General features: G+C 37.6%; 1 protein-coding gene and 1 long non-coding RNA gene across 3 annotated transcripts; one reads left to right on the forward strand and one right to left on the reverse strand.

The window, feature by feature from the left end:
• Nucleotides 1–33203: 33203 nt before the first annotated feature.
• On the reverse strand, nt 33204–35275 carry LOC306801605. Its single transcript, XR_013774141.1, has 3 exons — nt 35057–35275; nt 34916–34974; nt 33204–33364 (listed from the first exon to the last, which is right to left on the reverse strand). It is a non-coding gene; the product is annotated as an uncharacterized lncRNA (long non-coding RNA).
• Nucleotides 35276–35582: 307 nt separating this feature from the next.
• Nucleotides 35583–73252, forward strand: LRIG3 (leucine rich repeats and immunoglobulin like domains 3). Of its 2 annotated transcripts, XM_079304570.1 has the most exons (19): nt 35583–35912; nt 43049–43120; nt 43387–43461; nt 55915–56049; nt 56706–56849; nt 58721–58864; nt 59185–59328; nt 59750–59893; nt 61053–61133; nt 61784–61855; nt 62223–62294; nt 63473–63636; nt 66532–66852; nt 67377–67658; nt 68100–68552; nt 68751–68909; nt 70003–70146; nt 70231–70506; nt 72906–73252. In XM_079304570.1, the coding sequence occupies exons 1-19, from the start codon at nt 35728–35730 to the stop codon at nt 73151–73153; spliced, it is 3315 nt and encodes a 1104-aa protein (XP_079160696.1). In that variant the 5' UTR covers nt 35583–35727; the 3' UTR covers nt 73154–73252. The 2 variants fall into 2 exon arrangements, with proteins under 2 accessions (XP_079160696.1, XP_079160697.1); XM_079304571.1 differs by lacking the exon at nt 70003–70146.
• Nucleotides 73253–144179: the final 70927 nt, after the last annotated feature.

Below are 144179 nucleotides of genomic sequence, written 5' to 3' on the forward strand. Positions count from 1 at the left end.
TTTTCCACCAGCATTCATTAAGTTATCATACAGTGTGCCAAGTTTCCATCAGCCCAGAAAAGCTTTTTCAGTTCCAAACCCTGTTTTCCTGATGGCAGTGCTCTACACTGTCAGACTTTCAGAGCTGTTTTGGCCAGAGAAATCTACTTATGAAGTTAAATTTTCCTAAGAAGCTGATGGGAAATACACACTTCAATAAAGCAGAAGATTACTGGTCACAGGGACTAGTGCTTTCTAAAATCAAAACAATGTGAAGGGGGAGCAGTCAAATATAAAAACACAACCACAAAAAAACCCAAAAAACCCAAAAAATAAACCAAGCTGTAGACATATATAGAAATTTTGGACAGAGATGCCCAAGGGTTCAGGTCCTGTAAATGCAAAGACTAAGCCTAACACTGTGATCTTGAGATTGGTTTGGTTTTCCTGAGAATCACTGAACCAAACCTCTCCAGGTCTTACTCAGAGATGAAACAGAAATCAGTGGCAATAAATGCAACAAATAAAAATCTTTCCTGCCTGAAGGTGTAACTTCAATCCTTCTTAGCACATTCTGTGAGTAAGCAGTTATCCAACTCCCAGTACAATTAAGTAAGTCCTTAATTCCTGTCCACTGAAGTAAACAGAGGTGAAGTCACTGATTCAGGTGTGTTCTCAGCTTGCAAGGATGTGACTGTAATGACTAACTGCATTATTAATACCTGCTTGGTTCTTCTGTGAAGGAAAAGCTGCTCAGAGGCTGCTCAGGGGGACAAGGGAACTAAGTAAAGCAGAATTTTGTGATTGATTTTTACTACTCAGAGGAGACCTAGACATCTGCATCCTTTTTTTACCTACAGCACAATTAATGACAGGTCTGTGTTTTAGAAAGGGAATTGGAATTTCTTTATCAAATGGGACATGATCTCAACAACAGAGCAATGAGAAGTATTCATTGTGACAAGGATTTTTTAAAACCTTCCAAAAATGATTGAAGAACTTCAGACTATGAATTCTTGCATTCATATTGGGAAAACTAGTAGAAGCCTTCATAAAATTTCCAGTCATCAATCAAAAAGTGATAAGTATTTTTTAGTAAGGAAGAATGGACTGTATTATTGAAGAAGAGAGTTGTACCTCACAAATTTGACAGTGGTTTTGAAAGGTTCTCAAGAGCAGGCAGACATGGGAAATACAGGTTATGTGGTGAGTGTAGATTTTAAAACCTTTTACAGCAGTCATTTCCAAGAAAAAAAGCTGGAATCATAGCATGGCAGATCCCATCAAGAAATTCAGATCTGATCCAAGTATACAAGAAAAGAGTAGAAAAAAATAGCTGATTTTACAAGAAAATGAGATGCCCAGGATCTGTGCTGAGGCTTGCATTGTTCAATATAATAATAAATTATTTAGAAAAGGAAGATGATTTTACAGTTCCTGTCAATTCAAGGTTTTAAAAATGAATATTCATAATATTTGCTGGCTGAGTAATGAACTGTCAGGGGAAATGTAATGCTTACAAATGCAGGATCATAAGCAAAACCAGTTCTAATGTGATCTATATACTGGTGGGCTGAAAACTAATATTACTATAGAAAGTGATCTTGGAGTTAGTGAATAAGTTTGTAAAAATCGTTCAATGCTCAGTACTGGTTACAAAGGTAAATAGTGAAAGTCTTAGAACAAAGGAAAAGAGCAAAATTATTATGTGATTATTATAAATTTGACACATTGCCATTTTTATTTCCTTATTTGTGTCAAAAGGATATAGTGACATAAGAATAGGTAAAAAGGCAACAATTATAAACAAATGTACGGATTTCCTTCCATATCAGCACAAGTTAAGTTGACTAGAACTTGTAAATTTGGAAGAGAGGAGACTCAATGGATTATGCTAGAAGCCACTGGTGAAAATTGTAAGTCAGTGAAGATGAAGACAATGTAGTTATTCAGGCATTTATAGACAAAAATAAGGGGCAACAAATGAAGTTATCAAGCACCTGTGTGCAAGGAAAAAGAAAGATCTGTGCATGCACAGTGTGTAACTACTTAAGTCACAGAATTCATTATAAAGAATAGTAGAGAAGCCAAAATATGAACTGGCTAAAAAGCAGCAAATATTATAGTAAAATAATTCATTCATGGCCCTAAATTACAAAGATACAGATGTGTTTCAGGAAGTCTGTGGATTTCAGAAAGCTGGAAAAAACAGGCAGGTGAAGTATCTTGCATGATGCCTTTTCCCAAGGCATGAACTGATTTCCCCAGGGACAGACAGTGTGCTTCACCCTGAACCACTACTGGTTGTTCTAACATTATATGCCTAATTATATCAAGCTATCAAGCCAAATATCTGAGCTTCTTTGGGAATTACATAAAGAATTATTTCCTTAATAAAACAAAACTTTGAAATCACAAGAAATATCTCAAGTTTGAACATTTTTTTAACTTCTTTTCCAGGACACATTCAGATAAATTTCTTTCCACTGAAGGCAGCTGGAATACTTCTAGCAATTCCAATGCCTAATTCTCCCTTTAACATTTTTATCACATGAATGTCCACAGTATTTTAAACAACTGAATAGAGACGGCTCTCCCTGGAACCTTTTACAAGTCAGAGACAAAATTCTCATTGATTGTTGTGGGTTCAAACATTGTTAACTCATTAGGAAGGGACTGGCTTTTTGACAATTGATTAAAAGGCAGGGCAGTGGAAAATGCAGGTGTTTATACTTCATTGCTAGTTCTGGGAACCTATTATCATAACATTTTACTACATTGCTTTCTTATTACTAAGTGTGGGCAGAACTACAGTGTGTCTCAAGCAACATGATGCTTTCCCACAAAAAATTAGCATTGCTCTTTTTCTTATCTGGGAGCTTTGCCACTGGTTACTGAGCTGATTACCCCACCAAGCACCCAAGCACACTCTGTACACTGCTCTTATTAACCCAAGAGTAATGTTTAAACAGGAAGTTTACTGGAATTAGTGCTTAAGTCCTGCCAAAACATTTACCAAATCTGTGAAGAGGCCACCCCATATGGATGGGGATTCTCATCAAGCCTGCATAGGTGAGGAGACCACAGAACTTCCATGCAAGCTTTATGCTACAGGAATCAGACTTGAACAGCTTGTACTAAATAACCTCTGTTTCACTACCTACCTAACCAAGACTAAATAATAAAGAGCAACCCTGTTAAATGTAACTTCCTTTTCTATAATTTGAGTGATAGCTTCTTGCCCCTTAGGACAAGCTACTACCTTCCATGTTGACAGATGTGGAGAAAAATCTCAGCACAGCCCCTTCTATCCAAGCTCTTTGACTGAGTATCCACACACAGACTGAACTTTTCCTAGCACTGCATGAGGCCACTGCTGCTATGCAAGGCTTATTTTTGAACTCTGGAACCTCAGGTCCAACCAGTAAAGCACCACACACAGCAACATCTTATTCAGCTGAAACCAGTAAGGGTTGGTTGGTTAATTAGTGTCTCTTAACCAAGGTATTGCTATAAGGACTTCATGAGTGATGTTGAAGGAGCTGATCCTTTGAGTTCACAGAAGAAACTTTGTAAGGATTTTGGAAAATTCTGTAAAGTCTTTCATTTCCTATTAAAAAAAAAAAAAAAAAAAAAAAAAAAAAAGGGGATTGGCTGAACACAATGGTCCCTGTAACTTAATTTATATTCACATGATAAGGATTTAATACCACTATACTATACTGATCCATGCCTATAAATTCAATGGACTTTACTTAGGTCTTTCACATAAGAGAGAGAATTAGGCAAAATTGTAAAGGCCACATGAATTGGATGGCAGCAGCTGATATTACTGGATAATGAATGCAGCCACTACCTTATAACTTCACAGTACTTCTCTACAGAGATAGCAATACTTCAATTGAATGCATCATAGGAAACAAAATGTATTTCAAACTAGGTAGAAAAATACTTTATGATCCTAGAAGAGAAACTTAATCCATCAAAACTCCTTCTTTGTAGCATTTTATTAAACATAAAGCTGTTTACAAAGTACTTAATCATACATATTACACAAAGGTATGGTGGTTTAGAAGACACTGAGGAATGCTCAGCTAAGACAGTAACTCTCATTTAGCAAAACTAATGGAGAATTCAAAATAGAATTTTTCAAATATTATTCCTTCTGATAGGCCACACTGTGAATTCTATATATTACATAAGCTAGCAGATATTCAAAAGCTATATGAATTACACAAGGGCAAACAGAAAGAGTGGACTTGTATCAGAGGACAGATCAACACTTCTACCAGTTCTTACTGCAGCTGTTAAATTGTGGCTCTTGGTATCCTCTCCCCTCCACTGCTGCATGGTAAAATGGCTGCTTCTGTTCAGACCAGATTTTCCCTGTCGGTGTTCATCATCTAGTATTTCTGACCAAGTTCAGTAGAATTACTTCTGTTCTCTCCCAGGGACCTTGACATAGTGGATTGGCCACCATACAGCTTTCATGCTGGAGAGAATCTCTAATTTTAGAACAAAGAGACACAGGAAAACAAGCCATGAGAGAGCCAATTGCACATATCTTCAGTTTACTATGTGTCAGGAGCTGTAAACACAAATTCATTAAACTGCTCTATTCTCTTTGCCTGTCCTCTCCTTCTGCTTCAGGCTGGGATCCTGTCTCCCGCCCATCTCATTAAAAAATTTCTGTGTTTATCTGGCTTCATGAATCAGGGCATCTTTCCCAGAGGGTGGTGTTTTCCCAGGCTTGTTTACCTGTCTGAGGAATTTGCATTAAACTCTCACTCCAGTGATCTGGGAATATTACACAGAACAGTGTTGAAAAGAGAACTTCTTTTTTGGGGGGGGGGGTTGGGTTGAGTTTTGTGAGGGTTTTGTTCTTTTAGGTTTGGGGGGTTGTGTGTATGTTTTTATTTGCTTGGTTTTGTTTGTTTTGGTTTTTATTTGCATTTACATTTACATTTACATTTGCTGATATTCTAGCATACATCTCAATATAATAGTGCTTGAAGCTTCCAGGTTTCCAAGATTTCAATCTAAAACATGTTATCACTAATCAATATAGATATTCTAGAAGCACTTAAAGGTTTACTATCTGCTCTTTTTTGAGGAAGCCATTTTGTAAATCCACAGATATACAAAGATGTAAAGCCTACCAGAAATTGGAAGTAAGAATATTAAGATATCATAATATCACAGATAACATACATTCATAAATCTTGAAGGAAAAATAGAATACTGTTATTTTTTTCTACTGCTTCCCTTAGACATATTTGCTCAGAACATGTTTCATCTAAAATGTGAAATGGATGTCCAAATCTTGCCACAGTCTCAGAGAAAAGCACAGTCTGTCCTAATTTTCAGGGTTGTCCCTGTAAACTACATAAATTCATTAGGTGATGCCCTTTTAGCTTAAAAACTTCTGAGGCATTTACCTTTAGTCTTCCACAAATACTTGGAAGTGAAAAAATGGATGCTTATCTTTCCCCAGTTGCTCTCATTTAATAGGTGAGTTGTATTGGTACTTGAAGTCAGTTGAAAGTCCCCAGAGAAGCTCCAATGTTAATTGTGGCCAGGACTACAATAAACCACATCTGATCCTGTGGTAGCATAGGGTACATAATTGCTCAGCTGCTAGAACCAGGGAGTTCTCTCAGGAAGTGAGAGAACTGAAAATTATTTCTGATAAAATGATCCCAAGGGAGTAAAGCGCATCTCCAGCACGCCAGTGGCAAGGTACCAAGCACCAGGGTAACGTGGAGAAGATCACATCCCCTGGGATGTGCAACAGGAGTGACAAGGCTGGAAGAAGAGCAGATTGGAGGTGTCCCTGCTGCAGCCCATGTTTGAAGCTGGACCCTCAGTTTGGAGGGGCAGGGCTGGGCTTCTGTCCCTGACTCCCAGTGCCACTTGTGATCACTAGACAGGGACAGTTTAATATAAAACTCCAACACATTTCAAGATTCAGCTGCACAATATATGTGTTCTGACCTAACCACTCTTTCAGCATCCAGCAAAATAAATTTTCATCTTGCCTTGGTAATACAGAAACAGGAGATGAAATAGATAAAGGCTTAAGTTATCTCCATTGAATTCAGTGGCAGAGCTCCATTTTAAGTGAGATCAGTAATCAAACTTAAATAATGAAAGCAGCTCCACAACATAAGTTATGACCAAAGTGAGATTAGAACAGATAAACCGTAGGCAGGGTTTACACACAGACAAATCACTCATACTTCTGAGTCATAAGATTGCATAAGACTCTGCTTATGCAAAACTGTGATCAATAAGCATGTCATGAAACAACTGGGACCATTACAATAATAATTCTAAAAGGTAAAAAAAAAAAAAAAAAAAAAAAAAATTCTGAATTTGGTAGTGCCCACATGCTTGAAATATGGGCAGGATGCTTTTAAAAGTGACAAAGGTTTGATTAATCCTTAAAAAGCAATGTAATCAGAATCCCATTTCTTTTGTTTTACCTATCATGTCTGACTGCAGCCATATCATATATCTATATGATATCTGTCCACCTTAGACTTCTCCTTACAGGGGGAGCACCAAGCATAACTCTGATTTTTTTTGCACTGTGTCACAGGTATCTTCTGTGCTATGTAAATGGCCAAAAAAAATAGACAGAATCCTCTTACCTGCTTTTATATTTTCTATTTAATATAAATATGAATAATCCTACACCAAATATTAGCACTGAATTTCATAGAAACTGTTTTTAAATCTGGATTCAAGTGCATAAAATATTTGGTGACAGCATGTAAATCCAAGATTCTGTATCTCAGAACCTGCTGCAGAAGCATCCTCTGTAGAAGTCAGGTGAGTCCTTGAAGGATGACATTCACAAGATGAGCATCCTTGATCCCAGGACAGAGCAAAAGTGATACTCTAGGTGAAACTCTTTTGCAGGTAGATCCTTGAAGGTCTAGGGAAACATAAGTTTAGCTGCAGCCCAGGGAAGCATAAGTTTAGGTCCTCTGTTGATGCAGGACTCTGTGCAGCAGGCATATTCCTGCAGCTGAAATGAAGCTGCAGCATTGGTGCTGGAACTAAGCTGTGAATATTGCAATTGCACTGTGGCTGCAAAGTGGGGAGAGACAGGTGGATGCACTAATCCTCATACAGACAGTCTAAATCTTGTTATTTAGTATAAAGTAGATGAGTCAAAACCCAGGATACCTCTTTCCATATGACTGACTAACCACCAGACTCTAAAGCCAGGTATGTATGGCTCACTGACTTGTGAAATTGCATGCTCCAGCTCCACAAGAAGGGTCTGTGTGCACTTTGTGTGTCTTCTTGCTGCTCTGCCCTTCATCCTCTGTCAGTGTGTGGCTTGGGGGATCACATTGCCCTCAGAGGGAGGTGGCAGATATGCATATGAATTCTTTCAGGGTGAGAAGCTAAATTAATTAAGTGCTTCCTTTGCAACTGCTATAATCCCCAGGCTTTTATGTTAAAAGGTGCTTGTCCAGTCAATAACTTTCAGAAGAAAGGCTGAATCCTGCTCAATTACTTTAGGGAATGGTTTCAAGTTTCTGCTGCAGGAGGAAGGGGAGCTAGTGGCAGATCTCAAATAGACAGAAGCATTTTTTGGCAGACATTCATTGAGCACCTTGGTGTATGTCAGCTCAATATGTATGTCTGACTTCTCTAGTGACCCTGAGCAGGTCTCTGCACAGTATAAGGATCTGTTTCCCCAGGCCTGTCAGGGGAAATTAACTGAAACTTTTGGATTCCATTCTACACTTCGGATCCAAAACAATTAAGAGCTTTGGTGCCTCATTTATAAATAACTGCTGATTTTCTTCAACAGAGATACTCTTTTAAAGAGTATATCATGCACAGCAATATATTTAAAAATATCAAACACTGATATTTTAGAGAATTAAAATAAAGATCAGATAATATATATCATTAATATATATCATATACCTATATACTATATCTATATCATATATGTAATATAATAATTAATATTAATTGTAATATTCATGGCAATTAACATTAAGTAGTTTGCCAAATTTTCATTTTATGAGAGATAGAGAGGGAGATGATTAAGCCAAATGGCATGAACTCTCAGTGCCATTTTCCATATATTGCCCACCAATGCAGAGGTTAATTCAAGGAAGCAGAATATGCCACACACTCTGATTTGTAGGCATAAAGTCATAGTTGGGATATGTTTGTGAACAGCTTATATTAAAAGCACATAGCTTTAAATAATGCTGAATACATAGTTTTCTGCTTTTTGAATCAGAAAGTCAGAGTCAACAATTTCCTCCTCTTTCAGCTAACTCTTAAGAGTCATTTGTCTACCCAGACAAACCAATAAGAGAATTGTATTTTCCAAGTGGCTTTACTCTTGATTTGGAATACATTTCTGCCACAACCCTTCATCCCATTAAAGTTGTTGTTTGACAATACAGTAAATCCAGATTAGAGACTTTAGTACCACATTCTAAAAATACCTTGTCTACAGAATAAAAAAAGCCCTCTAACATAGCCTGAACTCAATCTACTGCAAATCTGTTAAAACCAAACCAAAGCTGGGGTTCTTGTTATGCAGTCAGGCTTTATGCAGAATTGGGTATTGTTTGTCCCTCCACTCTAACTTTGTGCCACATCAGGCAGCATTTTGCAGCACCTGCAACTGCCAGAAAGTCCAGATAGAAGCAAAATGTCAACACACTTTGTTTGTTGTGTGCTCTGGGTAATTCAGCATAGATGTGATTGTTTGCACATAACTAATCCATATCCTATTTGAGCTGCTGAGTCACCTGGTAAAGCAGAGGCTCTGTAAGAGTTATCATGGGAGCAAAATTTTATTTACCCACCACGAGAATGGAAAGGAAATACAACAGAGTGTAAGCAAAACAGAAATTATTTATAAAACCTGCAGGAGCTTAAGGATGCCAGGAATATCTTTCATGAATATGTGCACTCAGTGCGCATACACCTGGTGCACACACTCATGGCCACTGCCTATAGACAGAGAAGGTCCAGGAATGGGTCTTGGCATGTGAGACTATCATGACTGCCTGTCCCAGCATGTCTGGTACTGGACAAACCACATGCTGACTCTGAGCGTGTTCTCAGAATAGCAGCCCAGGCATTTGCCCACAGGAGCTACCACTTGGAGGGCATCCTGTGAAATACCTCATGACTTCACATTTGTATATACATGTGGTGAAAACTCCTATTTCACCTAAATTGGAACAACAATATAATCTTCCTTCTTTTAAAAAAAGGAGTTGGATGGAAAAATAACAAAAAACCCTCACAGCTACCTTTTCAGAATTATAAACCTTTAAATATCGACTGCATGCTGTTAGAATGAATGTGTTTTTCCTTGTTCTTTGTAGCTGTCTTTTTTTTAAAATGCTTTGGAGCCTTAGTCCATTTGTTACGAAAATCTCTTTATTTTCTCATCAGGCTTCCCACTGTCATAGGACAGTATCTCATTTCCCTCATCTTTTTTGTCCTCTCTCTCTCTCCCAAATACATCCTAGAACATCTCTTCTTATTAGAGAGGCCAGTGCATTACTCCAGTACTAGTTTTTAATGTGCACAACTGTGACAGGCACACTACTGGATATGTTCCCTTCTAGATGAAGCAAATCAAAGTGAAACAAACTTAAATGCCCTGCTGCTTTGGCTTCTGATCACCCTTGTATACACAGAAAAAAGAAAAAAAACAACAAACCAAAAACTCTGCTAAAAGTTTCTTGTTGATAAAGTACATATATTTGTTGAGCAAAGTACATATATTGGAGGTATTACTGAAGCCAGTTGAAGTAACCCACTCAAAGAAAATAGATTTTTTTTTCCAGTGTGGTGTATTCATTTGAGGTTAGTGGTTAAATACAAAAGATTTATATCAGAGTTTCCACTTAATGAAAGTATTTGTGTGGATCATCTCTGTTTAGTTGCTCTTAGTAGGGATTTTGCAAGATGTAATTTTCAACAAAGCAGCAGACTCTTATTGAGACTATTATCAAAAATTCATTAAATTAGAGATGTTGATTGGAATACAATGTAACTGTCATTCCTGATTTCTTATGTTTTTTTTATGCAGGAGGAGGAAGGAATGTCTTACTGGAGAAACTAATACATCTGCTGTTCCAAGAGCACAAATTGAATCTATTATCTGAATAACCTGTACATGTAGAAAATAACTAACTATATAATCCCACCTCATGATACATGGTGATTATGTACAGGAAATAAGAAAAGGGAGAAATCTTATTACTCTTGTGTAATACATTCCTCCTTAGAGGAGGCCAGACTGAACACAGGAGAAAAAGATGAGGAATCACATAGACATCTCCTCTATATTCACAGGAATTACTCACATATCCCACATACACCAGTGTCTGAGGTGCTCAGCCCTGACTGCCAGCTGGAGTTACTGCCTCCACAATCCTACCAGGACCACAGTGCTTCCTCTGTTGTGCTTCCCAGGAGTCACACTGTTAACTGGAGCTCTGCTTAAGCTGGTCCTGTTTTAGCCATTCATTGCCCACACTGCACTCAGTCACATCCTTCTCTCTGTGTCTCTCCCACGTTCTTGCCTTGTCACAGCTCCAGCCTGTCACCTCTGCTTTCCCTTCTCTAAAGAAAACAATGCCAAGAGGCAATTTGTCTACAACAGCAATTAAGTATTTAATAGCAAGTGAAATTACGGATTTGATAAAGGTAACAATGTAAATAAATCACATTTTATTTGACAGGACACCACACAATGTTATAAACAGTAAACTAGAATGCTGTAAAGACAGTAGAGCACACAGCACAGATTAGAAACCAGTAACTCTTGAAATGCAGCTATAAACATGGAGTAATTTTTGAGTAAAGTCCTACAGGGACAATCTTTGACCCTAATTTGCATATATATTTTAATGAACTAATTAAATGAGGAAAAGAAAGCAACTCAGATATCACTACAATTTGCCTTTAGCACTTTTGTGAGGGTGAAAAAAACCAAAAAAGCTGCTTTGCTGGCATTGTTTTATGTCACTTGCTTAGGTAATGATATGACTTTTGTCATGATCAAAAGTTAAATCATGTACTTAATCAGGAAGACTAACTGGCTGCTCTCTCAGGACTGGAGAAGGGGAGCAAAAAGGAGGACACTTGACTGGACCTGAGCCCCTGGCAAGTTAGACTTCCCGAAGTGATGGCTGCAAAAAAAGAACAATAGAGCTCATTGACATATAAAGAGGGGGATAAGGTCTGAAGGGGAAGATTTCTTTGTGGTATGCTGCAGTTGAATCAGACTTGAAGCAGTAATTAATATACAGCAAACGAGATGCCTTTGTTATGTATGAGGTCAGATGAACAATCCCTTCTGGTGCTAAAATATATTAATTTATGTATAGGGAAAAAACATACCCTCACAAAGTTTTATCCAACCTGAGAGACTTAGTGGAGTACAAAGGAATAGTAATTAATTGTCTAGTTATGATTTTAACAAGAAAATTGCAAAGCAAATCTCAACAATTTTTTAGATAATTCAAGATTTTCCAAACTGGAAATACCAACATTTCAACTGTTTAAAGCCTTGCATTCCTGTCTTTTCCCTTTGTTTGTGTGAAAATATCATTCCAATACTTTCAAATTGCTATTTAATTGGTATTTAATAAAAAACCAAGCATTTAAAAGAAGAAAAGGTATCACAGAAAGAGTTTTCTTAAACTAGCACAATCTGGCATTGAGGAATTTGGAAGCTATTTTATATGGATTTTTGTGGGTTTTAGCTGGGTGGCTAAAGCATACTACATTAATTTTGAGTCTGCACTTACAGGCTGCAGCAGAATGAAGAATAAGCAATTAGGTTTGTTTGCTCTCTGAATTGTGATACTCTTGGTTTTTCATTGATTAAGGTATGTTGATCATATTTTATGCTTTGACAGCACCTGCCAATCCAAGATCTCAAATGCTTTATAGTAGTTAATTAGCAAAAACTACAGAATATTTCTTCCTCTTTAAGCCAGACACTATAATGCTGAAAATGCAAATACTTTATATGCACTAATGAAAAACAAATGCATGACAGTGAAAAAAAAAATCTTTTGTTGTGCCAGATGTTAGGAATCCTATTTTGTACACAGAGGAAAAAAAAAAAAAAAAAAAGTAGGAAAGTTGATAGTCACAGTCAGTTAGCACGAATGCAAACATGTACAAACTACAACCACTATAGCAGTAACCACGACTGGAATATGGATTTTGATAGGTGCTCAGCACCCAGTAATTCCTGTGCTTCTTCAAGTAAATGCCCCAATAAAAAGAACCAGAGCTGTAGTTCATACAAACAGCCATCTGCCAGTTCCCTTCTTTACCTCCTAAAAAAGTTTCCTCCCGGTCAGGGATGCCAAAGGCTTATTTCTGCTGTGATGGTAATGGGAAGATGTGGTAAGGAGAGGCCAGAGAGAGCATGTGCTGCCCCAGGCAATGCTAATGAGGGGGCCATTCATTAGGACAGAACCCTTCCCTGACATAAATCTGCCCTGATCTGTTAACATTTGCTAATATGTAGTTTACTGTAATAAATTAGAATAAATTGTACCAGCTAAATTGCCTGTGAAGTTGCAGTTTCTCTTTGCAAGATTGAGCTGCCTGTTTAGTTCATTGGGTTGTTCATTGCTCTGCTCTGTGTGACTCCCTGCATCAGCCCCAGCTCCCCCTTACACATCCTCAGGCACCCAGGAGGTCTGAGCAAAACAAAATCACAGCCATTGAGAGCCATTGAATTTCATTGTTTCGTTCTGAAAGCATGCAAAACCAGACACTTTATTTTTAGAAAAGGTAGTGAATGAAGTTCACAAAAGTTTTTTAAGAAGATTCCGGACAAGCTGAGCTGAGATTTGGAGTAGGTAGTCCAGATTGAGACGTTAAGCCGAGACAGTACTGCCCAGATCAAGCTCTTTTGCAAGTGGGTACAGTAAATTGTTGATGCATATGCTGCCATCAGCACTCTAGACCACAGAATCTAGTTGAATAAGTAGAAAAATTAAATAGTTGTTCCTTAATCTGTTCCTTTTCTTAGGGTGAAGTCTGATATGGCAGAGAACAAAAGGGAAGGGAAACTACTTTTTGCTATTGACTGAATTCCCTTATACCACTGATGCATCTGATGCATGTGAGCAGACCTAAGAAGCTAAAAAAAAGAAAAAATATTTTTTTCTCTGTGTGGGTTTAGCATGCTGATGATCCAGAAAGCTGAACCCAGTTCATTTAAGAGTCAGACAACTCACTGAAGTGAACCAAACCATCAGTGATCATGAAAGAGGAAGTGTGCTGCTCCCCTTTCGTAAGAGCAGAAGGAAAATAAGAGATCTTTCTGTAAAGCAAAATTCCACCCTCAAAGATCCTACATAATATTTAAATAGTCTGCAATCAATAACATCCTTATGTAAGTATAATTAATAGAATGTAGATGTAATATGACAAAATGGTTGAGGTTGGAAGTGACCTATGAAGGTCACTTGGTCCAACACTTCTGGTCAAGCAGGGCTGCCTACAGCTGGTTTTATACAACTTCCCTGGGCAGCTTCTGCCAGTGCTCTGCCACCCTCACAGTAAAAAGTGATGAAGTTCAGAGGGGTCCTTCTGAGTTTCAGTTTGTGACTGTTGCCTCTGGTCCTATCACTCAACACCACTGAAAAGAGATAGAATCCTTCTCCTTTGTACCTTTCCTTCAGATAGTTGTACACATTAATGAGACACCTTAGCCTTTATCTATATGAGAGATTGCTAATCAAATTCTTTGAGGAAAAACTCTATATATTCCCTCTCCTGTGACGTCAGGTGATAGAAGACAGGATGCAATGTGCATTAGAATAAACTATTTGATTATATTGAACTGTGTCTCTTTATAATAATTTGAAATCTTGTGTATATGATCAATAGAATCTAAAGAGTGATTCATCCCATCCTAAAGTAACTGTCTAAAACAGGGGAGATGAACTATGCTCTAAAATTCCCCACTTCAGTAAAGACAGCATAGTGCAATTATTCATACTGAAGGAGAATAAACTTGGAAAAAATTGTGTCTTGTAAATTACAGAGACCTCTAAAAGAGAAATTGCTACAACATAAAGTAAAAATATAAATGATGTGTTTATCCTGCACAAAAGATATGCAAAGGGTATTCTAATATGATAAATTAATACCAAAAACCCATTCAAATTATTTTTAAAAAATCTGTTCACAACAGCAGAAATCTTGTCTTTGACATAACAAGATCTGGAAGTTTGAATCTTTAAAAATAGTCACTGACAAGCAAATTTACTAGGAATATGCTACTATTTAGTTCATGTGGAAATATTACACAAGTTGGCCTAGACCACAAAGGTTTTTATATCAGCTGCTGTTTCTGGGGTAATTTATGAATCAGGATAGGACACAGGATAATTGCAAGGAAGATATTTAATATATTGGATATTGATCACATAGTAATTTATTGTAGGAATTTAGTTTCGGTACACTACTGTATACTTTTTGTTTAATCAATAGCCTCTGGTTTGTCTGAAGCTTTTTGCACATGAAAGTATGTACAGTGGGAGAAAGGAAAAATTATGGATGAGCTTCAGAGGAACTTTGATAGGATACAGATTCAGCTTCCTTTTAATCATCTGGATATCATCTGGACAATCATCTGCTTCTTCACAAAAGAAAACAAACACCAGAAATATTTGGCATGAGATTTAAGTTGGCTGGTATTAAACAGCAGCTGTAGATCAAATCCCTCTGTACTAAACCCTCTGCCCCTCCCTCAGTAGTGGTCCTAATTTTAAATATTTAGGTCTCCATGTAGATGAGATTGTGTACTTCTGGAGGCACACTCATGCATTTGCTAATAGAAAATGGGTTGAGATGAAATTAGGAGTGTTTTATTATTTGAAGACTTGTTACATTGTGCCTGTCAGGAGAGGTTTAGCACTGTAATTAATGTTTCCACAGAAGTCTAATACATAGAGTGACAGTATTTAAGTAAAATATATAATTATTTTATCATCTGTTTAACAGATTTTGTCAGTTCATATTTCATGTTTATTTTGAATATGAGTGAATCTGTGATTGTTCTTCTTCTAAAATACCATTGTTGCATTACATAGGAAAGAAATGTAAATCTATAGTAGTACAAAGAACAAGAGAGTCTTTTCAATATTGTCCAGGTACTCAGAATATTTGACATGGAGTTTAGGTGCATATATATATCTGGGGTAGCCATATACCTCCATCTCATACCTCTATATATTCCTTATTGGTCCTGAAAATAATTCCAAACACTGAAAACGCTGAAAGTTGAAACAACACTTTACACATCTTATTTTACTTCAAAATGCTGCAAATAATATTTAAAATATTTTTGCCAGTTTACAAGAATATAAGCTAATAAGCAAGTAGATAAACATGCTTTACTGGAATATCTGAATTCAGATTTTCAAAATGTTAAGGGTCTGAAAGGAAAAGAAGTAATCATGACAGTTCAGATACTCACTTTCATTATTGTCAGTAAGGTCTTTGACAAGTGGAAAAAATTTAGAAGTCCAGGTACTTCCGTACCTGTTGTAATAAGAACTGCTTGATGTGAAAAACCATTTGATAAAGTGAATGATCTTTCAGTCTAGTTGAGAGTCAGGATAAACCCAGTTTGGTTTACTCTCACTTCTTGTCCCATTATCTTCAAATTGGGTCTTGAAGAATTTGTGACTTCAGTGTTTCTCTTACATTGGAATAACTGGGAAACTCCATGAGCTAAAATCATTCACCCAAGTGAAAAGGGCTGCAATCAGACATTATCTTTCAAAATTCTGAAAGAAAACAGTACAGCAGCTGAAAGCAAAAGGAATGCAGAGGAGCCCACAAGCATCATCCAGAATGAAATGCATACAGAGGATGCCTTAAGAGGGTCTACCATTCAGAAGCTAACCATAATGTTATTTTCTTCCTAGCAGGTAAATAAAGAAGCATAGTAATGGCATGCAGGATGATAGGGTCATGCTGACATCAGGAGATAGATTTTGGGAAAGGCAAATGCAGGAGAAATATGGTAGATTACAGACTAGAAATTAAGATAGAAAGCCACTTGAGAATATAAGGAGAGGTTTCCTTATTTTACCTTTTCAGCATTTTTTCCAATGGTTCAAGTTCTTTACTCTGGTTCTCAATGCAGGATCCTTATAGTTTCAATGACAGAGGTGACTGTACCTCATCACAACTGCACTGCTCCTGAGATGAAGAATATAGGACTAGCTCCACAGACCATTCCTTAGGGTTATATCAAATAAAGGATGTTCAGAGTTAAAGAATAAGCCTATTTTATTCAGGGAGATGGAATTATTATGCTTTGGAGTTTTTTAAGATTTTCATTTTCAGAGAAAATTATGCCACATGATACACTTCATATTTCCAAAGCTGCTTTTCAAAAGTACATATGACTTCACACTAGCCAGTTTTGCTACATACATTGAGGTCTTTTTTCACTATTGAAGCTATTAACTAACTAAACCCATATTAAATAAAGAAGCTATAAAAAGATTTACACACCATTTATTTTGAAACACAAACTTAATTGAACATATGTTTTTACCTAGAGAGGAGCCTGTTTGTTTTCCTGTTACCACACAACGTGGTGAGATTGCCACATAAATGACTGGGCAAGTGAGTGATGAATTTCATCTCCAATATTTCTGACCTCTCATTATGTCAGTGAGGAAAACACAGATTCGAGAGATATTCAGTCAAGTGAACTTATCCCAGAGTCAAAAATAAGCAAGGAAAACTGGAATATAATAGAGAAATAGATTAAGATTTCAGAAGAGAGAATAATTTCTTTCTATCATTTTTCCTTACATTCTTTATGGTTCTGTATTCCAACTACTTTTCAAGGCTGATGGCTAACTCTCCCCATTTTAATCAGGAGAAATGTAAAAACCCTATGATTAAATAAATCTATTTGATACCTATTTACCTCTTTCTCTACCTGTTCTACCACTGAACCTTCTATATCAAAATAACATGTTCCTTGAGTTGCTGACCAGTTTTCTTTAACCAGCCCATGGGACAGTTCAGTATGTGCAGAAAATTATTCACACTGCATGTGACTTAATCTTTATAGCAACAGACTTTTCAGAACAATAGTTTATAAACACGAGCCATTCTGATATTACTACAGAGGCAAAGAACCAGATTTTGCTCTAGACAACTCTTTTCCTCTATTGGAATGTGCAGAATCAACACAAACTTGCACCTGAAAACCTGTACAGTGCTGTTGTATGGAAATGATCATATATGCTGAAGTTACCACATTGTTATGCCCCATTCTGCTCAGTGAGTTTGGGGAAGGATTGTTTGCTTCACTCTGGGTGGTGCACAGGAGAAACAAAATTCTTAGGAGGTTTAGTAAAGAACTTTTACTTGCAAACTTTAAAACATTAAGGTAGAATAAGATCCTAGACAAATTTTTAAATGAAGCCATTTTGGTGAGAAGTGCAAAAATATAAAAGCATAAAAATAACACTTCAGAAAATGTTTAAAGGAAAAGGAGGAAAGAAAAAGAAAGGACAAGAGTAGAAAGGTAAATATTCCCCACCCATGGGTCCAGCAGCAAGAGCTGGTTGTTGCATTTCTGATGTCTGCTGGTCAAAGTGAGGGTCGCAGCCTCGGTCCATCGGGGGTGGGGGAAGCCCAGGAAACACAAAGTCCAATGGGTTAATATATGTTCAGGTATAGGTGTGAACACCCAGCTACCTCCCTCCCCTGGGGTGGGGAATTTCACACCGCATGGGGATGTACCCTGTATGAGAATGGAGGCTAACTTGAGTAACTAACTTGAATAACTTTTTGAAGATGTTATATTTACTGTAACAAAGCTAGTCTTCTACTTTCAGTGTGTAGATTTGAATCACACTCAAATCAGACACTTCAAACAGTAAAAAATCTGCTCTAAAACCCCCTGAGGTCTCTTTTGGATTAAAAAAAATATAAATCTCAGACTTTTTATGGTAATAAAGTCTCTTCCACATCTCTGAAGACTGTTGACATTAGAATAACTCACATTTATTCTGTTATGGTAGCAATAATAAATGGACCCGAAATTTATTACCATAAAAATAATTTAGAAAAAATAAACTGGTTAAAATATTTTTAATTGGACTACATTAAGATATCCCCTCTTCCTATAGCAACTGAGTGGAGTGATTGAAAATGGGAAAATACCTTAATACTGACAGTTTAACTTCAACTGGCTTGTCTGATACTAGGTAGAATGAAAACAGCAGAACCATATTAAAAAGTGCTTATAAATTGACTTGATTTAGCCACAAATTGAGCTCCAAAAGGATATTTTTACAGTCATTTAGTAAAGAAAAAACTGCAGCTTACATTCACACTACACAATTGTTGTAGATACATAGAAGAAAATTGATGCTGTTTGTGCTTCAAAAATTCACTTTGGACCACCTCTGCTCTGATTCTATGGACTGAATATCCATGTCTTGGTTAAAACAGAGTAGGTCCAAATGATAGGAGATGATCAGGGAATATCTGAATTAGAAGTGACCCACAAAGATCATCGCATAGAACAACCCTAATCCTTAATGACCTGGCAGGCAAAAATATGGCATGAATGACAGCTCAATCCTCTAAACTGCATTTTCTTAGAAAAACGTAGAATAAGGCAAAATCATCACAGAAATCTCAAAAAAGTATCTGTTTAAAGTAAGAAATACACAATTCTTTATAAGCTTTGCAATCAACCCTCTGGCTGCCTCACTCAGCATGTGAGAGCAATGGGACACTGCAGAATTTTTAGCTGGAGCCACTAGCTGTTAAGCAAATATCTTTCTTTCAAACTATTCACTTCCCTTTTGGTTTTAAGTTACAAGGGCAAACAGAACTAAAAGAACAAGATGAAGAAAAGAGGCACTGAAATTCTGTAAAGGAACCAACCAGAAAAAGGCATTCCTTCATTTTCTCATATTCACACAAATGGAAATCTGAAAAGTGAAATGCTAATGATACTTTCAAAGTGTTGAGTATCTCGGGCAATTTAAATCCCTACTGCAGAGAGAAAGACATTTTCACAGAGTTATTCCCTGCCAATATCAGAAATTCTCCTTTATTAAAGAAGTTCAAGTAACAGTTCAGTGTTTCCAAACTTAAAAAAAATGTGAACTGTTATATTTCCCACAGAGCAAAAAAGACATATTTTCTTCTCTGGAATAAGTAATTTTACATTAAGTGAAACAACACAATCAGAAAATTATTATTATTATTATTATTGTCATTATCATTATTATAATAAATGAAAAATAAGTTCCATCTGGAAACCACAGCTAACACCTGAGAGAATAAAGTCCTAGAAGCATATCCCATATGGAAAATAGAAATGTTACTGCTGTATGTGACAGTTTCAAATACCTCTGTAATGGCACTTCTGTTGCTTTCTAGCAACTAGAAAATATTTTACTCCATGATTCAAAAGTTTCACTGTATTTGGTATTCCTGACTTTCTGTCAGAATAAGTTAATATTCTAGAAGATCATCAAATATTTGTTATAAATACATCATTTATGTAAGAATAAAGTAGTATGGACCCATCTGGAAGTAATGACATTAACATATATGACTGGTTTGAAATGAGATAATTTCTTAGTCTATCTAAGAAAATAACAGATTTTTTTCAATCAAGGACCCAACTTCCTTTCCTCAAATTCCAATGTGAAGTTATTCCTAGAGAATAAACAAGGATAAAGAAATGCAAGACAGACAGAACAAATGTCTTGGCTAGGATGGTACAATTCCATATTGTGGAATGCAAAACAAAGACAGGGAAAAATTACCTATATTAAAAGTATGCAAACTGGAACTCCATTATATCTTAATGTCATATTAAGAACTTAGAAAGCAGCAATGCATTCAGTGATGAGATCACTGATAGACATGATCCAGGATTTTTATATCTTTATGATTTTTAGATGATTTTCAGAAAATATCATATCATTTTAGATGTTTGCTGAGACAGATAATGTTCCAAATGTACAGGGCAGCTAGAATTGCACTTTCTGGAGCAGTAGTAGCACTGCATGAAAACCCAAGTTCATGTTCTCTGGAAAGGGATGAATTACTGGGATGCATGGTCTCATCATCATTAACCATCACAAGGAAACCACCACATGCAGCAATTCACCTTACTGAGGTGCTACTGCAAGGATAAGGAAGAATGAACTGACAGCATTACTAATGACACAGATACACATCAAAGCATGCCTTCCGGAGACAAGCACCCTCACAGCTCTATAAAGCAGAACATATCTGCAAAATAAAACACTTTATCCTGTGAGAGAGCTGAGAACGGCCGAGTGTTCATACTCCAGAGGCAGCCCTATCTCAGGGAAAACACCTCAGAAAATTAGTCCCTGTTATGGATAAAGCCATAAGATGGAGTTTTGTTTAAAAAGGCAGGATAAAGCAGTAGCTCCAGAGGATTTGGAAGCTGGCACAAAAGCTTGCATCATATGGTTGAAATAAACTCAGGCCCATCACCAGCAGAAATGCTAAATCAGTAGTATACACAGATTTATGAAAAATTATTCCTAGTTCAGCAGTCAACAGAACTAGGAGATATGTAATATATATATTTTAATTATTAAAAATTACAGGAATTACAATTCCTGTAACTAGTAATTAGTAGTAATTACTGCAATTAGTAGCAGATTAATACTCCATTTTCTTTGAAGTGCACTGAATGGAGGGCAAAACTGAGGTCATAGGCAAAAATGACTGTATTGCTTATAAAGACTATCAACTGTTTACTCTGGTTGTGCTGTGAACTAACAGCGCTCTGACCAAGAGTTTCTTATTTCTTTTTTACACTTCCCATATCATCATTTCTGCTTGTGTGCACTGATTCTTGCTTACAAATTCAGGCAGAGACTCTTTTTGATCTTTGAAAGATGTGTAACAAACCTGACTTGCTGAGACAACAGGCCTCCATGCCCCACGGTAGAACACAAATCAGTCAGTGTCAATGGGGAACTTAAGCACAAATTATCATCTAATCGGTGCTTTGTAAGCAATGAAGACAGAATTGCAAGACATCCTAGAGTGTCACAGCAGTTTCCAAGCATATAGTGAAAAAGACCTCAGAAAAGAATGCATCAAAGAACAATGTTTTTGTTTCACACTAGCAGGAGAATGACAGAGCAAAAAAAAGCAGTAAAATATAGGGGATGATAATGATCCAAAGCCCATGTACTCAGGTCAGCAGATCTGAGTACAGCTCTCAAGAAGTACTTTTAATTAAGAATGCAAAACCTAAACTGTATTGGAACAAAGTGCATGGGTGACACTGCAGGGCAGATTGCAGCAAGCAAGGCAGGCCATGAGGAGTTGTCGGTGACCTTGTCATATGCAGTTATGTCATGTATATGCCAGGATCTGAGCTTAACAAGAGTGTCATTGGTCAGTGACATCCAGTGCTTCTGATTTTTCTGCAAGATTTGCAAACATCACATAATAGCAAAAAACATCATGAGGAATCAAGAAATTACATTAAATAGAACCCAAAGAATCACATAGACAAGACCAGCACACATGATGATGTGGAGGGAGAAGATACATTCCTGGAACATCTGTGCACTGTTAAATTCTGGCTCCAACAGGTCAAGAAGGCTTTCACAGAAAACACAAAATAGTTACTAAAGGAACCTGTGTATACAATTCAAATCAAGGGATATGACCTGCAACTGTTCATTAGTTACTTCCTAAGGTGTGAACAGATTTCTTTAAGAAAGCAAGACATGTCTTTTCCAGTTTGGATAAGTTCCTTTGAAATCAGACTATAAAGCCATAGCCCTTCCATTAATTCCATCCTTTCAGAAGTCTGTGCAGTCCCAAAACCTGCATGAAGCAAACAGGCATCTGCCTATTCACAGTTCATAGTGCAAGCACAGGAGTTGGTTTATGATCTGTTTTCCATTCGTTTCACAGGCATTGTCCACTGTCTAATGGATAGGATATTTGGTCACAAACCAAGGAATCAAACTAGTTAGAACTGCAGCACTGCAAGTTCCTGACTGCTATCAATTGCTGCATTTGAATTGTGGGTTTTGGTTTTCTGGTTGGTTGGTTGGTTGGTTGGTTGGTCAGGTGGGGGTTTTTGCTTTGTTTTATATTTGGAGTGGGTGGTTGTGGGTTTGTTTGTGGGCTTTTTCGTATAAGTGATACTCATTATAAGACTTATAAGACTTACTCTTATAAGTTTGTGTGCTCTCTTTTTCCATTACTTAAATGCAAAACCTTGTTCCCCTAAATAAAGTCCTTTCCATTTAGAAGTACAGTGGTAGAAAGTGAAACACTTGGTTATTTTATTCCTTGGCATTTTCCCACCAGCACAACCAGAGATACTATTGTTCTTCATAATAACCTTTTCTCTCAATAACTCTTAGTAGAGGTTTTCTTTAAATCTACCGTCCTCAAGTGCAGTTGGTTTTACCATGCTTCTTTAGGTATGCAAATGAAGTTATTTTAACTATATTTTGCTATAATCCTTAAAAAAAAAAAAAAAAAAAAAAAAAAAAATTGAAGTTGACTGCTTTTAAAAATCCGAACAGTGACAATCATCCCATTGACTTAAAAAAATTTATGGGTCTAATTTCCTTATTCTATTTCCTTGCAATGTTTTGTAGTTATACTAAATTAATTTTAAAATGAAAAAACATCTAAAAAGCGTTAAAAGGTTTTCCCCCCCCTTTCTTAGGGAATAAACATCTTGAGTCTTCACAACAGGTCTCATTTGTTTTGTTAAAACTCATCTTTATTTCCTATTTCAGCTAACATGAAAAGGTGAAAGCATTTTGCTATACAAAAAGCTTTTTGCTGTGCTGAGCTCAGAGGAATAAATGGACTTGAATGTAACAGCAATGTTCTTAAAAAGTAATTACTATGGCACTTTCTGAAAGGATTAGTGCCATTTAATATGCTGATTAATCAGCTTCTAAATAGTGAAATTGTAAAATCAAAACTGAAATGTGTTTAGTTGCACAAACAGAATTCTTTTCAGAAAGGAAAAAGTGCTTGGTAACACCTTTATTGCCTACCTATTTATTCTGACTGGCCTCTTGAAAGCTTCCTATGATCTCCCAGTCCCAAAAGCAAATAAATAGCAGATAAATACCTTATAAAAGCCCAGTTGGAATTATTATTCAATTAAATATAGGAGTGCTCTGCCTCTTTCTTAAAAGCAAACATAATTTGCAAAGCTTCTTAAGAGGCTTGTCACACCCACGTCTTCACATGAACTTAATGAAAGTGTCAAATGTCCCCTTGGGTGAAACAGATTCCAATCTTTCCCCTGTGCTGCATGGTTAGCTAAAGCAGGGCACTTTCCTGATCTGTCACTTGTATACCTACTTTTGTCTGAATTTCCTTGCATTCTAAGTAGTCTCCTTTATTGCAATCTGATTTTCAAAGTACACTTCACTATTCATATGGATTTAACATATTGTACAAATTAACTCCAGAAAACACTGTGTTCAGTCTTTTGTGACTTTAGATACAGCAGTAGACTGCTGGAATTAAAAGACCCTCACACTCTTAAAAATAGCTCTATAATTGTTTGCAGAATGAGGCCTACATTTCATGTCTCTATTTCTAGTATCTAGAAGTTGCATCTTCTTTTCTGTCTTTTGTTGTGTTTACAGTCTTTACTGATTATAAATATATACAAACCACTTTTTTTACCCCTTCTTTAAGGCCACAAATTAAAACAAAGAAGACAAGCCTTGGTATCAGGACCTGGACTTTGACAATCCTTGTGGGTCCTTTCCAATTGAGGATATTCCAATTCTGTGACCCCACAGGATATTTTTTAGAAGTGTCTCTCCAGACCATGTGTAGGTCTTGACAGCTGAAAATTTAATATGTGATAGATCAGTCAGGGAAAACAAAACATACAAATGAACAAAAAAAAAACCCCAAAAAACCCCCAGCAAAATAAAACAAAAACCCCAAACCACCACATCAGATTTAGTGATACAGTCTATTGAGCACTCTATTTAGTTTGCCAGAATGTACCAAATTTGTTTCCAAAATAATTCACCAAATCCATAGCAGCTGTAAGAATGTGTTAAGGTCACTGGTAGACAAAATGAGATAACACCATTAACTGGAAGACAGAACAGCATCTTTCTGATGATGAGAAAAGCCTAGCCTTTTCTTTCATGTGGAGAAATACCAGCCTTTTTCAAACCATGTAATAAAACACCCACTAGCTGCATGTTACCCTCTTTACTTGACAGTTTGTTTGGGTTTTTTTGTTTTGTTTTGTGGTTTTTTTGGGGGTTTTTTTGTTTTGTTTTTTGTTTTTGTTTTTTGGTTTATTTTTTTAACTGTATGTGTGGCAATAATACATATTCCAAGTGTAGCATCAAAGAGACTCAAAGTTGCAGTTGTATAACAATTTGGTGAGTTTGGAAGAGTGAAGCAAAGGTTTCTCATCTGGGAACTTCTAACGCCTCAGCAAGGAGGATGTTTCCATCAACACTGCAAATCACAGAAATCCGTGGGGTGCAGCAGGATTTGCAGGTTTTCCTGCCAGGCTGTTGAGCCTGAGGCTGACAAAGTCTCAGTTAAAGCTGCACTAGCTGTGCTTGGAACCTACTGTACTTGTGACAAAAACACATGCCGTACATGAAGTTAAATATCATGTGCATGGAAAGCTAAAGTACATAAAAAATATATTTATGTGTATATATGAATTTACAAGTGCAATATGCAAATGGGTGTCTGAGCATTCAACTCAAGAAATCAGGACAAAAATGTGCATTAAAGAACTGTAGCATGCATGCAAACTTCGTGGCTTTAGACAAGTTTTAGACAGCACTAGAAATTGAAGAACTTAAAGTACAAGCCCTAATGCATGCTGTCAGGTTTGATTTCAACTATTTTTCAAATTTTGAGCCCGTACACATTACTTACTGGCATTATGAATGTCTGCCAGGCTTATGAAAATGAGCTTGTTTTTCTTGTACTGTGGGTTCCATGATCATTAATACCACACCTGTGCATTACTGGAGTAAAGAGAAGTGCACATTGCAGATAGATCAGGTTTGAATACACAACTGCATTCTGCCAGACAGTAAGATTTTTAATGCTGTCTTTAGGATCTTACACTAGCTTTTTTTTGAGCTACAGATAGATCCATTCTGATCTTGCATAAAGCAAAACCAGGGGAGACAACATTTGAGACAGCAAAGCTTCAAGATCAAAGATGTCTATGGGAAAAAATATTTAATTAATTTGAAGAGGCAAAGTGAGGTTTTTTAAGTTCAAGGGACTGTTATGTTTCTAGACTCAGACTTGGTGCACAATGACTGGATTTGCCACCACATTAAATGGTGCTCCTTAGAGCACAATGTATTTGACATGCTCTTTCCAGAGGTAACAACCATTTAAGGTGCACCTAGGACCCCTAATGCCTTGCCACTGGCTCACACTATGGCAGCTGGCATCATCTGTGGGGCGGAACGACAAACCAAACAAACGAACAGAGACAGGTTAAAAATAATTCTGACAAAAAAAGTCATGATCTGGCTTCACCTAAGGCACCACAAGCAGCTGTGCTCACACTGTGGAAAGGGTGGTTAGGGCAGGTCTGAGCAGGCAGTGCTCTGGATGGGAAAATCTGAAGCCACGGTTGCTTGAGAAAATGGAGTGGGGAACCATTCACAGGGATTCTGTTTGCTCTCCACCACCTCAGCCTGCCCACTTGAACACTGTCTCTAGGTATGCAAAGGTCCTCAGGCCACAGGCAAAAGGCTATTCAGGCACACCTGCTCTGCTGAGGGAGAAGTGCTAGAGACAGCTTAAGGAAACACCTTCAGAATGCTTGCAGCTATAATGATTTTCCCCATTCCCTGTATTCAGGTCTGCTTTGTTACAGGTCTTACACTCAAGTCTAGTTCATGAAGGTGAACTGGTCAGAAAGGAGTCTCACCATCCATCTTACTGGGTTTACAGTTCTGTGTCCAAACCTCCTTCCTTAATATGTGCTAGAGTTCTCTTTGAATAAACGACATTTTTCAATAGTCCATTTCAGCTCTGGAGATCAGTGTATGCTCCTAAATAAAGATGGCAACAAAGGATTGTTTGCATTTGCAAAGCAGCTTCTCTGGTAGAATTATTCATTTGTGTGAACTACTTTTACATATTTTATAATTAATTATACACTTAATTTTAATTTTATCTGTTTAAGAAAATTAGAGAATTAAGTATTTGGAAAGCAGTAGAATAAGTTCAAGAGATTTAAAATGCAAGAGAAGTCAGGCAGCTATAAATTTTTAACAAAATTCTACTGCTTTATATTTAGCTGTCAACATTTTTTAGGTAATCACATTTAGTTTTAACTTTGAATGCTCTCTTCTTGTTGATTTTACTTTACCATACTTTATGAGTTTTTTTTTATGACATGCATACATATATATGTGTAAATGGAACTTTTATTTATGATTTATTTTATTAATTTATATACCAAAACATACACAAGGCTAAGTTTCTTGGCTAGATCTCTTTTGATCCTATTTTTAAACAGTATTATTTTACTAATAAGATGCAAGTCCAAGGGTTTAACATTGCCCCAGGAGAAATAGTCTCTGAGGAACACATTGCTCACAGCTGCAGTGAAATACCCATCACTGAAAATTTCAGCACTTTTAATTCCCACTCAGTGACATCAGTGGAATAATTGAAATATTACTCACATGTGGTACTTAGTAAGAGCATGTATGATTTTATCAAAATTCTAAAAAAAGTAATTTTGTGTTTATCATTAGAATTTTGTTTTTCTAACAAAAAATCAGAACAAAAAATATTACTGTGCCAGTATGATGTATTAGTGGTGGAATTTTTTTTTCATTATGATTAAAACAAGATGCAATTTTCCCAAGGTTTAAAATGATCAGCAAACCTCTTCCTGTTTACTTTAGTTTATAGCTTCTTTCTTTTAATCCCCCCACAAAATTGGGGAATTTATACTGCAGCAGTAGCTTAGCCAACATTATGGAGACTTTGCTGATTATAAGTCACTCAGAGGATAACTCAATTATTGAGTGTCTGCAATTCAGTGAAAGCCATGGTTTCTTAATCACCACTGCCAGACTTGTGACCAGCCTGACCACGCGTGTGATAATACTGCTTTGTCATTGACACTGCACATGTGTGCCAAGGTACATAATATCCCACACTGTGGCACCATGCCTTCTCATCCTCAGGTCCTCATGCCTCAGACATGGTAGGATGCTGACAGTGCTGTTGATATCTTTCTAGAAGATTGCTTTTTCTAATGCTGAGGTCAGTACCATCCAAGGAGAACTCTGCGCTAAACTCTTGTCTTGCAGCAGTGCTAAAGCACTGCACCCTTATATCCTATGTATTTCCTTTCCACAAACAGAACAGCAATTGAGAACTCAAGTGCAAGGAGAGTCCCTGAATCAGAAGCTCCTCCTTGGAGATTACAGCACACTACCAGGAAAGTATTTGAAAAACCAACAGACGCAACTCTCTGACATGCTAAGTGTTTTGTTTGATAGATTGAAGAGTGTCGAGAGGCTAGCGAAAGGGAGAAATTAGTGAGAGGAGATGACTAGGCTTCAAACAGGGAAAACAACAAAGGAAAAACTTCACAACTGACAAGATTAGGAAAATGTGTGCTGAGGGTTATGTTAGCTTACCCTAGCAGAAAACTCATATGATAATTACTTAGGATCAAAAGAAGTGCCATGACCATTAGGAAGCAGACCAACCTCAGCTTCTCAGCGTTCACTGGCAGCTAACAGGGTATTTGGAAGGTGACATCTTCATAGCAGAGAATTCCCAAACTATATTGCCTGAACATCAGAGATGTACAAGAGGCCACAAGAACTTTTGCTTATATATACGGCTCCCCAAAAGGATTAATACCAGGATCCCTTGCAGTTTCTCCTGATTCCATATTAACAAGATCAAAGCAAAGAGTGTGTGGCAGACCATTGTTCACCAATCTGGCCAGCTGGTGTACAGGGCTGGTGTTGGTTGCAACTCCTGCTGGGATGTTGCTGGCACCCAGCCCATTCAGATCTGCAGGCTGCGTGCTGCTGTCAGATCCAGCCTGCTCTTTGATGCTCCGGCTTGGAAAGTCAGACTTTATTGGCAAACATTTCAAGTAACCACTTGAACAGCTGTGGAACTGGTGCAGTGTGTGTTTGGCCAACTTCTTACCAGGACAGTGCTTGCTTATTTTGTTGCATATAATAATTGGGAAAGCAAGAGGCAGCAGACAGCAGAAGGGGGGTAGCAAGTCCAGATGACACTACATTGTGTTATGACTCACTGGTTTCCCATTGATGGCAATGGGATAGTTTTGTGCAAAATCTGAAGTGCTACTTGCTGCACTGCAACACTGGGTATTCATTTTGTGAGAGCTGGAAACTCTATATTCATGACTTCACTACCTGCTTTTGGCAGCATACTCCATTCCTCTCCTTTAATATGTGACTTCCAAGTGGGACATAATACTTCATCCCAGCCCTCACCAGAACACTATTTCTTTCTTTTGCATAGAAAACTCCAGGTGATATACTCCAAAATGCTTCATATATTGTTGTTGTTGACACATACTTATTTAGTTTGTGATGCACTACTAGATCATTCTTCCATATGGTCCTAATTTTATATTTGTACATGATACTTCACTTATGCATAGCACTTCCCCATTTGGTCTACTAAGTCTTGTAAGATTTAACCTGTTAATAAATCCATAGTAGAACTTGTTAAATCAGCAGGAAACAAAGTAAACTATAACAGGGTTATAATAAAATTTAAAACTACAATTCATATTTGTGACAAATTTTTCTTACTATTGTTACAATGACATTTAAGGTAACTGTCATGGGTTGATGCTGGCCAGATGCCAGGCACCCACCAAAGCCACTCACTCCACTCTATAGCTGGACAGAGGAGAAAAAATATAACAAAGGGTTCATGGGTTGAAATAACTACTGGGAAAGATCACTCACCAAATACCAACACGGGCAAAACAGGCTCAATGTAGAGATAGGAGGTAAATTTATTACTAACAAAATCAGAGCAGAATAATGAGAAGTAAAATAAACCCTGAAAACTGCCTTTCCCCTACCCCTTCCTCTTTGTAGCTCTACCTCCTACTCCAGTGGCTCAAGGAGGCAGGGAATGGAGTTGTGGTCAGTTCTCTACCTGAGGCTTTTCCCACTGCTCAGGGGAAGAACTCATTCCCTGGCTGCACCATGGGGTCCATCCCATGGGAGACATTTCTCCATTAACTTCTCCAATGTGAGTCCAACTCACAAACAACAGCTCCCTAAGGCAGCAACGTGAGTCCATCCTACAGGCAACAGTTCTCCTAAAACTGCTGCAGCATGGGTCATTCTTCCATGGGGTGCAGTCCTCCAAAGACAGGCTGCTCCAGCATGGGAGCAGGGCTCTTCTCTCCACAGGCCTCCCACAGGTTCACAGCCTCCTCTTGGGCATCCACCTGCTCTGGTGTGGGGGTCCTCTATAGGCTGCAGGTGGATCTCTGCACCTCCATGGTCCTCCATGGGCTGGAGGGGCACAGTTGTTTCACCATGATTATCACCAGGGCTGCAGGGGAATCTCAGCTCCAGCACCTGGAGCACCTCCTCCCTCTCCTTCTTCACTGACCTTGGTGCCTGCAGAGTTGTTCCTCACACATATTATCACTCCGCTCTTCTCTGGCTGAAATATACTTTTTTTATCTTTCTTCTTAAATATGCTAGCACAGAGGCATTATCAGCATTTCTGATTGGCCCAGCCATGGCCAGTGGCATGTCCATTTTTAGGCCATCAGGGACTGTTTATGCTGGAAGAAGCTTCTAGAAGCCACTACCAAAAACAGGCCATGCAAAACCAATACAGATCTCCATTACAGAAAGAAATTTGAGAAATATGCTCCCATATTATTCTATTTAGCTTAATGTGTATATTTGAAGGCAGACATTGAGAATCATCTGAAAAAACATGGTCTAGACTAAACTAGTCATACAGCTCTTTTTAGGTAAAAGGAGAAAATCTCCAGAGACTGATTGATTCTAAATTCTTTGATTGTCTATTTTAGAAAGGTAGTAATCACTTCCTGGATTTGTCTTTTTCCACTGACTACAGAAGAAGCCAATACAAATGCTTTAGAAGAGATACCAAACTTCCAAATTGCTAAAATTACACAAGATGAGTCCCAGCTGCAGCTCATTCTCCCCCTAGAACAGACAATCAGAGATAAATTCTTCAAAGATTTAGGGCCTAACTCCCATTGATTTCTCACTGTGAGAGTCTTTAAGCAGTTGACTTCAAGGAGTTACACACCTAAAGGTAGTGAATACTCAACATCGGGTCTGCAAAATACTGATAAAATCTTACAAATCGGCCTGTGGCTATTTAAGCAGAAACAGCCTTCAAGCCCTTTGCCCTGTGGCAAAAACTTCCCTCACCACTGCAGAAAGGAACTTGTGTTTGAGCTTTAGGTACCATAATCCCCCACCTCAAGGAAAGAGAGCAGGGAAGAGCCACTGCTAGATTCAACAGAGCACTCTTTCAGATTCTCCTTTAGACCACGTCTTGATCTTTCTTACCACAAAATGTTTACTTATTTTAAAGATTATTTAAAAACCCTCCATAAACTAAAACAACAGGTAGAACAGACCTGGCAGGTGTTTTATTACAGTAGCACCATACTGAAATTACATCTACTTATTTTTTATTCAAATTGACAACATTTCAACTTGAGTGTTCCATAATGACATAAAACTATGTCTTATTTTTTCCTCTTTGAAGTTACATCATTGTAGCTGTTGATTGTTTAATTGTCCTTCCAATCAAGCACTTAACTTCCTACTTAGCCCTATACAGGACATGACTTGAAGACATTAACAATCGTCACTAATGTGGATTGCCTTAGGATGTTTTAAGTTTATTTGTAATGAAGGCAAACACTCACTGTTTGGATGAATTCTATAAAAGCTGAACATTTTCTGCCCTAGGGAAAGTTTTCAGAGTTCATATGGTTTTTCTGGTTGTAATCAGTGCATTCAAATTATGCATAATTTGGTTTTCATGGTTTCACTGTTGGATCACATAAAGTCAATTATAATTACTACCAAAAATAAATTTCTGTATGCACCTTGGAATATTCACCGTGGAGTTATGACACACTAGAAGGAGATTCACAATTACTAGGAAATTATTTAAGAATATTTTATTATTTTCCTCAAATGGAAATGAAATTGCAGTGGTTAATCACAGGGTGTGCAATAAATGGTCATGAAGTCTTAGTGCAACTACAATCTAAAAAGTAGTATCAATTGCTATACCAAATGGCAGAAGCAAAGGAAGGTGGAAAAGTTCATCATTGAGAGTAATTTCCATGAAAAATACTCCATGAATATTGGAGGTGATTATTGTTTACACACAGAGAAGTGAAAAGGCTCTTCTGCATACAATACAGAGGTTTTTGTAGGACTCTAGTAACTTCCAGACAGATGCCTGAGACAAAACTTTCTCTTCCTTATTGCAAGGCATTTCACATAGGCAAGCAGCCTCCACAAAAAGCATGTCCTGCTCCACTTTTGTTTTATAAGCAGGATGGGTCTCACAGGTTCATCTCTCCTTCCAGCTGTGGTTTTAGAAAAAAAGCTTTGTTAGCCTTAAGATTATTCTTTTTAATGGATTAAACTGGTGAATCTCCAACAGGCAGTAATAATCTTGAGAGCATGGACTCTTAATTTCCTTCTCTCAATTAGCTCTAAACACCTTCTTTCACAATAAATAAAACTGAACTGTGAAAGTTTAGGAATAAATAGACAGGACATTAATTCTGCCAATGCTCCTACAGGGTTATTTACTGAGAGGAAAGTAAATGGATGGGCCATTGGTTTCTATCTCACTCTGTCAGAAGTGAGATGTGCCTGAGTATAAGCAATGCTGTCCTGCCTTGCTTCTGCTTTTTGCTGCTGAACCCTACCCAAATCACTTCACTTACCCATGAAAAGTAGAAAATCTGAAATGAATACCAGACACCGATTTGGATTCCAAGGTGATCCAGGAGTGCATGGGAAGGCACTTAATCCTGAGGTGGCCTTAGAAGACAAAATAATTTAGTATTTAGTAGATGTAACTGTTCAGTCCTTTCGACCTTCTTATATTAATCTGCAGAGCTAACTAAACATAACTATGTACAACTATATGTAATTGTCTGATGTAATGACTCGAGATTCCTTTGAAAAATGAACAAAAAACCTGTAATTAGATTAATTGAACTCCTACTAATGTTATAACAGATGTTCTAATTTCAATTCAGAACAGAAAATGTACAGCACCTTAACTTAGTTTTGCTTAATTGAGCAATAGGTAAATTATTTTTAATAATCTGCTAAACCCATTCTGATTTAGGGTTGACCTTTTCTGGAAGTACATTATTTGAAAGCAGTGCCTGATTTTAGTGCATTAATGATATGCAAAAAAAATCATACTTAGCTTCTGGGTGTGTCTTTTGCCTGAGGTGAATACATATTTTAAACAACATATGTTTGGACTTGAATCTGTAAACCTGAGTTTATCTGATTTAAAGTAATAAGAGCCTGAAAATAATACCAATAGAATCAAGCCAAAACATCCAAAACAGTGGGCTGTATCTCACTACACAATCCCCTGTTCTCCACTCCCAACTCATTCATAGGACTATGCCTGATAGTGTTGTGGAGAAAACTAAATTCGTGAGGCAAAGAGAGAGCTTGAGGGTCTAGTTTTACAAGAATCTTTCTCTCCATGCTTCACCCTCCTCAACATCACTGCCTCAGGCTGACCTGTATTCAGGCTGTCATGGAGAGGACCTGCCTTTGCATAACCATGAGTAAAGTCTTCCTTGTGCAGCTAATGGAAAACTGGATAAGAAAATTATTCCAACTCAGAATTAAGGAGTGTGTGGGGTATAATTTTTAAGGGGTTTCAGCCAAATCAATCCCCTAATCCTGGTGAATCCACAGTTACACTAATGCCAATGCCAAAGAATGGTCACCAGAAGTTCCTTGCTACATGTGGAGATAACAGTAGATGAATGGGAGACCTCTTATTTTGATATAAACTTACATTTAAGCTTAAAAGATATAGTCCAGCCAAACTTGTGAAGGAGGGGCTTTTATTTGCTTATGTACAATCACAGTGCACACTCAACTCAAAACCAATGATGAAGAGACCCCTGGAACTGAGGGTTGCCAGAGCTTGCAGGGCTCATATGAGGTGGAGCATCAGTCCCTGACACTTCTGAAGACAGCAAATCTCCCTGTGGGAAGAAAGACTTTCTGTCACGGACTTTCAAGTACACATACATATAAGTGTATATATAAGCATTGTAGGATTCATAATATTGATTATTTTGAGAAAAGAAGCTGCAAAGGTGAATGAACTAATTTTCTGAATTGATTTACCTTGCTTAACTTAAAACAGCTTCATATATTACTAGCACTAAATATGCATTAGGTTTTTCTAAGGACACAGTATTCCCTGACTGCATGAGTAGTTTTCAAAATTACAAAACCAAAAGTTCCTGCCCTTTTCATTTTTTCCCCCCCCTGCTTTTGTTTCTCAGATTCCCTCTTGTTCCATGGTTCACATATGCACCATATATATATTATTGACTGCTATGATAAATTAAATTCAAAATGTTTTGTTTCTAATTTTTCTTTTCCTTGGATGTTAAAACTGACAGTTTAACCACTAGTGAATCACCACCCTTACCAACACTCAAGATAAGAGAAGCTCACTTTTCCCAGACAAGTGAGGCCCTTTGCTGTGCACTCTGGGAAATATAATACAAAACTTAGTTATTTTTAATCTATTTTAATTTTTGTAGATTGTTCAGTAACTACCTGGAACAACATAAAGGTCCTTCTCTTGAAATTTTAATTACTTTGCAAAATTAGCAAGTATAACTTATATATATAAACATATATAAACACAGCATGTTCAAGTGTCTCTGTATCTGGGTGGTATGGAGTGAAACAATTGGACAGAACAAATGCTGGAACTTTCCCACTGACTTCCATAGATGCAGGTACAGAATAATGATGGATAGCTTCAGACATCCAAAATTAGCACTGTCCTGCTGTTTAGAACAGCTCAGTGTTTCACAGACTTTGTTGAGCTAATGTCACCCTAATGTTTTCCAAAGGAAGACTGGAAAAGGAACTGCAATACTGAATGCCAATGGTACCAGGACAGTCTTCATTCACTTGAAATAAAAAGCAGTAACTTGCAAAGACTTACAAGTAATGTCTATGCTATATTTTGTTCCTTTGCTTGTTTGCTTGCTTTTGCATGCAGCATTTGTTTCCCCACGGTAACTTCTTTAAGGAACAGCAGTGATCAATGGAGCACAAGCCGACAAAACATTGCACAGCTCTGCACACCCCATACGTCTAAAACAGTCATGTTCATAGTGGCACACGAATGTTTGCAGTTACTTAAGACTTGTCAGTCTGGCTTGCAAACTCATGACTCCTGCCTAAAAATGTAGTTTTGCTTCTTTTGCAAAAATCCCCGTATCATGAGATACACATGGAAACAATAAAAACCGGGACAAAGTTTCAGCCTTACAAATCTTGATACTAGAGCTGTCAAACTTCTGGAGGCTGCAGGTTCCCAGTGTGTAAGATGTCTGCCATGTCTCAGGTGTACATACAAAGGTGGGAGGGAAAGCAGATTCATGTGCAATTCGATGGCTGCTGCTGCAGATTAGGGGAGTGTGAAGCCTTCAGTAATTGAATCCGTTGCAGGGTCCAGGCTTACATATGGAACTTGAACAATAGGTATTTACTTAAATTACATCGATTACCTCAGAGATGTGGAATCTGTACGTTCTGCCCACCTCCCTGAACCTTTGGAGCCGGGATCCTGTGGGGAACATAATGGGTTTAATTACGGTGTCTGGACTAGCCGTGTAGGACCCGGAAGGCAGGAGTTAACCTCAGCTCACCTTTTACATGCCAGTGACCCCAGGCTGGGCTGGGAAGCCCTTGGGGCCTCTGGAGCAGCTTCTGGATTACCACGACACACGCTGCCTGGTGTGGTGGCAGAGGCAAGCCCCGCGCGGGCAGGGCCGCGGTGCCCGTGCCCTCTCACCTTGGCCCGCGCCTGCCGGGTGGCGCTCGGGGCGCACGGGGCCCGCTGCCCGCCCGCCCACGGAGAGGCCGAGGCCGGCAGCAGAACCCCACAGCAGCGAGGCCGGCCATGTGCCGCGGCCCGGGGCGGGGCGGGGGCCCGGGGCTGCCACCGTCGAGGCCCGGCAGCAGCGGGGCACGATGCCGGCCCCGCGGGGCCCGGCCCGGCTGTCACATGGCAGGGGAGGGGGCTGCGGCGGGGCGGGCCGTGCTCGGGCTCCCCCGGCCGCGCGGAGGCGGGCTGAGGTGGCGGAAAGTTTGCGGAGTGGCTGGCGGCGGTGGCGGCGCTGCGGTCCCCTCCCGCTTTCTTGTCTTTACTTTTTTCTACACCCCCCCATCTCCAATCGCCGTCCCCCCTTAGCGGCTGCCCCGGGGCATGAGCGGCAGCCGCCACCCGCGCTGAGAAGCAGGAGGTCGTGCCGCGCTCGGCTCCGTCAGTGGGGGAAACGCCGGGGACGGGAGCGCGGGCAGCGGCTCCGAGCCCGCCATGCTCCGCCGGCCCCGCACGGCGCCCGCCGTCCTCCCGGCGCTGCTCCTGCTGCCGCTGCTGCTGGGCCGCCCCGCCGCCGCCCGCTGCCCCGCGCCCTGCCGCTGCGCCGGGCACCTCGTCGCCTGCAGCCGCCTGGAGTTGAGCCGGCTGCCCGAGCGGCTGCCCCGGGGCGCGGTGCAGCTGTGAGTATCGGGGCGGTGGGCACCGTGGCGGGCCAGGGGCACCGGCCCGTGTCCGCCCGCCATCTTCTACTCGCGGGGCCGCGGGCGGGCGGGTCTGAGGGGAGCGCGGCTGTGGTGGCGATAGCGAGGTGCGGGTGCGGGCAGCGCTGGGGCCGCGGCCGAGCTGTCAGCGGGCGCGGCGAGGGCGCCGGCGGCCGCAGCGGGATCGCGTCCCTCGGGGCGGGCTGCGGCCGAACGCTGGTGGCGATAAGCGCCCCGCTGAAATGGGCCCGGGAGTGCTGCTCAGTGTCGGAGAGGACGAGGAAAAAGTTTTGTGAACTTTCTTGGACGACGTGCAGTAATCATCACGTTAACGCTGTTCGGTTTCCTTCGTATAGCCTTCTTTTCTAACTGGGTAGTTTCTGCGCTGGCGATGGTGCGGGCCCGCTCAGGGGCCGAGCTCAGGGCAGCGCGAATCCCCTAGTGCTACCTGGGGAAAAGTTACTTTCAGTGACAAACTTTTATAGCAAAAGCATAAATTAGGTCAGCCTTCTAAAAGCTTGAAAATGGCCGAGGGACTTCTCACATTTGTTTTTAATCGCTTGTCACTGCAAGATCTTCTGTATTAGTCGTATTAATTTTCTGTTACATTTTCAAAGTAGATCGAGATAAGGGCTTTAAAGTAAACAGGAAGACTTTCAATTAGTTGTGGCTAATTCTGTTCAATTGCCTCGTCTGGAGGTCATGCTGCTTTACTCATGAATGTGGATGGCTGTATTGACACCATATGGAACTGAACACAGGCATGGCTCTGGGAGTTGCATATTTCCAGGACTGGTATAGGAAAGTGTGAGGGAAAAGAAACTTTTTTTTTTGTTTTGTTTTGTTTTTTTTAAACTTACTTGATTATTTGACTGAAACATACTGATTTACTGCTGGATCTGCTTTACATTCAACAACTGGTTTTGCTTTCTATTATATTTCATCCCTCTAATTTTTTAACTGTTTCATTATATATCCACGTAAGTTTTTTTGACAAAAACCTAAGTATTTTGGATATAAGGTAAGCTTTATAGTTTAGTTTCTCGGCATACATCAGTGCTGTTGAAATTCAGACGCGGTAAATAAAAACACCAGGGGAAAATCACAGAACTTTTTTTAGAGTTGCTTTAAAAAGCATTTTTCATTAGCAGTAATCCAAATTTGTCTTTTCCACTTACACTCCCAAGAGACAATAAAACACATTGCAGGTTTTTTTTTTTTTTTTTGTTAGCACAAGGGGCATTTTTCTAATTAGAATTCCCTTGGTAGTGTAAATTGCCCTTATGTAAGTTCACATTCCTTTAAAAGTGTGAGAAAATAAGTTCCGCTTGTATAAATAAGCTTTGGTCTGTTGTAAGAAACCCTGCTGTGATTACTCATTGGACAGCTGTGTCACTTGCTTTTAAACTCACAGAAGTACATCTTTGTAGGTGTCACCAAACCATGTGGTCTGCCTCCTTTTGTGTAAATATTTCTTTTGTTTGTGACAAATGCCTTAGAAGTACCCAGCTCCTTTTTTCCTTCCACTCTTAATAACAGGGAAGAGTGTGGCATTGTCTGTTACCTCCAGCTACCCCAGTACCTGGACCTGGGGCTGTGCAATCTGATAATAAATGCGTTCAGCTTTATATACACAAAAAAGGTTTGACTGGATTATTGTTGCAACAAACTGTACTTTACAAATTGTAAAGGACTGTTTATGAATTTTATGGCTGTATGCCTGCCATGTTTTCCACGAAACTCTGTAGTGGGTATAAGCAAAGGCTCGTAGTTTAATTACAGGCTTTCCAGTCCTCTTGAGAAAACAACAGGTTTTTTTTACCACTTTCTCAACACTCAGGCAAGACCCCCAAGCAGGAGAGTGAAGGCTCTTCTGACTGAGGAGGTCTAGGCCCGTTTTTGGCTTTACACCTTCCTTTGCCCATCTGTAGTCGCCCATCTGGAGAGCAGGTTTTTGAAACTCCTGCTGCATTCTTTCATGCCTTCTTTTGTTCAGATTCCATGCTGAAATAAAATGAGAGTGACCTTAGAGTGGAAAAGAGGGGGGAAGAAAAATGAACCTGACTTGTTCCTGGTGGCAGGTGTGAGTCTTCCGCTTTGTATGGAAGCGGCTTCACAAAGTGAAGTGTAAACAGCCTATAATTGCCTATTTCACTGTGATTTGAGTAAAAAATAGCTTCTTCTATTACCTTGTCTTCATGAGAGATAACAATCTGCTGAAAACTGATAAACATTTATAATGGCTTTGTGTACAGATAGTTTTGAAGTTGGATTTCCATTTAGTTCCAGGATGTGTATCCTGATATTGTAAAAATGTGGCATTAGGGCTCGAGGTGGAGGAAGAGTGTGAGCATTGGCCAGCGTTCTCCATGTGTGCAAACTCCCACTGGCACTGCAGTACCCTTTGCCAGGTTCACTCAGGAATGCTGGAACTGTCGGTGGGGCAGGAGGGAAAGTCTGAAAAATGGTTTTCACTTGTGTTTGTATTACATCTCTAGTATTTACATTTTATAAATCCTCTAGTTCTCTACCAGAATTGCCAGAAAAAAAAGCTGTATAGTTTTCACAGCTGTTTTTCAATATTTTCCAGACTAAAGCTTGAACATAGCAAGCTGATTTATGAGTCACTTTGGATCAGTGTCTTAAAACAGTTACAGCCTGGCTTTTTGTTTTTCAGCTCTGCTGATTTCTGCTGAATTAGCAGCTCTATAGGCCCCAGTGGGACTGATTAAGGAACTGTTGCTGGATTTGCATTTTAAAATTTGACTTGGGGCTCAGGTTTCTTGAGTTCTCTAAGGAAGAAGATGATAATTGTAACTAAGTGTTGTAAATTAAGTTAGAGTCTAAAAGTTGTATCTAGAAAATGTGTGAAAAAGCACTTGCCTTCTCCCTCTATGCATTAGGCTTCCTTTCAGTTTTTAATCACACATTATTGTTCAGAGATAAGTTTCAGCTAATGCTGAGACTTGCGAGTTACAAAAGATGGTCATACAAACATAATGGAACATGGGAAATAGTTTCTTTCATAGAACAGGTTCTCAAAGGGTAAAACTATGGCATGCTTTCTCAAGTAGAGGCAATTCTACTTAAATGTGCAATCAATTCTATTAGAAATAGGTGAGGTGAAGAACAGGTATATATGCTTACTATTGCTGTAAAGGATTTCTTAATATGTTTCTGGTTTCTGACATTTCAGAGTGTGTTCTGTTCTATGACTTTTGAAATTCTAGTAGCAAAGGTAATCACAGAGGGAATTTTCTCCTCCCTTGCAATTTGGTTTTAACATACAAGGAAAATTTGGAAATGGAAAACACAGAGTAATAATGTTTGAACAATGTCAGTTCCATTTCTATGAAGGAGAAATAAAATTTAATTTTCCAACTTTTTCTCCATACTTGTTTTAGATATGTTGAGAAATGGATTGTAGTGAAATAAACTTGTAGCTTTGCAACTGGGATGATAGATTTTGGTATTTAAAAAAATTGTGTCAATCCCGTGCTTTGAGAAACTTCTACAGTCTTAAGCTTCACTTAGATTATTAGTAAAAGGCAAATATTTTAACTCTTAGTTCATTTCCAACCATTCTGATTGAACTTAAAATGTAACTTGGAAGGCTTTTTTTCCTGAATTTTGAAGTTTTCTATGCTGATAGTACTTAAGTAATGTTTAATAAAATATTTATAGTATGTATTTTATGCAACTATTGGTAGACAACCATACATATTGTATGAAACAGGCAATTCAGTATTGTCTGAGGGTTGGGCATTTTTTGTTGGTTTTTTGATTTAGGATTTTTTTTCCATCTTGTGTTGGGCAGCCTGCTGTAAGTAAACCAGGCATAAGAAATTTCTATGTATGTATTTTTTAAAGTAGGTGCTAGTTAGAAAATGTGAATGTATCTTTAGTGTTAAAAAACAAACACAAAAAAAAGTAGTTTGAAACCCAGTGTTAGTTACGCTCACGGTTGCCTTGATAGACTCCAGATGGATGTGAGCTTGAGCTATGAGTGAAAGTGTCTGGCTCCAGTGTGGTGATCATGCACAGCAGTGGTTGTAATTGCAGAATTTTTATAGTTTAAGGACTCTGCCAGATTTTTTTTTTTTTTTTTTTCTAAACATGTTATAACTCCAGCAGAACAAATCTACTCACGTCTGTTACTGTCTGGTAGGTCCTTTAAGCAAAAACGTCTTAAATAAACCTTTTGCAGAGTTTTTAGGTGAAATGAAAAAATGCAGGTTTTTAGCACTAATGTTGAAAACTCTTCGCTGAAACAATTACTGATTCCTAAGTCTTGTCTTAAGTGTGAACAGCAGTAACGTGTTAGGCACTAACAGCCATAACTTAACTGAATTTTGGCTGTTTATTTGCATAGTTCTTACAGTCCCTTCAGACTAAAGCCAAATATTGAATTAAGTTTAAGGGCAAAAACTGTCTGTGCCTTTAAGGACCAAGTTAGATTGCTGTCTAGATTTTTGTAGCAGTATAATTTTTCGGTGTTTACAGTTAAGAATGCAGTGTGAGAATTTCAAATCTGTGAAGCTAATGCCTTCAGATGTTAAACAAAGGGATTTTTTTCCAGTATATGGCCTGGGGAATGTTTTTTAAGATTTTTAAGCAGTGAAAGATGCAGTCCTCCAAATTTAGTGTAGTTAACCTAATATGCAGGAGAACTAAAAATCACAATAGTGAAACTAAAATTAGTAGGCTTTTGAAAATATTGACTCTATATTGGTTTTCCATTGTCAAGAGGCAAATCTGTAGGGATTTGGACATCTGAAAGAAGGCATATGTATATATGTGTGTGTGTGTATATATATATGTATGTATGTATGTATGTGTATTAGGTCCTTGAGGCCAGAGTTGAATCTCTCAAAATCCCCTTTGTCGCCACCTAAGTAGAGTGTGTTTCCCTCCTGTAGGTGGCTCTCCTCAGGCCCTCAGCCCCTGTATTTTGTTCTGGAAAATGCCATTTACACCTGCACCTCTCTATGTGCACTCTCCTGTGCAGCCCTGGCTTGGGAAACACAGCACATCTCTTTCCCTGCCTGTGGCCCTGAGCCTGACTGGTGCTGCAGTTCAGCCACCCACTGGGCCTGCTCCAGTAGGCTGGCTCAGAGCACACCTTACAGCTGAGTACTGGTGATACCCCTCATAGTACCCATATGTGCCTGGGATTATTTTTTATACTTTATTTTTATAGGTACTGGGGGCTTTTTTAACTGCCAACAGCATGAAGGGACAAAAGTGGCAGTGAAACTGTCCTAGCAATATTGACCAAATCACTTGGGAGAATCTAAAACAGTTCTACTACTCACATGTTCTGCTAAGGAAACCTAGGTGCCTGGTTGGGTTGCAACATTACACCTGTGTCTGAGGATGTGGAGTCATGGGTCCAGGGAAACCCTGAATTTTCAGGGCTTAGTCACAGAGCAGAATGCCTAGCACAGACCCTGAATTTGGCTTCATTTGAGCCAATTCTGGTCTGTGTGCAGCAGGGATATGCTTTTCATCAGCTTTCTTCACTTCTGGAACTGTGGATGGAGAATAGAACGTCCATGGCAGTCAGGCCTGTGTTTGGCATCCTCAGCATGGATGACTGTACTGAGTCATCTTACCTAGAAAAAGTGAGGAATCATGTCGTTTCCTCATAGATTCAACTTGAAATAACACTTCATGCCTGTGTGTCTTGATGAGGACCCCAGGTATTGTGGATGACTCTTCAGTGCTTAATTAGCATGGGGAAAAGTATCATGGAATGTGAGCAATTTTTTTCCAAAAGGGTGCTTTTTAAAGCACCGTTTACCTGATGCTGCAGCTGCTCACAGTTGAGGTATGCTGAATAATTTTTTTATATATCTGCATTACAAACACTCACTGGAGTGAATTTAAGGACTCATTAAAAATAATGTTGGTTTTGTTAGCTGGCTTGGATAAATGCTGTGTTCTAGCTTGGAACAAATACTTGCAGATGGCTGGATTGATGCTGGTGAGATGGTGATAATATGTAGTAGGTAAATAGAAAAGTGCTCGTTTTGGTGGGTGAGTGAGAAGGGGGAGGCTTTCAATAGATCTAGTAATGATTATAAGATGAGTTGTGAATCTGTACCACTTGTGCAGCCATTTAGAGATGTGCAGGTTTGAGTTCCAGTTCCAAAAGCAGTTAGCTTTTCTGTCTTTTACTTTACAGTCACTCTTATTTCTGTTACATTTTCAGTACTTCTGATGCTACAGCAAAAATTTCTTAGGACTCTTGCATGGAGTCAAGTGTTTGAGAGGGTAAAGATGGATGGCACTGTAAGGAAAAGTATTCCCTGTGGTCAAGAAGAAGATTTGCATTTTTAGTACCTTGCTTGTTTCGTAGCAAACTCTACAAAGGTGCTAACAATTGCTTAAAAACTGCATCAATATATACTGGGGATACAGCATGGCACAAGCTAAGTGTTAGAGGTACTTCTTCAAGTGTAATTAGGTAGGGTATTAATATCAGTAGTACACAGACATCTTAAAACTCAGAATTAGCCCTTGCCATGTCTGTTTTCTTCTGCTATTTCTTAAGATCTCCATTAAATTTGGTTATATGGGAATGGTGTCCTGAATTTTGTGAAAGCATGGAAATACAATTGTGATTTATGGGCAGTCCTCATTGTGTATTTGTGAGCTATTCATTGCTTTTGAGACATGGGTGAGAAGAGTGAAATATTGTGATTACCCAAGGAATGACTGTTGTTTTTTTAATTTTCCTTATTGAAGTAACCAAGATGTTGTTGTAGCCAAATCTTTTGTTGTGAGGAAATGTGGGAGAGAGGTTGTTGGTGTATCTAAGTCAAAATCTTAAGATGTTTTCTGCGGGTCCTATGCACATTCCAATGAATAGTTCTGTTCAGAGATAGTCAGAATTTCTTTGACACCTCTAGCAGTGATTAAGATATTTGCATTTGTATCTGTATATTTACACCTTGTATAAGCAAATGAGTTTCTATTACAATTTTACTACTATAAAAAATCTTTTTATGTACTTGGAAACAAATAAGAACGTAATTTGGATAGAAATTGTACTGCTTTACCTGATATTGTATGGCAAAACTGACAGGGTGTTTATTTTTGTAACCTCGTAGGGACTTAAGTCACAACAAATTATCTTCAATCAAGACTGGTATCTTGGATCACCTTCATAGTCTTCAGGAAGTGTAAGTTAATTTGTCTTAATTAAAAACCATACCAAAACATAAACCCCAACCAAAAATACCCAACCCATGTTTGTGCATGCTAATTGTGTAGTTATTTGTTCAAGTTGGTTGCTTGAACAACAGAGATGCTGTTCTGATATTCTACATTAAGGGTAACTGGAATTATTTTTTAATTTTGAGGTGACACAGTTCAGCAGTTTAGCAAATCCAGTGTATGTACTTCTGATTAACATCAAAGCTAACTCTCCCTTTTGTAATATTAATAGGAAGTTGAACAACAATGAACTGGAGATCATTCCAGATCTGGGACCAGTCTCGGCAAATATAACTCTTCTATCTTTGTAAGTAGATGTTACTTTTGTCCCTGGTTAGTGGAAGCAACTCTACAGGGCTCATGGAAATGTGTGCATTACAGAGATTAAAGTAAAATAATTGGAAATAGAGCTGCTTGTGGTTAGGAAGTTGATTATGTCCTATTATTTAGTAGTTTTTTAAAATGTATATAATTGAGCATAATCCTTGTAGTTTTTGTGCTTCCCAGGTACAAAGACTGCATTAGAATTAATTTATGTTGTGGTAGTGCCCAGAAGCCTTAGTCCTGTTGTGCTAGGCACTGTACAAGCATCCATAAATGTTACACAAACTTGTACAGTGCTGTCTTTAAAACAAGGCTTATACTCTGTCATTATGGATCTTGGCTGAAATCCTTATGTGTTAAGGCAGAATTCCATTAATTTCACTGGCCCATACAGGGAAATCCTCTTGGGATGCAGCTTCAGAACAATTATCTAGGTTAGAAAAAGTTTTGCCAATGTCTTGAAAAAAATTTTGAGTCCATTTTAATGTGTGGTGCATCTTTTTATGAGTGCAGTTAATACATAAAATTGTGACAGATGATTGTGTCCATGTTCATGAAAGAAATGAGTAGGTTACTTGGTGTTCATTTGTAATCTGAGTATAAACTTGTAAAAGCCATTGAGGGCCCAAAAAAAGTTGATTTTAAAGGAAATCTTATTCCTGATGTTTCAATGATAAATTAGTTGAATTTTTTCCTGTGATTTAGTTTCAATAAACCATTGAAGGAAGGTGTAGAAATCATACTGTCAGTTAGAAAAAAAAGAAAATACCTGGTTTTCATGTGTGGGATTTGCATTTTGTCAATGAGAATCTAAAGTGTCTGAAGCTGTTAATATGTAGCCCTCTGGCCAAATGCTGTCCTTGAATACAAATTGCAAGTTACCTTTCTTGAAGAATCCTGAAGGGTTAAAACAATACAATAAACTTAGCAAAGCTGTTCAGTTAATTAAATTGATCACTATTCAATTGCTTACATCTGGTGATTTATAGGGGTTTGTTTTTACTCTAGGCCTAGGTCAGCCAAGTCAGCTGGTGCAGCCGCTGTGTCTGGGCTGCTCTGTTTGAATAAGAACTGAGTGACATTTGATACCGATGTGGTTTCTTACAGATCAAAATCAGAAAAGAATGAAAGAAAAAGCAGATGGTGTCTGAAAAATAACTGTTGAATTTAAGCACATCTTTTATTTTGCAGTAGCATTGGCATTACTTTTACACTGGCATTCTGTAGTTGAAGGATCGAATTGATCTAAAGATTATATTTATCATACATATATATATATATATATATGCTACCAGCTTGCTAAGGTCCTTTTTAACACAAGGCTAGAAATATTAGCATAATAAAGTGGTTTATATCATCTTGCTTTACTTCTGAATTCCTAACATTTCTCCTACTCATGGAAACTCAACAAGTTTAGAGGAACCTAAAATCATTCTTGTACAGCTGTACAAAAGTTTTGGTATTCCTTTGAGAGGATAAATGATTATCAGTCACTGTTGAACTGTTTGTTTCATATCCTTAGGTCCCTGACTTGGGGCATTTACTCAGGTGGACAAACATGGAAAATTCTTTGTTAGATCTGTGCTATGCACTGTATATGCTAACACTTGAAATAAAAAAAAAAAGTATTTTTTAAAAGCTTTTATCACACTACTAATGCAGTTAAAGTTGCTCTGGTTGGGTGTTAGCTTGTTTTCATTCTAATTCTATGTGTGAATAAGGAGATTACTGAATGTAACTGTGCTACAGCTGAGACTTAATACCTATTCTACTACTACAGCAGAGGGTCCTGGAGTTTAATATGGCAGAAATAATTATTTTAATGTTTTGTGCTAACTTCAAATTTCCAGTAGTTAAGATAATTGTTCTATATGAAAATAGATGATGATCGAACATAAATTTAGAGTGGCATTGTATTGTTCAAAAATAAAACATCTTTTGCTCAGCTTTTCTTTAAAACATAGAGTAGAATCATAGAATGGTTTAAGTTGAAAAAGACCTTTAATATAATCAAGTCCTACCATTAACTCAGCACTGTCCAGGCCACCACTAAACTGCGCCATAGAAGCCACATAACACACATCTTGTAAATGCTTCCAGAGATGGTGGCCTAATCCCTTCCCATTGCCTGTTACAATGCTTCACAACCTCTACCATGATGAAATTATCAGTCTAAACTTTCCGTGGCACAACTTGAGGCTATTTTCTTTTTCCTATTGCTTCAGAGAAGAGCCCGACCCCCACCTCCTTCCAGGTAGTTTTGAGAGTGACAAGGTCTCCCCTGAGCCTCCTGTTCTTACAGGCTGAATGTTATTTAGGTAAAAATATTAAATTTAATTTTATAGAAAATAGTATAAATAAAGAGAAATATAGCATATACCTGTTTGGCATAAAAGTATATATAGTATTTTGGTAGCATAAATGGACAAATAATCTAATGATACTTCTTTTTTAGAAGTAAAAAAATACGTGCATTTGGTTTTTCTGTGGATGTTGTTTGAAGGGATTGAATCAAACTGACTTAATATATCTTAAGTCATGCAAAGAGAACACATATGGAGCAATTAGAATATAGGTTTTAGAGCCACTCTTCAGAGAAACATCTGATGACTTTCTCCAGGATTTTAAACTTGTGTGAAAAGGAGGTTGTGGAGCCTTTCCAAAGCAAACCACTGTTTCCATGCTGAGTCTTTGTTTTGATTTTCAAATAATAGTCAAAAAGAGGGTGGTGATAGCCTTGTGAACTTGATTTGATTACATTTCTTATGAGATACATACATATATATATATATATATGTTGGTTCATTACTGTCAGTTGAGAAGTCAGCTGTTTTTTTCCAAAGAATCTTCAAGGAATGCTTTAGAAGTGATACCCTCTTTTCTTGCCAATATCTTAATTATTGAAGAAGCTCTGTTACAAGATTTTTCCTTTCACTTGTTAAGAATTCTCATTGAGGTGGGAAGCCTTAGAATTTTACCTGTTCTGCAAGAATTTTCTTATGCTACAGAAGAAATGACACTGCTGGATGTCTCCATAATAGTGCAGGTATCCCCACACAGCCGTGTATGTCTGAATTCTTTGAAGAATATAAACAAGCATGGGTGGATTATCATGTTAGTCCAGTTTCCATTTCTGGAGCTACCTCATTTCTAGCTATCTAGTTGATACTTTATCTAAATAAGATATTTACATACTAATGAATTATTCAGGATAAACATACCCAGAGCAGGAGATGTTCACAATCTATGGTCTCAGTCTGTCTGTAACATGAAACAACAGTGCTAACATTCTGTTTTTACTGATGCCAGTTGAGGGTTGAGCATCTTTGGAATGAAAAGTATCAGGCACACCCCCTCACCACCGCCCTGGGAGATATGTCAGTGTGAAGGAGTGAGTATACCAGGATATTCAGGCACACTGTTATTACATGGATGGAGATTATCTATGATTTTATTCGTGTGATAAGTATGTATCTTGTTACAGGTCATAGGAGAGCTTGTGAGCCTCCTGGGAATCTGGATACTACTGTAAGCTACATGGGTGGTAGTTTGGGTTGTATCTGGTCAGAAGGCTTAGGTCAAGTCTCTGAAAATTAAATTTCAGGGTGTTCTTTTTGCACAGTCACCAAGCCCTTTTATATACCTTCTATGAGAAAAGGCATGAAGAGAGCAGTATGTTAAGGTAGGAAGAGGGAAATTTAGGTATTTGCCAGAGGTTGTTACCACAATAGCTCTAGCCAGGAGGTCAGGTCCCCCCTGTGCTAGCAGCTCTCCTTTTTGAGGAGAGTATTGGATTTAACAGCTGCTTACCACAGGTATATAATGTGCAGACACCACACATGTTAATGTAGGTGTATTTGTCTGTCTCTAGAAGTTTCCTACTTTGTGTTCCTGAAGTAAATGTAAAACCAGTGAAATTAATGGAGAATTGCTTTAAAGTGCTGTAGTAGAAAATTCTTTGTTCCATGGAGAAAAAACAATTTACTTTTTATTTTCCCAAGATAGGTGGATTGCTTTTTGTGTCAGGTACAAAAATGGGCACTAATAACACTCAACCCCCAACATGCCCTCATTCCAGGAGAGCACATGAAAGTTCTGAATATTGTTTCCATTCTAATGGCATTGTTTATCCAAGATGTACCTGTTCTGTCCTATTTATCCTAAAAGTCTGCCTGAACCAGTGATCTTGACACATGGGAAGAAAACCAATATTACCTTTTAGGTCTGTTGCAGTTGTAGTTGTGGACCTAGGGTAAAAATCCAGAAATAGATTGAAACCAAGTAGTGTAAGTACAATAGCCTTGTCTAGAAATGTTTAACTACCGACTACTATTTGTGTGGGATTTTTACTTTAAAATTCTTCCAAAAATGTTAACTACTTTCAATGTTACTAGTAATTTGTAAGGAAGAGACATTGCAAATTCAGCAAAGTTATATAAGATTTTGTTTAAGGATATACAGTTTAAATAAGAAACCCATGCTATTTTAATTTTACTTGCAGAATTAAAAAAAAATACGTAGTTGTAGACACTACCCAACATCATCAGTACATTTGAGTACTGAGGAAAATGGAAAGTTGCAGTGACTATGATGAGACAGAACAGCTTTGAGTACTATTCTGCTTCTCCAACTAGAATTTATTGTTCTTATCAAAACAGATGTGTAGAACTAATTTTGAAACTTCCATGTTTCTCATTGTCCACATCCAGGTTATGTTCCATAGTAATTCAGTTGCAGTCAGTAGGGACTAGAAAAGCTATACATGCCCAAGTGCATATAGTGAAAATCTAACATTAGACTAGTTTTAAAGAACTGAGTGTTTTAAATAAACTGGTAAATTTACATTTTATTGAATAGGAGATGTTTTATTTAAAGGCACTAAGCATATGGCATAGGTGATTCAAATTGTTGTATTGTAAGGAGTGATGCTAGTCTAGAACGCAAACAAATATTTGGTCTTAGTAAAACCAGAGAGGAAAGTGCAAAAGTCATGGTGTGGAAGTTAAAGGGTGTATGAATGATTCACAGTTCAGGAATGTTTTTCAAGTCTTACATTAATGTATGTTTTATATTAGGTTCCTGCTTTTTTTTTTTTGTTTTTTTTGTTTTTGTTTTAGAATGTGAAATCTTCTGTATATAAGAGACACAGTGAAAATATGACATGGTAGCGGTTTTTTGCTGCTGTGCTGGGGGAATCCTCCAACTCTGTCTGTACAGGAAGCCTTTAAGGCAGAGACCGTTCACTTTTAAGTTCTGAGATAGTTCAAAGTGCTGCCAAAATTGAAGCAGTTTTTTGAAATGTGACCATGTGTTTGTTAGATGATGAACAGAGTCCAAGAGTTACTTCTCTGATGGTTTTCTACAGCCTTTGGTTTGTAATGGCTTTCTGTCAATATGTGCTAAATTTAAATAAGCTGTCTTTGAAGATGTGTCTTGTATCCGGGATGTTTAAAATGGTAAATGAACAAGAAGTAACAGAAAAGGTCAGGAGACAAAAGCAGGACAAAAAAAACTGTAAAGTAGCCAGTCCTAGGTGACTGTACAGGTCACAAGTTTTCATAGTAAGAAAAACTATTTCGACTTTAAGTTTAGCTTTCTGATCAGCCACTACAAGATTAGCCTGATTCCTTATCTTACTTTATGCAGAAACGTAGTTACTGAAGAAAAGTGGCAATTAATCCCTTCTACTACTGAGAGGAATTTTTTGTTTTGTTTTGTTTTTTTTTAGTATTATGTGTCCCTTTCTGTTTAAATTGTGGATAAGTGTATTTATGTATGTTATATGATAATGGGCATCCCAGATCAGGCTTCAGATAGTCATATTGAGAAATAAAATTCAACTAATTGAAGCAAATGCTCAAATCACGAATTTTTCCCAGCTGACAGCTTGGAAATAAGAGTGATGATTTGCACTTTGTGGCAGTAACATAAGCCCCTGTGAAGGAAAGACAAGAAGGGTAGGTATGTGAAGTTTGCCTCTTTGTCATCTCACAGTGGTCTGGGAGCGAAAGCTGTGTATAAAATCCAGGAGAACACAGTCTCGGTATGCAGTTAGAAAGCTGCAGTCACAAGAAAGATGTTTAGATGAAACTCTGGAAAATGAAAGCTTACATTCAGTAGGAGTGGATGCCTTTCCCAGCTGTGCTTGCCAGAGAAAGTGGTATTGTTTGTTTATAAAGCTAGCATACTTACACTGGAGTCTGGATCCCCATATGAAAAAAGCATTGGTCAAATATTTTACATCTTTGTCATCTCTTCAGCTACCACTTTATTATGGGAAGGATTAAGATTTGGATGCTGCCTGGAAGAGTTTGTTTTGAAGGATTGAGAGAAAGGATAGAGGAATGCCAGACTGGGCTTTGGGCATAAGGCTACTTGGAGAATGTCCCAACACTGAGAGGTGGTAAACCATGTGTGACTTGGTCTGGAGTTGTGAGCAAAAAGCTAGAGTGAGGAACTTACTGGAATTAATTCTTGCAGTCTTGGACATTTGCTGTGGAGACTTAAGAGGAAGTAAATGAAAGAATTTGAAAAGGAATCTGACTTAGTCAGATTTAACAGACATGGAAACTCTATTTTTATGGCACCAATTTGGGCTGAATGATGGGAAGGAGAAGAAGTACATAGAAACCCAGAGTTTGTTGTATTAAAAATATAAGGAGTGAGAGCCTAGATTAATGCTTTTGCAATGAGAATGGAAAAGAATGCAAATTTTATGAACTATTTGCAGTGGATAAATCTGTCATGATTTTCTGATCATAGTGGTGAAAGAAAAGGTGAATTAAAAAGGATTGTAATGGACTACAAAAATAGAGAACACTGTTCTGATATGACAGAATTGAAGAGTGGTAGGAATTTTACGGAGGAGTAGGGCATATGATACAGAAGATGAAAAAGGTGAGAATGAAACTGAGAGGTCAGGTATAAGCGTTTGAATTATGTTTTAGTGAATTGGTGGTGGTGATTACAATAGAGCAATGAAATCACTTGTGCCTTGAGTGAAGAAGTGGATGGGACAACATTTTTCACCTTGCATTGATGATTGAAGTTAGGGGTACGTCTAGAAGGATGTGCAGTCTAAACTGCCTAGGCTGGTCTGCACCTTCTAAAAGGGAGAGTTGCTTTGCAACAATAAAGAATAGATGCTTTAATTGGGAACTCTATACATTACATTAGAAAGATGATTTATAATACTGGAGGGCACTATGCTGGTGTTATCTAGGTCATATTTAAAATTTTTCATGATTTTAGTATTAACTATCTGTCACATAGTTCACCAAGTGTGCAATGGGCTATTATTCCTGTTGTCAGCTCTTGAAAAAATAGTTATGTTTGCATTGCTTTTGTTCATAGTTATTAAAATAAAGGGATGAACTTACACATTCACTTGCCTATCACATGTTAAGTAACTTGTGATTATTTTGGAAAAGACAGAAAACTGAATTGGAAGCAGACATTAGGGTATTAAGAAGAGATTTTGGAAGGAAAACTTAATTAGTTGCATATTGGTACTATGACTGGAATCAGAAGAGAGTTGTTATGAAAGTATCATGTGTTTGAAAGTTTGGATTTGTCTCTTTCTTCTTTTTGATGATAAAAACATGTCTGATCACAGAGTTGTTTCAGGCTACATCTTTCCCCTTTCCCAGTTTATGTTTGATTTGAGAATCAATAAACCTTTGGTTTCAGGTTTTGGACAGGGTATCAGTAGCCTACAGAGTTCTGAGTTTTCATTTTCTGTGTTATGCCTGTATAGCATAAAAAACACAAAATATAAAAGCAGAGTCTTTCTGACATCTGGCTTGAAGGAGGAATGAGAGGCATGGATCCTGGAATGAAGGAGACCTTCAAAGAACAACTACTTGCCGCAAGGAAGGCAAGAAGCTCGTGTGTGAAAGAGGCATCAGACTTGTAAACCTACCAGTAGAACTGGAAGTGAGCCAGAATCTGGGCTCTATTTCAGCTGACTTTTGGAGAAAAACAGTTTCACTTGTAATATTTCTATGACTAACAGTTGCAAATATTAAAAAAACCCCAGACTTTCTTAATTCAGTCCAGTTGGGTGTCTTAATGGTGAGAAGAGCATGTAGTCCCATTCATATCAGAGGCTGCTTCTTTTGTAAGGGTGGTGTTGAGCTTAAAATTGCAATTTCAGTATTTAAATGATGTAATTATTCATTACAATATGGCTCAGTATTCAACCATGGAGAAATTGAAGAAAAAAATAACATTTTTGCTCTTCTTGAAGTAGTAGTTACTGAGGCTCTTCTCATAAGAGTTCCTTAGAGTTGTCCAGATTTTTCCTAAAAGCCACAAGATACATATCTTCCAGCACTTCCAATTACAGTCTTGATCCTTTGTATTTAGTATAGTTTGTTTTTTTCATTTGGCTTCAGTTTTCTTCCACACAGTATGTTTACATCATTGCTCCCAAAGGAATTTGGGAGGGGAGGTGGGAGAGTACAAGAAAGAATATGCCAGCTGTGTAAATATGATGTCAACTAGTGAGGGATGGGAAAACAGGTGAAAAACACAGAAAAAATTAAAAGGAGGTTGTGAGTTGTTGTAGCATGGTATGGAGACCACCCAGGCCATGCTCAGATGTGGACAGTCACATTGATTTTGCAAGTACTCTGATAGGGCTGCCTCCAGAAGAGCTCTAATCACGTCAGACTAGGCATCCAAGAATTTCCATGTGTCGGCCTCAACACTGGTCATAAAGATACATCTAAGTCCTAGCAGAAGGCTTTTTTTTTTTTTCCCTCTTTACATATTCTCTTGTTTTCCAGCAGGAGATTCCACTCTGGTTTAATTTGCTTGTTTGTGATTCAGATTATTCTGCCTCTCAAGGCTTAATTGAGTGACATGAGGTAGTGTATTAGTCCAGATATACACATGTGTTAAGATAGTTACTTTACATCTAACATTTACATAAAACTGGGTGCATGTGCTCTTCTCCAAAGTTGTTTTTCTGGGCAACTTTTATTTTACCAGGTTTCTCTACCTGCAGGCTCCTACACAAACTCCTAGTCGGGATAGTAGAGGGAGATCCAACTAAGAAGTTGGATCTGGAGATCTGGATATAGCTGGAAGAAGTGCAGGAGTGGGGTTTTTTTTGTGGTGAGATGTCTAAGAGAAACAAAAGATAGGACTTCAGGTCCTAATCTGTTCCTGGTTTGGATTTTCCACATTAATGTGTTACAGCTCATCAGAACCATGAAGCTTACATGGATATTTTTCTCAGGTAGAAAACACTTTATACTGAGGCTCTTTATTGAGAGACAGTGTGACTCTCTCAGATCTTTAAAAACTGAGAGGAGGGGGATGTTTCAGCATTTATATCTGAAAGGTGTTAACTTGATGCCAAACAAAAGGAATATAGAAGTTTCTGACCTGCTTTGTATTTGCCCAGAGTAAGGAAAGTACAAGTCATTATGTCAGATATTTGGTAACTGGTTATATAGAATGAGTTTTAAGATCAGGATTGAGAGGGCTGTTAGGAGATTTCTGGCTTCCTGATGCATTTAAAGTCATGAATGTTGAGAGAGAAAGCTAAGGTTTTCCATGCCAGTAATGAAAAACTGGTATTCTCTCTTAACCTGGTATTCACACAGGCTTATGTAAAAGTAATTTAATCAGGTTGTATGCGCTCATCATCATTGGTTTGTGGAGGTTTTTGCTGCAAGTCAGGGTAGGCACTTAAATTGCAAAAGGCACATTCAAAGTCATGTAGATATTTTTGGTGGGTTTATCTGCATTCCTTGGTGCTCCTGCTGCTTTAGCTGTAAAAGGAGAAGTTGTAAGGAAGCTGTAGCATGTTGCTGTTCCTTCCAAATGAAAAAATAGTTACCAAATTGCTGTAGGTACTTTTCTGGCAGAACTTGATGTGCTAGTTTTGTTGTTGCAGAGGATCTCTGTTTCTCTCATCTCTACTTGAAGGTCTGTGAAAAGGAACCAATGGGATGCATGCATCTCCTTTTGTCTGAACACAGCAATAGTGACATCTCACAAGAAAGATTTTCTTCTGGGTTTCATTATCCCCATCCTCCTTTCAGTGAAAAAACTTTCATGTCATTGTGTCCACATGCGTCTCTTTGGTTGTATCTTGACAATTAGGTTTGTCCGTCTTGACTAATTTTGATGGTGATTTGGCAGTTACAAGGAGGATGATACATCGTTTTTTGCAATTTGTTTAAGTGATGATTATGAAGAAAAATCAAATTCAAGTTAAACTTTCTCATATTAAATAAAGTTGGGTCTTAAAGTAGAAATGTTTTGATATCTTCAATGCTGAATAATCATTCAGGTGTGAATTAATATAATTATATTCTTTTGAAGAGAAACTGGACAAGGTTGTTGGAGCAATAGCGAGTGAACCGTTCAGCTATTTTGCAACTGAGTCACTTATATTATTAATATGATTAAGCAGGAAGGTGCAGTAAGGGCTGGTTTGATTTTGATTGTGAGATGGACTAGGACTATGATATGTAGTGCAGTGTCAGTAAGCAAAAGAAGTTGCTCATTAGTCCTCAATATGGCCTTACCATCTCCAAAAAATAAAAATGTTCCTGAAACAAACAAACTGCGGGTTTTTTGTTTGGTTGTTTTTGTTGTAACCTGGTCTGTGTCAGGTAATTTGCCAGTTGGTTTAAGTGCTACTCTGAAGAAAGTATAAGGGTTTTATTCGGTTCCATTAGGTCCAACTAAAGTTTGTAATACAGGGGCTATTATCCTGCCAGTTGTAAGGAATTTCTGTTTTATGGAGCAGTGCTGACACAAAGACAGTACTGTGCAAGCCGTCTTATAACTGAACACTTTCACACTGCAATTTAGGAGGCGTGCAGTTCAGGAAATTGCTGGCTTCTGCTGGAGCACACTTTTACTGCAAGGAAAATTTTATTCATCACTCAAGTAATTGGCAGTTTTAATACCTTGTTAGTAATTACCTTGTAAACAAACTAATGCATAAAGGCAAGGCTCTGTGACCTGTTATCTAACTCACATTCTTATTTGGCTGGTGGAACTGACACATGGTGGTGGTGTTTGTTGTTTTTTATTAAAGTAATTTGTTTCCATTTATTATAAATACTTTCAGCTAAGAGTTAAAAAATGCAGTGTACCTCTACCAGACAGCCTAAGGAATGAAATGTGATACAAGCTCAGCATTGGAGGATCACTTACCCATTCCCATATGTGGTCAGAAAGCTCATTAATCTCACTTCTGGTTCAGTTTGAGTTAGGACTTTTTGTCTTGAGTGGTAGTTCCCCCATACCCCTTGAATACAGGAGAGTTGTCCATGCTACCCTAATGTGTGGCTTGCTGTTTGATCCAGAGCAAGTATTTCCAGTAAACACTCTCCAGAATTCATATTCTTGTTGATAGTTTTACTAAAATTGCATTTGCCTGCAGTCTCTAGGATCTGGAGAAAGCTCTTAAATTTTGGTAAATATCAGACAAGGTATAGAATGTACCACTGACTTGAACTTACAAGGTAACAAGAATCATTTCAGGTTACCTTTGTTTAATTGGTCATGATCTACTTTCACCTACGTACCAGTAGCCCTCAGCAACAATGTTGCTGATATGTGTGTGATTCTGTACATTATGCAGCTGAGATGGAAAAACTGGTAGGTTGCTGGGTATGAACATGAAATAGGGTACTGGAAAAAATTTATATGTGAAAGTAAAGGAAGGGGTGTTCCTTAAGGCAGACTACAATACCTGCATGCTCAGATTGTTGCATGCTTTTTGTTGTGGAATTAAGTGTGATGCTGAGCTGAAGATTGGGCAGGCATGAAGTTCAAAACTCCTGTAATGACCTCTAATATGCAGAATTTTTGTTCTTTGCCAACTCATTGGAAAAATCTGTAGGTTGGAATACTAGGTCTAATTCCACAGTTAAAGATCAGGACGCTGCACTGTCAACCATATTTTATAATCTAGCTCAGTGCTTTTTTTCTGGAAATTCAGTTGGACTTCCATGCCAGGGGAATTTTCAAAAAACCCCAAAAACTGTGTTTAGCTACTATGATATTAATTTGCTTAAAAGAGAAAACAGCTCTAACCTTATTTCATTGCAATACTGTGACATACTGTTCCATGCAAGTACCAGATATTTCTACTGTTCAGAAATAGGTGATTATAGAGTTTTGAATCTCTTTTTAAAACCACGAATTGCAGTAATTTCATTATATTGCATTTTTTTCATAGTTTCCTGGAATTATATTTTAAAAACTATTAATGAAAATTTATTTAGACTATTCCAGTTTGTGATTTCGGATTAATGTTATGCATAGACAACATACTTTATTACTTTTCTGTAACTCAGAATTATTTTCAAGTAGAGGAATTAAAAACAAACATTTGCCAGTTGTGTAGTTAAGGTGTGTTTACTCTGGAAATGACAGTCTTTTGCCTACTGCCCTTAAATTTCAGAACAAGTAACAAGATTGCCAACATTTTATCTGAACATTTGAAGCCATTTCAGAGGCTAGAAACTTTGGACTTGAGCAACAACAATATATCAGAGCTAAAAATTTCATCATTTCCATCATTGCAACTCAAGTATCTGTAAGTAAAAATTACTACTTTTTTTTTTTTTTTTCCTGGTTACTTTCAAAAATCTTCTTGGATAATTTAGATTGGCAGCAGTTCATTAAGATTTAGTAGCTTAATACTACATTCTTTTAATTGGAATGACATTAAGTATTCCTACTTTCACCTGTCTAGTTTAACATAAGCTGCTAACTTGAACATATGAGTTGTTAGGATGAGATGTTTTAATTCATCAAAAAAAATGGAAGGCCATTATCTTGAGATGAAACAAATGTGTCTCTTGAGAAATAATTAGGTGATAAAAGGAATTTAAGTTCCCCATGGATAGGCTAGTTTGTATTTATATTTTATATAAAAAAAATTTGACAGACTTCTTGTGAATACACTTTAATTCTTATTCAGGAATATTGCAATGCATGTATACTGGCTGACAAAAAAAGTAGCAGGATTGCCACATATTTTCTTCCATTATCACACTCTGGCAGAGTAGAGTGAAATGGTGGTGGTGAAATACTGTTTGACTATAGAATAAGCTGTCAGGAGCTCTAATTATTATGAAAAAATTCCATTTATAAATGACTAAGCACCACAGGAGGTTTGTGTTTCACTAGTTGGTGTTAAGAATTTATTAAATAACTGTAAATTTAACCTTCAAGACATTGTTTCAACAGGTATATTAACAGTAATCGAATAACCTCTATGGAGCCTGGTACCTTTGACAATTTGTCTACCACACTTCAAGTATTGAAACTGAACAGGAACAAAATTTCAGCAATTCCTCAAAAGATGTTTAAACTGTCCCATCTGCAGCACCTGTAAGTGTAACCTACAATTGACTAATTGTTTTCAGATTTTCCAAAGCACTGGCAGTGCTTGAACTTTAGCCTTTAATTTAACCAGAGGCAGAGTGAGACAGACAGAGAAAACATTACTACAGCCCTTACTAACTGCAGCGTTGTACTGAACAAAACTAGTCTTATATGTTGGTGAGATGTGAACAGTCTTTGTGTTTAAAATTTTGTTTGCCTATTAAAAGCTAAAAAAAAATAGGCTGGAAAAGGGGTAGTAGCAGTATTTCTGTAAAAATGCATCAGGAAAATAGTAAGTAAGCTTTACATAGTTCACTGCAGCAGTCATTTACTTTGTGCTTTCACAGTGAAATGAAGGAAATTAATTTGCTTTCAGATGGCATGACAATAAGCAATATGCTTGAATAAATAGACTTTCAGCTTGACTGATACAGTCCTGTCCATAAATGTTTTACTGAATAAATGATAAAGTTATATGAAAGAGACTGTGGGGGTTTTTATAATTGGAAAACTTAGAAAGTGCAGAAAATGGACAAGAGAAGGGGTTGCATTTTGTCAGATCCTGGATCATTACTTTACACATCAGATAATCAGGAGTTAAAAATGACAAAATCTCTTAGGTTAGCCTTAAAAGTGATAGGCTATAAGAACACTGAAGGACCAGGGCACTTGATGCTTCTGGAGAGAGGGATTGTGTTTCTTCTGTATACTAGTGCTGGAACAGTTTAACTCGGACCTCAGGAGAAGAGAGTGAGAACAGTCCTGCAAAACTTAGGATTTGATAATGATCTTGGTAGACTTTCTGGTCTTCTGATTCACGTTAAATTTTGCATGTTGGTTCTATTCTTGCCTAAAAATGTTTCATTTGTTCATAGTCAATATGCTGACCGAGTTATGTTAGGTAGCTTATCTGCAAGGAAGGCCAAAAATTTGTGTTATTACATGAAGGTATTCTGAGAAGGAGGAAGAACTAAAAAGAATATTACTGAATATTCTTCACTTTTTATTCATATTTAAATACAGGATGAAAAGTAGGGTTCTCCCTCAGGTCTGTTATCAGGTAGATTTTGTGTCAGTGCCACAAAGGATAGGTGAATTCTTACAGGGCTATGTCTCTGAAAAATAATGATGTTATAACTATAGGGAATGGATTATTTAGATCTTCACTTTGCACAAAGAAATAAGTTTTGAAAGGAGAGATTTTTCCTAATTTGGTAGACCTAAGACTTCCTTGAAGGGGCAGATGATCACTACCTTCTAGTGGTGTTGTCTAATCCTGTCACTGCATCTTGCCCTCCAGGTAGTTATGCCCTACATCTCCCTCACAGGATACATACTGCTCCCAGTTTCTGACCTGCACAGGGTGAGTGTAGAAGTGTCAGAAGGGCAAGTGCCAAGACCACTTAAGAAAGAGGGAAACGTGTAGCTGATTGTGGAGGAGGGAGAGATGTAATGAGTGCTTGGCTACAGAAACAGAAAGAGATCACCCAGGATATTCAATTTTGTCTAGTTATCCCAATTAAAATTTTAACTTTTTCATGACTGTTTATTGATTGCCATTACAAACCAACCTTAAGTGGTAAACACCACTTTCAATTTTAAATTTGGAAACGGGATTAACCATAACATTCTAGGTCTACAGGGATTCTTTAAGTCTGAAAATCAAGGAACTGCCAGGTACTTATCCTCAGTATCAGAAAGGGAGAACATTATTAACATGGTTGAACATAATGTGTTACAGTAAAGCATTTGATTTTTATTACTTCTTGTCTTTGTTTCATGTGCCAGAAAAATAAAGTTGACTCCAGAGAGGGAAGAAAGGTTGTTGGCATGTAGGTAAAATTACTGTGCTGTAACCATAAATTCTATTGATGCAGGGAGCTGAATCGCAACAAAATCAGAAAAATAGATGGGCTCACTTTCCAAGGACTTCCTGCTTTAAAATCATTGAAGCTGCAGAGAAATGGAATTACGAGGCTCATGGATGGTGCTTTCTGGGGTTTGACCAACATGGAAGTCTTGTAAGTATCAAGCATTTGCTGTTAGGTTCTGCTGATAACATATGAGGTAGATTTGCACAAAATTAATAGCATTGCATGGTAAAAATTAAAATATAATTTAATTTAATTTTTGAATTAAATTGTTTTGTTGTGGTCTGAAAAGCAGTCAGTAGCGAATGTGTCGAGCAGCACATTTTAAATGCATGCATACAATTGGAGATTTAAATAGAGACTCCAGCTATCTAGGCAGTGTTGTGAGGCCAGATGTGGACCTGTGGCATGGTATGCATGCTGCTGAGTTTTTGGATCTTATATCTTTTTCTGTTCATGGGTATTTGTAGGCAGCTGGACCATAACAACTTAACAGAGGTAACCAAAGGCTGGCTCTATGGCTTACTGATGCTGCAGCAACTACATCTCAGTCAAAATGCCATCAGTAGGATCAGTCCTGATGCCTGGGAATTTTGCCAAAAACTCAGTGAGCTGTGAGTACCTTTATTCTCTTCCAGTTTCAAAAGTCGGGTACATGCCAAAGCATGAGCTTCTTAGCACTGATCTGTGAATTTTTCCTAGCAAAGTTTCCAAGGTGACAACAGCTTTGCTGTATAAAACAGTTATATTTTGTTGAATGAATTTGAAGTTAACAGTGATTGCTGCATTTCACTCTAGCAGTTGTACTAAAACCATAACACAGTCATTTTCAAATGAGAGAAACTAATTCTGCAGTAATTAGTGAGTTGGAAACAATGCAAAATGCTGTGTGGTCAGAAGTGGTGTAGTGGGTTCTGTGGTAATCACAAGGGGAAAAATTGTGCTCCCCCCTGAAAATTCGTGTGAGTTGAACTAAGTTAAATAAGCACTTCAGCATGAACATTAAAATGCTTTTTTCTCTCCTTAAATTTGCAGAGATTTGACATTCAATCAATTAGCAAGGTTAGATGATTCAAGCTTCATTGGTTTAAGCGTGCTGGTTGGACTGTACATAGGAAACAACAAAGTAAATTACATTGCTGATTGTGCCTTCAAGGGACTTTCCAGTCTACAGATTTTGTAAGTTGACAAACTCAATTTGTAAGGTTGAAAACCTTAAGAAAAATCCTGAGAGAAAGGGAGGAATTCCTCTTTTGTTAAGGCTGTGCACAATGGATGGTGGTAATTGTGATACAAACTTCCAGTAGCATTATTGTAGGAGAGGTACAGCTCTGCTTGAAGGCAGCAAGCAGGGGCACTGCTACATGCAGTTTTAGGGATGTAGATGTTAGTTGTGTCTTAACTGCATAATTTTCCCTCGTAACAGGAATAAGAAAACTCATTGTCGTGACTGGACAACTGCTTTAAGTATTAAAACATGTTTTGAAATAGCATTTCTTAAAGGAAGGGAAACAACAAAGTAAACGAATCTAAATACATTCCTCTTCATTAAAACCTTCCCATTGCATACCACTGACCCATCTGTCAGCCATATGAGCAAAAGGATTGCCTTTCCCTCTAGGCCCTATTTTCAGGGGTTTTCTCACATACACTTAGGGCATCTAGGAAAGATGCAAATTAGAGGAGTGTACACTATGTTTCTTAAGATTATAGAGAGTTGGAGATCATAAAGAGAGGAAGTTAGAGAATTGCAAGGTGTTTAGGTATTAAGTATTATGCTTTCTCTCCTAGATTTTTCTTTTTCCTATAGCCCTACCTGGTAGATATTTTGCTGACACACCATTCTGTACACAAATCTCTAATCTCTTTATGCTTCACAGATAATGAAGTGAGTGTTTCGGGATGTTAAAATTATTATCTAGGTGTTACTGTTACGGATTTAAAAAGACGTGAGGTGTTTCATTTCAAAGGGATGACAGTTGGTCCTTTCCATTCCTGCCATGCACGTTCTCTTGAGATAGTCCTGTATCTAAATACCTTGGGGAGGCTGTGTGGGTTAGTTTGCTCACAATTCCAAAAATCATTGAGTTTCTAATCTTTTTAATTATCGGTAGGAGAAATACTAATAGTCTTCAAAGTCTTTCAGTAAAATTTGAAATTATAAAGTTAATCAGGAAAAACTTCTCTAAAAAACTCAAGAAAAACAACTGAATAAAAATCCATCCTTGCAGAAAGCTGTTTTAGAATGTTTTTTTAAGTAGTACGTCCTGTTGAAGAAGTGTGTGCCTTGTTTTTTTAATATCTTTAGTGGTTTGATTTCTTCTCCCCTCTTAAATAGGGATCTGAAAAACAATGAAATATCATGGGCTATTGAAGATATGAATGGTGCTTTCTCTGGCCTAGATAAACTTAGGAAGCTGTGAGTATTGCTATAATATTTGTATCTCATCATGCCTTGAAAAAATTAGCTTATTATGTGTCTTTCAAGGGGTAATCCCAGCACTTAAGGATATTAAGTTTTCCATAGCAGAGATAATTTTTCTCCCTTACCACTTCGTTCTCTATAACATGTTCCTTTTCAATAAAAGAAATGCAAGATTTTCCAAGTCAACTAATCTTAAAATATTTTAAATATTATTAATATTTATGGACATATTATCAAAGAATGAGGTTTTCCCATACTATGAAATAATAAGTGTATCATTTGACAAAGGCATAGTGACAAGCTTAGTCTTCACTAAGGCAAAACACCATCCACTCGAAGTGGCTCCATTTCATTGAAATTTTCAAATACAGATTTTTGAAATGAAAAGATGTATGTAGTTGTACATTTAGAATAATCCATGTCACTTAGCTGTACACTTTAAATGTCTTCTAAAGTAATTGTAAAATCTAGATATTTATTCAAGGGGAATAAATGAGTATCTTTTTGATGTGATACATTTTCTTGCATTGGAGATGGGTGTGTGGTGCATACTAGTCACAGTTCAAAAATAAATGCAATTGTTCAGCTCAAAAATACTCCCATTTAATTGCATTTTGTTTTTATCATGCATTTAAATTTTTCAGAATACTCCAAGGAAACAGGATCAGATCCATTACAAAGAAAGCCTTTTCTGGTTTGGATGCACTTGAACACTTGTAAGTAGTAGAAATTCACATTTAACTGAAAACTGGGAAAAAAAAGAATTTTGCTACTAACTGAATTTAAAGTAGGACTAACAAGCTTTACTTATGACTTGGGGTGAAATACACTTACCATGGTTGCTACTGTTATCTTCAGAAGATTTTTCAGTTTTGGAGTTATGCTAAGTGGAAATTTTGGAATTGATGGAGAAGTTATTGCATATTAAGCATGCCATGAAACTCCCTTATTTGTGTCTCACTTTTGAGCTTGAGAGTCCTTTGTGTATCACTAAAATAGCAAGCTGTTGCTTGAGTTTTAAATCCATTCAATTTAATAAGTGATTGTTTTTCTTCTAATCCCATTTTTCTTTTTTCTTCCTAGAGATCTAAGTAACAATGCAATTATGTCAGTGCAAGGAAATGCATTTTCACAAATGAAGAAACTGAAAGAATTGTAAGTTTCTATCAAAAGACATGATCTCTATTAAGTATAAATGTATCCTGATAAATGTATAAAAAAAAGCCTAGTGGGACATTGCCTGATGCAGTGATAAACCCTGCTGTAATCTCTCTGAGGTAACATAAAAAACTTACATCAGTGTTCTGGTTTGTTTTTTTTTTTTGGTTATATGATGGTTGTATTTAAGTGAGAGAGAGTAGGATAGGATACATTCATTTTCTGCTACATTTGTTGTCTCTAAAGTCCTTATTTTAAATTGGGTGATCTCTAACATGTTTTAGATAAGGGAGACTTTGATGTAATGTGCTCTAAGATCAGCAGTGCTGTCACTGAGCTAAAGCTTGCTGGACCAGTGAAGTGCTGTAATTCTTTTGTAAAGACCTGGTTGTCAGTGCTTGTAATTGGGTCCTTCTCTCCTGTAGTAGCAGAGAGACAGATCTTCAGAGAAGTCAGGAAGCGGTCACTGCAAAAAATGTATTGTAGTGAGGGTGGGTTTTTGTCCTATCACACTTCTTTTCTGTTGATCAGTGCAGAGCAACTCTGGCTCATGAGTTGGGTGCAGAGGGTTATACTGAATAGGATGACATCAAATTGGCAACCTGTCACTAGTGGGGTTCAGCAGGGTTCCATCCTCACCCCTGTGCTCTTTGTAAATGACTTGGATGCAGGACTGGAAGGGACTCTGAGCAAGTTCACAGACAGTGCAAACCTGGGAGGAGCTGCTATCTCCCTCAAAGGCAGGGAGGCCCTGCAGAGAGACCTCAACAAGTGAGAGGGCTGGGCAATCAGCCTCTGTATGAACTTCAACAAGAGAAAGTGCTGGCTTCTGCACCTGGGTAGGGCAGCCCAGGGTGTATGTCCAGCCTGGGGAATGAGATGCTGAGAAGCCGAACTGTGGGAAGGGACCTGGTGTCCTGGTTGATGGCAAGTTTAATTTAAGTCAGCAGTGCCCTGACAGCCAGGAGGGCCATCCCCGTCCTGGGGGACATCATGTGAAGCATCACCTGGGCAAAGGAGGGGATTTAAGCTGAACAATTTTGCCATCTTTCTCTTGCTATATGTGTGTTTAACCAAAAACCCTAGTTTTGTTACAAAAGTATGCTTATACAGACAGATCTGTATTACAAACAGAAAAAAACAAACAGGCTTTGATTTTAATTGCTTTTTCTTAGGCACTTCAACACATCAAGTCTCTTGTGTGACTGCCAGTTAAAATGGCTACCACAGTGGATGTCAGAGAACAACTTTCAGAGCTTTGTAAATGCCAGTTGTGCCCATCCTCAGCTGCTAAAAGGGAAAAGTATTTTTGCTGTCAGCCTGGATGGGTTTGTCTGTGGTGAGTGTAGCATCTATTTCTCACTCCATAAAACAAATTTTGCTTTTTGCTTGGTTTTTTTTGTGGTTCCTTGATATATTGTGATTTTATAACAAAATGGAGAGGATGTGATATTACTAACATTTTCTTCCATTCCCAAACTGTGATGTAGATGCTCAAAGCTTGTGGCTTTGTGTAAGACAGAGTGATTTTGTTTCAAGTGCAGTTTTCTAACACAGAACATATCATAGCATGCAAGTTGAAGCTCAGTAGTTTGTGGGGGTAAATGTATGTGTCTCTATATTTAAAAGATACTGTTTTGATAACTCTCATTTTTAAATGAGACATTTTGGCAAAATTAAGGTGTAGTTTTTGGGTTTGGTTATTTATAAATTTTTTTCATAGTCCATTAGTCTTGAGGTTATTGAAGGGCTGATAAAATTTGAGGGTAAAAGAAACATTGTGGCTCAGCTCTGATGTATTTTGTGTGTGCTTGTTGTCTGCTTTTAAAATTATTTGGAGTATGTAAATTACTTCCTTTGTAGAAGCTGTGTTCAAAAAATACCTGATTGCCACCGTTATGATACTGGTATTTTTTATTTCAGTTTGCCAGATAGTAAATGCTAGTAAAATACTTTCAATTTGGATCTGAGAGTTTGAGGTTGATAGTATAAGCCTTAAAAATGAAATTTTTCTTTATGTGTTTAGCAGCATTCATGAACACCTGTTATGTTCTGTTCTCAATTAAAGCAAAGTGAAGCTAAGCATTCAGAATAAGGATGTGTGTTTAATTACTGTGCTACATAAAGTGGGAACTTTGAAAATATCAGGAAATTTAAAAGATAACTGCATTTCATGTATTTTTCTTACTAAAGAAAACCCAAACTTTATATTCTTTGAAGACAGAAAGGTGTCTTCTCCAGAACTTCTTTTCATAGCAAATATAACTGGTTAATTTTTACTGTTACTATTCATACCCTTTTTCAGTGGGAAAGCAGGTCCAGAATATAAAACAACGTACCAAAATGTTGTTATTTCCCTTCCTGTTAGCAGTCAAATATTTAATAAATTAAATAAAAAGCAGATCCTAGCTACTACTGAGAAGGAGAAGTTGACATAAAGCAAGGAATTACAGATTACTCAGTGCCTAGAGGAGTAGATATGAAGTAGACATCCTAATTTATGCTTAATGCATTCTGTCAAAAAATTAAACTGGGGATTTAAATATATATCTTCCATTTGTTAAATTAGGGAATTGTGATCTTTTTTTGGCTGCTGAATGCTATTTTTAAGTAATTAATTTTAAAGGGTATAAGATGTATTAGCAAAAAGAAATGTACAGAGTCAGTTGTTGTGCTTGATACTTAACACAATTGCCATGCAGAAATAACTAAAATCTCCTAATAGAATCATTGAGTGTTTCAGTAATATCTTTAAAGTGTGCCATCACTAGGCTTTCAGGTATATACACCTTGCCTTACAAGTTTACAATGGCTGCTTTTACTTTTGTTTTATAGGATTTTTAAGTGTTGACTGTTGTCTGAAATTAAAGGTTGTATATGTATATGGATGTCTTCATGATACATTCATTCAAATATACTCTCCTATTATCATTCTGACAAAACATAATGCTAGTCTTATTGTAGTGTGTTCTGTATTCTGTACTGTATGCTTGTTTGAGTGACCTTTTTATCATCCCTTTCTGTCAGATAATTAAGATTGAAGTATGTTCTCCCATCCTTTCACAAGGCTAATTTAAGCACTTAGAGTGTTTTACTTAGTTATTCCTGTGCAAAGTCAGTGAATGTATTAACTAAATTTGAAAATGGTTAGTCATGGGTCTGAAGCATGAAAAGAAAATGGCCTGGGAGGTTCTTAAAGCCCATGCTTAGAGTCCCAGATCCATGTTGCCCTGCACTGGAGCACAGCTTCATACCTGCAGGAGTTTTGCAGACAGTTCAAGGTTATGCTATCTGCACTCATTTTTTTTTTGTAACAGAGCGGAGGTCCTTCAAAGAAATAACACTTTGACCCCATAGTTGTTCCCAATCATTTGAGATTTATTAAATAAGACAGAGGGCTAGGAAAAACAGCAGGGTCTGCAGGGAGAAATTTTTGGGGCACAGGGCTTTCCCTGCTGTTCTGTGAAGTTTGTCTGGAGATTGGACATATCTTGAAAGTTGGGAATATACTAAAGCTTTTGTGAATCCAGCCATCTACTTGCCCACTTTTTTTGCCCATGCCACATATGCACAATTGAATGAATAATTCAGAAGGCAGCTAATTCTGTAAACTCACAGATGCTTGGCGCAAATGGCACTTTGAAGGTAACTTTCCTATAGTAAAGGGACCTCCAGGAATTCTTGAAATTCAGTGATTTGCCCTGCTTAAGGGACCTTCCATTCCCTTTGGCCCAAACAAATGCAGATCACTGGAACATTGACTTTTGTATTTTTTTTTTTTTTTGTGGGGGTTTGGGTAAAAGCCTCAACTGTAACTTGCAGTTTCTGATAGCACAAGAACTATGCTTTCAATAAAGAACTCACAGCAGCCTGAGGTGTTGTAAAGATGAGAGGTAGGCTTCGTGATTGATGTTCAGAATACTTCCTATGGATGTCAGGGGGTAGTTCTTCCATCTTCAGTGCTGCTATTGAAGAAACTATGCACATAGTCTGCTTTTAAATGTGCTTTCTCTTCAGTAAGAGATGACTTATAACTCAGGATGGCACAATAAACTCATAAATGCAGTATCTTTAAATGCACTAAGGCTAACAAAATTTAAAACAAAAGCATTGTGGATCCATTTAATAAATACTTATCTGGCTCTTCTCTAAACCTATAAAACAAGGCTTACTAACTCTATGGAAAGAGTCCTCAGGCATCACATATATTTTTTTTTTCTTTTCGTATGTGCAGATGATTTTCCTAAACCGCAGATCACTGTCCAGCCAGAAACCCAGTCAGCAATTAAAGGCTCCAATTTGAGTTTTGTGTGTTCAGCAGCCAGCAGCAGTGATTCTCCAATGACTTTTGCATGGAAGAAAGACAACGAATTACTGCAAGATGCTGAAATGGAGAATTATGCACATCTCCGGGCCCAGGGTGGAGAGGTGATGGAGTACACCACCATCCTTCGACTGCGCAATGTTGAATTCAGCAATGAAGGGAAATACCAGTGTGTTATTTCAAACCATTTTGGTTCATCCTACTCCGTCAAAGCCAAACTTACAGTAAACAGTAAGTATGTTATGCTTTGCTTGTGAATTAGAACTATTTTCATTAAGATAGGTAATCATAGATTTTCCATTATTCTGCATATTTTAGAAGATCCATAATATGAGATTATTTCTTAAAAGTTCATCTATTTCCAAGGTCACCATTCAGTTTACCTGTGGACCCAGTGTGCTGAAGCATAGTATAGGAAAAAACCAAATAACATACCCAATTCATAGTAAATCTGGAAAAATCAATGTTACAAGATGGAAAAATATTAACTTTTTCTGACAGGAGGTAAGCATGTACTCTGTTTCAAGATGCTATGGAAAGGTCATGTTAGAAGGCTGTTAGCAAAAATGAGATTTTGATCCAGGTGGTCTCACACACTTCACAGTTTACTCCCTTTCTGCTGGCAACTGATCAATTTAGGTTGTATATTTCTCTGGTGGTTTTTATGCCCTTGAAGGATGTTCAAGAAAATGCTGTACAAAAAAGGAAAAATATGTTTCATGTGTTGATTTTTGGTATCACCCACTTTTTTTTAGTGCTGCCTTCATTTACAAAGATCCCCATGGACTTAACCATTCGAGCTGGGGCAATGGCACGTTTGGAATGCGCTGCAGTTGGGCATCCTATCCCACAGATTGCTTGGCAGAAAGATGGTGGAACAGATTTCCCTGCAGCGCGCAAGAGGCGCATGCATGTCATGCCTGAAGATGATGTGTTCTTTATTGTTGATGTAAAGATTGAGGACACGGGTGTTTACAGCTGTACAGCTCAAAACACTGCAGGAAGCATTTCAGCTAACGCAACATTAACAGTACTAGGTAAATATTGCCAAACCTTAACAACACAATCAATATTATGATTCAAAATAATGAAAGTTACGTTTCTCAGTGTATACAGATCTGGCACACGAGATGGAGGGAGGAAGGGGCTTCTGTTTTCATTTAGAGACAGTAGATTTGTTTAACTTCTGATTTCTTGGCATTTTGTTAACTGCTTATTGTAGTTCTCTGCAACCTTAAGCATGTATAATTTGGCATTTTTACCTTGTAAGGTAATCAAGCATGTAAATCCAGATCAATTGACAAGTAAGTTGTAGGCTCTAAGTACGAATTCTTGAGTTTCTTCTTAGAATGAGAGTAAGCTTTATTAGTCCTTACTGATGAATTTAATTTAGTTTTTCCTGTTGAGCTGTGAAGGAAAGAAACACTTCTTACTCTTGCAAGATCATTTAGAATGTAAGACTTGTGCTTTCATTTCAGAAACACCATCATTTTTGCGGCCTTTGCTGGATCGAACTGTGACAAAAGGTGAAACTGCAGTCTTGCAGTGCATTGCTGGTGGTAGCCCTCCACCCCGACTGAACTGGACTAAGGATGACAGCCCTCTCGTGGTAACAGAAAGACACTTCTTTGCTGCAGGCAATCAGTTACTAATTATTGTGGATACAGATGTCGAAGATGCTGGGAAATACACTTGTGAAATGTCTAATACACTTGGAACTGAACGAGGCAACATCCGTCTTCATGTAATTCCTACTCCCACCTGTGACTCTCCTCAAAACATTGCCCCATCACTTGATGATGATGGATGGGCCACAGTTGGCATTGTGATCATAGCTGTGGTTTGCTGTGTGGTGGGCACTTCCTTGGTGTGGGTGGTCATCATCTACCACACCAGAAGGAGAAATGAAGATTGCAGCATCACAAATACAGGTGTGTAAACTGAAGGTTTACCTTGGAAAGGAAAAAAAATGTTTGTGGTTACTTTGCAGTCACTTTATTGTAGGAACATTTGTGTGCTTTGACTCAGAAGCAGAAAGGTGAATTTTTTGTTACTCTCACTGCTTGCTGACAAGTTTAAAAATGTTTCTACAAACTGAAGTATGCTGATGGCTTTTTGCTTCCCAACAGATGAAACAAATTTGCCTGCTGACATTCCAAGTTACCTGTCATCCCAGGGGACACTGGCTGAAAGGCAAGATGGATATGGCTCATCTGAAAGTGGTAGTCACCATCAGTTCCTCTCATCTTCTGTAGGAGGGTATTTCCTGCAGCAGAGGGACAGTAATGGTAGGTAGAAAATGCTAAGCAGATTTTTCATGTGGCTTGGGGAGCTGCAGTTTGACTGTAGTCTTTCTGACCAATAGAAATAACACTAAAGAAGCGTTTTTAGAAATTTAATAGAGGATGTGAAATCTATTGCTTGGGATTTTTTCAACATTATAATAACTGGAACTTGGTTCTGTTAATCCAAATGTCATTATAATGTTTATTAAATCAGAAAGTTTTCCTCTAGTCTCAGGGGTAAATTTAAACTGATGAGGACATGAGCGAAACAAACAGTGTCTTAAAGAAACTAGCACAGCATGTCTTCCTCTCTTACAGCTTGAAAAGGATGCTTTTAGTAGAGTATAGGCATGTGTGGTAATACCAGTGGAACTTAAGTGTAAGTGTTTAAACTTGCTGGTTAAAAGAACCATTACAGTCAGAGTCAATAAAGGATTTAAGGTGACTGCATGTTAAAAGCTGCAGTACTTGACGTTTATACATGTGGCCCCGAAGAATCCTGTACATACCTGCTCTAGGGAGGAAAAGTCACCTTTCTGGGAAAGGGCTTGAGGTTGAGATACAATCATGAGCTGGGACAGGTGGGAACAGAGTGATGATGAGAGAGTTTTTTCAGTTGTAGGGTAGTGAGAGGAGCAGCCTCTGTGTGGATCAAGAACCAGAGACTGTGTGCAAAGCTTTCAGGAGCAATTGAACTGAAAATCGTTATAGCTGTTTAGCAGCCAGTGACTCCCTCAAATTCTTCCAGCCAGGACTTTGACATTGACACACTGCTTTGAAAGGTGGCTGTCAGATCATGAATTTGTCTCCTGCGCTTTGGAAGAAGGAAGTCCCTGGTTCTGGTCCATGTGATTGGTTTGGTTTTGTTGTTCAGGGATTGTACAATGAAGTGATACGTTCCCTGTCAAGCTAATTAATTGAACAGTTGTGGAATTGGAATTCCCATCCAAAGGTTAGGTTAAACGTAAGCAAACTCTAAGCTACACTGTGAAATGTAGTTGAACATGTGGGGTTCTTAAAACTTAATCAAGAAACTAGAAACTCTAAGCTGAAGATTCAGAAAAGTCCATGTACCTGCACATATTTTATTTTTAAGGTATTTGCCATCTTGATAACAGCAGTGAAACAGACTTTGAGGGTGTTGCAGATCCATTCCTGTGCCACTATCTGGGGACTTCGGGGACTTTGTATTTAAAAGGCAATGCTTACAGTTCTGACACATTTGAAGCATACAGTACAAGTAAGTTGGTGTGGGGTGGTTTTAGTCCTAACTCAATCTTTGTTACAGTGAATCTATATAAAATCAAATTGTCATGTCGTTTAGATTGCAGCCCTGACCACAGAACAGCAGGCTTGGGCTCTTATGAGTCTGGATATTTAAAGAAAAAAGAATGTTATCAATACTCACCTCCACAGGAAGATCCCTTTGACCAGTGTGTTGGCATTATTGGGACACAGGCTACAAGTAGCAGATTGATGAACTCTATTTATACTCAAAATGAAGGAACTGGACTGAAAAGCAAAAGTCTCAACTCAGACACATTTGATTTCAACAGAGGTTTGGAACCCTCATCTATTATAAGTAACAGCACTTTCATGGGTATGTTCTAGCTATTGTATTTTTATTCAAGCTGCTATTTTCTTTGCTGTCTTGTTTCCTACCTACAACACTAAGCAAAACTGATTTCTCAGTTTTTTCTTTCCCAAATGTTTGAAGCTGAGGAGCAGAAAAGGGATTATAGTAAAACTATCTAATGAGAATAATTAGATTACTAGACCTTAGTAGCTCACACTTACATAAAAATCTCATCAGTGATGCAATTCTTTTCTTCTGTCGTAATATGACTGGCAGATTTTTTGTAAATGTTAGCATACATAACTTAAATATACTTCAACAAACCTCAGGCATACCAGAAGTTTTGCCTGACAGGCAGAAGGTATGTAAGGAGAGCTCAGGTGGGGAGACTTGAACCTGTATGCATATATATTGTATAACACAGCCAGAATTATTTACCCTTCAAAATAAGGCACTATGTAAAAATACCCTCCTTTGCCATTTTCTCATGATATGCACCACAAAAGAATTCCCAAAGTTTAGTTTAGGGTTTGCAATTTAAATCCAGGCTGCAGGGAGAGGTGGGGGAAGGAGAAAAGCATTGCTTTATCCTTGAAGCTCATTAAATTTTGGATGTTGGTTTGGTTGCTTGGTTTAAAATGCATATAAAACCACATACTGCTTTCATCCTTGTGATATCTTAGCGCCAAGAGCAGCCTTGGTACCATGGATTGTCTCCTGGCTGGTGTGTCAGCACTGGCTGATTGAGATCTGGGTCTGCTGGCTCTGAAGGGGACCTAGGGGAATGTGCATCACTGGGCTCTTTGTTCTCAGGGGGTGGGGAGTGAGGCACAAGCTCTGAAGTTTTCCCCCTTCAAAAGCCAGATGTTTGAACTGTAAAGTGTTGCAGATGCCAGGACATCTGGCAGAGACCCTGGGACTGCACACGACTGGCCTCCTGGCTGCCTGCCACTATTACTGTGGTGGGACTGTGCAGATAGGGCTTTAGCAGTCTCCTGCAGAAGGCAATCCAACTGTACATTTGTGTATCCAGGAGTTAATGTCACCTCAAGGGCACATAGTCCTGCCCTAAAAATCTATGCAGAGTTACTTCTTTCAGCAGTTCTCTGAGCGTACTACCCCACTTAGGCTGTATTGTTATTGCCTTAGATGCTTCATAATCATTAGCACCCTTCTCTCAAAGAGCCTATGGCTAGATCTTAGAGGTGGTGGCTGTGGAAGATGGTGTGGTAGATTTCTTGTCTTTAGTTGGGAATTCGCTTCTTCAGCACAGTCATCAAATTGCCTGTGCAGTCACAGTGGAGAAGACAGTTGGCATTAGCATCACAGTTGATGCACTAGCTAGAAAGTTCATAGCTTGGATTTTTGTTTTTAAGACAATTCATTTGTAGCTTTGGTGCTTTTGGTGAGGAACATCTTTTTATATTGCGTTAGGTCAAAACTGCTCTACAAATCATTGATGGAAATAGGGATTTTGTCCAATTACATTTTTGTAATTTCTCAGATCACAGTTTTGCTTGAAATCCTTACTTTTAATAACTAAACAAAAACAGAAGTGTTGCATTTGGGTTCAAAATTTATTAAAAGATGTAGTGGTAAATTATTAATAAAAACTTGAGTTCTTCAAAGTTAGCCTTGTGGCACACTGTCCTCTGAAAACAAGTCCTTACAGACTCTATGACTTAGGGTGTCTGTAGCTTTGTTCAGTGAAAAAAGGTGGCCCTTCTTGTAGAGGTGTTGATAATAACAGCTTCGCAGTGGTAAAGAGTGACCCACACTGATTGTTTTCTGACTAGTAAATTCAGATAATTATTAATAACAATTGAACTGAGATGTGTAATTCTCTTTGGGTTGCTACTGTTCTCTTTGCCCACAAGTGCCTGGATGATCAGTGGCGAATGGAGCATCTTTGTGGATCTCCCATCTTTATTAAAGATGCTAGCCAGAAAAATATTGCATTAGCATTGAGATTGCACTGTGGGACAGTGTTTACAACATGATAGAGATTGTGGGGTTATGTTTTTTTTAAACTCCTGTTTTATTTTTTCTGAACTGCATGGATGATTGCACGTGTCATTCATTTATTGAAGAACAAAACAGGGAGTGACTTTTGCATCAGAAAGTGTCTTGTGACACATTTACAGCTTGGTTTGTGTTGCTACCTCCCCTCTCAGCAGCAGTTGTGTGTGGCTATACAACTCCTGGGAAATGTTTTTAATGTCTCTGGTAGCAGAATCTTGCCTTATGCTTGTCATCACATGGATATTTGTTTTTAAATGGAAAAGCAACATTTAAGTAAAATCTCACTTTGGAGAACTTTGTCAATCTTTGGCTTGCATTTCAGTGTCACTTAGGTACACCAGGATGAGACACAAAGCTTTTAGCATCAGTATTTCTGTGCTCACTCTTTTACTGTCTTTCAGGAACATTTGGAAAGCCTTTATGGAGGCCTCAGCTGGATTCTCTTTCAAGCTGTAGACAGCCAGCAAGTTGCCAACCAAAAACCTCCCATAATAATCATCATGTCTCACTGGACTTTGATGCAGAGGCAGATGAAGACGGAAAGGAAAGGACAGTTTCTAGAGGAGAAAACAGCTTTTATACTTGCAAACAGTCATTTGAAGAAAACTTTAGGACTTCTACTTTCCAATCCTGTGATTCGGATACATAGCTCCTTTTGGACTTAATGATTTCTGGAACCAAAGAAATAATTTGACATACTACTACCTCAATATGAAACTTTATTTAAAAAGGGAATAAGGAGACGAAGGGAAGAAAGAAACCACATGATGCTCTGAAATCAGAAGAAAAAAAATTTTTTTTTTCCAATAAAGCATAATTTCCAAGATGGTCTACATTGGTTATGCAGGGGAAAAAATCCTTATTAAAAACTATATTTGTAATTATTTTATAGCCTTTTTTATGCAAATAATATGTTTTGTAAATTAATGGTGTAAATAATACAACGTATGTATTTCTATGTCAGACTTCATTTTCTTGAAATGAGTAGTAAGCATTCTAATTTTGTACTGTTACTTGTACCTTTTTACAAATGGAAACTCCATGCTGTTTGCAGGTATCATGCATCTTATTTGCACATTACTTTAATAAAATATGCTGCCATGTGGTCTGTGACCCACATTAGTGTATGAAGAATGAAAAGTGTGAATTAAGTTTGTAGAGAGTGTTGCAAATGTAGGTGCTTTCTGATGCACGTTTGCACCTTTATTTGACTTAAACTTGTATCTTTAAATTCACTGTGTAAAATATGCTCATCTTCAAGGAGTGAGTGTGGTCCTGCCACGGCTACCTGGAAGGTGGGTTGTGGCTATTTGAACCAAAGCAAGGCTGTAACTCCTCCAGTTTGTGAATTCCCCATCAGATGTGCACACACATGCCCTCAGGTTACATGCTCATGAGGTTGTGGTACCAGCAGTTTGCCTGTGCCTTTGTTATGTGCCTGCAATCTGGTGGAGGGATATGCACAAATTCATATCAAGCTATTTAGTAAAAGAAGAAAACAAGGCACTGGATATATCTGCCTGGTAACCTAGGTCTCCTCTGAGTGGATTAGTGTCAAGTGTTTGCCAAATATGCAGTACGTGCCTGAGTCTTTGCTTTCCCATACCCTTTCTCCCTCTTTTTTGCTTCTGCAACCACTCCCTGCTCAACATGAAGAGGTAATCCAAGAACAAGATAATGTTTTCTTTGGTTTAATTCATGCTTCTGTTCCTTACTTGGCTGTCCTTCTCTGGTTAGAGATGAGATCTGTGCTTTATTTAGTTGCTCAGTCAAGTTGAGCAATTGTAGATCTTGCTGGATTATATTTGTAGTAATGAACCCAGTATCTTACACTATACAAAGACAGAGGATTGCTTACTATAAAACAGTAGTTAAAATTGAGTGAAAATGGTCTTTATTTTGTGTTTCCATGTACAGATGCCTGTTGTTTAAAAAGCTGTGAATCCTGTTGTCATAACTGCACTAAAACAGTGTGACTTCAAAATAGTTAATTCTACAGGACATTGGCTTTTCAAATCTGCCTGCTTTGAAGGTGCAAACTTACATGGTTGCCAAATGGCTTCTTTTAAACTAAATTAAAAGCAGCTGTTGGAATAGACCATCACAGGCATCAGGGCTAAAGCGAGAGCAAAGATTTTGTTGCCTGGTGTAGCTGAACCAAGGGCTTTTAGTTGTCTGCAGCCAGAAACCTGGTACCCAGATTGCAATGCAATTTCCCTTTAATTTAAGCACCAGTATTAGAGACAGGAAGTTAATCCATCCTTAGTCACTGGTGGTCTGAGCGTACAGAATGGATTTTGCGTGCTTTAGTTGATCATATTGCCAGATTTTTTGACTTATTGTTAATTTGTCTTCATTGCTGCCAGATGTGCTGGTGTGGTGACAGACATTGGTATGGGTATTTGATTATAATTAAGTGCATTTGAAAGAGATTAATTTTTCCTCAGTTAAGCACAAGCCTGTAGGTCAATAAGGCAAGGAGCCTAAAATTTGATTCACTCAATATCTCCTTTTAATCCCTCCAAACCCCCCTTTCTAGTGACTGTTTTTAGGGAGAGGGGAGCTGGGGCTTGTGATAGCTCCTGTTTATAACCAGATATTGTTTTTTTGACATATTAAAAAATACTGAAGTTAAAAACAGTAACTCCAAATTTAGTGCTTATCCTTAAGAACTCGATGCTAAAGGTCCATGGTGAAAAACAAGTTTTAAATTCTGTAGTGGGTGAAGGCTGAGAACAGTCACAATGTCATTCCTTTTTCATCTCCCCCACTTAGATACTGATCTTCCAAAGGCATGGATGTCTGTACCTAAATAAATGTTCCGGGTCAATGACTGAATTTTAAATGCTTTTCATCAAGTTGAATTTAGCAATCTAGACATAGGAATGACTTAAAATTTAGTTGATGCCTTAAATGTCCAGAAATGGAAATGAAAGCTCCCAAGTCCTCTTTTCTGATAGCTTTTGTGTTTTATAAGTGAATTGTGCTTAAATACAGTGGCTATCTGTAAAGTGCAAGATAGTTTCAGTATCTTAGTAGTTCTTTTTAAATCAATGATGTAACTAAACACCTGTTTTAAAGGCTTGGAAGTTTGCTTGCCTTCTCTTTCTTTCCTTTTTTTCCCCCTCTTCTCCCCTTTAAGGTGCAAAAGTTATTGAGTCGGTAGTTGGGTATTTACGCAGCTGAAAGCTAAATTGTAACTTGATGTGAAGGGGAAATAAATTGCAGCCAACCCTGAGTAAAGCTTACACTGCATCTCAAGAATTAGAATGAGAAACAAGTGTTGTGTTGCTGAATGGCAAAACAGACATTTTGCAGTTTTCTGACCAGCAGCAGCTGGAATCTTGCCATGGGCTCACTTTAAACTTGTAGAATGTTCTTTAGGGGCAGTATCCACTTAATGCTTTACACAACAAAACGTTTTGTCTGTTGAACTCACACAAGCAATTGCTGAGGTATAGTTTCTGCAAGCCCTAAATAGTTTTAGATAAATTGAGTTACTCATTTACCACAATCTCTCTGTTGTAAGCATTTCCTAAGTGAGTAACCTAAATGGTGTGTAGGAGATGACACTAGGGATACATGAGTACTGAAGAGTGTTATAATTTCAGTCACAACCTTATGGAGTGCTACTGTATTTCAGCAGCAAATGCTTTAATTTAGAATTCTTAAGAGGATCTTGAAAAATGGCAAAGAGTTAGGTGCAAAGCATTCTCCAACTGAGGGCTCATTAGTGTCACCAAACATTTCTTCAGTTTCGGGCATCTCTTGAACACTTAAGCATTATTCCTTGAGCCGCTTCAAAGAAGCTTAAAACTAAGACTTAGCTTTGCACTGCAAACATTTGTGTTCTGCCAGCCTTACAAACCAGGACTATAATTGGGGATTGTGTTCTTTCTTGAATATAAGCAGAAATTTTGTTAGCTACTTGCAAGATTTCTTGTTGTGGATATGACACATCTCAGAATTACATTTTCTCAGTGAAGTCTTCTTTTTGCTCACTTAGTATATTTTGTCATAGAGAATGTGTCTTGACCGGTTGGATGCTAGTTTACAAGTGTTGTGAAGTTATCTCATTAAGAAAATAGAGAGGGAACCTCAGCCTGTTTAGTAAAGGTAAAAATAAATGTATAAGAAGATGCAGTTTGTGTACATACCATTTTACTTCAATTAAGAACTTTTTTGTTTTATATTTCAGGGAAATTTTACAGGATGGAATAAAAGCAACATCCTGGCTCACTAATATGTGGCAAAAGGTGCTTCTCCTTTGTTGTGCTTAAGTATTAAAGGGTCAGTTGTTCCCCTGAAATAGATGTACACACCGACTTCTTATCAAAAGGCACAGGTGGCCTCTCCTGTTTCCCGTTCTGCATTTTTTCTCATAGCTTAATGCTGTTCCCATGTCCTTAGGGGACCCTCTCTGGTAACCTACACTCCTCAGTTTGCAGTTTCTCTGCTTGCCCTGTTACTGTGGTGACAGGCTGGGACAAATGGACTCAGTTTACAGAGCACAGTGCAATTGCAGGCAGTGAGTCAGCAGCAGTTGTGTGCTGGAAGAGAGGACGGGAGTGTTGGAGAGAGGCTAGCCAGAGCTTTAGGAAGAACTTGGTATCAAGTGTGCAGAAAATGCATAATTCAGGAGACAGGAATAAAATATTTATAGTACAGTGTTAAAATCGTAATAAAGAGCATTTCTGTACTTTACAAACTTTACAATGCTTTTTGTTTATTTAATTCCACTCACCCTCTATGCTTTCAAGTGCCAAAAGCAGCAATGCACCAAAGGGCACATCATCTGGAGAGATACCTCTTAACTGCATCTAAAATCTCCTTTTCTGGTAGACAAGAAACAAGATCTGTTTGTTTTTCTGTGTTTGGGTTCAAGACTGAATATTGCTGGTGCAGTGCATAGTTTCCCAGAGTCATGTGGTCTGTGGGGTCCACTGTGTCAGAATGTGTGTGATTGATGTGACTCAAGAATGCCATGGGACAGCAGGACCCGAGGGTGAAGTCAGTAGCAATTCTAAATTCACTGCTTGTAAAACAAATTTAGACTTTGTGACTTCAGAATTTTTTTTTCCCCACACAACAGAAAACAGAACCATAAATTTCTCTAGATTAGGGACTACTGAATAGCACTTCTGCATGATCCCTGGACCTCAGCCATCAACAAGGGCATTGGTGTTCTGTTCAGTTTGGCTGTTGGCCTGGGCTGTTTAACAGCAATTTCAGTGCAGGAGTTGGCAGTCTGAGTACATGTAAGTACTCTGTTCTGAAATTAATGGTGACCTGTTTTTTAAGGCATATGAATTTCAAATATGGCATTGGAAATGAAGATCTAACTTACTTGACAGAGGTAGTAAGACCCCCTGGATATAAAACAGGCTTTGGTAGTTTGTACCCTCTATTTTGAAAGACTGATATGCAACAGTATCTAAAGACACTTTCATTTGCCATAGCAATATGAGACCTACTTGATTTTCAGCAATTCCTTTGTAGATGAGCATGCAGAAGGTTATGATTTGGGTCTGCTGCTGGATTATCAAAATTCAGGTATTGATTACAGAGTGTGTGAAATAACACCTTTTTGGACAGTGAGGCTTCAGATTCTTTTATGGCAAAATGATGCAAAACCATTAGTTCCTATCCAGTTCCTATCCAGAAGAAGCGACCTTTGGTACTATTCCTGATGTTCAGCTTACTTATTTTAGTACTGAAAAAGTACTGCCATGCAGGAATAGACATTGATGTCCTTTGGTTGTTTGCAATATGCTTGCATTTTGTTTTGCTGTGACATGGAGAATTCAGGGCTCCATTCAGCCTCTGTTCATCCACAAGTGGTGGACTAATTTCATCCTGATTTTCATGGATGTGCTAGCACTAGACAGACATATCTAGTTCTGTGCTGGGCTGGCGTGCTAAATGTTAGGGGTGTAATCAGAGCTACTATAAGGCAGAGCTACAGAGGTACCTTAAAGGGAATTCAGGGGAGGAGGGCTGTAGTTCCCCTCCATGGAGGGGTTTTGAATAGTTCCCATGTTCCAAGGGAGTAACTTGTTCAAGTTTTAACATTTACTCCTCATAATTCTATAGGTTTATCAAGGAGTTAAAGCTGCCACTTTGTTAGCCCTTGAATGTGGAAGGAGTGCATTTCCTGCAGGACAATGTACGTTGGAGTTTTTGGAACTGCTTCTCAATGTCATTGTGATTCTAGGCTCTAAAATGTAAGTAGAAAGACTTGGTACTTCATTTGGAGGTCCCTCATGATGTGCCTTCTGTGCATGCAGAAGAATTGTGCAGTCTGTTGTCTAACCAGAGAGCTCACACAAGAAAATATACTTGATTCACTGGTACTGTGTAATTTTTAACACATCTCCAAATGAGTCTTTTGTTCTATGTTTTTTAATAGCTGTGGCTGACTAGCACAGCAATGAAGAAGCTGCTGTTTGAGTAAGTGGTAGGAGACATATATAATTAATATATTAATTAACATATATAATTAAGCCAACAATAACTGAAACTAGCCACTCTCCTGGCTTAAAATAAACTCTATTTGTACTGCTACCTGCTGTGGGTCTGTACACCAGCAGCATTAAGAAAGCAGCAGTGCTACAGCAGCCAGCTGCCTGTAGCCTGGCCTCTGCCACAGAGTGATCAGATTCTTTATTAGTGTAAAGTTCTTTCTCTATTAACCTTCCCTCAGGAAAGGGGAAACACAGCCTCCATTGTAATTAGCTTACACAGCCTTCCATGTAAGCTAAAGAATGGGAAGTGTCAGGGGTGCTTGCAGCAGCCTCGTAGGTATTTGCTGTTAGCAGGGGAAAGTTAATCTGCTCTCAGACTTTGGCAAGGGCACAAAAACCCACGTGTAAAAATGTTCTTAGAATGAATTAAATTTCACGTAAATGTGACCACACGGTAGGTAAAGTAGTAAAATGGCAGTGATGATGGAAAATATGACTAATCAGAAAGCTGCATTAACTTAATGAATAGAATTGGCCTTTAACATAAACTGCCTTATTTTAAAAACTTGTTTGTTTATTGTTCTGTAGCTTATAACAACTGTGTTATTTCACCTACCAGCACACTCTAGCAGTTTGGCCTGAAACAGTATTTACATTCAAAGTATGGGATTTTTTAAGAAAAAAAAAAAGAAACAAAAGAGAAGATGAAATAAAAAAGCAGCTCTGTGACACTGAGTCACTGAACTTAAATCAGAATATGAAAAAGTGTGAAAAAATATAAATTTTTTGATTTTTCACTTTGAAATTACTTGTCTCAAAATTATTTTCATTTTTGTTTTTGAATTCTGCCTTTTCCATTCAGATCTGGAATATAAAGTGCCCTTTGGCTTATCAAGGCAACACAGACCAGGCACACAGCTGGAGTGTGCAAAACTGTTCCCTGCTGCACATCCCTCTTCCCTAATCCATTTGATCTGAGTTTGGCAGGTCCTTGTGGATTGATTCTCCCTACCAGAACATGTTTCTCTCCTTGATTTCTTCTTGAAAGTACTGGCTCAACAAGTTTTTATAATCGTAAAGAGTCAGGCTTGATATTTTTCTGTGTGATTAGGAATGTCCCGCTCCCTGTGTGCTTTGGGAGCTGTAGGAGGCTTGTCCCAAGGTGGATTCTGGCGAGCCCTGAGCCTCTCAGCACTGCTGTGTGTGCTGGTGGCTGGGGGTGTCTGCACCCAGCAGATCTCAAACAGCACCTCGGATCCAGGAGCTGTGCAAGCAATGCCCAAATGATCTCTTCTGTTAAACTGCAGTGCAAATAAAAGCCTGCATCTGATAGTTATCTAGACAAGGCAGCTGGGGAAGCATCTTTGAGTCTGTAATGTCTGGTCATTGATCAGGTGCAGAGGCTGAGGAGAGGGATCTGGGAAAGACATTCTTACCTCTTTCCTTCACCCAAAGCTTTACAGCTGTTCAGTACTGTTGGACCTCTTTTCTCCTCACACATTCTTAAATGGAAAAACAGGAATTTGCTCATATTGTTCATAGCAATTACAAAGTAACTATTTTATAAGCTTGGTGGGATTTTTCATCCTTTTTTTTTTTTTTTATGAGGTCTTTCACAAAGGAGTTTTAGGTTTATGTGGGCTTTCTGCTCAAGCTTCATATATTTGTCAGGAAAGAAAAAAATTGGGGGTCTGCTTTTTTTAAGGCCAGGTGTTTTATATGGCTAAGTTGAGACATGCCTGAAAAGGCTGCGGTTATTTTCTTGTCTGAAAAATATTGCATTTATATGTTATTTTTTGCCCTTCTTTTTTGTAACATTGAGCACATAACCTTTCAAACATGCTGTTTATTTCTGTGTTTTCTCTTTGTGAATGCCCTATGACCATTAGTTTCTTTGGAACACTGGAATTGAAAGTGGACATTAGTTTCCTCCTCTCCTCAAATATTCTTACAGATGTTGCTGTAAATCAGTTGCAGGACTGACATAGCATTTGGCTGCCTGACAAATGTGCCATAATGATGCAGCTCAGTAAAATGTGGAATTTCTGAGGTACTGCTTGTAACTTTTTCGAAGCAGTTGTAAATTCTCATCTATGTCAGCACAGGTGGAAAGATAGTCACAAATAATGTATGCAGTTGTGTGTGTGTGTTTGTGTGCACGTGTGTGTGGAGAGGGTGGGATGTAGAGGTGGCCTGTACTTACTCTTTCTGGGCAGTCCTCTAGGTGGTCCACCACTTCCATTATTTAATTCAGCTACTTTAAGCAAATTAGAAAAAGAAATACTCTCATTAAACTCAAAATGATCTTGCTAACAAAGTTTTGGAGAGAGAGTGCAAATTGGAGCAAGGAGGCTGTGGCAGCTGAAGGTAGAAGCTGGGCCTGGTAAACCATGACAAGCTTCACAGCAGCCCCTCAGGTAATGATAAAAGAGCTATTTCAGGTACCCACCACGAGTTTTTGTTTCTGAGAGGGCTGAGCCAACCTGCTCCTCATCTTCAAGAGAATTCAGCAGTGAGCTAGAATGCTGTGCTGGTAGTTCACAGCACTGGGCAGGGGTGGGAATATGTTGTCCCAAGACCTTTTGTTTTCCTGTTTCCTTGTGTGATGAGTTCCAAGAGGCAAGGTGTTTGGACATGTTTAGGAATACAATTAATCCTACTGAATGGTCGATGCTTACAAGGCAGCCCCCATTGGCCTTCCTGGCTGTGCCTATCATTCTGCCTCCCTGGTGAGAACTTGCTTTTCACCTGAACACAAGCTGAGCAAGGATCTGGACTATCCTTTCCCCAAAAATAAAAATTTTCTGTCTTTTTCTTTTGAATACATAAGACTACTCAGAAATTGTTGCACAATAGCTAAGACCAAAACACTTGAAGGAATCTTAGAGTTTGGTGGGCTGTTTCTGCTAAGCTACCCTGGGAGGAAAGCCACACAAAAATTCTGGGAACACTGATTTTAGAAATATCACCTCTTCTTACAATGAATGGTAAGAAATATATTTGCTTAAAAAAACTAAATAATAAGCTCTCTCTAGAAGCTTCTTTCTTAGCTATTATTTTAATCATCATTACAGAAACGTGATCAAACTTTACAATACATAATAATATTTGTAGAGCATAGATAAGTGATGAACATCAAGCTGCACACAAAACTAGCGTTAAAAGAATATTTATTCTCATAGTTAGAGATTCTAAAATCATGTGTTTTAAAATGTAAACATGAGTATTCACCCTTGTCAAAGTCTTAATGAATTATCTGTCTTCAGCTGCTTGGAAAGAAGCAGTTTTCTAAATCTAGTAATGTAGTAGGTATAAGGTGTTCTCACTTCTTATATTTTAAATACAATCCACCAGTAAATGCAGCACAATTTTTAACAGACAAGGATTATTAGAATTTAAAATTTGTGGAACGAATCAGATAGCTTACTTGGAAGACTAGCCAGTGAGTATCCTATTTATTTTCTGGTTTATGATTATTAGTGTTTATACCAGCATTTCCCAAAAAAGAGCATGTTTAAACCAAAATTCATGAAAGTATTTGATTTTATGGAAAACAGACTTCCAAATTGGCTGATTACTTTTAAAATTTATTATTACCCTGCCAGTTGCAAAGTAGCATACTTCTAGGGCCTGTGTAATTTAAAAGCAGTTGATCCAAAAGGTGGCCCAAAATAATGTAATTTCCCTTAAGTGATAGAGTGGTGGTCCCTTGTTACTGCTTCCTGGTCCTTTTATGTCAGTGATGAGAAGACACACAAGACTGGCTCCCTCTTGGTGACACTGCTGCCTTGGACCTCAAGCTCTCACAGAGAAGGCAAGAGCTAAAACAAGGGCATGGTGCTATGGTGTAGTGAGATAGTTTGTATGGTTTTATGAGGAACTTAAGGTGGAAGGAATCAATAGATGTGGAGAGGAGCAAAGGCAGGAAAAGAGTGTGACTAGGGAGAAGTGTGGAATGGAGGGATATAAGGAGGGGACCCTAGAGATATGCATGGACTGGGAGGAAAGCCTAAAAACTCTGAGCAAGTCCAAACAAACCAGCAGAAAGGGTCTGACTGGCTCATCCTGACAGCTGTGTCTGTAGGCTGGTTGGGTTGGGAGGAAGGAGAAAATTGAACACTTGCCACAAAGAGGATGTGCTCTTCACAGTATGAGCTATTCTGGAAAAAATTAAATATCTCTTCTGCCAGAGATCACTACAAAAATACTTCCACTGTCTTGTATTAGCAGCACTTGAACCACACACCTGAAAAATAACTCACATCTTCAGGTGCACCATGAAATGCCCTTTCTGTACAGGCAGCCTTCAAAGGAAGTTTTATCTCCTACAAGCAGATACAGGTGGTAGTTAGGGCTTGGGTTCTTCCTGATTCCTTTTAGCTGATGGAAGGCTGGGCCTGTAGCCTCTGGTAGCTGTGTTGGTTTCCTCAGGGGATATGTGATAAGCATCTCAGGAAATGCTTCTCCCCGTGTCTTGGAAACCCATCTGAGAAGGAGCTGCACTGCTGTTCAAGGCTGCCCACAACTCTGCTGACAACCTCAGAAAACAGATCAAATTAAAAGCTCCACTTCTGGTCAGATAGGGATAGGTCAGTAAATCTTGTGCTATAACAATCTCTGTTATTCACTAGAAATGAGAAAAAAGGGTACAGTTCAGCTGACTTTAGAAAGCCCCAGACAAGTTCATAGAAGATGCAAACTAGAATCTCCCAGATATTTAATGATAATTTGTTGTAGCTGATGATGAAGCTGAGATCATTAACATGATATCCTTTTCTGCTGACTTTAAATGCTTATCATAGGAACGAAGGTGAGTCTATTTTGACAATACTATGACTAGAAAATAATTACAGAAAGTTTTCCTTTGTAAAAGTCACCTGTGTTTCCTCCTTCAATCCACTTAGAAATGTCTGCTAAAACCTGCTTTTTCACAAATGTAGGAGTCTCTCTGATTATCAGCCCAAATTTACCCAGGACAGATATTTGCTCTTTGGAATAACAGCTTTCTGTTGCTGAAAGTGGACAGAAAAGTATCCAATGTGTAGATTCTTCATAAAGACCAAGCATATTCCTTCTCTGCCTTCCTGGTCTAGAGAAGCCAAATTTCTGTACTTTCCTTTGAATATCACACATCTTTTCCTTACCATTTTGGGCATCTCTTTCCTTTAAATTTATAAATCAAATGAATAATCACTTTAAATCAACAATGGCAATCATCTGAAAAATTAGCTTTATTCAAAACTGACTTAAATGTTGACTAATGTAGCTCCAGGAAGGAAGAAATCAATTTCTGTTGAGCAGAAGCACAAGAAGGTTCTGTCTTGTTCTAAAACAGAGTGAGTTACACTAGGTGCAAGTTGGCCATGTTTGAAGTCAATGGTAATATTCCTATTTAAATTAGGATTTTATTAGTGTTCTAGCAGTCAATAATAGGATCACTGAAGGGGCTGGTGACAGTAAAAGGGAACACCAGGTTTGGATCTTTCTACTAAAATGAACTAATCTCTCATTAATGTAGCAAGCAATTAATTGGCACTTACAACTAATGGAAATAAATCAATTTGATCAAAATTCAAAATGTGTCACTTCTCAGAAACGTGAATTTTAATGAAAAGCAAGAACATATTCTGACACTTTAGTGGCTCTGATCTCCAATCTAATCACAATGAATATTAGTCATTTAAAGCACTTGAGTAATTTTAACTACACTACCAATTAATCATTCTAGGTTTAAACCTGAAATTTAATATACAAAAGGTAGTGAAAGAAAAAAAATCAAATCTTCAACTTTTCTGAGCTCAGGAAACCAACTCAACTAGCTAAGCAAATGAAGTCACATTCAGACTGCTCACATGTTCAACATTGTTGTGGCTCCCTCCAAAACTTAGTGGTCTTGGTTTCTTTGCTTATCTCTGTTTTGCTTTCAACTGAGATGCACCATGAAGGAAATATGGCCTTTCCTCTGAGTTTATAATTGCTTAATTATAAGCTTCCTGTGGGAATGGCTACCATGCTGCTATGCTTAGGCATTTCTGAAATGTCTCTGTTTCTGTCTCTCCTGACATGGGGCAAAGGCCAAGCAGGAAAAGCAGGTTATTCTTTGAAAGGGTCATTCCTTTGGGAAGCAGAGAGACCCTCACAGTTGCCTGCAGTGTTCCTCAGTTCCAAATTATTTCACCCCTCAAGACCAGCTTTGGGTACCCAGTGCTTCTTTTCTTCCTGTGATTCTTCACACTCCTCATGGTTTCACAAATCAGACAGGTGACTTTGCTCTGCAGCTGCAAGATGAATCTGCACTAACTCAAAATGTGCTCACTTCTAAATTTGGCTTTGGTTTGACTTTTGATTTTGTGTACTTGCTAAAGGGTTTTGCACTTTCATGCAGCCAACATTATCCAAAGGGAATTAATTTTCTCACAACAGAGAAGTCCTACATTAATACTTCCTTAATGGAAGAGGTTATTCAAAGTCCTCACCAGCTGAGCATAAAATCATCTAAAATATAAGAAAATATACAAATTAAAAGAGAAAATGTAAATCTTTTACTGTTTAAATGCATCCTATCATTCCTGAAAGGCTTGGCAAGAGTGCTTTAAGTGTACCATACTCACCCATGGCTGGCAGAGTCTGGCTCAGCCCATGGCCTAGGCAGCCCTTTGGAAGTGTCTGTGTTTCTGTAATGGCAGGAAAATGTACTTGTGGCACAGACCTGGGGAAACATCTTGGTTGGCAAGAGTCACTCCTGGGCTTGTGCTTTGTGTTGCTCTGATCACATGATGGAGAAGCTACTTCATCACTAACACCCATTCAGAAGTCTATTTGTGTATGAGCTTCTAACAGCTAGGATTTCATTATTAAGCTGGGTGGAACTGTAAAGACTTTGTTTAAGAACACAAATGTGAAAACAGGCACAATTTTTAGCACACGCTCCCCAAAGACCTAATACATAGAGTCTTATTCTGACTCCTGAGAGGTGAGGCTGTAAAACATGAAGCAGTATGGTATTTAATTTACTGTTTTATTATAAAATGATCCACCAGATAGATATTTATTTTGTAAGTTGAATGGGAGAATTATATTATGGTGCTATAAAACTTTTATAACTTTATACTACCAGCAAGATAAAGAAATAAAAGATATAGTGTTTCTTAATATACAGAATAGAAAAAGAGATTAACAAATTTTTTCCAACAATAATATTGTTCCATGTTTAGAAAATCCTGAAAAAAAATTTGACCTTCTGAAATAGCTGTAGACTAAAAAAATTTATTTTGTTTTATTTTCTTTTTTCTAGACTTGAATCTTTCAATTTTATTTTCCTTTAGTGAAATTTCAAGGGACTTAAAAAAAAATATCTTCATGTTTTCAGAAATATCCAAATGTCTTTACCATTTTGCTTGATGAGTCAGAAATATCTAATATTATGATACATCAAAGAACTGTCTTTCCTATATCAGAAATATTCTCTCTTTGTATCCATAAACTTGCACAGCAAAATGAAATTTCCTGATGGGGACCCTGCAGAAAGATGGGAATATCTTTATTGTCTTAACATCTCTGTTTCCCTCTTCAGGTCTTATCTTTTTTTTTTTTTTTGGAGTGACTCATCCAGATCCTTCTGTGATTAAATCCAGATGTGCTTTTGGGGACAGCTGTGTTTGAAACTGTTCCCAGCGGTCCCCTTGCAGAGCCCACTCACATGCCTTCAAATCAGGGCTTCCAAAACTTTTATAGGCTGTGACAGTCCTGACATCATGTGTTGGAAAAAAAGGGGGAAGGAAGGGAGGGAGGGAGGGAGGGATTGAAGGAGGGAGTGAAGGAGGGAGGGAGGGAGGTCTAATGATTTCACAGGGGTGCCAAATTGAGCCTGGAGGTGACCCAGGCTGTTTGGGAGAGCTTTGCCAAGGTTTCATAGCAGAACTTGTCCAGAGAAGTGTGCACACAAGCCACACTGTGTCATTTGATCTAGAGCCAGTATTGGTACCTCAAGTAGATGGCTCTGATCACTCTGTGATGTAAAACCATTACTGGCATCTTGAAAGTGCATTTTAGGTCTTTGACTGCATGAATTCCCAGCCTGATCACCTTTAGCAGCTATTACATCATCAGTCTCCATGTGCAGCAAGGAAGAAAGAGGAATACCTTTAAGCATCTATCTATTTGGAGTTATTTAGGGTGTTTGTGTTTCCACTTATTCAAGAGGCCTCTGAAGAAAGTATGATTACAAATGATTTTGAATAAAGCTGTAGCTATGAACTTTGTTTCCATAGTGAAGACATGTGAAATGAGAGAAGGGGAGGATTGTGAAAAATCTTGAGATGGGAAAAAAGGGAGGCTGTCCCAGCTTTGGCCCCTCCCAGTGCCTTGTGGATTCCCAGAACTGATGCAGAAAAGGCCAAGGTGTTGTGAAAGCACTGCTCAGCAATAGCTAAATCATCAATGTGTTACCAACACTGTTCCAGTCACAAATCCAAAACATATTGCTGTATTCAAATTACTATAAAGAAATTTGGTTTGGTCCCAGTGAAAGACAATACATGAGGAAAAGGCAGGGATCATAATTGGGGAATATTTTAAATATTTACCTGATAGCATTATTTTTAAATGTCTTTTCTGTTTTATTCCATTGTATTTTTAGTTACTTCTGAAACATTCAATATGGCTTCTTGTCCTTGCTAAAATCAAGTAGGTTTAGATAAGTCAGCATTTTACCTAGTAACTTCTGAGGAAATAAAACAAAAACTTGTATTAAAATATAAAAAAGATTTTTGCAGTTAAGCCCTATTTGGGGACTTTATATAACCAGTAGAATATGAATTGGGAAAGCAAACTATTTTAAAAATTATTAAGAACTTTTCAGAAAAAGAAATTTGCAGGAAAGGTCAGAATAGTTTCAAAATTTGGAAAACAGCCATAAAATCATCTAATCAGCATTCCTTGGGGAACATTTATTCAGGGAAAAAAAAATCAGATTAACCAAAATAATTGCCTTCCAGAAATAATTTGATCAGCTCTCCATTTAGCTTGACATTAATTTGACCAAAAAGAGGAAAACAAAGTAATGTGTGGGCTGGAATCTTCTGTTTATTGTTCCTTCCTTGTTAAAAAGCTCACAGATAATTTTTATTGGTAGCAATTTGGTGTTAGTAGATAACCAACAATTTATTACTAGATTCATGCCATATTGCTTCTTCAACTTGCAAAACCCAATTTCTTTCATCGATAAAACACTTTTTAATTTATCACCTCCTGAGAGCACTTAAGCAACTGTGATTCAATTAAACCAGTGTTCAATGTCTGTGCCTGTGTTTCATACTTGGCTGATAAAAGAAAAAGATGGGGCACATTATACCTATTGATGGACTATAGCTTATTTATGGTTTTAACCTCTAAGTCTTTAACAGTCACATGAATTTTCCATGTGTGTGTGTAGAGTGTGCTGAGCTGATAAACAAAATCTGCAAATGCAACCAACACAGAGAAAGGAGAAGCATGTTTTGACATTTTATCTGTTTATGTAGTGAATCTATAGCTTTTGGTTTTGTCAGTTCCAGAGAGCAATTTTCTCTCCTTACATGCACAGCGGGGATGCCATAAGCACTATCAGTGTAACCTTTCCTAAACTGGAATAGCCATCAAAGTTATTTTAAGGGATTTTCACAGGGATTCAGTCTCTCATCCATTCTGTTTGCTTCCTAAACTCCTGTGATAGGTCTATGGGCAAATATGTAATTTCAGCTTGTGATATCAATGCATCAGAGAAAGGAGAAATATGCAGGTGAGGAAACTGAATCAGACAACTGCAAACTGATTTGTCCAAGGTCATGTAGAAAGAGCCAACAAACCTATTATATATATGAATATTCACATATATAGAGGGAGATAGATAACATAGATATATAGAAATATAAATATATAGATACATAGATATATAGATATATAGACGTATGTCCAGACTGGGTTTAAATTCAGAGTGGAACATAAAATTTCAGAGGTATCTAGTTTAGCTGAGGGAATGAAGAACACAAAAATGGGTAAAACCCAATCTTTAAAAATGTAAAAGGAAGGAAAAAAAACCCAAAAACATGATTGCACCGTTTTCAGTCTGTATTTAATCTGCCATATTGCTCTCACAGGGAAGCTTTGAAATAAAGACAGAATCTCAGAACACAAAATGGAAGGGTAGATAGTGAAAGGTAGTTGAAGTTCTTGATCTATTCATCAGGAATAGACCCTGATGTCTATTCCACAGGATCACCTGAATAATGACTTTGGAAGCTGTTCCAAGTCAGGGATTCAGAAGAGCAAGGCAAAATATTGTTTGTGTTTTTTATTAATTCACTTGTGCAAAATGAAGCTTTTGGGGATGTTGTCTCACAAGTAAACCCGCCAAGATAGTGTCTAGGAACTGAAATACAAAATCTTACTGAAACAGACAAATTTGCATGAGGCTCCTGTACTTAATAAATCCTGCACAGCCTATGGAAAAGGCTGGGTGAATTTAAAGAGCACAAAATTATTTAAATGAACATGAAAACAGTAAATTGGAGCAGGTGGAATATTTTTGTTTAAAATTTTCTTTGACATAGAATGTCTTTTAACAAACTAATATTTTTTTGCCAGGAGCTCTGATGTTTTATATTTTTTCCACTTATATATGTACCTTTACTGTAAATGAAGAGAGGAATTTTATAGGATTCATATCAGGTTCGTTGTTGAGGAAGAAATTTCCTTTTGCCCAAGAACTTCATTGTGTCCAGCAGGTAGTGATGATGATGACACAAAGGTGTCAGCTGTCAAGTGAAGGTAGGAACTGGAGATCCCCAGGGAAGGTGCAGTATTCCCCCAGAGATTTCTGACAGGAGTATTTATTGAAGCAGATGTGAGAATTAAAGATTCATAATAATATACTTTTTGTTTTATTATGATTTTCTCAAACTTTGCATCACTGAAAAGGTACAAAGGTTAGGGTTTTCTTGATTTTGTTTTTTTGTTTGTTTGTTGGGTCTGGGTTTTTTTCTCTGCTGACTCAGACTTTCTTCTGTGTTGTTGCTGCTCCTGGTGTTGCTCCCAGTTTATTTAATCCAGCTATTTGGGTAGGCATTCTGTTTTACTTTGTGTCGTGCTACAGATTTCTGGCTGTGGCTTCTACCTCTAATTTTGTACATAATGAACAAAATAGAAGAAAAACAAACAATAGCAAAATATGTCATGATCCTTTGCATCTTTTCCATGCTTTTTGTTGATCATATGCACATCATTTGTCATGCTGCCAAGAGCATCTGAGCTTCAGTCAACTACCTTTGGGACTGTAATTCCTTTATGATCTATTCTCCTATTTATTTTGTTTTGAATGATTTAGCTGTGCAGCTGGGAAAAGATACAGGCAAAGGTCTTTGGACTAAGTTTCTGTTGAATTAACATACCATTGGCTACAGGCAAAATGCATTTTGGGCTGGCAATTGGCCTTGAGAATGCAAATCAAGTGAATTTATTTTCCTTTTCAACTCCTATCTACTTGGAGCAGCAGACATTCTTATCACAAGTTAATGCTATGCTAGCAACATATTACAACCAGAGAAGGGTAATGGATACAAGTTCATTCATCTATTCATCTGTGTATCTTTCTATTTATCCTACATATGTTAACAGAACATGTCTGCTACACAGAATTCATTGTATTTAGTTTCTTCTGTTTAGTTCTTGCATATGGAAATACAACTGCATATTTTTTTTAGTTTCTTTTTTTTTTTTCTTTTTAATGATGTGAGGAAAGAGGAATATATGATTTGCATTATTATAGGGAAAAAATATGGCCAGGAGGTAGGTTGGGCAAATTGAGGTAAATCACAGGGTAAATAGATTATTAAAGTTAACTATCTAATGTACCTAAGAGCCCCCCCAGTATAGCTCTTTCTGGCTGTGTTTCAGAAGGTGCCTTTGCAGTCACATAGTTTTCAAAATATCTCTAGTATAGGTATCTGTGTTGCAGAAATCTATATATAATGGTAATCCAGTCTCCTTTTTCAGACTGCTAGGAGAAACAGCTATTCCTAGGAGGCAGCTCATCCCACCCTGATTAACAGACCTAAAATATCATCATAGATGTAAGGTTTGGTAATGCCATTTACCCTCCAATAAAAAGAATCTAGCTGAGTAACCCAAATGTGCCTGCCTTCTGCAGTTTGTTGAGATTAATGCCATTTACAATTTTATAGAATTTGAAGTCTTGCACTGTTTTTTGATATTGAGATAGAGTTGTGATCCAAAGCATGGCATGCCTGATGATAGTGGATAGTATCCTTTCATGATAAGAAATGCATATGCTGTGTATTCAGGATCCTTAATAATTCTGCAGTGATTGAGAATCAAATGTTGATCAGTATGCTTCAATACAAATATGAGATTTAATCATATACTTGAGTACGGTCATCAAATATTTATTCATGTGGATGGATAAAGATTAAGAATAAAGTTAGCATGATACACACAACAGATACTTAAAAGAAAAAATTACCATTTCCTTATGAAGTAAAAATTAATAGTTAATATACCTATGTACCCTTGTGGATGTATCTTAGATAGAGACTTACATTTGTGACCCAGCAGGTGGTGAGAAATTTGAACAGCTCAAAAATATCAAGGGGTTGCTTCTGAAGTAGCTGAATTAAAATTCACTTGCTTTAAATAATGATATGAAAAATCTTGAACTGAAAATCCCTGTGCCTGTCTAGCTGCAGAATCCTAGTTAAAGGGAGCAGCTGAGGTAGAGGAATAATAAAACTGTATGTGTGATATGAACCTATCACTGCTGGGGACTGAGATTAGCCCAGAGAGTCAGCATAGCCAATCTCTTGGCCATCTGCCCCTGCAGTTTCTTGACCAGGTTGCAGGACAGGTAGTGCCCTCCCTTTTGTGCTATTAAAAGTGCCATGTGCTGTCATCTGCATCAAGGTATTTGACACAGTCCAAACTTCTCACATTCTGAACTGAAACCCATCAGAGCAGGCTTGGACTGAGCCATAAGACATTATCCTACAAGAGTTGTCCATTGAAGCATTAAACTCACTAAATATAAACTCAGAGTAGGCAGTGCATAACTAAGCTATAAGAACCAGCCCTAAATGAGCTAAAATGTTACTGGAAAACAGGAATATGTGTTTTTTCCCAAAGTGTTTGATCTCACTAAAGAAACTCTTCTGAACCAAGACTCTATGGTAGTTCATTTAAAATTGGATATTTCTACATGGCTTTGTCCTCTTCACACATAGCCATGTCTTCACCAGACTTGTCCAAATTATAGCAGAAAATGTTTTTATACATGTGAAATTGCTGCATCAGAAATATACTTCATGGCGAAAAGACAGGAAAAAAGACAAGAAAAAGAATTTAACTATAAATATTTTGCTCTTTTTACTCTGACTTCTTCTACCAAAATTGAAAAGCTTGATGAAGTTATTTTTAAAATTAATTTTCTCAGTATTTCTGTGTACATTTAGTATATCTGTGTATATTATTTCAAAATATAATTTCCTTGATAGAAAGCCAAGCTATCATTAAAATATTTATAAATGCTTTACTAAAATATGAGAAACTAATTTTATTTTTTTTTCAGAACTATATCAGGGACCAAACATTACTTAATTACCAGGTTTTTAATACTAAAGATTACAGCCTCAGAACAAAGGTTCCCATATCATGAAAATTATAATTTTGAGGAATGTGCACTTAGTTAATCAGTGCTGTGATATACACAAGAAAAGCATCTTTAAAAGAAACATTATTTAAGAAAATCTGTATTATATTTATAATTATATATGATATCTATTAAGAATCTATATTATATTTATAATATATTTAATCACCAAAATGAAGGTGATTTAGGAAATCTATTTGGTCAGTAGATTCTGTTCCATTTTTCCTCTTTTTTTCTTTTTACAGTCTTTTCAAAACAGCAAGTACCAATACCTTTTGTAAACAACAGTAGAGGAGGTGTGGAGAGATGGAGAATCTAGGTGTACTCATCACTGGCTGAATACCATTTAAAGAGAGCAAAAGAAAATAGAGAACCTTGGTTACACAAAGACTGGTTCAAGAGAGGACAATTCCATTAACAGTGTAGAGAAGAGAAGTGAATTAATGAATCACACTCATAAAGGATCAGACTGAGGGTGAGGACTCAGCCAGCATCTGGAATGAGAGGTCTACATCAAGCAAATGGAAATACCTCAGCTGCCAGTACTTTATAGCCATCCACCATTCTTTTATTATTTTCTTTGTTACTTTAATTGCACTGGGAATTGTTCCTTGCTGTGAAAACCACAGCATCATTCCTTAAAGAAATACAACTGGTTTTGTATGTGGTTTTTTTAATTTCATAACACATTGTAAGACTATAATTTACTTTTAATTTACAAAATACAGCAAGATTTTCAACCTGAGGACACAGAATATGCTCTAGTGGAATCTGGCTATTTCTTATATCAGTAAATCAAAAACATTTCAAATCTCTGATGCAGTCAAAAAAATATTAGAATCTAAATGTATGTAAAATAGTTTCAGAGAAAAAAAAATCAAAATCAACTAGTGCACAATTGAATTAACTATCCCCCCAAAACAGTTATTAGATTCTGATGTCTCTTGATGTTATGTGCTTTTGTGACAGCAATGCTTGATGCTGATAGCCTTCTGACTTTGTAGGATGGAATTTCCAGTTGGTAAAATGTAATAAGTTGTTTTGTCTTTGAATTGACTCTTAAATAAATAAATAAAAAAAAAAAAAAAAAAAAAAAAGAGCCAAGCTAATTATTTATTCTGAAAGCACTTTCACCTTGTCCTCCACTTTTCAAAAGTGTATTCAACATTGGGCAAACAAAGCAAAATTGATGATGCACTGTTAGAAAGTAACTCTTCCAATGCTGTGCAGTGGTACAAGTTCCTGGGGAAGAACAATTTTAATCTTTTCTATTTCTAAGCAGGGGACATCCTCAAAAAATGAACATTTTTGTTGTTGTTGCCCAATAAAACAAAGGAAGAGGTAAACAAACTGTTAATGAATCACAAGGAGCAAAATCCTACCTGCCGTAATTCCACTAGGGTTTCATGCACATTTTTTGCCAAAGACATCAATGGTGAGGCTAGAATCCACTGTACAATGTCAGATTCTCTTCTTGGTAAAATAAGCACATTATGTTTTTTCAGGTGAAAATTTCTAAGGCCTCATACAACATCCAGAAATACAGAACACTTCCTATTATACTAATTTTAAGTCTTGCATTTTATACTACATTCTTTTTGCCCAATATTAAATAATATCACTTATCTTTTTAATCAGTTTAATGATTTTTTTTTTATTATCACAAGTTAAAAATTTATTTTCATTTTCTTCAGTGTCAATGACAGACCACTTTCAACTCAATAAATGCAGCTAATTGTGTGTGTGTATACACACGGCGGAACAAAGTTGAACCAGTGTGTATACACTCCATTCACTTGGAGCCTTTGAACTCAGCCAGTGAAAGAAGGCAGCTGGGAAGGCCTGGTGGCAGCCAAATCTTGAAATATTAACAGAAGCAGCTCAAGAAACTCTTGCCAAGTCAGCAACACCACCATCCCAATTGTATCCATAGCACTGAGTGCTGCCAGCAAAGTAGATTACAGGGTTTGGTTTATGAGTTCTTTGTCTGCCAGGCAGGCTTTGTGTGTGGCCATGATACAACAGTGAGTCCTTGGCGAAGGAGGATGGCTACCAGTGCTGGTGTGCAAGGAGAGAATGGACAGGTGTTCAAAAGTGTGTTTCTCCTCCCTCAGACATCACTGTCTGCCATCCACGAGCTGAAAATGACATTACAAGGCTGATCTGCTCAGTGTGGTCCAAGATGCAGTGGCATGCAGTGGTCACTGAGCTCTGTAATTAATGTGGCTAAGCTAAAAGGTCCAGCTGTTGGGTCCCAATTTTGCCCCCAGATGCATGTGTGTGGCTTCCGTGCTTCAGTGGGAACAGTGTGTGCATAGCTGGGGATGGGATCTGCCTCTTGTGTACACACTGGAGATTCTGTATACACAATAGTTTTAAGGAGAATGAGAAATATATTTTCCTGAATTATAATATTCATTAGCTTCCCATTTTCTTTCAGTTCCAAATGTTACTATTTGCTTTTAGAGTTGTGGACTTGAGTGTGTAGCAGATTTCTTTGGCAAAGAATGTAGGTAATTTGGTGACCCTGTTTCAACCAAAGCAAAGCTTTTGTCCTAATCTCTAGCTCAACCACAGCCTGAACTGTTTGGAAAAGTTAGAAGAGTGGGCAGGGAGAGAAAAAGAGGGATGAGGAGAGGAGAGGAGAGGAGAGGAGAGGAGAGGAGAGGAGAGGAGAGGAGAGGAGAGGAGAGGAGAGGAGAGGAGGATGGAGAGGAGAGGAGAGGAGAGGAGAGGAGGAGGAGAGGAGAGGAGAGGAGGAGAGAGGAGAGGAGAGGAGAGGAGAGGAGGAGGAGAGGAGAGGAGAGGAGAGGAGAGGAGAGGAGAGGAGAGGAGAGGAGAGGAGAGGAGAGGAGAGGAGAGGAGAGGAGAGGAGAGGAGAGGAGAGGAGAGGAGAGGAGAGGAGAGGAGAGGAGAGGAGAGGAGAGGAGAGGAGAGGAGAGGAGAGGACTCAGATGTTCTGCTTGTATCTGAAATGTGAAACAGCAATGCCAAAATATCCCAGGAAGTCTATTCTTGCTGTACTACTGACCCAGCCAAAACCAAGTGCTTCTGGAAATATTTCAAGAAATCCTATTTGAGTTATTTCCAGTCTTGCTTCCAGACCAGAGAGGCTTGGATAAGACATTCAAAAGTCTGAATGTTTATCAGCTATTTCTTCCTTTTGCCTCTTCCTATCTAAACAAGAGCCCAGATTCATCAGCAGCTCTTCATGGGTATGTCACTTCCTTCTGCAGACATCTCTGACTGGCTCTCCACCCATGCAGGTCAGAAGGTTGAAACAACTGAATTCAGCTTTTCTAATCATAAAGCAAAGACCCTAAGACAGGCAAGTTATTAAAAAACATCCTATAACTGAGCAAGAGTTGAAGGTGATATCCTCCTTCCTCCTGTGTTCCCATTTGTGCACTGAAATATTTTGAAAATCAATAAGTATCCTCTTTGGCTCAATAATTGACTAACCATTTGCCTGTTGTTGCAGATGTGCTACATTTTTCTCTGAAGCTGTCTCTGCACCTATATTAAGCTGAGCTTGTAGTTCAGGCAGCAGCTGAGACTGTTATTTTTATTAAATTTTTTCAGAGCAGAGCTAAGAATATGAATTATTTGTTCTCTTTAAACTTCGTGATAATCTGCCCTGATTTCATTTTTCACATAGTCATCCCCATTTCATTGGATTCTGGGACAGAGGTGGTTTATTTCATATTCTAACTGGACTGTTTTCCTCATTCCTTATTATTTCTAAGAATTAAGAGTTGGAAATAACTGGGAAAAAAAAAGTCAGTTTGAATAAGAATTAGAAAAGAACACTATCTTTTTCATAGCTATTCTGCTTCCTAATAATTAGTCTTTATATATATCTTTATATATATATATATATATATATATATATGAATGTATATATATACTTCTTTTTTTAAGTATGCATCCATAACTAAGCCTCCTTATTCTTATAGCCTAAAAAAAATCTTTCACTTTTCATCCTGCTTGGTAGGTCCTCTCCAGTCAAGACAAACCTTTTAAAATATGATCTCTTACAAAAGCCTCAAAATTGTAACCATCTATAACCTTATTTCAAATTTATTCAAATTCAATTTATAATGCTGTTTGGTTTGAAATAAGTAGTATTGCATGACTCATAGGTTACATGTTCAAAAATGGACCAGTGTGGTCAACTACCTCAACCTGTGACACAGGACATCAGGCTAGCCAGACTTAGATATTACTGGAGCTAAATCATGACCTTTAGAACAACTTTTTATGATTTTTTTTCCTGACATAGGTCTAAGCAGGCCAAGATCACCTCATAACTTTGACAGATAAAATGCCTGAATTTTTTTACTATGAGTCATGTTTTCTTATAATCTAATTATTCACATAAATCTTCTCTGAACTCTTTCCAGATATCAATGCTCTTCTACTGCAAGCAAAGGAATTTACTTGAGTATTCTAGTAGTTTCCTTTGGGAGAAATACATACATGTTATTTATTCTTTACACTTGCTTGGTAACCCCTTTTTACTAAATTCAAGGTTCTTGTTAGCCTTTCAAAACAGAGACTTTCATGTGAAGCTCAGATCAATTTAGACTATAACCATCTCAATGGTTCTTCCCAGAATTACACTTTCACATGTTGTAATCTCTTCTGTTGATATCATTCATGTCCTTTCTTCTTTAGTCTCCCTCTCTCTCTCCCTCTCTGCTTGTTCAAATCAAAACACTGTTTGCAAGCTGTTTGCAACACTGTTTGCAAACTTAGAGCTTGTCAGGCAATCAAGACTGCCCTTTGTCAATAACATTTCCTCTTTATTATTTGCCAGACTCTAATTCTTCCTGGTAGCTGCAAACTTTCTTAACGATATTCTTATGTTATCTTCCAGGTCACTGATAAAAACTCATAAAGAATATTATGAAAGCATTGCCTATGGGACCACAGTAAAAGCACACCTGCTTGATGATGATTTCTCTGACGTCTGTAACTTAGTTAATGGATAATATATATAGTGTTCACTGTGTTAAATTTGTAGCATTTTAGACTTTTAATCAAATTGTCCTTGATACCCAAGGTTTTAACTGAGCTTTACCTACATGCACAGATATTCCTTTCTTTGTCAACTCAACTTTTAATCTCATTAAAGAAAAAGTCATGTATCCTTGGGAGAACCTGTTTAGCAGAAGACTAATTTGAATGACATTCATAGTATTTTATTATTTTTTGATATAATGTGTCTGCTCTACTATTTTGTGTAGGGTCAAGGTCATCCTGATAGAATATAATCAGGCAGTTCATTCTGCTTATCCCATTTAAATACTGATGCAGCATTAAATTTCTTCCAGTTTCTGAAACAATTCCAATATTTCTAGAGTTATTGAAAATAGCCATAATAGCTTAAAGACCCTTTTGGTCACCTCTTAAGATTCATAACTTTTGTAGTGCTTAAGTCATAGTTCATGAATATATGAATGCTCTTGAAAACCTTACCCAAAGTCCTGGGCTGCTGAGGCACAAACTAACCAGACTTCCTTTACCAGATCTTTCCTGACAAAATGATGCCTTGCCCATATAGATCCAAGTTTAAAAAATATTGTATTATTGGCGAAGAAGATCCTGAGGAATATTCACTATGAAATCAGGAAGAAGAGGACAGGGAGAGCAGTCTGGCCATGCTTTCACACTGCAGCTGAAGCAAAACTGGTCAAACCTTGACTGAATGCTATCACCTACCTTGTTCTCTTATTGAATTTCATCTGTTAGAATTGAGCTATTTCTGCTTCTCCCCTGGCTTCTGTGGGGGTCAATTCAGCAGAAGAAGGCAGGAGAAAATTTGGAGATATGGAAAAGCAGAACAAATGAGAGCTATTCTACTTGGAAATAAGCTGTTACATGCAGGTTAGATGCTAAAAAAAGAAAAAATACAATCAACAAAATAAGAACACATTAGCATGTTTTGAATACATACATTACATTTCTAGTTGAAACTGAACAATCATTTATTAACTGCAGATTAGACTTAGACTAAAGATGAACTCCAGATTGTGACCTAAACATATGTATTTAAATTTTTTTTTGCCCATTAGCTGTAAGTAGAATGGGTAATGCCTCTTTTATTGCCAGTTACAATGAAACAACAAGAAATATTATTTAATATAGTAAGAATTTTAAACTGCAACAATTTAACCTTCTGAGAATATCAATATGAAATACAGGAGCTATGAAAATATTAATAAATCTAATATCTGAGAATTTCTTTGTCTTTTACAACTCATTAGCACAATTAATGCATGGATAAATTACAGAGATAGAAATGCTTCTAATAAAGAAATGTGCAGATTAACAAAGAATTGAACTCAACTAGAATAATATTTCAGAAAAGCCACAAATAATGCATTTGTTTAAGAGACTTAAAGGAAGCAATGTATAGTACACTGCTTGCATATTGCCATGCCAAAACAAACATGACCACATAAATGCAGGACTAATTTGGAGAAGCAGTTTCTAGACTGTAATTCTGATGGTGAAACCTGTGATTATGGCAGCAATCCTGCAATTCCTAGCAGTTGTACTAGGTTTATTCAAACCAGTAATTGAGTTGGGCATTCCCACATTCTGACTGTACTAAATTCTTCTGATTCACCACACATAAAGTGCCTAAGCTCAGTGTTTTATACCTTCTTCACAAGTCCATTGCTACCACTTGTTTAGTTCTGGACTTGATAACAGCCACCAACTAATTTCCAAAGACCATGCATACAGTTTTATATTGTTTGTCATGGTTTTGTCATCTCTGTATGGTTTTTTTTCTACTTTGATTCTTTCTCAAGTTTTCCTCTCACCATGGGCAACCTCAAATGCCCTTTACAATCCCACCTTTCTGGTTCCTATAAATTATAAATCTGGGCTCTATTCTTTCGCCATGACCACTTAGAGTGGCCATAATGCTACTACTAATAATGCTATCTTTATCTTCCTTGCTTTGTTTTTTCTCTCCTTTCTTTCTTTCCCAGGAGAAAAAAAAAATCTCTGAAAATTCACTTTTGGCAAGATAACATTATCAAACCCTGGATTAATTTGTATTTTCTGCAGTTTAGTTGGCTGTTTATTTGACCCCCTAAAGAATGATCTTCAACATTTTCCTTTCTGCAGTACTCAATAACCTCTAAAATCACATAAATTAAAATTTTAGACTTGAAATTTATGCCATCAGGGCCCTGCATTTGCAGACATTTAGAAACAGCACCATATCAAAATTTTCAAATACAAGTCTTAAAGAGGGAACTGATGATGTAAACTCTGTACTAGGTCACTGCTGTGAGAGAAAACATAACAGGGAAAATAGTTGAAAATGTTACTGGCTACAGAGAAAGAAAAGACCAATCTGTCCACCTGCAATATAATGATTGGCCCTATAGTGATTCTGGATGCAAGGGGAAAACATTGATGAGTTTCTCAAATCCATGTAGAGTCCATGTCATCTACACTTAACCCTCTGAAAATTATAGACTTGCATGGGTCTGCTTTTCTGTCTTATAAACACCTCTAAAGCATGAGTCATCAAATAAAAATAAATACATTTGAAACCAATTAAATCAATTAAATTCAGTGTGCCTGATTTCCCCCATTAACTAGTTAATTTAAATTTTTTTTTTCTAGGTCACTATTTTAAAGATGAAAACAAAATATTAAAATAATTCTTTAATACAGTAAGAATGATACTGTTCATTTTGCTGCCCATGGCTTTTCATTGACTAAGCAATTTAGGCACTTTGGGATGCAAAAATCTCTGTTTCACGAGTTTTTGTCATGCTACTCATTCCATATTTTCAAAACAATCTTACTGATGATACAAATATAAAACCTGTAAAGACATTTTGCTAGAGGTTAAGAAGTAATCAAATAATCATCTCTAGGATTTCTCTACCCATCAGTTGGAAGTTTTCTCAACATGGACTGAGAAAAAATATAAAGAAAAAATTATCTTTGTATAAAGAGTAAAAAAAAATTGTTAGTCAAGTCTGCCTTTTTGACAGGAGTTGCAAAGCTGTCAGTGACAAGTGAGGATTTTAAAAAATGATTGAAAGAGATATCAAAAAGTTATTAACTATTTGAGGATTGCTGATCCAATTTCCTGAGAGCTTGAGGGGAAAAAAAGCTATATTATTTTTCTAATATTTATGAGGCAAATCCCCAAGAGATGGAATTTCCATCAGAATATCAAGAAAGTGAAATTAAAAAAAAATTAAAATGGAGTACACAAATCCATCCACTTCTTTTTTTCATTGACTCCACAGTTTTGCATTTAGGAAGGTTTCAATTCAAGTAAGTTGGAAAGCTAGAAATGAACTTGATGAGCTTTAAAATTCAGGCAATATAGCAAAGAAAATCAATGGCCAGCTTACAGATGTTATGGAAATTACACATGCCTGCCACCCTAACAGGGTTCAGCTCTGAGTTTCTGCTGAATTAATAAACCAAAAAGAGATTCTTCTATAAAGTTATTTTTACTAATAACACTGCAGCTTTGAACAAAGAAAGCCCTGGGCAATTCCACCATTATAACCTGAATTCCCTACCTGTCCTGTGACCCTTCAGACCAGTTGTAATATTGTGGTTTGGGATCTGCCTGTTGTCACTGTCCCTAGATGAGCCATTTCCTCTCTGCTCTGTGGCTTTTTTATTTTCTGGCTTGAGCTGCCTCTGGGTGCTACTTTTACCTGACTAGATGAAAGTTACACCCAGCAGTCCAAAGTTTCAGCAAATTTAGCTGCTCTTGCTAAGGAAGTTGTGCTAAACGAGTTCTGACATGGAACAAGTTCACAACACAGGAAATGAGTAGGAAAAAATCAAAACAGTCCCAAACATAAATAATACTTATTTAAATATTATTAAATAATATTTAATATGGGAACTAGTCTTGCGCTACAAAATTCAAATCCATTTTTGCATACCAAATTTTGGCAGTTGTTTTTGGGTAACATTGTTACTGTGGCCCTTACTGTGGCACTTTTTTCCCTTAAGGCCCATAAAAGAGCATAAAATACCCTTCTTGAGAAAGTTGTGATTTTTGTGACAAACTAACATGCTTTTCTTTGTACCAATAGTAATTAAGTGAGCCAGCATGTAGCTTAAAAAGCTGCCTGATCATTTTTTTCTCTGTGTGTCCTTACATCTCTTTCACAGCACAGGTGAGTTATTACAATTTACTGAAATCAGGTAGATGTGATGGATTTTATTAAAAAAGAAAAACCAATACACAAACATATACCAGAGAAAAAGCCTGGGTGCATGTGATGTAAGGTAATTTATCTGTGTAATGTAATTTCCAAGTGAGGGTTTACAGTCAGTTTGTTCAAGGACAGGTAAATTACTTTAAGAAACTGAAGTCTCTAGAAGAGTTTTCCTCACATTTTTCACTCCCTGCTGAATAAATTTTTAAGTCCACTTCCACATCTTGATGTTAAGTGTAAAGTAAAGTGGGTGGCACCAAAAATAACCATCCAGAAAGAAGTTTTAAAATATGAGCAATTAGTTTTTCAAATAGCATATCAAACAGTGGGTGGGTGAGAGAGACAGTATGGATTTAGCCTAAGAAAGTCCCATGACTTTGCTTCAGAGGGTTAGGGAAAAACCTAATTAGGTATTTTTATGACTGATAGTCCAAGTTTGACTAGGTTTCCCTTATGGTAGATTTAGAATTAAATCTATTTTCATACCCTCAGGTAAAGAAGGATTTAGTAGATCTATGCTGTATTCAGGCAACAAGAATATGTTTCAAATAAGGAATGATTTTGCATCATTGAATTTCAAGTAACTAAGATTCAACTGCATTTTATAAGTTTACAGTAAAGCAAAAAGGGACTTTCAGCCCACTCTTAAATGTGTGATAAAGGTAGGTGTGCTGTTGTTTGGGGTATCTAGAATCCCTCTACTAACACAAACATAATGTATTAATATGTGCAAATCCTTTTTTTGATCCTTACATAGATATTTGGAGCTTGAAATAAGTCTGAAAATAGAAAATGCTAATGTAGAAAAACCAGTTCAACAAATACTAGTGGAACAGATATGCATGTAAAGTAAAATTTTCTGTACAGTACAATGTAGCACAGTGCTCTACATACCTCATGCATGTTATACATGAATTTTAGTTTGGAGGGACTTTCAAAAGAGGAGGAAATAAGGTGAAGAAACAATAACTGCTTTCTTTCCCTTCAGCTCTTAAACACAACCTAGCTCAGAATATCCATCACTGTACAGAATTACACAGGAACCAGCTTTTTATTCTACTATAACTCATCTTTGTCAGGAATTGTCACCCCATAACAACTTAGTTTTCCCTCGGCTTCATTCTCACAAACAGTAGCTGGAGAAAATGATTTACTGCATCTGCAGAGGCAGCAGCAGAGGAAGAGATCTCAGTCAGGGCAGGGCTCTGACAAGTGCTGGGTTTCCCAGCACCCACCAGCAGGAAGGACTGACTCTCCTTAGTTTTGTTCAGCAGAGCCCAGTTTGCTCCAGCGTCACTGCAGCACTGCACAATGTTTACAAGTCCTGGGATAGCACTGCTGTTGTGCTGAGTGTGCCTTTATAGATCCTGACCTCAGCTTTTTAGAGGTGTGGAAGTGTGTGTGTGTTTCTGGTGCTTTACTTGTGAGATCATTTACTAGACACGACGTTTAATTTCAAGCATTTTGTGCACAGCCAGCCCTGAATGACCCTGATCCCTCTACTGGGCTCTGCCTTCACCCAGCCATGGCCCAAGACCTGTTCTGCCCATCCCAGACTGACCTCTGCACATCTCCAGGGCTTGGTCTGTGCTGTACCTGCCTGCACTTTAAACCAAAATAGTGGAAGAGGCTGTGCTGTAGAGAAATAAAGTTAGAAGCTGTTTGACAGAATACTTGGTTTGGATGGTGCTTGAGAGAGAAGATGCTTAGTAGAACATATGGTTGAAAATAGTCACCAAAGCACTGGGCTTTAGATTTCTCCCTAACAAGTGGGGGAAATATGCTCATAGCTTTTTGCATCTTCTCTTCCCTTGCCCATGTATACTGAGGTCTGTTTGGGTGTCATTCTTACTGCCTGACTTGAGTTGTGGCTCTAATGTCAAACTGATGGCCAACAGCACTTCTACTCTGTCAGCATTTGTGGGTAAATTCTATCAGAACCCATGAGCTTGTGTATGTAAAGGATGAATCTTTGGGTTCCCAGGGTAGGAGGCAGCAGAAATGGAACAAGGCATACTGGCAATGGGTACTAGCAGCTCAGTTTACTGCCTGAGCATGAACTGCCTATAGCACAACTCAGGAATGCTGAGCATTCATAATTCATGAAAAAAAGTTCTTTATGAAAAAAGAATATTCAATTACCAGCAATTGGATCAAACGTGCAAAGATATTTATTCTGGGGGAGGTTTTTTCTAATCAATCAAAACCTGTGAGTTCAGCAGGTTTATGTTTAATTTCCCCCTCAAAAGGAAATTGTGATTGGACTTCTAAATTATCTTCTTAATATCTAATTTAATTTCTATGTCTGCCTAACTATCTTGTAACTTGGTTGTCAAGAGTATGATAATAGACATGAGAAGATGAGAAATTCATGCAAAGGCCCTTAAAATATTTTGGACAAATTATTTTTGTCTGTTTGATAAAAGTGGAATTATAATTGTGAATGACATTTATTGCAAGCTGTATAAACTATACACACTTTGGAAGTAATTTTGCCCCTCAGGTCCCACATAGCTCTATAGCAGATATATTCAGTGGGTTAGATTTCCAAACAATATTAGTAATTGTAAAATTTTCACTGATGTCGGTACTTTACCCTGAGGTTTTGTTCTCTGTGCAAAAATGTTGCAAAGCCTTAAATGCAGGGGGCCTGTCAAGGCAATTAAAATAGTTTAAGTACCTTGATAACGTGCATACCTGATAGGAGGAAATCAAACACTTCAAAGAACCAGAAAACCTCCACCCAAAAGAAAGGCTTGTTTGGACTTAGCCAGTAAGAACTATTTTACTGAAGACACAGATCTGTGTCTTCACTCAGAATTCAGGACAAGGTTTTTTCTTTTTTTCCTTTTTTCTTTTTCTATTTCTTTTCTTTTTTTTTCTTGCCAGTGACAATCATTTGAAGTGGGCTTATACTTTCTGAAGCAGATTTTATGGAACACAAAGGGATGGTCTGTCCTGAAATACAAGGAGCTGCACACCTTTGACACTGAATGCTACTGTTACTCCATGCTGGACATCTGAATTCAGCTCTCTTTCAGATAAATTTCCCTGGCTTTATCCCCAGGCAATGCCCCTGTCACCAAGCTGTAAGCTAGTCCAGACAGGGAAAGTGCAGGTGGTGGGCATGAACGAGAAATATAGGGCATATCCTGAGTTAAGAATAGCAATAAACTGAGGTTATGGGTTGCATTTAGTCCTGAGTGAAAAATTCTCACGGCAAGCCAAAACTCAAAGTGTTTATAAGGCAAGGATACACTTTGTGTCATTAGATAAGTGATGATTTTCAGGCACTAGCAAATTCTGTGAGGATTCTTGAAATACTGAATATGTTTGAATGAATATGCCATATACCTACCATATAATTGCCAGGATCATTACAGCTTTACTGAAAAATGTGATCTGTAGAGTCACAGCAGTAGATCTGAATGTGATAGAAGATGTGATAATGAGATAGACCTAGTCAAGTACCTTACTGAGCAAACTACAAGCTGAGTGGGTAAAGCAGTCTGCATGAAAAGTGTAGGTGGTGGGCATGAAAGGGAAATACAGGGCTTTCAAGGTCAAGGCAACCCATAATATAGTGAGCTGAGCTCTTTACTCAATTGTCTTTTGTTCCAACCTCAAATATGGAAGCAGAGTGAAGCCAAAGTTAAGTAACGAGGTCATTCTGAGACTTGAACATTTGATAGCTTGACAATCATTAAATATAAAAATGCACTGGTAAAAAGAATCCTTTTAAAGAGCAATGTTAGAAATGTGTGCAATGGAATATATTTGCATAGCAAAGAATTTACCAGGTGGAACTTCCACTAAACCGAAGAACACAAACAAAGAGCTGTTAAATGTTTTGACATAATGGGTTAGTTAGGGCCAAATAGCCCATATATCCATCATGTTTGTGGGTATAATGTGTCTGCAGGATACATTGTCTATAATAATGTAAAGAATTTGTTACAAAAACCTACTTCTTATGTTCTTAGAGAAGCAAGAAAATAAATAAATTACATTCATTTCTATATTTGTGAAAAGAAAATCTGACTACATTTTGGAGGCAGAATAACTAAAACATTATTTTAAAATTAATAATAACGTTTTTAATGTTGGCATTTTTGCCCTAATAAAATAAGCATTTCAAATTTCAGTTCATGATTAAAAATTGGCAGACTGCACAAGGCAGACTGAGTGGCTCCACTTCAAACAATATAATGAAAAAATATTTAAATAATATCATATTTAAGAACTATATTTGGCATAAACTCTGCCATTGTAGAGATTGGCTATGTACCCTGTGGCCTTCCCCAAAGTTCTTGAACTTGATTCTGGTAATCAGACCAAAAGTCATGAGACGTTTTAGGAATGGAGAAAATAACAAAATTCAAAACTGGTGCCACTCCTGCATCTTGGAGGATGATCTGAGTACTCATATGGGCTATTTCTTCCTTCCTGGATGTTAGCATGTCTAATACAGGAAAGATTATTTCAAAACAGCAATTTGATCCTGCCAAGCTCAGTAAATAATCCCATTGTAGTCACAACATATGTTCTTTTCTGTCCAAGAGTGTGTGGGAAGAGACAAATTCAGGAAATGACCCCCACCCCCACACACTTCATACACACCCCTGATCTTTACAATGTTCCAAGAGTGCAGAGAATACAAAATTCTCAGGTAGATGTCACAAGTAAATAGAGCAGCTCAGAAGCAGAGGACTCAGTCTGTGGACTCATGGATTGTGAACCAATATGAATATATTACTGTGGTTTGGTTGGAGCACCTTCCTGCAGCAAGGATGATGCTTGCAAATACATTCCTGCTGCTCTAAGAGGAAGTGGAAAGGAGTGTCAGAAATCAGGGGCTCATTTAGCCATTGCTACACTCATGGAATCAGAATGATTTGGGTTGTAGGTGCCTTTCATGGTGATCTGACAACTCTGCCATGGGCAGGGGCACCCCCTACAAGGCCAGGCTGCTCAAAGCTCCATCCAGCCTGCTCTTGGACATTTCCAGGGGTGAGGCATCCATAGGTTCTTTTGGCAACCTGTTCCAGTATCTCACCACCCTCACAGTGAAGAATTTCTCCCCAGTGTCTAATCTGAATCCTTACACTTTTAAACCAATTACTCTTTGTCACTTCAGGCCTTGGTAAAAAAGAAATATCACTGTTTTTCTTGTAGGCACTCTTTAGGTACTGTAAGGCTGCTCTGAGATCTCCCTGGAGTCTTCTCTAAGCTGAACAACCCCAACTCTGTCAGCTTTTTTCATAGGAGAGGTGTCCCAGGCTTCTGAGCATCTTTGTGATCTCCTTCAGGAGATCTCCAGGCATCCAAGCTGGACACAGCACTCCAGGTGGGGAGGTAGATAATCACCTTCCTCAACCTGCTCACACTCCTTTGGATGTAGCAGGATATAGTTTGCTTTCTGGGCTATGAATGCACATTGCTGGGTCATGGCCATTTTGTCATCCACCATGCCCAAGTCCTTCTTCACAGGGCTCTAAATGAGTCCATCTTCCAGTCTGTATTGATACTGAGGATTGCCCTGGCCCAGGTGCAGAGCCTTGTGCTTGGCCTTGTTGTTCTTCAGGAGGTTCAGATGGACCCAAATTCATCTGTGTCCTTCTGGATGTCATCCCTTCCTTCAAGTGAAGCAGCTGCACCACACAGCTTGGTGTCATTTGCATATTCAGAACTGTTCTACTGTTAGTTTATAGATACAAGACATGAACCATTCTTAAAGCAGCAAACCATTTGCAAAAAGAGAAATATACGGTTAAAGTCCACATGAATTGCAATGGTAATCACAATATCATGAATTAGCTTGTCTTGTCACATGCTGAAACTAGGCTGCCAAGGAAAGAATTCAACAAAATTTAAACTACCATTGACAAAGATCACACAGCTGGCATTTTACAGGTATTAAAGGAGAATACACATACAGGACAATACTGAGATTGTTAGGAGGCGAGATACAAGGATTGATTAGCCCTTACCAGTTTACAGCAGGTGATTACCTTCATTTTCATCCCACCTTTATAACTCATATAAGATGTTAAAAATCTACAGCCTGGGAATGTTGGAAACTGATAGACTGAAACAAAACCTTACCCTGCTCTTTCTTTTCCAGTCTTTGAGAGAAAGTGCTTACTGCACAAGTAGGTGTATAGTGCTCTTATTCAGAATGTGTGCTGTCCTGTGCAATGAAATAGTTCATGCTCTCTGACAGGTTTGGATGTAATTATATACCACACTGCAAGACTTATACCTGAAGAAAAAGAAATTAGGGTTGTATGTATTTTGGTATTTTGTAACGTCTGCCCCTGGATTCTGTAAGTGGATTTACCAATAATATATTCTTTTAATGCTCTTCAGACTGTGTTTAATTATAACATGTCAAAATGTCTACTCTGCTACTCTGCGTTTCTCCTGACTTAAAAGTTTGGCTCCTCAAGACATATTACTGATACTGAGTCAGATCCATGCAGCACAGTGCCCTAGATCCATCCACACGTGCTGAAATAGCTAGTCAGCATCTATATCTAGATCATGAAATTTCAAGGATTTGGCTGGAAAGTATTGTACTTGTGCAACTGTGCTCAAAATTGCCAAGTCCAGATGAAGTATTTCAGTGCTGGCTGTCCATTTTAGTACACAAACTTCACTGCAGAGGATTGGAAAGGCTCAACAGTTTCAAGGAGCTTCACATATGTAACTTTTGTGAGGCTTGGTGAGATTCATTGTTTACTGATGCCACTTCTACAAACAAGCCAGTGCTTGGTCCATAACTGGGCTCCTTTACATTCCTGGACTCCTTTACAAAGTTGATACTGGAGTTCTGTAGTAGAAATAGTCCTCATTCAAAAAATGGGACAAGTCACATATACATGGGGAGATTTTTACTATTCAGAAAGAACTCAGTTTCTCAGACTGACTGAAACTTCAGCAAAAAGGCAAGGAGGTAGGCAAGTCTCTGGAGCAGAAACAGAAAGAAATTGTTGAACGTACAGAAACATTTAAATTTGCTTACTGGCCACTGGGGATTTTCTCAGTGTGGATAGGATTCATTTGCCAATCCATAGGAGTGTAACATCATTTCAGATGCACCACTGGATGCTGTCCATCTTCTGTCTGATTTTGTAGACAAGACTCCTGCATAGGTACTATATGATACATCCTGGCCACAGACAACTGACACACCTTTGCACATTTTAAATGACACTAGATGACCATGTTAAGCAAGTGAATCCCTGCCAGTGTAATATTTTGTTTCTTTGCATTCAATCAAAATTTTGGCATCACTGATTTTTAATTTTAAGGGACTAACTCAGGATGCTTGAACTTCTGGCATTAATTTTTAATTTGTTGTGGAAATCTTTGAAACCATTTCCATTGTGCTTTGTAAGGTTTTCTGCTTACTAACCTGGTTGGATACAGATACAAAAAAAAAAAAAATCAGCATCTCCTTGTGTTGCAGAAGGCTAAATATTTTCTCCCACTGAGTAGTCCCATCACTGTCTTTACAGCTACCAGGGTTCACTCAAGAATGCATTTAAAGGAAACAGCACACACAGAGAAAAAGCAGATGACCTGCTGTTTGGCACTGCTTTCACAAATGAATGGTGAGTGTCTTTGTAAAATGGAAAAAAATGCTGATGGCAGTACTGTTAAAAAACAAAGGAGAATGAAGAAAACCCTGAGTGTCCCTTGGAATGAACTCACTGACATTTTTTGGTGATACAAGTTTTGTGAATTGCATAGAAAAATGTGCTAATTTGCATCTTTCTTTGAAAAGAAAAAAAAAGCACCATGTGAGTTCTTTGATTTACTAGCCTAATTTGTGGCCACAGCAACTGCAACTATCAGCTGTATTTATGGTAACTCTAATACATCACCCAGAAACTTATAAATGTCAGCACTGCAGCTCCCTGTAATAGAAGTTTTTACTGATGGAAGACCACAGACTAATTACACAACCCAATTTTTGCTGTTATTCATCTCAGATAGTGCTGCAAGTCTCCCAGTAACTGAGACCAGTGAATTAGCATAGCTAATAAATGTACTCAGAAATTCATGTGTGGAAATCTCATGTTTTTCCCAGCAATTTTGAAATTCCTACCCAGTACTTTTCTCCATCTACTAAGAGGCATTAGCAACAAAGTTTAAAAAGTGTTTTAATAGTGTTTACAGTTCAACTGATCTGTTGTAATATCCCCTTTTGAAGCTATTCAAATAAACATTATAAATATGTTTGCTATTAACATATGGTGCTGATACAAGAAGAAGGACTTAATTCACTGTGTTATTTATGCAGCAAAACGTTCTAATGGTTCCCAGACTAAGATGAAAAGCTGTTGCAGCATCATCCATGTATTAGATAATGTCTTGGCACTTTCCCTATTATGCTGTTATAAATAAATGTAGCAATTAAACCAGGGTGCTGCCTGGTGCTTTAAGATGCATTTCTGTTTTTTCCCTGTTTCCAGACCAGATCCACCCCCTGCTGGCAGGAGGCTTCTTTACACAAGTCCGATGGAGAAATAAAGCCAATAAAAAGAACAGGGGTTGATTTAAAGCTTTTGAAGCTAATTGATGAGTTCTAATGAAGCTGGCAGATCCTTGTAGTCTTGCACTGTGACATAAAACGGAGAAGTCTCAAGGGACCTACCCTGCCATTAGATAAATAAATGAGCATGCCTTAGGTAGGTCTTATTTCAGATAAAAGGAAAAATCATTCTTTTCTCTCATATTGTTTTTATCTCCAGAACATTTCCATTAGTTCTCTCTGTTTGCCCTCCTCTTTTACATCTCTGTGTGAGATATCTCCCTCTATTCTTGCCTTTCAGAAAAGCAGAAATAAACAGGTTCAAACCAGCTGTGAAAATGAATTTTCATTATATCTTGCAGCTATCCAACATAAATATTAAACATGTGAAACAAGAAAAATTTCCATCATAGTGCTATGCTAAAGACATGGAAAATGAACAGGTAACCATGTGTGATAAGTTTGGGTATCAAATGGCCCCTGTATCTGCCTGTGTGAATACTTGGACCCTGTGGTAAGTCTGAGGTAAACAGCAAGGAAAGACATTCCTGAAATGAGCTAATATGCAGAGACATTTACCCAAAACCATAAAAGCAGTTTCATATACTTTATTCCATTCAGACTGCTGCTACCACTTCCTGATTTACATGAGCACTTTCTAAAGGGAATATTTAATGAGACCCACAGATCAGCTTGTGTTCAGCTTGCTACACCCCCAAAGTGCATGATCCCTTCCAGAGGCCTTTGTGTCCTGGCCATGATGGTGATGGGGAGAGCTGAACCCACTGGAGGCATGGGATGCATCTTGCAGAATGAAGATCCCAGCCAGGGGTGCTTCAGCTGAAGAATGGGAACGAGGTGCTGATGATCCAATGGTCCTCCTGGGTAGAAGGGACGTGTGTTCCAAGAGGAAGGCAGTAAACATAAGGGCAATAAAGCAAGGGAAGGCAGATACTATCAGATATTATCAAAACCACACCCTGTGCTTCTGCATTAGCATTGAAAGATGTAATCTGAATTAGCATTAAGCCAAAAGGACAGAGGGGAAGGGCAGGTATTATCTATGATGTCCTCCAGCTTGTGGAGTCCAGACCTTTCCCTTATCATAGCCCTGCTGAAAGCCCCAGCCCCACTGCTGTCAGCACTTTCAGGCTCTCTGACCACACCAGGACTCTCAGATGCACAGAAAAGAAATATTTCCCCAAGGCTGAAGATGTGGGATATATTTACCATGAAGGTGTGTTGCTGTTTAGTGAAAGTTTCATTTAATTAGGCCAGAGAGCAAGAGGAGTTGAGCTGGGACAACACAGTTTTACATGAGCTCATAATTAGAAAACACACTCTCCAGAGCTAGGACAAGTATTTAGATTTTTTCATGTGCTGAAATTTGTGCTTTGCTACTGCAACGTTTTAGTCTGTCTAAACTAATGGCAGGATGTTAGCACATGATAGCATCCCACTTTCCAAGCATTTCCAAAAGTGCCTAAATCACCAGGGATCTTTTAAGTCAAAATTTTGAATTTTGCTATTTCATGGAATACCAACTGACTGCAGTTATGGATCTGATCTAGGGACTTATCTAAAGATACACAAGCTTCTTACTTTTGGCAATTTAATTAAAATCATCCATACTTTTAGTTGCTGCCTTCAGCCCCAAAGCTCTTTTTTCCTTGTCAAATTCCATTTGGATAAAGCACATTTCCTGTCCACTTGTTTATAGATAGATCTGATTGGAATTTAAAAAATGTCCTCTTGATGAAAGATATCTGTTTTAGTAAAGCCCACACATTTTGGGAGGATGTATGACTCTCAAACTCATCACTGCATTTTTTTTATAGGGCAGAACAATCCATCAATTTCTTATCAGAAATTTAGTAAACAATGCAAAGAAATACCTACTTTTAAAAAGAAAAATGATAGTATTTTTGGCAGGCACATTTTATTAAAATGCCTGACATTTCTTGATTCTGTTATAAAATAAAGCAACGCAACAAGATTTCCTGAAAGATACCAGGAAAAAAAACTTCTTTTCTTATAGCACTTCTAAATAATGATATTACTTTAAAAAATAAAACACTGACTTTTATGTTCTCTGCAGTGTATTTAGGAGAATTTAAAAATGCAGAGGAGAAAGAAAGCTGCAAAGTCATGAAAGGGAATATGAAAATTATAATATGTTTGTCCTTATTTATTGATGGCATTTCTGAGGCTGTTTGTCTACAGTTGGCTAGAGAAAAGCACAGACCCAGAAACACAATACAGGTATCTTAGCTGCCTGTAAGTTAAATATCTAGTTTTGAATTAGTTATTTCCACAGACAACAGAGCCAGTACAAAGTCAACAGAGAGGGACAGAGTGGGAATGGGTGAGTAAGAGAACTCCAATGGAGCAATGGGAGAGACTAAACAAGTACCTTAAATTGGGCATCCATCTTACAGGTGTGTAAACACAGGCAGATTAATTCACCTGTCCTAATGGGAGTCTCACCACCATGATCAGTGCATACATTTAATGTAATTAAAATGCTTTTTCCTTGGCTGGATTTTTTTTTTATTATTATTGCAGAAAGTACAATGCTCCAAACAAATAACTAATACCAAGAAGCACTTCACAATTACAAATAAAATTATCCTCAGATGGAAAATGTTCTGTGATAATGACTGTATATGTTTCCACAGGAGCTTGAAAAATTAGTTTGGGTACAGGTTTACATTGAAAAATAGATATTCTAGTATTTTTAGAGAATTATTATTTCATATTATTATTTCATATTATCATTTCATATTATTATCTGTGCCTGTCTGTGGAATCGGAGTAAGATCATATTCTGCTATTATCTCCTTTTGAAATTTCCTTTTTACTTATTTTTAGACATGCAACCGATCTAGCAACCTTAAAAGCAGCTGCAAGGACTAAAAGATCTCCCTTTCTTTCATCTCTTATTTAAATGAAAACAATATTGATTGACAGTATTCAGGTTGTCTTCTCCTCAGGCCTTCCTTGTTTTGCCCTCTAACGAGATAAGGACAAAAGTGATTTGTTTCTCTCTTAGGTGCTAGGGTATGTAGCCTTTTTTTTAAATGATGCAAATTCAGATCACTATTTGCATAAGTTATATTAGATGACTGAAATTATTTATGTCATCTAAACAACAGTGTCCAGAAGGCCCAAGAGAACAGCTGGGTCTTGCAGTGCCATGTGCATTTTCATTTTCCTAAAATAAGCTGCACTTCATTGCCATGCCTTTAGCATCTTAGGGCAGCAGAAATCCAGCTGCTTCCCTCCCTTCTGCATCATCCTATATATTTAAAACCTACTCATTACCAAAAATCACAGGTATATATCAATATACAGAGATGCTTATTTTTCTCTCTGCTTTTCTTTTAGACTTTTGTTCCAACACCCACCATCCATCTTACTACCTAGATCTCCTTTTTTTTTTTTTTTTAATACAAATCTTCACAACTTAAGGACCAGCTCTTCGACTGAATTGGCAGAGGTTCTTCTGGATTGAAGTGGAATCTAAGTATGGAGTAATCTGTCTCTGGAATAAGATACTGATTAAAATTTTTACTTTTAAAATGTCAAATCTTGTTTATTATGGTGTATATCTATATATTATCCCAATATATGAATGTGCTTAATTCATACCTGAGGGTTCAACTTAACTAACCTTAATAATCAGAAAGGCAATACCAAATTAAGAACAGATGTCACAAACTTATTCTGCAGGGAATAGAAGATTGAAACCTTCATAGCAAGATTCCTGTTCTCCCAATAGGTACCTGATATAGGTGGAATGAACTGTCCTACAGCCATGCTTATTTTCATTGACTGTAAAGAGAACCCCAACAAAAGTAAGGTAGACAGTGAGATTTCAGATAGGTTAAGTAAAACAAATCATGACAGGGAGTAGGTTGGTATAAGGAGCCATGTTTGAAACCAAAGATTAGATGAATCATCCTTCACCCATTTAAAAAATACAGACATACTGAGGGACCTTCAGGAATCTTGTGTAGCATGACCCAAAGAAAACAGTCTGGATCACTTTACCAAGTACTTGCTCTGTCTGCTGCAAGGGCAATACATAAAATTGCACTTGCAGTTTCTCAGTGCTTTTAATGTAAAATCCTTTCAAATGCAAAGTTTAATTAGATTTTAGTTCTACTTTCTACTTTCTACTTTTTTTTTTAGTTCTACTTTCAGACAGATCTGTGTCTTAATTAAGGGCCTGGAGCAAAGCTGTGCTTAAAAGTCTCATAAATCTCCCTGTAGTGCTGGGGTGATACTCTGCTCATCTTGCAGCTGTTCTGGCCTCCACATTCCATGCACAAACAATTTTCCATCACATAATTTTTGCACCCACTTCCTCTCCCTCCTCCTCTTCTCCCCCTTCCCAGCATGCAGCTTCTCATTGAAGAGGTAGGTGGGCAAGTAGGCAAGTGCATGGTCAATGTTTTATTGAAGAGCAGTTGATCACAATAGCCTTTGATTAATTCCCTCCTACCTGTTCCTGTAAACAGGGCACACAGAAATTCCTGTGCTATTATTCATATTATTTTACATTTTAAAATGCATTATTTGCTGAGGGCTTTTGTCCCTGCAGCTTGCCTGCAGATTTGAGTTTTGGCTTTCTACCAAAATCCTATTGCCTTTATCCTTAGGCAAGAGCATAAAAATTGAAGTTAAACTAATATCAATTCTCTTTTGACCTTTTGGGCTCTGTGCTACTAGTTAAGGGCTTTATTGTTTCTCAGAGTTACAGTTCTGGGGTGGTAGAGTGATTTGGCATCCAGAAATGGAATCCAATGGGAAAACTTTTTCTGGAGATTAGAGAAAGAGAGATTGCTAGCAAGCACAGTGAAGCTTTGATTATAGAGACATAAATCTGCTTTTCTGGGTTTTGAAGTTTGTGCCTCTCCTGGGTATTGATTCTGGCTTCTCCACTTGGCTCTTCCAGCTCTGCTCTTGATTTTTTGCCAGAGAACTCTCCAAAGACACCAGGAACAGATATGTACATGACTGATGGTAAAAGTGGAAAGGAAGTTTCCCAACCTGATTTATATTCTGGATGAATGGGAAGAGTATGTGTACTGCCTTCATGAATTAGAAAGTAAACCATCTCATGCTACATGTGTCTGTGTGCATGACCACATCAGTTTGGACAAGGTTCAGTAAGTGGCAAGGGCTTTGCACTGATACAGGCTTTGTGGAAGTGAGTAATGAATCCATGCTCCTTTGGCAAGTTCTCAGTTCATGCCCAAGTTCTCAGTGGGGGACTGGGACAATTCCATCCATACTGTTTGTAGGAGCAAGTTTCAATTAGCAGATACTCTTTTTGACTTCTCCCTGCCAGGTGAGGTGGGCAGTGACCCCAAGGCACAGGGAGAATAGCAGCCAATGTACCATCAGCTGCTTGGAGTCATTCTGAGACACAAGGCTGTGCTTCCATTATGTTAAAAGTAAGCAATTTGATCCCCAGCAGTGTGTCCTCTCACTGTCCCCAGCCATACATGAGCACATTTGGTCCTCTTGAAGAGCAAAAGCTGTGTGCAGTTTGCTGTGCAGTGATTGTGACTTCCCAGCTTCTCCTTTTGCACGAGGATTACTGAGCCAGGCCTCAGTATGGTCTCCACTTGAAATGAGTTTTGCCTCTAAACTACCAACTAATTTCTGTTGCCATTCACTTTATTCAGGTAGAACTTTGCTTGCCTTGATGTTTGCAAAATGTGCTGTACAAATGGGATATACTATTTCCAACAGAGGTATAAATAGTTTCATGAAAATTTCCCATTACCTATAGAGTCCTAACAGCTGTACGCTAACTTATGTCAGATATAGCACTTTAATACATCAGATAAAAGGCTCTCTGTAATTGCTGATTGTAAATACCTATGGTGTACAAGAAATATTTAATATCATTAACAGAGTTTAACTATACAAGACAAGATTAAAGTAAGGAACATATAATTTTCATCTGAGAAGGATCTGTAAGTAGCAAGCACTTCCTAGAGGAGGTATTTGGTGCATTTTAAATTACATTGGTCACAATTTTCTTAATGGCTTCATCATGAGTACGCCTAAAATGTCACAGACGTGAACTACATTATTATAAACTTCATAAAAATAAAGAAGAAATTAGACTGTCACTCAGAAGAGAAAGTTTTTTATCCTCGTGGAACCTCTGTGCAATATCAAATGAAACACTGAATCAAGATCCCAGAATTTTCAGGCTGTCTCTGAACTTAAAAAGTAATAATAATAACTTGACATTGGTTTTGAGCCAACTCCAGCACTCCCCCAAAGAGCAGAAGCAGGACTGCAATACACTGTGCAAACATGAGGGTTTCAGTTACTGCATGGGGTGGATTTCTATTGCTGCACCTGCAAAAGGGAGTTTGCAGGCACACCTTTCTGTGGATGAGATCACTCCAACACTTTCACCCAGCTTGGCATGAAGAGAGAGTAAGGAACACCATTCCAGCCACATTAAAAATAAACCTTGGGATCTGGTAACCTTCTGTGCTCACCTGCCTGTGAATTCATTCATTACCACCAGACTTAAAAGAAAGTGGGGGCAGGAGGTAACTTGAAGGGGAAGAGAGCACAAAACTGAAATTGAAGTTTTTCTTTTCAAATAAACTTTTTAAGAAAATAAAACTGACTTCAAAACAAAAATTGAAACTAAGTTCAGTATAACAACATAAAAATAGTAAAACTGGAAAGTATTTCCTTAGCACATTTGCTATAACACTTATTAAATATATAAACTAAATCCAAGATAAACAAATCCCAGGTGTGGAAATGTGGTTAACGTATGACTCAGTTTAAATTTAAAATGTAAAATAAAACATTCAATGTTCACCAATTTGTTTTAATTCTAGACAGGCATTAAAAAAGAAGATAGATTCTTCCAATTCTCCTTCAAGGGAACCCAGTGCATGGCTGGAGAGCTGTGAACAGCTTTGTAAAAAGCTTTATGAAACAGGAACACACCAAACTGAAAGACCTACATGTTCATAGCTTTTTGTGTCTGCAAATATGCATCAGCTACAATATGCTCAGAATAGTGCCACATGCAGAGAGCTGTAAGGAAATTAGAGTAACATTTTCTTCTATATGGACTTTTCAAATCAGCAGAAAGTATTGTCAGAAAACTGCTGTTACCTCTCCTGCCTAAAAGATTGTTCATGGGTAACAAACAGCTACAATCTTAAGGTAGGAAGAAAAGGTGAGAAACATATGCTACCAATTCCTTAGGAGGATGGGTAGTACTCTTTATTGTGGAGGAAATAGAGAGGGTATAGGAAAGTTCATCTGAAATTTTCCTGAAACCAAGTCTCTACTGAGACATTTTGAGAGGGTTAGATCCAAAAAAAAAAAAAAAAAAGAAAAAAGATCTGAAAATAAGGATTTTCACATCCAAGCTGAGATATGGGTGGGTCCATTTTTAGCCTTCCTTTCTAAGGCATTTTGTGTCTGAGACAGCAAATTTAGCAACATTAATGTGTAGTGAGAACTATTCTAATCTAGAGGACAATATGTCTTGTGATGCTTCCTGTCTCTTTTGACTGGGAGAGGAGCTTGGAAGACTTGGATCACAGATTGTGTGCCTCTATTAAATGAGGAGTTAAGAAGAATAAACATTTTTTAAAATAATAATAATAATCTAGTTAGAGCATTGACTAGAAAAAGGCATCTAGGAACAGAACTTACTCAGAAGTTTCAGTCCTCTACCTTCTATCCCATTACAACTCTGAGTAGAGGGAAATTTAATACTCATAGCAAGGAGAAATGGATTTTGAAGAAGGAAGTCTAAATCTGTCATTCAATATTTTGGTGCTTTCATACAGAAAGGAAGAAACCAGCACTCTTGTCTCTGCTCCTAGCAAATTCTGTCATTGTACATACTCATTGGTTTAAAAAAAAGAATCATAGTGAGAGAGACCAAGTTCCTACGTGTTCCATAGATACCAGCATTACCTTTTATATTTTCATTGACTTTATAAGGTAATTAGATTGGTCTTAATAAGATGAGAATAATCAGACACCTTTTCTGAGGAGAAGACTAAGGGTGTGGATTCAAAACAGATGAAGAAACCTTCTTGCATCCATATCTGTGTCTATAGGCTCTTTAGAAAATGTGGTCTTTTGGTACATTGGAATGCTGAGCATTTTTTATCTTGTTGATCTGTAGTTTTGTTCAACCTGTCCAAATTCTTCCCATTTGATGCAAGATGACAGAAAGCATAAGTGCCTTGAGCTATTAGATTTTAATTACATTAGGATATTTTTTTCTATTCAAATCTAAGAAATAGGAACCTATAAGGCAAGCATTATGGCACCTAGCCAAAAAAAGGTATCTTTGTGGCTGCCAGCTCTGAGTTTCTGAGGTCATGAACTGCTGGGATTTTTTGTCTTGCATTGTGCATATTTTAATATGCACATAATTCCGTTGGCTTTTATCTTTCTCTAAAATTTTTTTAGTGCTTTCACTCACTTCCTTATCTGCTCATTATATAATTTCCTTTTGCTTTTTCCCTTGATGTTGAACTGAATTAATAAACTACTTTGGTGCATGCTTAAGGAAAGCTGAAGTCAACACCTGGAGGTAGTGAGTAGGACTGATCTGCCCAAAGGCAGACACCTGCATCTCATAGGATCCATCTTATTTCAAAGTGGGCATCTGACATACGTGCCAAATAACTCATCTGCTGTAAGAGTCTATTTTTATTCCTTTCATTATAAAGGATTCATAAATTACTAATTCAGGTAGTTTCATCTATATTGCAACTTTCTAAACTATACCACTAAAAAAACCCCAAACATAAGACAATAAGAAAAAAATAGGACATGGGTATTGTCACCTGCTCCTCACATGGAGCACCAATCAACAGTGGACTTGTGACTGACAAAAGTGTCAGTTCCTTATCTCAAAAACTTTCATACATTTCTCTCTATGAACTTCCCACAGGCAGCTCCACTCAACACTGACTCTTCTTCTTCCTTCTGCAGGACTGTCCAACTCCTTCTTGCCCCTTGCCCTTTCTGCCTGACCCTTCCTCCTCACAGCACAGCCAGCAGGCTCCAACCAAGCCTCAGCCAGCTAACCCACTCTTTGATAACACCCATCCTCATTGGACATAGCTGTGACTTATTGAGGGGCAAGGCTGTTCCTGCTCTTTGGTAATTAGTACAGCTGCAATTTCTCAGGGGGGAGATTGCCTTCAGCACTATCTCTGTTGTCTTACAATCTGTCCTCCCACACATGGGGAAAGTAAATAACAAGTTAGAGATCATATAGGACTGAGGAATTATTTTCCAGATAAACTATCAGCAGATAAAGGAGATTTGCAGAATACATCCACGTGTCCCATATTCCCATGCAATGTTTTCAAAGTCTTCCATTACTGATACATTATTCCTGTCGTAGTAATCCCATATCAATACCTAATTCTTTGTTCTGACTCTCAAAAAAGGTCTTTGCTTTCATATAAAGCATTCACTAATCCACTTTTCTATTACTCTAACCTGTTAAAAACTATGCAATTAGAACCCATCTGTTTCAAACTCCTTGTGAAAACTAATCAGGGAGTGTATCATTTATTTCCCCATGGACAAAACACTTACACTCGTGTAAGTTTTAAACAGTCAAATCAGGAGCACTGCCATTTCTGTCTCTACATTTGCTCTAACAAGAAGAACACATATCTATAAATATAATGTTTTTCCAAATGACATATTTTCCTGATCTGAAGGCCTGCTTCCTCTCAGACCTTCCATAAATAACCTTGACTCATTTTATAAATAATCTTTTGTATAGTGCAACCAAAGCAAAAAAAATTGTTTCCAAGTAATTTACTTCAGAATCATGATGATTTTATTTTCATTTGACAACATTAAAATGTCCTTATGCTCTGCCTTTTCATGAATAGGATATTTATTAAATTGCAAAGAGGCAGGATTAAGTTTTAAGCAGAAAAGGATCAGAAGAATGAGCCTTGTGTCCAACCATTAACCTAAGCACTAGAGGTGTGCCTTCCCTCTCAGGGCTTTTTTAATGGGGCAGTGGCAGCCAGTGGAGCAGTAACAAACTGCTGGACAGCAATGACATCTTAGGCCACTGCAGATCTTTGTGCAGTGAACACAAGCTAAATCTCTACACCTAAAATAAATACATTTCTTATAGCAAGGCAACCAACAAGAATTTGAGAGCAGGATGAAAAATCATGGATATGAGATGAAAAGATGTCTTATCACTGCTGTCTCAATGCAGAAAAAAATACACTCTTATGTTGCTTTTGGGGATATCATGAGGTTGTCTTCATTTCCAGACCTGACATAGCCATGAAATGTTTCTAACCCCTGTTTTATGGAATGAAGGAGTCCTTGAATGGGTGCTTTCTTTTGCTTAATATTGTGCTAAGCATATAAAAGTATATGCCAAGCATTCACTAAATAGAGTTTCTTGAAACTTTTCATTGTTCAGACAGAAAAGTATGAATTACCACTGAATGTGATTGCTTGTGCTCTAATATGTTTTAATTGATTTCACTTCCATAACCTTGGATCATTCCTTTGTAACAGTAATATATCTTTAACTAATTTTAAAATTACTACACTTTTCCTCATAAACATGGATAATACTAACTTATACTTTAAATACCTGCATTCTCTCTATATGCTCCAAAACCATTGGCATGTTATGACTTTGCTGTTTCTAGGGAGCTGGGCAGGTGCTGTCATTTAGAAAGACTATATTGAGAATGGTAAATATATTACTAGGAAGCAAGTGCTAGCCCACAGCCACCACAAATACTTTTTTACTCTGTCTACAATGTTACCTGATTATGTAGTTTTTATTGTTCAATACTGTCTTAGGCATTCTCCCAACATTTTGCTTTTATATTCAGGAAATAGCCATTAGTGCTAAAAATCTTTCACATTTTTTACTATATGCACTTGCACATACTGTACATTTAACCTTGTGCTGATATTTAGGCTTTCATGCAGCTAAAATAGTCCAAAAATGCTCTGGCATAAAGGGTATGATGCCATCATTTGATAATATTCTGGCTTAAATGGAAATATGGCTTATGCAGTTTCCATCCCACTGCCTTCCACCTCCCAACCTGGTCAGTGCTCCTCTCTCCCTTCAGGTTATTCTGACACAGATGACCATGGACTATGCAGTAAATGCAGTAATTGAAAACTAACATTTCCTGACCTCCAAAATAATAATAATAAAAAAAGGGTCTTTTTTTAACCTGCATCATTCCATGGGTTTTATTTGCTTCTTGACCCCTCAAATGTTGAACTGGTAAAACAATGTTGAAGAGTTATTGAATGGAGCCTACCAGAGGCAGGAAAGGTATGAAATCCATCAAATGGTTTCATTTATTTGAGTACCAGTATTGTGGAACTCTGATCTCAGTCTAAGTCCTGAGACAAGTGGAATTCTTACTTGCAACAAAGTATATTAACCTTTATAATTCTGATTTTCATGGTCATGTTTTGTCTTCCCTTTAGACCAATCACATCTTTCCTAAAGGAGGAAGATACATCAAGTCATTAGAAAGGTGGCATGGGAGGTGAGAGCTCAAGTTTAATTTTTTGCTCTGTCACAAATGTCCCATTCCTTTTGAGACAAGCTGAAATTGGCTCCTTAATTTTGAAATAGTTTCTTGGCAGTGGATGAGGTGCATTTAGGGAGGTGTTGCATTGATGTACTGACAGGATGATGCTGAAAGGATAATTTCTTCAGTCTTCCTGCCTTGCTGGGTAAGCTTCTTGTGGCTTTAGCTGCATAAGTGATTTATACACTAAGATGTGTGTAAAAGAGGCAGAAATAGCAAACTGGTGCAGAAGGTGAAATGGCATCACCATTTTTGCCAGCAATAGCAAAATCAGTTTTCCACTAACATTAAAATATGCCCTCAATTACTCATTGGTAAAATGGGAATTATAACACTTTCCTTTCTGTGTTGTTATAAGGATAAGCATATTATAATCCATTATGTATTTTTCAGTTACAGGGACCAGTAGACAGTATCTAAAATATATTCTACTAGTGAGATTTATAAAGAAATTAAATGATGATTCTCCATGTTTTTTTCCAGTGGGATTGTTTAAAAATTTCATGTGTTTTCCCTAATAACTTGGTTATTTAACTAAATCTCTGATAACTAAGGTTCATATTGCAACTTGTGTGGAGATAGGCATAGGTGAATTTGTAGCATTGGTCTCTCAGAGAAGAAACTGTCAGAAAGGATATGTGAGCTGAATTTTGCTTCCTCTGCTCCTGAGAACCTCTTCTTCCCCACCAACTTCTGTGCCTCCCCCTTCCTTGTCCTGCCATCCAGGCTGAGAAGATGGCACTTCATGTTATGCTTGTTTAATCTTAATGAGTCATATTGATGAATGTATAGTCTTGGCCATTTGTGCCTTTGAAAATATGATGCAGAGACAATGTACAAAATCAGACTCCATGGTGAAGATATTTTTAGAATTCTAGATGTCTTCACACTATTGTATTCTTTTATGTCTGATTGTTTAAATTCACACTAAAAATTCACTGACTTTCTACAAAATAATATTACTATTGAAAGAGTTTCAAGAGTTCAAGTTTCAAGTACTTAAACTACTAAATGGCAATTTTTTCTTCTTATCCTTACGAGTGGATGCTTTCTGTCTAGTCTTTCATTTTCTTTCTTCATATAGTTACATTAAAAATCCTTTTGGCCAAATGTCTTCTGTAGATACTCTGAGACTTCTCAGAGCCCTTGAGAGAAATGCCTGGAAAATTAGTTCCATGCACATTTTAGGAAATCTTGCTAACAGCTGCATTTTTCCATTAGAAATAGTTTCAAAGGCTACATAAAAACCCAAAGCCAAATGAGGCAAAGTTTAAGTGAGAAAACATGTGTGCAATATTAAGCCAAGAAAAGGGAACAGTTACTTTGAGAAATCCAGACCTTCCTTTGCAGTGTTTTTCAGAGAACCTATTAGGAAGTATAGGTCAAATCTTCATTTGGTGTAAATGTGTGCAGCTCTGCTGAAATCAATGAAACTTCCTTTAAATAGTTGAACTCAGGATCTGGACAACTTTCAGACTTCCAAATGTATATCAAAGAGCTGCAAATACCTTAAAATGAACTGACTATATTAATTTCTTATTTTGCACTACTAGGAATGAAATGCTCAACTGTGTGTACTGAGAATTAGACACTTTGAAAGTATTTAGAGAGCACATACCAGGGGGGAAAAAATTAATAAAAACATTTACAAGTTATTCAAAAGGAAAAGAGATAGTTTGTACTTGCATCTGTTGACCCTTCCATCCTATTCTACCTTGATTTTTGACGTATGAAGCTCTAAGTCTATTTTCCCTGCTTGTTTTGAATCTGCTTCTTTCTGCCTGGAACTCTGCATCTGAAGAACTGGGATTGTGTTGACATCACAGAGACAGCACTTGGAATTGTTCAGAGAGAAAAAAAGAGTTGCACAAATTAAAAGTGATTTCCCGAGACAAGGTTAAGAGAGAATGTAAATCAGTTTTTAATTTGGCCTCCAGACTGCACAAAGACAGATTTTTAAAACATTGCCTCATTTTTCACACCTTTGTTTTCAAGCACAAATAAAGTCTCTGTTTAAATGACTTTTCTTCCCTTTGATTCATTTATGTGAGCAAAATCAAAATTATCAGAAGTCAGGATTCTCTCCTCTGTTCCAATCCAGGAGGCAGGACATAAACTCAACATGCTAAAATAGAGTGGATCTACTGTTGTATCTCTCCCAGCAGCAGACAAAATACAGCAACCAAGTCCATTGTCTTTGAGTAGCAGTTTTACTTCTAAATTTTAAATTTTTATTATTCAGACTTTATTGTCTCAATCAGACTCACCCTGGGACATTAATTAGAACTGATTCAATATAAAACTTTTGCAAACCTGTCTTAAAGATATCTAATTTCTTTTTAAACTTTCTTTTTCTACCAGAAGAAAAAAAACAAGTTTTATAGTAGAAAAAGAAAAGAAAACAACCCCAAAGATTTGTAGTTCATAGTATGGTTTAAAAAAAAATTCCACCTTGAATTTTTCCTCTCTATTCTAACACCTCATACTTCTGTCTCTCGTTCTCTCTGTTTTTCTTGGCTGTTTTTCTAGTCTTTCTACAGCATTACTTTCCCCTGGAAAATGCTGGGGATTTCACATCATTCCGTCTGCCAAAATAATCAGCAGCTAACCTAATGTGCACCTTGAAGTGCCATCCTAAAACTAAGCTTTTAATTTAATCTTTGCAGAAACCGACAATCTGCAAATCCTTGGAACTATATTTTAATTGAAATTCAATCAAGAACATCGAGGGGAGAAGGAAAAAAAACCCTCAAATGTGCAAACTGCGATCAGAGGGTCGTAGAATCATTAAGGCTGGAAAAGACCTCTAAGATTACCAATTCCAGCCATATTTAGTAATTTCATCTGCCTGGCAGCCCACCAACGGGGCTGTGAGTCCCTAGAAGCTTTCCAAGTGGGCGGTGCAGGAGCCTTAATGTCTGGGGAATTGGAGAGCAGGAGAATCTGGAAGCCAGAGCCAAAGGGACCTTGGCTGTGTGCCTGGAAGGCTTCCCAGAAGATGGAAGTTTCTGGCAAGGTTGCCTTGGGTGGATATGCTGACAGAAAGCTGAGCACATCTCCATCTGAAATCCACCTGGTGGTAATCAGAGTTGATTTACTGCAGTGAAACATCTTGGGTATTTGGTGAGAATAATTGAGATGAGTCCCTGCCTTCTCCCCGGGATGCTGGCTCTGCATTGCAGCATTTTGGCAGCTCTGTGGAAGGTGTGTGTGCAAGTGCAGGTCTCAGTGGCCAGCAGAGCTCCTGCCAGGGCTGGCCCCAGTGCCACGGGGCCACAGGCATGGGAATGTTGGCTCCTCTCATCTCCTACCTCTTCCCCACTAACTAACTTGGCAGGAGCGAGTCAGAAGGGAAGACTGAGTCATTAGAAATTTTTTTCAGGGTGCCTCATGGTAATCAGATTAGGAGGAAGAAAGATAATAGGAGAGAAAACTAAAAGATTGACTACAACTCTGTAGGGTTCCCTTCATCATGACAGGATTCAGAGAAAGCAATAGAAAATTGATACTGTAGTATGAAGTGGCATCAGTCTTACACTTTTCCTGGGGAATTCTCACCATTGCCTGACCACAGTAAAGTAGCTCATATCTTTTTCTTTTACAGGATGTGTCACATGAAGAAGTCCTCAGCACCTGGCAGCTGTAGAAGTCAGGGTGACAAAGTGGCTTCTTGTCTGCCTGGGGACATTCCCTGGTGTTTCTGCTTGTTCTCTTGTGGTTTTCCCCTAGAAACTGAATTATAATGAATACTGAATCAGCATGCTATCAGTGACATGGAGCTGGGTGTAGGAACAGAAGGTAGAGAAGGGATGGGGGAATGGGAGAAGAGAGCCTCTCTTTTTGCCTTCCTACCACAGATGTTTAACAGGTTAAGAAACAAGGCTATTGCAGGCTCTCTAACATTTTACTTTTACTACACCTTCCTTAAGGTGGTTCTCAGATAAACAAATAAATTAATGTATTGAATAACTAACTGGAATCCTCAAGGAAACCAGCAACAGAGAAAATGTGCCTGATTTGATTTCCTTGAAGAAAAGAGAAGCTCAAAAATATATTATTAAAGCTGTGCAATGTCTATACTCATCAGATAATATAATATATTGAAGGTACTTTTCCAAAGCAATTCCTTCTTCACACAGTTTAGACTTCAGTTCTTTCCTGTTTTCCAGTTAAAAAAACATTTCCATAAGAAACTGCAATCTACTTTTGCCATCTTGGCAGTAGTTTGAAGTACTCCTAGATCTGTTAAAATGATTTGTGGATTTTTTTTTATGGCACAAAATTACTGGGGAAGGGTCTGAGATCTGGCTCAAAGGATTCTTGCCAGGAGAGAATTTGGCCCACTGCATTACATTTAGATCTTGAAAGCATCCTGATCTGCTAAGTTCTGTATATCTCTATAGCTACAGTAAGACAGAAGTATCAAATAATTTAATTATTTTCTATTAACTATATCACTAAATTTCATCTTTATTCATGCACCTCAAGGATTTTGATGCCAGGAAGGACCAGAAGTCCTAATCACATTTTTTAGACAGTATTGCATTCTTCCCAGGGCAAGTCATTAAATATCATAGTGAGAAGACTCAGAGGCTTTAATCAGATTACTTAGTAAATTGATGTAAAACACAGCAAATCTAATTTAACTTTCATCTCCTGTGACAGAAGCAACAGAAAAATGTACTCCAAACTGTTTATTTCTAGAAGCTTGATCTGATAAATTTCAGTGTAGTAAGAAAGCAAAGGCTTGTATTCTTGGTGAGCTAAAATTTGCTTGCATAATCAGGAAAGTGCTTGTAAAAGCTAGAAATCAGCAGGTGATGCATTTCAGTACTTTTCCAATATCTCAGCCATTCTGGAACACACCAGCCAGAACCAGGGCAGTTAATGAGAGACACCTCTCTTTTTGCAGAGTTCAGCATTCATCATGGATGCATTAAGATGTTGCTGGGAATGCCAGGGTTTAGCAGCCCATCCTAGGTGCTGATATAATTCTGTTATTGATTTCTGCCACCCTGCACTATCAAGAGTTAATTTCCCATTGCATTCCAAGGACAGCACAGCAGGCAGGGACAGTGTAGCACAGAAAGGACACAAATTGAGAGAACATATTTAGTTTACTGCACATTATGATACCCTGTGTGCAACTGGGCCCTTTGAGGGGTCACTCCTCTCATGGCATCCAAAAACTGAAAACAACTGAATGATCAAGTAAACAGGAGCAGGTAGGAGAGACAATATGTGCTGTTAATTGAAAAAACTATTGTTATTTGTAGCTTTGCTCAAAAATCTAACCTTCATCAAAGTCAAGCAGAACATTCAAGTTGCAATTATTTTTTGTTGCAAAGAAAAAGGGGGGTAGTGACCCCCTCAGGTGGATGCTGGCCTGGGCTACAAAACTGGAAGATATTCAAAATAGAGTTCTGTCTCTTTATGAACGTGAATGCTGCCAGGACATTTTTATTTCAATTTTGATGATGTAGAGACTCTAGACTTTAACATTAAAGCATAATAAGAAGCTATCTAGGGTGGCTCTATATGGCATAATATCCAAAGTACACTTACACAGTGAACTTGTGAAAGTTTTTGCTTTGTGTAAAAAAAACCAAATTGATGAAGCAACTCTGAGTACATTTATAACATACTTAGGTCTGTAAAGTCAAATGTACATTCTGAATAGTCTTGTGGAATCTGACATTAGATTAATAAGGATCAGCAACTGAAAATTTCTGTTACAAACTCATGAAATAAAGGTATAAAATCCCTATGAGACTATGCCAGGCTATGCCAGCAGAATCAGAACAGATTGTGTGTTACAATCTTCATTTCCCAAAGAGAAAAATCATAGGAATGGTAAACAAAAGAAAGCAGAAAACTACAAAGTGAGGCAACATCTATGAAACTGGAAGGTGTGAAAGAAAACACAAACTAAGCATCTTCAGACTTTGGACAGAGCTGAAAAACAAACAAAAAACCAAACAAACAAAATTGCAAAAGAAATTAAATTACTTGGAAGAATATCTGACACATATATTGTTAGCTGGGGTACAAACTGGAAAATAACTGAAATTTTGATTACTTGTTATATGGCTAGTGCAAATGTAGCTACAGTTATAAGAATGTATTTAAAGATATACATACTTCTCTCTGTCAATTATATATCGATTCTAGAGGACCACTTCAGGTAAAAATGACTAAATTGGAGATATAATGAGGTAAGGAATCCCTAAAACAGGTGCTATGTATTAATGTGAGGAGTCCATTAAAACAAAAACAAACCCAGAATTTAAAACAAAACAAATTAAGACATAGTAAGGAAAATAAAATTCCCTTTAAAATTAATTATTGTCTGCAAGGAATTACAAGAAAAAAATGTTAAATGTTGTCAAAGAACATGAATGAAATGACAAAAAAATTACTCATCCATTATTATGTGGTTAGATAAGTTTAATAAGACTGTTATTTTCCTGTCCAGGACCAGGCACATTTGCTTGCATGTACTGGTGAAAAAATTGCATATCATTTTTAGTTCTCACCATGAAGAAACATTATCACAGAAAATGACATATAATCTCACAAGACATGTATTTATTAGATATGACATCCATGCTATCATAAAGACAGGTAAAGGGTGAAAATTAGATTTACACTGGTTTAACTGTTCCCAAAAAAATTGTGATTTATGCATATTATATTAACATAAGACACTGAAAGTCTTTTGGTATTATGTAAAAAAGGTGTTGGGATCTTCAAAAGGATCCTTAGAAATGCAGAATAACCTAACAGGCAAGGACTAGCAGTTCTTATCTGAACCAAAAAATGTGATTTCAAAACACAGCATAGACATAATACAGAATTAACAATTTCCCACTACCAAAATGGGGACATCCTATTAGCATTTCCCAGCTCCCATCCTGCCTAATCTTTCTTCCCTCCCCTGTTCTTCACTGATCTGCACTCCTCCCACAATTGTAGTGCCTAACCTGGCCTGCATCCAACTGGAAAACTAAACAAACAAAGAAAAATAACAAGTTAATAAATTGATTTTCTTCAAAAAAATACCTGAAGAAAATTAATAGACATCCTGAGCTTCCTCCAGAAGCAGACAGGAAGAAATGGCTGTGGAAGAACCAGAGACCCAGACAATATCATGGGAAAGTGCTGACTGGAGTATTAGAGTGCCCAAAGACTGCAGCCATCTCTCTTCAGGCATCTACAAGCCAAGGAAGCCAGACTAGGGACAGAGCATTGACATGTACTATAAAGGATGGCATTCTTTTTTTCCCTCTGGAAAGGGAAGATGTAAGACTAGCCACAGATGAAATGAGAGAATAGATTTTATTGATCTAAACTGGTGGTGCTAACAGCCAGACTAAGTAATGTGTACAAATCTTTTCTTCCTCACAAGTAGCCTCATCTTTTATCTGTTTATATTCACTTTAATGCTGTGACACCTTGTTTTCAAAATTTGTCTCAGCATTTTCCCAAGTGGCCTCAAAGTCATATCTGCTCTAATCTAAATAAGACTAGGTCTAGGGCTGAGTAATGGCCTTAAACTATCCCTACAGCACCCTGGTTAGCAGAAAATTTGGCATAGTTTTAGAGCAGGTGGTTTTTGAGCACAGTTTGAGGTTTAAGAACAGTGGGGACCACTTGGATGTCTACAGCTTTTCAGATTAAAGATATTGAGGCTATATGGTAACAGTCCTGCCAAAAGCTTGTGACCAGGTCAGGATAGTTCTCCTCAGCTTGTTTGATCCAAGAGCATAGACATAGGCCAAAATTTCCCCACACACTGTTTAGAGGTCTGGATTTGTGCCTGTGCCTGAAGTTGTCACATAAAGGAAATACCAAAGCTTAACAGTGCCATTACTCATTGCAGAAAAGAGTGGTGTGTGAATTTCCTTGCAAAGTTGCCATATTTGTTTGGAACAAGAACCTTGGAGTGATGCACTATGTGTGGCTGTTAATGGCTTTGAGATGCAAGCTGAAGTGCAAAGAATTTGTGCATATATCTGTGGAAAGTGAGAGGAAAGAGCAGAGGATTATAATTCAGAGTTTTGCAGAGCACACATAAAATCATCTAGCATGTCCTAACTGTTTTCTGTTTCTGGAATAGCATGTCCTGAAAAAATGTATAACCCCACCCCTCTTCTTGATTTCTATACCTCTCCTGGCCTTAAGGCTCCAGTAGTATCTTCTGTTGTTCATCACAGGATTTAATTCCTCCTCTCTTTTCTTCACAGAAGTTTCTCTATGTCATCTGTCATTCTCTTTGTACCTGTTCCTCTCTTGCTTCTTGTTTTGACTCTCAATTAAATCAACAAATTTAAATATTTTCTAATAAACAGAGGGGTGTGCAAATCCTGCTGTCTCCCAGTGGTGAAAGCAGTTTTAAAAGAGACCATTTTCTTTTTAAACACTCGGACAATTTTACATTTCTGTATTTTCATGGGTGACCCATGCCTCCTGGAAAGAACAGCTTCTTAAATTGAGACAGTGTAGCTCTTCAGATTCTACTTACATGTGTAATTACATTTAATATTGTACCAATATGTCCGTATTAATGATAAATGCTTCAAGACAGGGTTCTGATGGACATATGACTTCTTGCAAAATAACATCATAATATTTTCAGCTTGTGAATTAGATTATTTGGAGTGAGTGGGTAATTATGCAAATCTGTTACTTTTTTTTTTTACTTCACTTTTTTCAGTACACTGCATTGTACTTAGTTTGGGATTGTTTTCATTTTTGTTTTATTGACTTTACTAATGTCACTGTTCAAAGGTGGCTGAAAGCCATTATGTCCTGTTCTGTCCCTTTTATATGTCATGAAGGGGTACAAGTATAAAGGGAACCTATACATTTAAAGCTCAACACTGTCATTGTAACTAAGCCAAAATTTAGCAAAAAGCAGCGCTGAAGTCACTCCTACCATCAAGAGAAGCAGCTCTCCAAGACTCTTCTTCCCCATTTCTTCAGCAGTGCATATTGCACAGTCGTTTCACCCTGCAGATGTGTATTCTGAGCAATTTAGGAGTTACTGGTGGTACACTGGATTTATTTACAACATTTTAATTAGATCTCAAACAAACTGCATACCTTTTCCACTTGACAAGCACATGAACTATTTAGGCTTACAGCTTGTTTGTAGCACAAACGTTTGCAAGCAAACTCTTATTCCAGAATAAGCCCTTTCCAAATTCAAGATGGATGTATACAACCCCAGCAACCAAAAGCATTCAGTGTTTCTCGTTAGCTTGATGAACACATTAAAGAATCAAGTTGGACAAATATTAAGATTCTTTATGTTTTCTATTATAATTTTCTTTTAAATATATATTTATGACATAATGAGTTTGGTTACCAGCCAACTGCTTAGAAATATGAAACCCTAGTACAAAATTTTCATTAGTACAACACAGACTTCAATTGAGTATTAAAAGAAAAAAAAAAATCACAAAATTAATGCACACAAAACAAGCAAAATACCCTACCATCATTTCACAACATTTCCAAAACACTTTGGTACTCATTTGTCAGCTGACTCTTAATGTACTGCATTTTTCTGTGCCCCTGTAAATGAGGGTTTTGTAGACTTTTCAAGGAAGAGCTGAGATTAGTATTTCCTGGTGATTTTTTTCTTGTTAGAAGTATCCCTTCTGCCATTTAAACCTTTATTTTTCTCTTTAGGAGTAAAAGCTTTGTTGTTTAAACAACAAAGGACAAATAACAAAATGAAAACTCTGCCCAGCCAAAGTATTTTTCTAAGAGCTGTCTTCTTCTGCCATTATTCTCACATATTGAATTGTTGAAAAATTTAGAATGTAAAATGAAACAGGCTGTGAATGGGGTTTCTTTAGTATTTGGATGGTTCCTATTGCACTATGATCTCTTCTGTAAAGAAATAAAAACAATGGCCTTTAAAATCCATCACAAGGGAGCAAAGTGGTTGCATGTATTTGCCTACAAGTGTTTTACACAGACACAATGCTCCTCAAGGCATTCAGTGTTATTTAAAATGGAGAATAGCCTCTGATATCCAAAGTAAACAGCAGCATAATGACTCCTGCACGTGTGGGACACTCAAGGCTGGATCAGCTATTTGAGTATCCATAAATGAGCATGTGCTGTTAACAGGTAATACTGATCACAAACTTTTGATCAGTCACCTATACAGAACATAAACTGAGGTTCGCTAAAATACCTAGTCCATGTCTCATTTCAGTGCAATTCTAACATTTCTTTAGTGTCAGATAGGATTTATTTTCCTGAATTGTAAGAAAACTGCGATATATTTTCAAGTCAGGATTTTTTTTGCGGAACCACGACACATCTTCTGTTCTGTCAGCAATTACAAAATAAATGCAACAAATTCCAAATTAAATGTGACAAGTTCAATTATTTTCTCTGTCTCTTCAACAAAGTATTGGTTCTCCTTTGTTGCATACAGGTTTATCTCCAGAGAATTTACAGTCGCATCAAGCAAAAATAAGGCCCAAAGAGCCAAATTCTGAGAATGGTAATTCCTACATTGTAATCCAAAATAGAACTTCTGTTGGACAATTTTCTTCCATCAGTATCTTTTTTTCATGCATGAAATGAACTATTACATTTTTGGAATGAGGAAATAAACTCAGAGCTCGCATTAAAAGGCTTGCACAAACAAATATGAACCTGGACATGCTGCGCTGAGGATCATATCCAATCCCTCTCTGTAAGGCTGCTTTCACAATTCAAACCAGGCTATGTTTTTTTAAAATGTAATTTGATGTTATATTGTTATGCTGTAAAACATTTGCAATGTATAATGATGCAAGAGGCCAGCTGGCCACTAATGGTAACAGCATACTTTACCAGAACTATCATCAGAAGGACTGTTGAAGACAGATGGCCCTGTTTTCCCCAGCTTTACCCCGTTAGAGATCCTACCAAGGACAGGCGTCCTACAAACCTCACAGTAATGAGAAGAACATTGCTTTATTGACTATAAAGCCTTCCTGCAAATAAGCTGGAAAGCAATATGTGCTGGAGAGCACCAGTGGCACGTATGCTCATAACCAAAACAGAGGATTCTGGATTGAAGCTTTGCTAAGTGGATCCAATGTCCTGGAAAACTTTTTGAGAAATACTGGGTTGGTATTCAAAACTGCTGCAATGCAGAGAGCTACTTTCCTGTCTTTAATTAGAGAAGGCACAGTACCAATTATGGTGGTTAATTATTGTGCATCCTTTCATTTAGTGCCCATATTTCAAGGAGTTAAAATACAAACATAAAGGAAAAAATGGTTAATTATTGTGCGTCCTCGCATTTAGTGCCCATACTGCAAGGAGTTAAAATACAAACATAAGGGGAAAAATGATCCAGACTCAGCTGATCATACAGAGATTAATTTTGATGAAATGGTTGTTGTTCTATAGTTTGATAGTGCAGATGCACATTTTCCCTGGGTAACAAAGGTTCATTTGGTTATGTTTCTTTTATATATAGGGCTATCAAAAATAATGTTGTCATGGTCTCAATTTCTTTTTGTCTTACGACAGAAAAATATATAAAACAGTATGCCATATTTTGTACAACTGAAAAATGCTATTTAGCTTTCTGGGGATAGCAGTTTTGTTCTTTCAGTTTTTGGTGCTTTTTCAAATGTGTTTTCCAGTGATTTGTCTGGCAAAGCCACAGTCCTGCTGCTTAAACCATTATCTTCATAGCAAGTGGACTTTGTCTTCTCATACTCCAGTTGCCTCCTTTTCAATACAGAAGAAAAACAAGCAGTTTTCTAAATCCAATTCACCAACAGCTTCCTTTTAGGAAAGATAGTCACATGTATAGATCTGTATTGTTACTAATTTTATGTACATAAGAACTAAAAGAATTAATCCATTTTTATTGAAATTATTCTCAGGTTCTTCTCTTTGTTTTGCTTAACTCATGACTAGACAGAAGTTGGGGTTCTATGGGCTATTTCCTCTAGGAGGAAAAATTGTTAGCTATTTCTTTTGGACATAATCCTTCTTATTTACTAACACTGACAAATTATGTTCCCTAGAGCCAAAGAGTAAATTTCAACAGAATATAACGTATTTTATCACAATTACTACTCTCTTTCTTTTGGTACTGAAACTCTAAGGTTTTTGTCTTGCATTATCACAGCCTTGTACATTTTGCAGTCCTTTTGTACCTTTGTCACTGCTGGAATTCTGGGCCTTCATTGTTTGAGAGGTGGGTACTTTGTCATTCTGTTTTCTCAGATTGTCCTCTGCTTATTCAGTTTAAAACACTGAACATCTTCACAGATGCCTTCTTATAGATCAGTTGTTTTATTTTGAGTTTTGACTGAAGATCTATAGTATTTCTTTAGCTGTTTTCACAGAGAAACTTAATGATTCTTTCAAGGCAGGATATTGGCTTTGTATTCTTCTGTTCAGTAAGGATTAACTCAGTGCAGAATATTTGCTGGGCATCAGTAATTCATTCTCTTACCAACTGTGGAGCATACACAGTTAAGATAAAGGATGTGCAGTCTTCAGTGCAGCACTCCATGGATCAGGGGAGTTTGCAGAAAGTTCTGAACGCGTCTGGAAATATTTTCACTAAACAAGATTGCAGATTCAGCATTTTCCTCTGGCCTTCCCTTTGTCCTACCATCTCTCATGAAAAAAGATCTGAATCTGAAATGAAGTTCTTTAATCTCAAGACCATTAAAAACTTGATTCACTTTAGAAATTTGATTTTTTTCATACACTTTTCAGTTCACTGACTGTGGATTTTAACAACTTGACTGCGGACTTTCCAGATTTTCCAAGACATTGTGGAAACAAAGGCCAGTCAATCACATAGTGTTAGTTGAGAAGATTCTGTCTGCATTGATTTCATTGCTTGGTTCTCATGTACAGGTTCATGTTCTGTTTGATTACAAGCAGACTTGGGACAAACAGTTCTTCATCCAATGTCCATGTTGTGAATCAGAACTGCAGTGTTGTCCCATTCCACATAGAAAATGTCTTGAAAAAGAAAGACAAATCAAAAATTATCTTAAGGTAATTGCTGGTGTTAAAAAAGTCCCCTGTTGGACATTCAGTCCCCAGTGACTCTGATCAATATTATGCAATTGAGGAGTTTGACCTAATTTCTTGGTGAGATTCCTCAAGCACGTAGCAGCAGTGAAGATGAAAAACCTCAATGAAGACAGCTTCAGAAATACTAGAGCTTGGAGATTTTAGACCCTTTATGTGGCTTTGCACTGCAAACCCTATCTTTGTTTTTTATGACAACATCTTAACTTAGAGTACTTGGCAATTCTTTATTTTACTCCTTTGTTTTAAATTTGAAAATTTCTGCTGTGAATGTTTCTTAACATCTTGGACGTGGCACAGCACGTGGTTCTGCTCCTGCAGGACTTTGGTCTCCCTGATCTCGTATTTTGACTTGTGCACAGCCCACTTCTCTTAGTTGCCTGGAAGTTATCTGGTCTAAACTAGCCAACTAGACTTTTTTTTTAAAGCAGTGAGAAGATCAGGTGCCTCCACAGTGTGAAATATTTCACCTATGTTGGAGATCCATTCTAATAATGATTGAACTTGAGTGTGGACAGATTCCAACCCTCCCTCCTGATCATAAAGAATTCAAGGAATTACCTCAGGGAAGGAACCTAATTCTTACACAGTTAAAGAACATGAATCCCATCTTTCTTCCTCTGTGTTTTATGAGAATGTAGATTTTACTCACTCCAGGTATTTAGATGTTTCTTAGGATTGTTACATGCTGCAGTTTTGATCTTTGCAGGGATCTCTTTATGGATGTTGTGATTCAAACAATGTTGATATTGATTTTTATATTCTGAACAAAACAACGTCTCATCTTTTACCATTTGGAATGTGCTTCTTCCTCCTGAAAGCATCACAGTGTTTATTTCTTTAGCATCAAGTGATGTTGCTTGCCAGGCTATGTCAGGAAGTGGCTGTGATTCCAAAAACATCACTTGCAACAGGTACAAAAGGGATGGGGAAGGAGTTGCTCAAGGTAATGGCAATTTCTTCATGATACAACATCCCAAAATATGCATCATATAATGGGATGGTAGTAATGAGAGTCTGAAACCTACCTACTTCCCCAAAATCCAATCTGTGCTCATCAAAATACAAGACTAAAACAAAACTTAATTGCTTTTTTCTTGATGGTTTTATTGTTACCTTGAGACTGAAGATCACCTTTAGACAATGACCATGTTCCCTTTGTATATATATATATGTATACATGGTGGATGGATAGATAGATAGATAGATAGATAGATAGATAGATAGATAGATAGATAGATAGATAGATAGATAGATAGATAGATTGACATGGTACTTTGAGTGCTGTAAAATGAACTTAATAATGAAATGCACAGTCCTAGCAATACTTATTGCTGTGTTTTTGATAGTCAATTTCCAAAGCCTCTTTTATGAAATGCCTGATATTTGTGACAAATCAGGTGTTTTCCCAAAGAATTGTTTCCCATTTTCCATTGATGAGCATTTTTTATTGATGAGCAGAAGGATGGAATGCAATTTTACTACTTAGAAAGGAATCTTAGATCATATTTAAAGAAAAGAGGCCTGCTGATGTTCTTGTGAACTCACCTGTACTGGCCCAAGTGGGTATTTTCAGCCATCTTCCTCATTGCTACTCTGCAAAAGCAGCACTGTACAGAAAAAGGAGCTGGACCTGAGTCACTGCACTTTTCAGCCTTATGTTTTTAGCTCAAAGCTTACCTGCTCACCTGTGAATGGTGGCTGGGCAGAACTTGGTATCTAAATTGCTGCAAACTTACTCAGAGTGCAAGAAGAACTCAGAAGAGGAGGGAAAAATAGGTGGTTGTTTCATCCTGGTTTAGCCTTTCACCCAATATCTCAGATTTCAGGGTAGGATGAGCTTAGGCCAGATGCCTGAAGATATGATAATGAGTGTTAGCTCTAATTTATGATATCAGTGTTGTGTCCCTCCATAAGTTCCTGGCACCAAGTCTGGAGAGTCCTGGGTTAAAATTAACAGTTAAGAGTTCAGCTCGTTCTCAACAATAGAATTCAATTCAGTAACCAAGAAGAAAACTGCCCCAATGATACCTAAATAATTTAAAAAATTAAAGGATCAGTTTTCTTTAGGATGAATGAGCTGAATTTGTCCAGTGAAGAAATGCCCAGTGATCCACTGGAGTCAGTGCAACAGAAGGAAGAGGCTGGCAAGAAAGGGACATGAGCACAGGTGAAGGGATGATGAACAAAATTTGGATGGACAAATTGTCATGTGGGGTCAGCTACCTTGTGTAGCTACACCTTCAGAATGTTTAATCCTGATGGGTACTTTGGGTCCAAGATGCTCTAGGAATTCTTTAAACTGAAAATATTTTAGTGCTACTGATATTCTGACTGGCTAAGCCAGCTATGTTAAGCCATGTTGATGTTTCCAGGGTGAAAGCACTTCCCTCATTCCCCAAATTTTAGATGTCTCCCTGCCAGTCATTTGGGAGTTAAACCAGTTTGTAACTTCACAGAAGCAGATGCTTATGATACGTGTTTACAGAAAGAAACTCAAGAATATTTTCATGCAACAATGTAAAAATAAAACACATCAAATATCCTTGCGATTTTCTTAGACTTCGTTTAAACAATTGGTTTTTTTCCCAATAAATAATGCAGCATTTAATACTATGCAGAATATATAATGAACTAAAATATTTATCACACTGTACTTTCTTATTGGCCTTTTATTAGGTCTAATAACTGTACATTAAAATAATTGCCTTCTGCCTGCTAAGAAGTATTAGAAACTTGCAACAATAAAAGTTTAAGACAAGAGAGCAAAGTCTACATCCTAGCACAGTAGCATCTTTTTGCTTAGAAAAAATTTAGGCTGGTCAAATCTGACTGTAAGTCTGTAAGAAACATAACTGATACACGGATTTATTTTTTCTGTCAAAGTCTTTTCTTCCATCTCTTGATTAAAAATCACCTTGAAATATGAGGTTTATATCAGGTTTTTTTAGATTCTAATAGAATTTTTTTTAATGAAATATTCAAACGTGACATATATTGAGATTTACATAAGTTACATAAATCATGGAAGGTTTAGTTTCCCAGTTTAAGTTACAAGAGGGTAAATTTATAATTAGTTACTTGAAAATGAATAATTTCTATACCAATTTCTGTATAATGTGACTGAGTTCTCCAGCGTTTTGAAAAGTTACATGTAAACAATTAAAATGTCTAAAATCTTGTCATTTTGTTTTTAACATCATCTTTCCAGTGGGGGAAATGTGTAGTGTAGGATTTTTAAAAATTCCAAATTTACACTCTGGTAGAATATTTGTGTTTGTAAAACTGGATATATAATATACCTGCATGCATTTGTAGCTTTTATATTTTCAAAGCCATTTTCTGATCAAGCTGAGAACTAAATAATTAAATTCATGCTTTCATTTAGACAGGGAAATACATGGACTGCCACATGATTGCCTAACCAACACAGGAAGAAGACTGGGAAAGTTTTGTATCTTACAAAGAAGTATGAAATAAAATGTAAATGAAAATCCATATTTGCATAAAATATTTTTCTTAATAAAATTCTTCTAAAGACAGCCTTATAATATTCAAAAAAACTTGCTGAAGTTTTTAAATTTTATTATTTGTGTATTTCTTGCACAGATTTTAAGCTATGTTGAAATACTGGGGTAATTTTGCACACATAACTTATAAAAATTATTCTGTTCTGCTGAGGTCAGCAGTAGCCTATGTGAAGGATTATTTCATTATCTTATAGTGTCCACCTTGTAGAATAAATATGTGCTTGTAACCTAAATGTATTGGTAATTTTGATCCCAAACTAGTTGAAATATATCTGAGCAATTTTAGATTAAAAATCACTTGTGATACTTAATGGAATTTAAAATTGTTTCTCATGTCTCATCTCTGTAGAGGAAAAAAGAGATGGTGAAGCTTTCAATATAATAAAATAGAAATTAGGAATTATTGTTTTTATTATTATTATTGTTATTATTTTCACTCTAGTGGCTGACAGTATTAAAAAAATTCAATTTCAATTCAATCAAAAGTAGCAAGATAATAAACAAGAAAGCTAAAAATATGCTTCTGATGTAGTTTATATCCTACAAGGCAGTGGTTTGAACTGAGGTTGAAGTGTATATACTGCTCTGTTATTAATCACTATTCAATTAAAAAAAACCCAAATCATCTGCCAGGAGTTATGTTATTTCTTAGAGGACTGATTTTTACTAACTTTCAAGTCCTATTAATTAACTACGTTAATTAATTAATTAATACATTATCCAGTGCTCAGACAGAAGCTGTTACACTTTTTGTCAGGGCACTCCATGTTCTCCAGTCCAACTATGTGCCTGCTCTGCAGAATTTAACTCTGAGGCCACAGGCTGTAGCAGCACTGTGCACACAAATAATGCCATCTGGGACTGCTAATGAGGGATTTCACAGTTCAGAGGATGCTGCTCATTTGCATCATCTGCTGAGGGGATGACAAAAACAGGAGGAGGCATTTTATTTCCAAAACTGAGTTTTGATTAGCTTTCTTAGCTCAACCCAGCTGAATTTTTCCCAGGTATCGAGGGCATCTCTTGGGATGCCCTCTGTAGGGTTTGACATCAGGTGTGCCATGAGGAGCCCTTGCCTGCCAATGCATCACAGACCCCAGCCAGGTGCCCTCAGCCTGGTTCACAGCCTTGGTGAACCAACTGGGAATCTACAACTGGCAGAGCACATTTGTCAGGGAACAGGGGAAATGATTACAAGGCTGGCATTTAAAGTGAGGTAAGAAGTCGTGTCTGTGACTCACAGTGATAGATGGCTTGAAGAGAGGGACTGCAGTCCAGAGGTAGAATCCCTCAATTACCAGTGGAAAACTTCCCTCCAGCCTAACATGTCAGATCTACAAGAACTAGCCAAATCTTTCAGATGTTTTATAGCCACAGGAAGCCAGCATCCTGAACATATGAATGCTGAAGTACATTTTTCCACTTCTTATCTTTAATCAATACCATCACACGTAACATGACAACCTGGACCCTTCCACCACCCAGAACTACACATTACTGTGTGAAACCACACACATATGTCATCATATCAGCACACCAGACTTTTTCCTTGTTGCTGTTTCATTTGGCTCCCCAAAGTTATTCCTTCAACTTTTCCTTGGAAATAGAAGAAAAAAAGAAAATATATATTGTGCCACTCACAAAAAAGAGCAGCTCCATGAACTGAGCATGCATTCACTATTGTATTTAAGAACCTCAGACAACAGACAGGTCTCTTGGGTTACTTAGTCTAATCTCTACCGTAGGCAATGACATCATATAATCCTTTTAAAAAAGTATTAACTGGCTGGGATTTTTTTTTGCTGCTTTCCCAGAAGACAACCTTAGAATTTGTCTATTTTGATTGATAGGAGCTATTTCATTTTTAGCTAAAATTGGTTTCCATCTAGTTTGCATCAATTTCCTGTGACAACATTGTTGCCTAGTTTAAATAGCTTTTTTTTCCCAACCTCTGTAAACATTTCAGATAATTTTATATATGTGACAAAAATAGGCAGTGCTTTACTTAAATATTATTTTTATATTAAATCATGAATGTGGTCCTTAAATTGAGCCTTTGAAAAGATTGGATTTAACAGAACATTACTTTCAATTAACCTTACACTGCCCGAGCATCATAGGATATTTTTCTTAGATTCTGTCTTTGTTCCTCAGATTATTTTTTTTTTCCATTAAGAAATCCTTTCTCTTTGCACAAGTTCAATATGCCTACTTTTTCTGCACAAGTAAAAAAGTCTAAGAAAATGTTGCTTCCTCCCCACCTGCAGCCTGGTGTGCCATTGTGTCATTGAGACATCAGGTTCCCTTGTCCCCAGTTAAAAAAATTCTGTGACCCATTTTGTTTCCACAGCTGCTTCCTCATTCTCATAGTACAGAGCTATAAGCATTACAGAGTAAGAAAATCCTGAATGAGGAACACATTGACTTCAATCAGCCTTCTATTTTCACCTCAGCCATTTAATAAGTCAAAACCAACAATATTTCCAATATAAGTTATGTCTCACACAATCAGTAAGCAAATATTTTTCAAAGTTTGTGCTATTGACATATATAACATGTCGAAAAGCATGCAGATTTGCAAAATCTATACTATATGTACAAATAACCTTTACTTGTCTTTTTCTCATCAACTTTTCAAACCACTGTTTTGTTCTGAATAATGCCATTATTATTAGTTTCTTGGGTTTGCTTTTCAAAACTATACAGAATTTCTTGTAAGCACAAACATTGTTTTATTATAAGAAACAATATAGAAGAGAGAAACAGAGATGAAGAAAAAAATGGGGAAAAAAGATTAATATTGTTTTCACAATTCAGAGAATAATGAACATGGAATTCAATGTTTTCTTACTTCCTTCATTTGTTCAATGCCTCCTTCTGTACTCTGATGATGCTGTACTCTGATCAAACAAAGCAGAAGCTGCAGCTCAAATCTGAAAGAAATTATCTGGGTCAAAATGCACCCTTTGGTTGGAACTTGGATGAAATTTCTAGTTATTTTTTGTGACGCATTATCATGAATTTTTAGCACCCTTGGCCCAGAAGCCTCTTGCCTAAGTTAAATGTCAGGAAGATAGATGTCTAAGCTGGAACTAGTCATGCTAGAATCCCTTTTTATTCAGTGGAAAGAAATAGGCCCTGCCAGGGAATGACTGATCTGGCCATTTAAACATCTAACTTACAGCAGAGGTACCCTGTCTCCATTTGTGGTACCTTTACATGCAGTCTGTCCAAGGTAGAGTAAGAATCACTTTTTACAGGGGAGGATATGAAACAGAAAGGCTTCTTCTAGAGTACAGCCTTAAGAAAAATATCACCTACCTGCCAAAGGAGCTGTGAATTCCCCAGGTCCCTGGCAAGGCACAGCATGAACTATATGTAGAGATTTTACAAGCAGGCTGTGCTCAGGCTGAGCTTAGTTGCCCACAGAGCCCATTTATCCTCACTCCATAAGTCACTGATGCTTTTGCAAACTAGGTCCTCTGGGCATCCTGTCTGCCTGTCATTCACAAGGGCAATGGGAATAGCTGTAGCTGAAAGGATGCTTACACTTCAGACAAATACATTTTGGGACACCATAAGCACCAATTATAGCCTTGGTTTCTCACTGACAATACATGCAGGATCAATTCAGAGAAGGCACTAGATACTGTCTCTGGCAGAAAATGTATATTTCTTGATACTCATATGGGACCAGCAATATAAATCAATATTTTTTACACAGTTATTTGTAGAGAATTGCAGTAGACATGAGATTGCTATGAATTAAATGTGTAAACACTGGATGAAGTTCTAGAACAAAGGATTCAAAAAAGGTCTACATGTGTAACAAAAATATTCCTCCCAAGAAACTACTTCAATTACACTGTTCCTAGCAATAGAACAGACCATATGCATTTGGGCAAGTCCTTAGAAATCAGTAATATGAAGATTATTTCACAGTTGCCAGTCAAAAGGTACCCAAAATCTAAGTACTTGACAGTAGTAGTTGACTCTTTTTCTCTTGTGTTGCATGCACTAGTGATCCTGCCCAAGCTGTTGAACATGTGTCTTGATGCTTGTGAGCGTGTGAGTGCATCTGTAAAATCAACATACTAAAAATGCTGTTGAATACAATCACTTTCCCTTCCCACAGGGACACTCACTTAGTTGTGTTAGACTAATTTTCCTACAGTGGAAGTTACTTTGCTTTACCCTTGCCACGTAGCCCTGCTCACATTATTGCTAAATTTAACCTGAAAGCTTCATAACAGGTCCTCCAGATGTCAGCTGCTGATAGCTATTATTTTATGGGTCACCTCTCTCACAACAGCCTAGATTAACCCCGTGTAATTCGCAGAACACTGTGAAAATGTTTTTCTGGATCATAATTGACTGTGATTCCCCATGCACAGACAGGCATACTCTTAAAGACTGCTACTCAGTGGCCTGAATTGACACTTAGAAATACTTCTTTGTATTTATTGAATATATGGCATCTGTTGGCTTACTGCATTCCAAACTTTGGGTGCTCAGACAGATGCTGAGCTCCATGCAGTGTGTTTAAATTTTACATTAACAGAGTGTAGAAGGAATGTTGCAGTGACAGAGGGCTTAGGGCTTCTTGTAGTTGAGCTGAACATGCCTTTGAGCCTCCTGCACACTTGCTGAAGGTCACATGCAGTCCAACCAGTCAGGAGTGAGCACCTGCTGACCACTCAGACCCAGGAAACAGAATAAGGCTATATACAATAGAGGATTTCACACTTTCAATACATGTACTTGTAAATACATATCATATACATAACTGAACAAACTAGCATGGCATTGACATACAAAGGCAAATGACTTGATCAAGCTGAATAGACTTGACAGTCTTCTTATTAGCACGTATGGAAAAAATAAAATCTGTAGTAAAAAGAAGAAACTGGGAATTAGGATTTATGGAGACCAAAATAGCTCCAGCTTCCTAAGCTCTCCTTTGGGAGCTTCCAGTTTCTCTCACATGGCTTGCACAGTTCTGATAGGCTAGAAAAGTTGGTCAAAGAAGTTATTTATGCTGTTCTGAGTACATTTTTATCTCTGCATATTTTCTGCTTAAGCTTGGGGTTTGAGCAGTTATATTTGGCCATTATTTCAAGGCCAAAATTGATCTCATCTATGAGACTAGGTTTAGTTTTGTAAAACCTGCACCAGTTTTCTTTCCAGAAAGGCAGTGCTCTAAATTTATATGAGTTAGGCAGCTAAGGAGCTATAGTATAGAACTATTGCCAGAATAGCTCAGGACCATGACCAATGATTAATGCCTTTATCTCCACAATAGTCATTCAGAGAATGCATTAAATTCCCCAAATCAGAGCTTAAATCCAGTAGTGGGCTTTGAAAACATCATGAAGTTTAGCAAGACCAAGTCCCACATCCTGCACTTGGGTTGGGGCAGTCCCCAACATCAATATAGACTGGGGGATCATCATGGGACAAACTGAGAGCAAAGAAGATTTGAGCACTGCAGGTTGGATGCAGCTTT

The sequence above is a fragment of the Erithacus rubecula genome (assembly GCF_903797595.1).
Source record: "Erithacus rubecula genome assembly, chromosome: 4".
Taxonomy (NCBI): domain Eukaryota; kingdom Metazoa; phylum Chordata; class Aves; order Passeriformes; family Muscicapidae; genus Erithacus; species Erithacus rubecula.

Bases quoted from the DNA above. Each gene is read 5' to 3' on its own strand.
- LRIG3 (XM_079304570.1), top strand. From the start codon at position 35,728: ATGCTCCGCCGGCCCCGCACGGCGCCCGCCGTCCTCCCGGCGCTGCTC. The intron at 67,659-68,099 runs GTAAATATTGCC...CTTTCATTTCAG, and splicing joins CGCAACATTAACAGTACTAG to AAACACCATCATTTTTGCGG. The intron at 68,553-68,750 runs GTGTGTAAACTG...GCTTCCCAACAG, and splicing joins TTGCAGCATCACAAATACAG to ATGAAACAAATTTGCCTGCT.